The sequence below is a fragment of the Gymnogyps californianus genome, chromosome 2 (assembly GCF_018139145.2).
Source record: "Gymnogyps californianus isolate 813 chromosome 2, ASM1813914v2, whole genome shotgun sequence".
Taxonomy (NCBI): Eukaryota; Metazoa; Chordata; class Aves; order Accipitriformes; family Cathartidae; genus Gymnogyps; species Gymnogyps californianus.
The window spans coordinates 66,964,298-67,079,792 of record NC_059472.1 but is presented as its reverse complement, the minus strand read 5'-3'; the positions used below and the strand labels follow the sequence as shown (position 1 = coordinate 67,079,792).

The following is a 115,495-nucleotide window of genomic DNA, read 5'->3' as shown; positions in this document are numbered from 1 at the left end:
ATCTTGGGGGTACTGGTGGATGAAATGTGGCCGGCAATGTGCGCTCGCAGCCCAGAAAGCCAACCGTATCCTGGGCTGCATCAAAAGAAGCGTGCCCAGCAGGTCGAGGGAGGTGATTCTCCCCCTCTACTCCGCTCTCGTGAGACCCCACCTGGAGTACTGCATCCAGCTCTGGAGTCCTCAGCACAGGAAAGACACGGACCTGTGGGAGCGGGTCCAGAGGAGGGCCGCAGAAATGATCAGAGGGCTGGAGCACCTCTCCTGTGAAGACAGGCTGAGAGAGTTGGGGTTGTTCAGCCTGGAGAAGAGAAGGCTCCAGGGAGACCTTATAGCAGCCTTCCAGTACCTAAAGGGGGCCTACAAGATGGGGACAAACGTTTTAGCAGGGCCTGTTGCGATAGGACAAGGGGTAATGGTTTTAAACTAAAAGAGGGTAGATTTAAGACTAGATAGAAGGAAGAAATTTTTTTACGATGAGGGTGGTGAAACACTGGAACAGGTTGCCCAGAGAGATGGTAGATGGAAACATTCAAGGTCAGGTTGGACGGGGCTCTGAGCAACCTGATCTAGTTGAAGATGCCCCTGCTCATTGCAGGGGGGGTTGGAACTAGATGATCTTTAAAGGCCACTTCCAACCCAAACCATTCTATGATTCTATGGAATTCAACTCCATGAAGGAATGTGTTCCTGCGATAACAAAGATGCTACTTGTTTGACACAAGGCAGCTATACCTGTTTGCTGGTATGGGACACAGGAAAAAAAAGTCTCTGAAACCAGTTGCAGAGGTGACAGCTATAGACCAAAGTCAGTCAAACCTGGGAGTGCCAAGTGGCAGACCCCAGGCCAGTATCAGTACAGAAATTGCACACTGAAGCTCTTAATTTCCAAAGCTAGGAAGATCTTTGGAAAGAAAAAAGATAAAAGAGAATTAAGGAGAAAGCAGTGGTGCAGCTGAAACTGGGTCAGCCAAGTGATTGAAAGAAACTGAGTACACCACACTGCTGATACTAATTGCACATAAGAGAGAAGGCAGGCTTGGAGTGCATATTACAAGATACCACCGGCTTAAAAAAATTCCCTACATGATAGTGCTTGTGTATAAGAACAAACAGACAATCCTCTCAAGAACTTCACTGATTTTGGTAAGAACTGAAAATTGAAACAGAGAAGTGAAGGGCATTTACAAGACTCCAAATGCTATCTACAGCTCAGGAAACCTTTAGTAAATCAATGCTGAAAAGAATTTCCTCTTAACTTGGTCACTACTCCAACTCTGTTTCAAAATGCAAGAACTGTTTCCTCAATGCAGGACCCTGCACAACAACAAGCAGGGACAGGAACTGTTCCCCAGAACAAAAAATAAGAAGGGAATGTGTGCGGAAAGAGCATCTAATTTGGGCAGAGATCATCCAGCTGCTGTATGCCACTGGGATATACAGTAACGGCAGTAAAATCCCAAAGGGAGTGAGAAATGGGAAAAAAGAGCTCTTTACAACAACCTCAGATGAAAAGGTCTTAACTTGAATTGACAGAGTTGTAGCAGTAACATTTTTTCTACAGTTTCAGAATTTTAGCTGCACTACACTTTCTGTGGAAAAAAACCTATGGTAATAACATTCATGTAAATAATTTCTGATAATTTTTAAATGTAGGTAATAACTGATCAGTTCCATGGAGTTTTAAATCAAAACTCTGGCAGACACCTGTGGTAGAAAATAATATTTTTCCCCTTTAAGCAAGAAGGTCTACTATGTAATTCAATGGATAAAAGTATATGGCACAACTACTAAGCGTATGCCATTAGAAACTACTTAAACCCTTCAGTAAGTATGAGAAGGAGAAAAGGAAGTAGTGAACAGGAATGAAAAAGGAAAGTGGATCTATTCTGATGCACAAGCAAAACAATTACAGAAGAGAATTTTAGGGAATTGAGTTTATACGTTCTATAATAAATTGCTTTGTTGCCTTTTTGTTAAAATTTACATGACAAGATCCAAAAAGTTATTTTAGCAAACGCAAAAAGATGATATGACAGCTCACGAAGACTAACCCTGGTTTAGCACAAGCATTTAACGCACAGAGGCAGAGAAATATTTCAGATACGGGTGAGAAGAAAAATGACAGTCCACAACACAGCAGTGAAAAGGAAAATGGACACTGGGGAGTAAACTGTCTCACTTACTTCTTTTCTTTAGCTCCATGTAAGCTGAATTTGACTACATAAAGTAGACATCTAAAGCCAGGCATTCATGAGCATGTGGCTCAGAAGTGTGGGGAAAAGAAAACATAAGTATGGACCATTGATAAACATCATGAACTGGTAAGTATTTCTCAGTTAGTATGTCATTTTGATAATTTTTTTTCCTATTATTTTATCTGATTGCCTTATAGGTTCTACTATTTCTTAGTATGCTTTTGCCAGTAGAAGGAATCAAGAATTTTTATTTTAGCGTGGATCAATCCATCAAATGAGTTTTTAAGTTGATTTGTAACTATTTCATTCTGAACGACATGATAAAAAAATCTGCATATATTTCCCGTCTCTCTCTACTCTGCAAAAATGAAAGCAAGTAATATGCCCCATTACATACCAATCCCCTAGAACAGATTACATTTTCCTCATATAGCATCACGTTAAGACAGAGAATACCTGTGCTGTGATATTCTCCTGTCTTTGTCTAAACAGTAATGTAGTGCATCAATTTCTAAAAATATGCTAATTGTAAGGCCTCAAATTAACTGAACTGGCCTTACATTTGTGTGAAGAAAAGTAAGCCTGTATTTTCATGCAACGGACCTGTATTTTCAGTGAATATTCTTCCTAAGTAGATAACATAAAAGAAAATCTTTCTTTTTTTCTGAGTTGGGAAGGGTGTTAAAAGAGTTATTAGCTTTTTGCTGACAGAATAACATTAACATATTTTCAAAAAATAACAAAAGATTTTTTCTGTAATATACTAAGATATAACAAATACATTAAAAAAGCCTAAACAAAATAGTATGTTCACCTCCGTGTTCCAGCTATATTTCACATGTTAAAAAATTAAACCCTACCTCCCTTTCCCCTTCCAAAACCAGTCAAACACAGAATTAAATGCAGTCTTTTTCCTGAAAGCCAAGAGATGGAGATTCTCGAATCTGTTCATCTGTTTCCAGTTCAGCTGCTGTTGCTCCTTAATCTTTTCCTCTAGTTTCTACTAGCACATTGACTAATGTCTGAATATTTAGTTCTAGAAAGGGGAGATAAAAACGTTTAAAGTTACTTCTATTTCATGTTATTTCACATAATACAGCAGAGAGAATGTTAAAGTGAAAGTTTTACTATTAACTAGCTACCTAGTTAATTAACTAGTTCTAGTAACATAAGCATAGTTCGCATTTGTCCAAACTCACGCCCAATGACAGCTATACAGTAGCGTATGCCCACCTCCCTTTAAATCCCTCTTATCATCTATTTCCCATGAAGAATCTTTTATTTTGAATAGTATATCACTATTTTTAACATTAAGGAATATTTCTACAATAATTGGAAAAAAATAATTTGTCATATAACAAACCAGCTCTTTGATAACATTTCTCTTTTGTTATCCCAATGTGTTTGATCCATTCGGAGTATTTTCATCTATTATAATGCCATCCAAGTTTGGTTCTGCATGCATTCCAGTATTTTTTTCCTTTATGCCAATACATTCCCTCCCCATAGTTGCCACCCCAACAGTACAAACTCTGACCATGATATAAGATGCTAGTTAGCACGATGACCTAGGACAAACCTTTCAATTCAGGAAATTTTTGTGCTATTAAAATTTCCTCCCACTCACAGCTCAATTTAGTTGTCAAGAGGCAAAGTCTCCTCAGAGAGGCAATTAATGCCATTCTTCAACTGATACAGATGTTGAGCAAAATGAACTCGGCTCCTCTGAAGGGAGCATACTATCTCTGCAACACGCAATCTCCTGCTTATGTTAAAGCAACTATGTTGATGTAAGTCATTTTACATGAGAACTAATCACAATCTTACTTTGAAGTGCTGGATAATACGGAGCCAACTGTTTGAGCATCCTGGTCATTGTAGGTACGTCCTTTCCTCGTAGTCTATTCAAAATGTTGGGAGTAAGACCAACAGCATCTTCATCAAACATCTTATCTGAACTTCTGAACTGCTGGTAATCTCTGTACGAACCACTGCCAGAAAACGAGTACTGATGTGAACTCCAGTCACTCTTGTAGCCTGACTTCTGATGCCTGAATCCTTGACACCTAGATTCCTGGTTCCAGCTAGATTCCTTGTTCCAGCTAGACTCTGGGTTCCAGCTAGACCTCTGGTTCCACCTAGAGTCCTCGTTCCACCTGGAGCCACCTCTTCCTGAAACAGCAGCATTTGCAGAAGATGTACAAGTATTCACAGACTCATCATTCTTGTAAGAGGAATAGCTTTGCGAAGGATAGTTTGTGGAATATCTTCCAGATGAAGGATATGAGGCAGAAGAATTGGGATAGGGTAATCCTTGATCACTTACACTCCTTGCTTTTGTACACGCTTGTTGATTCCCCCAATTTGTACTTTCCCCGCCATATGAGATTCTGTTACCAGGGAGCTCACTTCCTCGCACATCGTTGGACATATATTCTGCCGAGTACTCATTCACTGGACTTGTCTCATAGGAAGAGGCCCCACCAGCTGAATTACTGCCAGAAGCCGATAGGCTGAACTGTCTCAGCCATTCACTGATACCACTGGCAGGACTTCCAGTCTGAAGAGTAAAAGAGTCCCTGAGTGCAGACATCATTGCAAAGTCATTAGATCTCAGTCCATAGGAAGATGATCCATCATCTGTTTGGTAACTATATGAGTTAGCAGGAGCAAAAGAAGCATCTGCAGAACACTCTTCATATTGAGACAAAAAACCTTGATTCCAGTTAGAATGTCCTGAATGAATAAATAAATAAAGGGCACTAAAAGTTAGCAAAATATTAAAATATCAACTGAAAACACAACTACTCTGAGGTTTTATGAAGTGTTGTTCTCCTGTTCTTTTCCCATTTCCTGCCTTTATATCTTACCTGAGTCCGGCATCTTTTCCCCAAAAATCCTCATGTTAAATAGGTTACGAAAGGTTACTGTTTGGATTTCCAATAATCTTTACTGCTGTAATACTGCTAAGTGAGACAGAAGTGTTCTTAGACAGTCAAGGTTGAAGTCATTAAGGCTTCAGAAAATGATATCCTGAACTGACTCAGAGGGCAAAGACACACAGTACTCTAGCAAAGAAGCACTATGGCTGACCATAAAAGTAAATTTTCGCAATCTGTACAGTGTTAAAGAGTAGACTTAAACTAGTAGAACAAAATATCTAAATTACCTTTGGATTTTCCATATGGCTTATAGTGTTTTGGGATGCTTTTCCTTCCTGGAAATTCATCCTGAGATACTGACATCAGTGGCCTCAGACTGTTAGTATAATTAACCTAGGTAAAGCAAAAGGTCAGAATGTCTGTTTTTAAACTCAAATCTTGAGCATTTAAAAAAAAAAATAGCAAGTCCCCCATAGAAAGTTAGCAGAGTACAATTTTAGGTAACAGCAAACTCCATACGAAGGATGTGTTGTTTTGTTGTTCACAATTACCACATTAAACCACAATTTTCAAAAGTATTATTTGGAAGAGATACGTGTCTGGAGAACAGAATGAGGTGTCTGGGGAAGACAATGTCACCTCTTGCAAATTTCTTTATTTCCCCATATCCCTCAACATCACCTGGCTAAAAACTGGTACATATGCAAATCCTGTCTCTAGCTGGGGAATGCAGAATGGAAGGCTCATCTACTGCCTGACATTAAGCTACAGCAACAATTTTTACCTGGCTCATGAGAACTGTTTTATATTCAAATGCATGACATTTTTGAAAGTGTAGCTCTCAAAAAGGTGGTGGTGGCATTTGCACAAAGACAGTTACCATAGCTCAGCTGACATGGAATATATTATTAATGCCTAAGAAACCAGTCTGAAATATCTTTCAGAAAAACACACGCTGAATTTTGTGAACCAGTAGCTGCCAGAGGTGATGAGTCATTTTTGTACAGATTCTGTTCCTTCTTCAGACCCTTTTTTCCTACAGGTATTCAATTTTTATGTAAAGAAGCTATGGAGGTTTGTAAGGACCAACAGAAACACAGGAATATCTTGCCTACCTGAGTCTTAACAGATTAAAGCTCTCAACTGGGAGCAGAGCTACAAGTCACCAGAAAGAAAGACTTACCCACAGGCCCGCAAAAGAAAGAAGTGACACATTTGGGTTGCGCTTAAAGCCTGATTAATCTTAGAAGAAAAGCTATCAAGCAAGGGACCAACTGCAAAGGAAGGATGACAACTGGACACCATGAAGCAATATGGTGCCCAAAACGGGGAGAACGCATGCAAAAGAAACCCCAAACAGATGGAAGATGATGGAAAACTAACAGAAATGTGCCATGCAATTAATGTATTTGGCACTTAGAAATTGTAAAAAAAATAAAGTATATTTAACTGGAGGTTGACCTATGCCTGAACTGTTACAGTTTGGCAGGGTGTTAACACCATGAGTTCAACCACACCTTTCCTCCCAATGGTAAAATAAATCTGGTCAAGATTAAGTTACTTACTGCTGCTTTCTTTTCACAAAAGGCCTTCAAAGCTTCTGTGAGTTCCTGTGTAATATGAACAACAAGTGTTGCTTCTGAGTCTGAGGTGATGTGAAAAGTCTCCTGTTGAAAAACATGGTTAGAATTGGTCATTAGGATGCCGAAGGGTCATATACACAAACAGATCAAAGTTATACTTTCATTTAGGTATAACCAAGTTTATCCTGTTAGTTGATATATAAGACATATATAATATACATAGACACACACACGCGTATGAAAAATAAAATTGTGAACATAATTATGGCCTGATAAAAGGTAAAACATAAACCTGGATGTCTGTGCCACTCCCATACTGTCAATCATGAACATTTTGTTGCAGATGGAGAAGGGCACAAGTCCTGAATTTATGTTGTCTGTGTAGAAAATGGAATACAAAGTAAGTTCAGCACCGTCAAATGCCTTTGATTCCCCCATTTCAGTAACAAAAAGATTAAAGTTTCCATTATAATTTTCCTATGTGTAATTTTGGGAATAAGACATACCAAAAGATATTGATACAATTCTATAAAGCGCAGAACAATTATGGCTATCTGTCTTTTTAATGTGCAAAGAGACTGATTAGTAAGTATATGAAGTTATAAGTGATGACAGTAAGTTAAAAGAATATAGGCAGTCTGCCATAAGGAATAGCTGTGACTCCTGTAGATGAAAATCAATTAACTGTCTACCAAGCATTTTTGGTAGTTTACTGATTATCCCCAGACTTGCTTTTTCTCTACCTCTTCCTAAAGTCACAAGTAACCACAGCTTAAAAGAAAAAAAAGAAGAAAAAATTAAAGAGAAAAAAAATCTTTTCAGTTGGTAATGAAGCACACATCTGTCCTGGTTTCGGCTAGGACAGAGTTAATTTTCTTCCTAGTAGCTGGTATAGTGCTGTGTTTTGGATTTAGTAGGAAAAGAATGTTGATAACACACTGGTGTTTTTAGTTGTTGCTAAGTAGTGTTTATACTAAGTCAAGGATTTTTCAGCTTCTCGTGCCCAGCCAGCAAGAAGGCTGGAGGGGCACAAGAAGCTGGGAGGGGACACCGTCAGGACAGCTGACCCAAATTGGCCAAAGAGCTATTCCATACCATATGACATCATGCCCAGTATATAAACTGGGGGAGTTAACTGGGAGGGGGGATCGCGGCTCGGGAACTAACTGGGCATCGGTCAACGAGTGGTGAGCAATTGCATTGTGCACCACTTGCTTTGTATAGTTTAATTCTTTTAGTATTGCTATTGTCATATTATTATTATTATCATTATCATTGTTTTTCATTCCTTTCTGTCCTATTAAACTGTCTTTATCTCAACTCATGAGTTTTTTTTTTCCTGATTCTCTCCCCCATCCCAGGGGTGGGGGGGCAGTGAGCGAGCGGCTGCGTGGTGCTTAGCTGCCGGCTGGGGTTAAACCACGACAACATCTCAAAACATTCTTGTGATTTCAGTGTATAAACACAATTCAGACTCAAATGAAATTTTGTAATTGCCTTAGGTACAGAACATGACTTTCATGGAGCAAAATGGTGAATATAAATGGTCAGATATTTTCACAACATAAACCCAAAAGACAAACCGAGGCTTACTATGCCACTGCTAACAGCAACCGAACCAATAACTTTCCCACTCCAACACCAGCAGCTGTGCTCTAGTATCACCCAGTTTCACTTGGCTGTCCAGCTCTGCAGCAGCAGCACGAGCCACAGCATCACAGGCAGCAAGACCGGACTGGCTCCTCTCATTCAGCGTTATCAACAATCCCATTAGATATGGGCAGCCAACAGCACTTGAGCAACATCAGTGCTGCTAACACTGCTTGTCAGGGTGGCTCCTCAGCAAAGGGAAGAATGATCCAGAGAACAGGTAGAGAGCTCACATTTAATCCAGCAAGTTGTTCTGAGCTGACAGTATGCTACAGCTGCACTAGCTTTTCAAAGAGCAGAGTCCATTAAAATGGAACTTAGAAATTAATGTTGTGGTCAAATGAGTTTGATCAGTAATCAGAGGCTCCTTCACAATATTCATTGCATCATAGTGGTGAAACTGCACGACTCTTATCACAATTATTTTACATACATACCAAGAACTCCAGAGCTTTCTGTTTCCGAACAGGATCATTCTGTGGGATTGCAGAATGGGGAAGAAAAATTAAAAGACTGAACACTACAGTATTTGTTGCATCATCTTGTACAAAACAAGACCTCTTAATCTTTTATCCAGCAACAAAAGTCAATAAAAAGAAAAGATAGTAGTTTTAGGTCACAGCCATAAACATATAACGTTAGAGCCTCAATAGCAATTAGGTAGCAGCTACTATAAATACAACTGCATTACTTCCAATACTGGGAAGAACACATTTCATATCTAAGCTACATACCTACAAGAGCTATCTTTCCCAGGCTTTCCTCACTCAGGTGCAACCTCATGTTTAAAAAAAGTCAAGTGCCCAGCTGCATCTAGCACAGTACCTGACCAGCCTGAGGCCTAAAAGAGCAAGACATCACCACAGAATACATCAGATTACAGATTACCTCTGCCACTAAGATAAAAATGAGGCAGTTCTCAGTGTTTGTGCCCAGTGCTATTCAGGACAGATACTTGAGAGATCATTTTGAGTTTCACTTTTGAGTTAGAAAAAAGGATTGTAAAGCTTTAGATGTATCTTAAGATGTAAACCAAACCTTCAGTATAGAATACCTTTGATCTGAAGAGGGGCAAAACAGAGAAGTGGAGACTGCATGGGAGACCTGGCCTGCAGACACTGGGTCTGAGACTCTCAGTGACTTTGAACAGGAATTATGAGAGCTAAGGTGGATGAGCATCCTGATGTACAGTATTCATTTCCCCTCTGCTGTGATGAACACAAAACTCTGGTCATTAGGTCAATTATTTTGCTTCTGCAATAATATTAATAAAATAGCAAATGAAGCCAAGGAGTCAGTTTTTCAGAAAAATGAAAAGCAAGCATAAGGAAACTGCTACAACATAAGACACTTGCAGAATTAATACCTCTACATACCTCATGCTTATAATCATCTTCCCACCTTAAAAAGAAAGAAATGACAATATTAAGATGCATTCTAAAGATTACTAAAAAGTTAGGTTTACTCATAGTATCTAGAATCAAAATATTTCAATTTCCAAATTTGTATCACCAATACAGGATATCTTTTTCTACGGCATATTTAAAATACTATTATTTCTTAAAGGTCCTTATTCTGACTGACTCTCAAAGAGATCAGTAGTACTGATGAACTTCTTTACAGATCAGCTAAAGGAGATGACTAAAGTAATGGTGTTTTTTTCTTCCTATATGAACAGAGGTGCCTTTTATACAGCTTACTCATGCAACGGCATCCCAAATAAAGTGGTAACAGCTTGAAATTTGAATTGCAATTTCTTTGTGCACGAGTGCATCAGACTGCTATTGAACTGCATAACCAGTGCAATATTTCAAAAGCCATAGCTACTATTTCCTCACAGACAGAAAGGAACAATTTACACAAGAGGAATAAGTACAGTGGAAAGACAATATAAAATATTTTCCCCATACATGATGACGCTTGTTACAGAAAAGCAGATCTATTTAATAAGTAAAGAGATCTCAAAAAAAAAAAAATCCCTTTTCATTCCCCTGTGGGGTTAGTATTCTCACCTTGCTTTCTTCTTTGATGGGGCTAGAAAATTAAAAAGAATTATTAGCAACATCATAGGGTTTCCACTGTATTACTGCAATAGAAGCATTACACAAACAGAACAGTTACTGGCCCTGAAGTGGCTGCACTTTCTTTAAAAGGGCAGGATTCAGCAGCCTAAACCTAGGCACATACTGCCATTTTAGAAACCACCAGGCATCCTTGATGAAAGGTCTATGGGAGATTTGTGCCCTAAGAGCTTTGCAGGGTACCCTACAGCATCTATGTTCAGGCGGCTGAATCCCACACAAGAGGTCAGTATGGACTGAACTGAGGTGGGCATGCCTCCTCTATACAAAAAGTGAAAAGGTTTGGGTTTTTTTTCTGTGAACATACCAGTGAACCTCAAAGCTGCACATACAATAGTTCAGTCTCCAACAAGAAGTTACGGCGATTAGAATGTCTAATCATCTCTCTTGCCAGTGCACTGTATAAGCATGACGAAGGAGGGAAAGCTTAGTAAAACAAGGTAGTCTAAGACAGTAGCTATGCTTCAGAGAATCAGCTACTGCATGGTACATAACTTATCACTTCTTAAGTACTTATCAGCACAGGTGTTCCAGGATAAGCAACAGGACAAGTAATAATTCTCAGGGCAAATGACATCTTTGTCCCTACAATACCAGGCCGAAAGACTCGTGTTACTGTTTTAACCACCTGACGTTGAACACGTGCTGATAAGTTGCAACAAGAAGTTGCACTGTAGGTCCCAAAGTTTTCTGAATGTCAGGAAAGAAATGGACTGCCACCATTTCACAGAAGATATCCAATGAATTAAGAATCATGGAAACATAGGACGGGAGGGACCTCTGCAGGCAGAATCACAGAACCATAAAAAAGTTTCGGTTGGAAGGGACCTCTAGAGGTCATCTAGTCCAGCCTGAGAGGTAAGAGAAAGTACCACAGAGATGGTAAGTAACCGAAACCAAACAATTAACTGTAAGATGAGGACACTGACGATTAGAGTAATTTTCCTTGAATTATTCAATTTGTGCTGTCTTTCCAGTAAGCCTCCAAAATCCTCCCTGTTTGAAAAGAAGATGGGTGGAGACAAGGAGTGCTACTCAGTGGTTGGAAACTTCACCCTACTCAAGCTACCAACTGAAGTTCTGCTCACTTTGACAAAGACTAGCCTCAAGATCAGATCAGGCTGCTTAGGCCCAAGTCCAGTTGAGTTTTTTAAGTCTTCAAGAACGACAATTTCCCACCTCTTTGGGCAGACAATTTCAGTGCTTGACCACTCACTGCGCAGAACTTTCTGAATATTCAATCAGCATTTCCTTTATTGCAGCCTGTGAATGGTGCCACTTGTTCTTTCCCTGCGCACCTTCTTGAAGTCTGGCTCCTTCTCTGCAGCCATGTTTTAGGTAGCGGAAGACAGTAATTAGATCCCTTCCTTAGCTGCTGCCTTCTCCAAGGTAATCAAACCCAGCTCCCTGAAGTTGTCCTCCACATCATAGGCTGTAGTCTCCTCATGATCTTTTGTAGCTGATGAGTCCTCTGCTGCCTCTTTCCAGTTCACCACAATTTCTCATGTACACAGGACACAGTATTCCAGAGCAGCTTAATGAGTCCTGAACAGCAGGGAATAAGCACTTCCCTCAACCTGCTGGCTACACTTTTGCTAACGCAGTTCAGTATGCTGTTAGCCTTCATTACATCAAGAGTGCATTGCTGATTCATGTTCATACTGTTGTATACCAAAACCTGCAGGTTCTTAAGATTTGTTCCCTAGCCCAATAGTATCCAGTCTGTATCCAGCAGGTTGTTGCTCCATCCCAGCTGTAAGACTTCACATGTACCTTTGCTGAACTTCACGAGGTTTCTGACAGCCCATTTCACCAGCTTGTTGAAATCCCTCTGAATGGCAGTCTTGTTCTACCACATACCAGGCACTCCCCCAATTTGACGTTATCTGCAAATTTGACAACGGTGTATTCTATCCCGTTATCCAGGTCATGAATGAACATGTTAAACAGTGCTGGCCCCAGAAGAAACCACTGAGGAATGCCACTAGTAACTGGCCAACACACTTAAAACCACTGACAACTACTCTCTGAGCCTAACAGTTCAGCCACCTTTTATCCACCCTGTAGGCTTACCTTATCTCCTCAGTTTGGCTGTAAGTATAACAGTATAACTGTGCTGAAAGCTTTGCTAAAGTTAAAATTACATCCATTGTTCTTCCCCTGTCCACAGAGTCAGCCCATGTAATTGCAAAATGCAATTAGGCTGGTCAAACCCAGTTTGTCTTTGGTAAATCCACATTAGCTATTCCCAATCACATTCTTGACCTTCACACACCAGTAAATGATGTCCATGAGGACTTGCCCCATAATTTTTTGTAAGGTCTCAGACATCCTGTAGCCACATTTTACTTTTGAAGATAAGCACATTTGGTTTTTTTCAGGTCCCCACGGAACTCCTCTGATCACCATGACCTTTCAAAGACCTTCTGAGGGAGCAGACAGCTTTCTCAACACCAGAAGCATCCCTTTTTGTCCTATGGCCTTGTACATGCTCAATTTGCTCTTCCCTAAACTGATCCTTTACAGTGGGTAATGCCGTTCTCCCCTAACCTTTACAACTATGCACAAAGATCTGAGAGCAAACCTTCTCAGTAAAGACCAAGGCAAAGAAAGCTACAAATATCTCAGCCTCTTCCATGTCCTTCATCACCTGGCTACTTGCTCAGCAGCAGGCCCACATCTTCTTTTGCTGCTGTCATACCTGCACAAGCTTTCCTGTTGCCCTTCATATTCCTTTCACCTCCAGGCAAGCTTTGCCTTCTTAATATCACCCCAAATACATCTGCAATTCTTATACATTTCTTCTTGGCAGCCTGCCTCTGCTTCTGTTCTCTGTACGCTTCCTTTTAGCATTTAAGATCAGCTAGGAGTTCCCTGCTCAAACATACTAGCCACCTGCTATGCCTGCTCATATTCTTGGACAGCAGAATGGATAATTTCTGTTCTTTGAGGAGGTTCTCCTTGAAGACTGATTAGCTCTTTTGGGCTTCTATTCCTTTCAAAGCAGCCTCTCAAGGGATCCTGACTACTAGTTTTCTGAAGAAGCTGAAGTCTGTTCTCCTGAAGCCCAAGGTCATTAGTCTGATATGTAACTTCCTCATTCCCCAAAGGGTTTTAACCTGTATCATCTCATGATCACTCCAATTAAGGCTGCCATTGGTCATCACATTCCTGACTCTTCTCCTTCTCTGTAAACCACTTCCTCTTGTTGATTCATCCAGCACCTGGATGAAAAACTGGCCTCGACTCACTTTTGGATTGTTTGCAATTTGCCATGCTGGTTTTCCAGCAAAAGTCAGTCCCCCAAGAAAACCGGGACCTGCAGTTGGGAGATTTCTTCCCATTATGTAAAGACAGCCTTGCTACAGACTGCCTGTTCAAGAGGGCAGAGATCTACCATGATGTTGTTCTTGTTGGCCTTCCCCTAGTCCTGACCCATAAGATCTCAACAACCACCAGCCATGGCTCTATACAGAAAAGGTGCTCTTGCATCCAGCACAACTTCTACTGTCATCTTCTATGCCATCTCTCATAAGGAGTCCGTATCCATCCATTACAGCACTCCAGTCATACAAGCTATTGCATTGCATGTCTGCAATTCTGATGGTGTCATAGCTCTGTGACCACACAGTAACTTCTAGTTCCACCATCTAGTCCAACCTCTCACTTGAAGCAGAACTACTGCCAACATAAGATTCTAGTTTTGTACAGCCAGGTCTTGAAAACCTCCAAGGATGAAGAGTTCACTACCTATGGATAACCTGTTCCAGTGCAGTACTACCCTCTAAGAAAGAAGTTTTTCCCGAGTTCAGCCTCTCAAGCTGCCATCTCTTGTTACATTGCCTGCAATTACCAACAACTTTGGCTTTATCATCTTTGTAGCAGTCTACAGGTGCTTGAAGGGCAGTTATAAGATCACCCCTTACACTCCTCTTTCCCATTCTAAACAAGCCTGGCTCCCTCTAACGCTCATCCTAGGTACATGCTCTTGACCCCTAAGAATCTTCATAATCCTCTGCTGGATCCTCTCCAATTTCTCCATTCTCCCCTGAACTAGAAGGAACAAAATTGGACACAGTATTCCAAGTTTGGTCTTACTAGCCTCAAATAGTAAGGGATAAGACTGTTCTTCAATCTGCTGCCTGTGCTCCTCCTGAAGTATCATAATATGAGATTTCCCTTATGTGAAATGAGAGCATTCTCTTGGCTCATATTCAGCTTGGCATCCACCATAACCATCAAGTCCTTTTTAGCAAGATTGATCAGTCTGTCACTTCCCATCCTGTACTGACGCATGGAGTTATCACTTCCCCACTGAAGATACAGACAAGCTTCTCCAGGTATCTGCTATAACTTCAAGGAAGCAATAATTCAATCTGAAAAGCCTGGTCCAAAATAGCAAAGTAAATCTCTGGACTGATTTCCAGTTTGCTGCTGTATTCTGTAGCAGCATTAAGAGTAGTTTTTAGAAAAGAAAAAAAAAATTATGCAGGCAGAATTCAAAGACTAAATGAGACCAGAACTTCATATGTTATACTACCACACTGTGCTTATACACTGTGTCATAAGGCCTTCAAGCTCAACTCCCTGCTTTGAGTGACTGGTTATAGGAATTACCTTAATAAGATAGTATTTTTAATCTGAAGCCCAAGACAAAATACAAATAATCTCTCTTCTTTAGAGAATAAAGAAATACAGTAATTTTTCCTTTAAGAAAAGCAACAAATCAATCACTTCAAGGTCTCATACATACATATATATATGTGTGTATATATATAAAAGAATACATAAACTTATCTTAGTTTTGCATATGATCTCTGCAGCAGCCAAAATTTGGTGTTTATGTCCATTTTGCCACTTGCAAAGTAGTACATGCCACCAAATGGCCTTTCTTAATTATATCCTCAAACACACTCTTGCTGTCAGAAGGGAGCTTTAAAGCTGGAAGTCATTCTCTGCCAATGTGATCTAAAGACACACAGCTGCTAAACCAGTAAGCATGATTTTCTTCTAAATAACTGGAGTATTTTTATTTTGGAATTCACTTGATATTGCCCTTACCACCTAACCAGAGCAAACCTTAATATTGAATGACACAACGCTTTTGCAGCTAACTTCACTCTTGTCCGTTCCTCCAGTTCTTCATATCCTGTAGGACTGGGTGGGATCACTCTTTTTGATGTTCCGGTTTGATATCTGAGCACGTCTTCTGGTTCTACAGAAGTCAGTAAGCGTTGATGTCAATTTACTCTGAACTGAGAATTACTGAGCTAGATTACTGGGTCACATGCCCTCTTCTTCACAAGAGAGACAAACGGAGCTCAAAAAGGGTCTCTGCCACCTTGTTTTGCAGACCAACATTAAAAGGTACAATGCACAGAGGCCATCAATGATCAATCAAAAAAAAAAGCACTGCTATGGTAGGCACCTACAGCAGGATTCACACTGACAAATTCTGTTGATCTATGCAAACTTCACCCATTTCAATCAAACCTACCTTCCCACTGATATTAGTACTAGGGTCAAAAGGTAGCAAGTAGATATTTCTTCAGGTTGGCATCGTTAAGCATCAATAGCACATCTAAAGTAACAAAGGACATAACTCAAACATACTGTAGGAGGGAAGATACTGTTTTTATGTTTGAGGATTTAGTTTCCATTGCTTGTTCCAATGGACTTGCTAAAGAACTGTAACTTCCACTTTTACAAGTGATTCGGCATGTATGTCTTTTGATGACTGAAATGAGGTGGAGAAGGCTTTATCAGCTTATTCAGAGAAACCCATCAAATACCATTTTTCCATACTTTTTCACTTTCCTTGATTAGCAAATTACTGTAGTTATCTTAAATACCTCCAGAACCAAGCAGTTAAAAAATATCTAAGAAACACTGCAAGTCTGGCAATTCCCTTCTTCCCTCGTTTCAAATACACAAAAAATGGAAAATCTCTGAAAACATTTTGTGCTATTACAAGTTGAACATTTTAAATCAGTCAAACCCTTTGAGTTCAACTACTAATTCAAATTAGGCCAAATATGAATTACGTCAAATCTATTATATTCAAGTAATTCATAGACTTACGTGAGGTACTTGGTCTTATGTAACCTTCAATCTAGGAACAGAAATAGTTTCATATTAGATTTTCTGATTAAAATTTCATAACAACAGTCTCTACTGCAACTGCCTTTAGAAATGGAACAAGTACTTTTATTTATCTCAGCATAGTGTAGCCCATAATTTTATAGATATATAATCTTGTAAATATAAATGAAATCTGAGGTAAAATTTGCTTACATTTGAGAAAATTTAAGTTGCAAAAATTAAAAATCATTGAGGTAAAGCAATAAAATTTCTGAACCACTGAATTCAGACTGGACGTTTTCTATCTAAAAATTCTAACTTCTTAAAAATAAACAACTTTGTTTTTTCAGATAAATTTCAATACTACTGTTCTTTTCCGCAGATTTTTTAGGGCAACTTAAGTTAAGCTTTAGTTCAATTTAATACTACACTTCCTAGAAACAAACAGAAACTTAACAAGCTTTGTCAGCAGTACTTTTAAAATTTACTAGGTCAAACATAAACACACTGATAAAAGACACATTACCGGATACTTCACATTTATTTCCAATTACCTTATACATTTTTAATCCTTCAGTCTTCTCTAGCTCCCGTGCTATCCGTCTGAGAAATGAGACTTTGCATTCTTTTACACCTGTTGTCTTTCTCTTCATTTTATCTGGAAATTCTTTAGACTGTTGATAAAAGCAGCTTGAAATGGTCAGTATCAAAATTCATCACAATATTTAAAAATTGGCACATTTCACCCTTTGAACAAGCTTCCACAAAACTGGTAAACATTGTTTTGAACATCATGAGCTAGTTTCTTCTCTATAACATAACTAATTAAATTTTAATGTTAAAGTTGCTTAAGTGGTCTTCAAAACAAAAAATGGATACTATGCAAAGCTTGCTACCAAAAGGTAACATGCTCTGTACCATATCCAACAATGCTATGGGCATGGCATGCTGAGGAATCAGAAAGAACCACCACGTTCTAGGAACCCGATCCTGGAGGCAATCAGAACACTTAGGAACAGACTTTGAGGAGATACAGACATGCACCTCTGGATCGCACTTCCTCAATAGCTCACAGCTTCATAGCTATTCATGTTGATCTGACCCATGAAGAGTCAACCATACAAGTATTAGTGATTTATCATATGGGGGTTTAAACTTCAAACTTAATGTAAGTACTTATAGAAAAAAAATAAAAGGGGAGTATCATAGAGAAATTGCGATCAAAATGCATCGGAATTACTCACAATGTATGCTCTTCTGTGTTTATATCCACTAAGATGTTCTATCATAGGTGCCATCTCTGTATTAAACCCACACAGCTTGCACTCATAATGCGGCTCTTTTCTTCCTTCAAATCTGATTTCAACCACATGTTCTAAGCCTGTAAAAGAAAGAGTTACAAATATCTGTATTTTAGTATAGACTCCTATAAACAAATGTATTCACTTCAATGTTGCTCATTAAAAGCCAAAATGAATAAATAAAAGTATTCCATTTTCAGAATTTCAACACTTCTTCAGGATCACTTCAACACTTCTTTGGACTTATTACCCATATCAGTCAAATTTATCTCTTTATAATGCTTTATTCTGAAAGAAAAACCACTGTCTATGGCAGATTTGCAAGCCCACGAAAATAAAATATTTCATGTACCTTTTTTCCTGCCTGGGATATTTTCAAGAAACTAAGAAAGATCTTTCCATTCAATACAGTCATGTAAGAGAATTCGTGGAGAAGTGCATATAAAAAAGAGAATGTGAATAGGAAATGCCACGCAATTGTCTAGATTAAAAAACTGCATTTAAACTACTTAGTCAAACATAATTTGGACAGTGTCCGAGTAGCACAAAGCACATGCAGGAAAGACAATAATCACTTCAAAAACCTGAGTCCTTCATAATCTAAAAATCTTCCATAAACTTTGAAGAATTACAGGAATGCAAATGGGATTTTTCTTCATTTTTCCTAGAAATTACTGAAAGACTATGCCTTAGAAGTATTCAGAAATCTTTAAGTTTGAGGCTTATACCTAGCATGAAAAGTTTTACTCTGAACAGCTTAAAAACAAGTTTATAAGCAGCTTAAAACAAATAGGAAAAACCTGCAGCTGTTCCCTATTATCATAATTTCCAATACTGCGTATTTGTGATGGGTTGACCCCAGTCAGCAGCCAAGCACCACACAGCTGCTTGCTCACTCACATACACACTCCTCAGCAGGATAGGGAGAAAATAGGAAGAGCAAAAGTGAGAAAACTCATGGGTTGAGATAAAGACAGCCAAAACACTAGTGTGTTATCAAGACTGTTTTAGTCACAAATCGAAAACATACAGGCTGCTATGAAGAAATTCAACTCCATCTCAGACCCGCTACAGTGTTATACTGCTAAATCTTAACTCTGAAAATAAACTATCACCAAATGAACAGAGTATACAAGAAAGTAACACTTTGCTATTCACCTTTTTCTATTAAAAATGCTTAAAATAATAAACTGCTATACTTTTAAATATTAATACTGTATGTAGAATAACAGCAAGACAATTCACTAAACAGAGAAATTCTCTGCTAATACTAGGAAATTTGCTACTTGGCTCTTCATCAGGGAACATATTTCTCTAGGCCACCACCACATACTAGGAACACTGAGGCCACTGACAAGCAGCATTACTTATCCTCTCCTGAGGGTTGCCTAATCTAGCAATTAGAAAGAAAATCTTAAAATTCATCTCATTACTTTCAGTATACCCAAAGACAGTGAGGAAAAATATCTCACTAAACAGAAACACCTGTATATCCCACCAAATGGAAAACCACAAAGAATCACCAGATAACAAGTCACCAGTGGCATGAAGTCTAGTTGGAGGCCAGTAGCTAGCAGTGTACCCCAAGGGTCAATACTGGGTCTAGTCCTGTTTAACATCTTCATTAATGATCTGGATGATGGGGCAGAGCATACCCTCAGCAAGTTCGCTGATGACACAAAACTGGGAGGGATGGCCGATACACCCAAGGGCTGTGCCGCCATCCAGAAGGACCTCGACAGGCTGGAGAGTTGGGCTGACAGGAACTTCATGCAGTTCAGCAAGTGGAAGTGCGAAGTCCTGCACCTGGGGAGGAACAAGCCCAGGTACCAGTACATGCTGGGGGCTGACCAGCTGGAAAGCAGCTTGGCAGAAAAGGACCTGGGTGGACACCCAGTTGAAGATGAGCCACCAACAGGCCCTTGTGGCCAAGGCGGCTAATGGTATCCTGGGCTGCACGAGGAGGAGTGTTGCCAGCAGGCTGAAGGAGGTGATTCACTCTCTCCACTCAGCACCAGTAGGGCCACGCCTGGAGTGCTGTGTCCAATTCTGGGCTTCCCAGTACAAGAGACATGGACATATGAAGGGCCGTGAAGATGATGAAGGCACTGGAGCATCTCTCCTATGAGGAAAGGCTGAGAGAGCTGGGACTGTTTAGCCTGGAGAAGAGAAGGTGCAGAGGGGATCTCATCAGCATGTATAAATACGTGAAGGAGAGGGAGCTAGGCTCTTTTCAGCGGTGCCCAGTGACAGGACAAGAGGCAATAGGCACAAACTGAAACACAGGAGATGCTCTCTGAACATCAGGAAACACCTTTGACTGTGAGGGTGACTGAGCACTGGCACAGGTTTCCCTGAGAGGTCGTGGAGTCTCCCACCTTGGAGATATTCAAAAGCTGTCTGGACACAGTCCTGGGCAACCTGCTCTGGGTGACCCTGCTTGAGCAAGGGTTAAGACCAGATGACCTCCAGAGGTCCCTTCCAACCTCAACCATTCTGTGATCTGTGAAGAGCTTCTTTATTAAGATGGCTCCTTGAGGAACGAGTTGTCTTAAAAATTAAGGTGTATAAAAGAGGCGGCCTTTACAGTACTCAGTGTAATAAGCTAAACTTTAAAAGGTATAAGAGATAAGATATATCCTATAAATTATTCAATACATTTACAGAAAATGAAACAATATCTAAAATTCCACCTTTTATTTCAAAACAAAAGCCATTTGGTCACAAATTCAAAAACATACCATTCACAAAACAAAAAACATACCAACTAGAGGTTCTTCTCTTTTGGGATCATTCATAAAATCCTTCAGACAGGTTATGTCCTTTGTGAATCCTCTCTTCACTAAAGTAAAAAACATACACATGAAGAGATATTACACATTAGACAGTTTGCACATAGTTTCTACGATCTTAAAGGAGTTTCTAATGGAGACTTAAGGGGGACAAAATTAATTTGCACTCTGAAATGCATAAGGAAAATGGGCAAGATCTCAGTCACTCACAAAAAGATTCCAACTCTGTTTTCAATAACAATTTTACACGCAAGGAATTAAATGTTTTCAAGAAGAGAACCAAATAAGCAAAACAGACCTTCCAACACAATCCAATGTACTGAGGAAAGATGCCAAGTTCACATTCATAGCATGCCCCAGACCATGTCAGTTCTCATTAAAAAAAAAAAAAAAAAAAAGGCAAAAAAAAAAAGCCAAGCCACCAACCTCCTTCTTCCCCTAAAACCCTAATACTTATATAGCATACTGAGACTGCTTGTTTGGAGTCTGAAATTCAGGAATCATATTGCCTTAAGTTTAATAAAGAACACATAATCTTCACTAATATAGCAAACGCCTCTTGTACTCCCAGCAGACCACAAGCTGCACAACCACAGTCAGTATGTTCCTGAGCCGGAACTAGCAGTGTTTCAATCAGGGCTGTATCTTGCTCCTCACTGAGTTTTAATAGCTTGGTTTTTGCACTAAAACACTTTTAAAATATTCCTGGTCAACTCAGAGCACCAGCAGAGTTCAGCTAAATGTATCTGCAAGTGTATTCAAGTGTTGGCCATTATAAAAGAGCATGCTGAAGTGTTAAAATACATATTTTTAATTTGAGAAAAAAAGTGCAGAAATAGAACTCAACTTCCTAATTACATACAGCTGTATTTTAACTGACTGATGAGTTTCATAAGAGTCATAAACACTGCCAGTTTCTTCAAATCAGAGCCATCAAGTAGAAATACCACAAGCACTGAACTGTTACTGTATTCTTTCGCCCTAAGATGCCAGGTTATAGTTTAAAAAACAATCAAACAAAACTTCAGAAGGATAGGGAATTCCTTGCTTGTTCTTAAATATTCATTCCATTAGGAATATGCTTGTGCTGCCACCACGTCAAACTCCAGGGCTGCACACAAAAAAAAATTCACAAAGTTCCAGCATTAATTTATATGGAAAACCTCTTGCAATTTAATTGTGGTAAAAAATACCTGATGGGACCCTCCTGCCATGGGAACAGTGTGGTCCACTCCCACCAAAACTTCGCAGTCTTGTTAAAATCTTTCTCTGTTGTTTTGCTTTTTGTCTGAGGTGACATGCAGCAGTAGCATAGTGTGACAGAGTTGACATGTAACAAGTTGGTGCCGCGTAATGAATCTCCATAGACAGATTTTTACCAACACTTAAATGTATTATGCAGTTCTCATGCATTTGTGTGCCTGTGCAGTGGCTCTCAGTGTGAGCTGGCTGTTCCCAAGCTGACAGTGAAAGGCATGTGGTCTTTTGGGCTTAATATGGAAAGATCCACGCAGAAAAAAGTTAACGGTCTCTAGAAGGTAATGGCCATTTTCTTCTTGCTTCCTAACATACAACTAAATATTCTTGTCTTAGTATCATCTTGATAATAAACAACCCATACTGTTCTTCATTTATATGCTTTTCTTTTGTCAAACTTTCACTGTGTTGTATGTGTACACACACGCGTCCTGCAAAATTTTGTTGAAAACTTCACCAGCTAAAAAAAATTAGCTAGATTCATTGATAGCAGATGTTATCAGATAATCAAGAAGACAAACTATGTCTCAAGTTTGAAAGTCTTTCTGTGAAAATACTCGTAATGTCATATTCTCCTAAGATCTTTTCTTACATAAATTATAAATTAACCAGTGCACAAAAGAACAGCAACGGTTCAAATGTATGGTAACTTGCACTGCTTCTTCCTAAACCATAATCAACCACCTGCTTTGGTCATCACTAAAAGAAAATCACTGATTTCATAGTTGCACTTCAAAAGGACATTAGCTCATTTATATTCAGCTACCTGGTCTCCGTGTTTCATACTTCATCGGAGTTCGGACTGAAGCTGGAGGACCTAGGATAACAGTTTGACAGTCAGACTACTTCTTCTCACTTACTTTATTAAGTACCTAGTAGATCATCCAAACAAGTTAGAGAACTGAACAGTTATCTTCATTTTACAGTTTAATATAGGCTCGGTAATAGCAGTATTCCATCTTGGTACATTTTCCTTCTGTAACTTTACTGCTCTAAGTAAGAAAGTCTTCATTTCCACTCCCCTTCCCCAGCAACACAATATACCAAACACATGAATGTCACAGAAGCATAAAGTGTTCCATTTCTATTTGATTTTTAAGTGGTTTTCATACTGCCTAGTTATTTTAATTATTTAACTATTCAGCATCGTGCATGACAGTCGATCTGTGCTACAGGTACCCAATAGAAAACTTCTGGTCTAACTATTTAGAGCCTAAACACAGTCCCAGAGACAATTCATAAAGTCATTAAACTGCATCTTCTTTTACATAGGGTTCTGTATATATTCTTAATCACTCAGAGCTTTGGAGTGAATTTTTAGACATGCTTTTGTAAAGGTACTTCCACTCCCTTCCTTTGGAACTTCCCTCCCTTGCCCCCCTCTTCCCTCAAATCCATAGACACAGACACACCACAAGTGTGCTTTAATGATGTTCTCAGTATTTTGTAAGTTGCAGTATTCAAGATTAAAACAAGATGACACATCAGTACTCATTTACTGGAAAAAGTGAAAGTTTAACTTAAACTATATATTTGCCCATGCAATTCCTATTTTTTAAGTGAAGTTTTCCATAGTCATGGCAAATACAACACGTTGGTTTTCTCCTCTTTCTGCACACAATAGGCAGTTAAGAGATACATATCAAAGCTGTACATCAAATCAAAGTTGTAAACATTTTGCAAACAACTCTGCAATATTAACATAAGGGAGGGGTATGAGAAAGCATATCTCCCTTGATTTCTTACAATAAATTATCTATCGTTTTCAGTAAAAATCTTCAAAGTCTCTAGCAGCATGAACAAAAGAAGATCTCCAGGTACTCTGCAAGTATAAAAATTACTTAATTCCAGAGTTGTTCAGTTAGTGCCTGAAGCCCAAGTTCGATCCCAGGTACAGCATCTGCAGACTGATAACATGGCCAAATGCTAAATGACACAAATAGGTACCTGTGAAATAAGATTTTAGTGCTTTATTTTCTGTTTACTTCTAGGAACAAATTGTATTTGCAGAGAATTGCACCAGAAGCAGTTCACAGTGCAGTCTGCCTTAACATGGGTGAGGTTTACAGATATGGTCAAGTTAAAAATCAAGTTGTAGCTGCTACTATCAAAGGCAGCAGTTTGGGGTTTTGAGATTTTTTTTTTCCCCCCTTAAAAAAAAAGAGCATTTAGCAAATATTATCATTGCTGCCTACAAAAGTTTAACAAAGCAATCATGATCTTGAAGACTCTCTCCCATTCAGCGACAGCAGGTTTCCAGGCTAACATTTAATTCGCATTTACTAGCCACATGGCTTTGTAATGCTATTAATAATGTAAGTTATATTTCTTAACCATCTCAAAACCAAAACACAACAGTATTTTCTCTTAAAGCATATTAGACTGACCAATGAGCTGAAAATCAGCTGGACTGCCAGGCTCAAAGGGCAATGATCAACAGCCCAGCCTCTTGGTGTTCAGTAAGCAGCAGAGTACCCCAAAGACTGATTCCAGGGCCCACAACGATTAACATCATCATCAATAACCTGGTTGAGGATGCATAGAACACCCTCGGCAAATTTAGACAATAGTAATTTATGGGCTACAACCGATGTCACAGCTTCAGTTGAGCAGGACCTTGGGAACATTAAGGATTAAAGAAACCTTAAGAAACGTAATAAGAAGTGTAGAGTTCTGCAGCTGAAATAATCCAATTCACGAGTACAGGCTGGGATCTGGCTGACTGAGCAGCTGCACTGTCAAAAAGAACCTCAGAGTTTTGATAAATGCTACACTGAATATTGGCCAAAAGCACGTCTCCCATAAACTCGGCAAACCCCATACTGAGATACAGGCAGCATGCTTCAGAATATCTTATCCTCCATTATTTGGGACTTGTGAGGCTGTCTAGTTCCATTCTTCTCCAGTTTAAGTGGGATGTGGAGAAATCAGAGAGGGTCCAGTGGAAGGGCTACCAAGACAAACAACCCAGGGCAAATAACTTATGAGAACAGGTTTGGGAGCTGGACTTGTTTAGTCTGGTACAGTGGAGGCTAAGAGGAGATCTAATAGCATGGATACCTGAACAGCAGCTACAAAGATGAGTCAAACCCTTAGGGATGTGACAACAGCGTAACAAATAGCAGCCAGAAATAGTTGCTTAGGAGGCACAGATTAGAAGTCAGGATAAAATCCTCTTTAAGACAGAGAGGCAACTATGGACTGATCAAAAAACACAGGTAGCAGACTCTCTGCCCTTGGAGATGTTCAAGGCTTCAGCAAGCAGGTGATGATCCAGCATTGGCAGTAGTCCTGCTTCAATCAGGAAGTTAGGAAATCACCTAATCAGTCTCAGGAAATCCCTTCCAACTAATGATTTTATTTAGTAAGGGATATTTTCCAGATACTGGTTATCTATATGAACAAGAAAATCCCTTTCCTTTCAATATTCAAGGACACAGTGCTGAACATGTTTCTTTGTTCTCCACCTTTTACATCTATACATGTATTTGTAATGCACACATTCCTAATGACTGCCAGAAATAAAATAGCTATGTTTCAAAACTTAAGGACAGTTTCAGACATTGTCAATTCAGTTACTCAGCAGCAATGAGAAGGTACTGGACTCAGCATTGCAGATTCACTTTTGAATACAAGAGGTGAAGTACACAAAGACTCTATATTCCATTGTATGGGGGAACTCCCCAGGAGAGAGGCGGTAAGGGAGTTGGGGTAGTGCTCACTCTTAGTACTTCTATTATTATGGTTTCTGAAACATTTTCTCTTCTAGTCTGTAACTCAGAAAAGAATTTAGAGGTTTCATTTCTTTGAAAATGTAGCAGTAGTTTTACACCCCAAAACCTTATGCGTACTAATCAATGCTTGACACACACTGAGCATGGAGGGACATGTTAAAATAAATAGATTTATCTTACATCATGAAGCTGAAATGCTGATCAGGATACTGAAAAGGTTGTCATCGGTGAACCCAAGGCAGAATACATGACATTTGTGCTTTCACTGGAGGAAGAACTTGTAGTCAGTGCTGTTAAATAAATGCAGCTTATCTTCAGATCTGATTCGTCCCCTTGTCTCCATGCTTTACAGAACGACCATAACGAAGCTTTCTTTACTCTTGGTGCTACTTAAAGATTTTAAGTTGAAGAATGTAGACGCAGGTTGCTAGATCCAGCAACTAAACACCTACAACATCCTTTATAACACTTGTCATTTGTACCATTGTAAGAGAAGTACTGCAAGCTAACTTTGCATCTTCCTGTAATGCAAGAAAAATTCTACAGGCTGTGCAAAGAAATTCCATTAATCCACTCTTCTTTGTGCCAAATTAATTTCACCAATAAAGCTAGGCAGCCCAGAAATGGCTTTAATAGGGCTCATACTCTATACTATGCTTCCTACCTGAGCTGCCTCGTTTTAGTAGTAAACCATTTGATTTTGCTATTGCCCAGGGAACATGTGCCTAATGTATTTTGGCATTCCCCTATCATTTAATACCTCTTGCTCAAAGCAAAAAGTTTTCCAAATTTCTGTCTGCTTTGGCCAAAAGGTCCCAGGAAAGAAAGCAATGTTCAGTCTCCTCCCCTCCTTATCCCTGAACTCACATAGCCTCAACTAGAGCTGAAAAGTCTTCCATCTGTCCAATTGTATCATTGTATAAAGAAATCACATGACTGAAATTTATATACTTAACTGAGCTTTGATTTAACTCTCTTAGTAAAGTCCTAGAACTTCAGCATCTTCTCTTCCCACATCTTCCATTAAGTTGCTCTCCTCTGAACTACTGGAGAGCAGGCAAAAAAACATCCCAGATATCCAATTCCATCATTACCACAAAAATAACTTGTTGATAGTTTTGCCATATGGAAACTTGCATAGTATCCAGATGTCTTTCTTACAGAAAGTGGTACTCCTCCAAACACAATCATCTGGAAACAGATGCATTTCCTGACTTAACTGACTTCAAAGCCAGTAAGACTGTACAGTTAAACAGCCAGGTTACTCACGCTCATCACTTCTGGATTATCAAGAGTTACTTTTGATGAGTTCAGAGAGGATGCTGTACGTGGCATGTCCCATTTGAAAACACTCAGAATTCAAATCATTTGTCTTTTTTAATTTTGGTTTACAAATGACAGCAGGATTGGTGGTGTTCTCCCTACTGACAAAGGAACTTTTTTTTAATTCTGCAGCGAGGAAGAAATTGCAGATGTTGGTGTAAAACATTTTAAATATGTCAAACCTCATCCTCTGAAGTACCTGTTCTTCTTTAGACAGTGTACATTTCAGATACTTGTCAGGTTTTGTCTCAAGTGATTTCCAAGACAACATCGTTCACTTTGACAACATCCATACATTTTTGTTCCTGGCTCTTTGAACGCCAGCTCTGTGAACATGCTGCCACATTTCACTCACTGGAGTATTTGATAACATGAACAACAGAACAAGACTGCAGATCCAGCAGCAATAACAGGAGCATCTCATTAATTTATATCCTGAAATAATACTAGACTCATACTTTACATAGTGCACCTAATTCAAGAATATCCATACTTTCCATGCTCATTCACAAGACTTCACTACTTAACTCCACAAATGCAGTATGATTTTTGTTCATGCTTACTATATACATCTGCAAACTGTAGAAAAAAAAACATCAACTATTTAAAATGAAAAAACAAAGGCCAAGCAAATTCAGAATTTATTCTTGTATCTCAGTGACAGAGTACAATGAATTTCCTGGATCTGTTGGCTCGAGGGAGAATTATTTGTATAGTAGGTAATATGTCCATGGGAGAGTTTTGAGAAGTTCTGCATACATACTGAATATATAATTCTGCATATATATTAAATATATAATTCTGCATTGCAGTTCCCAAAATAAAATCTGAATTGCCATCTTTGAAAAGTTACTCAGGTGGAAAGCTTTTCTACCTGCAAAAAAAAAAAAAAAAAACCAAAACACACCAACACAACTGAAACATACAAATAAACTTCATCAGGCCAAATTTCAGCCTCTTTTGGACAAATAAACCCTAACAGTGGCTTGCAAATTGGCCCCCCACATCTGGATCTTCAGTGAAGTAGAATTCAATATGGATAAAGGGCACAGAACTTTCTGGATTAAAGCACATCTTGCAATGCTTCTGATATGTGGTACCCTGTGATGCGGGGACTCCTCCAGAAGTTAGCTCTAACTTGTTTACCAAAATTTCATGTTTAGATTCTTCACTTTAATAATCAGATATTTTAACTTATCTCTTCTTGTTCTGTAAGATACATCGCAGTCGAAAGATTCTAACTTATGACATTTCCAGAGATGCAGTGTTTATAATGAGCATACGTTCTTAACGTGAATTCGCCATGGAACGCTGAGCTTGTAGTACATTAAGCAGTACTGTTTTCTAAAGGCATAAGTCTTTGCAACAGGCTCCTGTACTCCACCACTTTTTACAGTCTTGCTGCCACACCTTCTGTCCTCTTATTCAAGTCTCACTTTCTGTCCCATGCATCCTTTACATTACTCCTCCAAAACAAGATTTTATGGTCTTGAAGCAAGAACCTCTTCAGTTAATGAGTATTACTTTTAATGACCATTTCTGACAAGTAGTACAAAGAAATCTCTAAAAATTGTCTTCCACTAAAAAAAGCTAACCCATAGCTAAACAAATCTGTTACTGTTGCTGAGGTATAAATACAACTTTGGACTGCTCAAATCCATTGGATTTTGAGGAGACCTGTATGTTTTCAGAACTTTTGCAGAAATTCTGCCAAGGAGCTTCATTACCAGTATTTCTAAAAAGAGAAGATCTGCACGCAGTACTCACATCTGCTGAGGCAAAATGTCTCATAATTGTTCACACACTTGAATGATATGTCTTGCACGGATATTCTTTTGTCAACGCCAAACCACGAGAGCAGCTAATGAAGCCCAGTCTCTTAGAAAATGGACTCTGACCAGTGCTTTTCTCAATCTTTCTCTTGTGTTGATTCTTCATGGTCCAGTAAGCGGTGAGCTCAGCCTGCAGCACTTCCCTCAGTAGAGGACTGACACCATGTCTCTTCTCTGCGCACATGTGTATTTTCAGGAACCCTTGATCAACTTGGTTCAAAAAGGCTGAAAGGTTCAAAAGATACTGGGGAGCAGATGACAAAGCCAGGATGTAAGCCTCGTTTCTTAGGAGAACAGGCTAAGAAGACGAAGTAGAAGTGAAAGGCTTATTTCTTGTGATGACTGACTGTATAATCATTTTGGTTTTTAATCTTCTCATTGGTTTTTATCACTATTCCCATATCTGGCAATGTTCTCTGCTTCCTGTACTTTAAAAAATCTTGTACGTCATCATCAGTGCCTTTACAACAAAATTTCCATTTCCACTGTGAACTAGTTATATCCCACGTTTTCAACCTTCCACCACAACTCTTATTTTCATTGACATATGACAGTCTGGATTCACGTCCTCAGTTTCTGGGGGAAAAGATACCCCAACAACAGAGTTTACCTTGAACAGGTCTTTGCTACTGCAAGTCCACTACAATAAAGAGAGGCAGAACATTCCTGTGATGCAGCTAAGCAATTCCAACACTGGTAGAGCTGCATCTGCAACAGGGCTGTGTGAGCCTGCTGATTTAGCTTCTTAGCACACTGCCTGAAGCTTAGCAGTGAGTGCATAAAGCTGACAGACAGGTAGGAGACAGTTTAGCCTGGGAAGGTAAGAAACTAAAATACTGACTATCCATCCCTCTACTAGAGAGATATACAAATATTTAGATGTGGAGAGGTATAATTAAGGTTTCATGCTCTAAAATATTTCTTTGCTCAGCAGTTCACGAGACAGAAATCTCGGAAGAATGTTCAGCACATAAAGAGAAACACAGTTATAGACACATAAATCTGGCAAATGCAAATACCTGAACTACTAGAAAAGCAATAAACATTAAAATCCCCAAGCAATATCTATCCTAGGAGGCTGGAAAGAAAAAAGTGTTATACTTACAATAGACAGTCTTGGGTCTCAGGGCTTTCTCTTTCTTTAATTATGAAGATGCAAGTCATCCCAAAATAAAATGAGAAAAACAAATTAATGTGCTGCACCATCTGAAGGAAAAACCCTGTACTTCCTGAGAAGCCTTTGGAGATGAATTACATTACAGGCCAAAGTTTTCATTATCATATAGGAAAAATTAGAGCCTTTATGATTTTCTGCAAAAGCTGGAAGTACTGACAAAAGTGTACTTACAGTTAACACAAGGTTAATTTCAAGAAAGCCTTGTTATTAATGAAATTTTAAGAGATTATTATGGCTTGAAACATAACATCTGAAGGACGCCAGACAAAACCTTGAGTTCTGCGTGATTACAGCTCTTAAGTTTTCAAAAGTTGTAGTTCCAACAAAAAAGAAAAAGAAAACTCGCCTCAGAAGGAAAAACAAACTAACAAAAAGCAGCTCCCTCACCACTGTGAGTGGATTTGACCAAATCTTAAGGCTAGCCAAATCTCCTGAAAGTTCATTCATATCATGAAGAGCAGGAAAAGTGGCTTTCATCAGCTGAATCCAGAACAGGCCACTTTTTGCCTTCTCTAAGGAGAAGAGGAACTTAAATTTCCATTCAGAACATGGCTAAAACAATCCTGACTCATTTTGAGAACTTTTTGTCAAATAAAGACAAACTTGCCATTTACAAGAATGAAACAGTAAGTGTGATCACTCTACCAGTAAAGCAGCTGTCTGCCCAGAGCAGTCCATGGAGTTGAGTGCTATAGTTTCAGCATTCAGTGGCATGGAAGAGATGCTGCAAGTCAGTGTGACAATTCAGTAGGAAGCGAGGCTGACACAATAGTTAATTGTTTAAGAAGCCAGATAGCTGTTCTTTCATGGCAGTTATAAAAAGGAAGTTACCTAAGTCCCAGTATTGCCACAGATAGTGGGTGGTGTTCTATGACCTCAGCAAGATTTTATAAGCTCAGAATGCAGACACAATCTCCCTTGTAGTTATGCTGCCACAAGTGTTTTAGTTACTTGTCATTCTACAGTTTTACAACAAACAGCTGCTAATACCTAACTTTTCAGACAAGCATAGAAAACATTAGCAACTGTGAGCTGCTGCTCAAAGAGAATTTCTTCCTGACCATTTTCAGACAATCAACTTTGACTTTGATTGCACTTGGATTACTGCTTTTGTTAATATTAGAAATGGAGTTCCACAACTGAAGCTAATGAGTCCACTTTACTTGTGACCCCTTCTTGAGGTTTCTTTTTAAAAAAAAAAAAAAGGCAGGAAGCAAAAACCCCAAAACTACATCAGGAATGAAGATTCTCACACATCAGGTAAGAAACTTAATCTCTGTCCTGGGTCATGTGTTGCAAGCAAGTTGCAACAGTTGTTTTTGAGCTAAGACTATGAAAAATTATGGTAACTTTGAACAAAGTGTCTAACTTTGAGAAGCCAAAACTCAAAACCTGCTGGTTTTTAGGGTTCCAATCTCCCATGCACACTGTAATCTGTAAGAGCTACTGCATAAATCAGTTTTCCACACAATTCAAATTCACAGGTTATCTAACAAAACAGTTTCACATGCACAGGTAAGTATTATGTAAACATAAGTTAGTTGTTCCTAAATATATACACTCTTGTAATCATATCAGCTAAATGTTAGCAGCCCATAATCAGAAATTCTATTTATTTTAACTCTTCAAGCTCATACTAAGTAAATCAAGTTTTTTTGCAAAAGAAAAGCTCTACAGTTTAAGCCTCTTTGGATCATGAAGATAAGCTGCAGAACATAACAGCATACTTCTTGAGACCAAACATAAACAATACAACAGCAAGGCAATTTTCCCGTAACCAAAACCTAGCTATGTTAACATTCCAAGTATCAACACAAAAATGTCCAATTAAAAACGCTTCTCCAGCATGGTTGATTTTAATGCCATAAGAAAGGACAGAAAAGTTGCCTGTACATCAGGTATTTTCAACCACAGGTTCTGATGCACAACAGCCAGGGCAAGAGGTATAGCAGAAATGAGAACACTGAAATAGTGAAGACAAAAAACTAACAACTCTTTTCACAGATCTGAACATTCGTTGTTTCTAATGAGGTTGCAGAGTCCTGAATGCAGATTCCTCTCCTTTTGGAACACAGTAAGCATTTCTACCCTATCTGTCCCCAGATACGAAGGGAGGGCAAGGAACCTTGAATCCTTGATAGAACCAGAACAATCTTCATCTGTGCTCCAAATACAGTTCACAGAAGAGGTAACACTCTTCTGCTGGTGCCATACCTGCAAAGGGCTGTTCAAAACACATGGAGAAAAGACATTCCATTCTAGGACTTTCCCTCTAGCAAACTGAGCAATAAAGCTAACGCATATTTGCAAAACCAGAATAAAATATATCACATACCACCATAATCCAGGTATAGCCACAGCAGGTATATTTTATCTGGGGACTGCTCCCTCAAAAGGCCTAGCTTTTTACTCAGCTATCAAAAAAACCCAAACAAGTCCACCCTTCATGCGTTATATCCCCCATTACTCTTATAGACTTGGTTCAATGGAAAGCATTAGTAAACTTATATAAACGTTTTCTAACCATTTTACCATAATGGCTAAAAGTAACATTCAACTATTTTTCAAAGTATATAATACAAGCCAATTCCAATTTCCAAAGAGCTAAGAACTATATGCACATGTATGAACGCTATTTTGTTCAAGTCATTTTCCACCCCACCAATACCTATACAGCAACAAAACCACAAAACCCATCAGTATGCAACTATACAGAGGTCATAAGGCACTCAATGCACAAGATATATACAGTCTTGTACTGTGGTCATCCCAACCCCACAATCTTTTGTCCATCAGTACTTTTTACAGGGGTTTGGCCTCATGAATTATCAGCACTAGAAAAAATTAGATGTGTATTCTGCTTATTACTCAAGCTCCAGTTCAAGGACACAGAAAGCATCATAGTCATGAACACTGAAGTCAGCGAGAAATACAAACTCTTGGCACAACAAAGAATCAACTCTCAGGGATAAAAACTAAATGAACTCTAAAGAGGTACACCATATAGAATTAAAATATTACCTAATATTTTGTAAATTAAGCATTCAAAGACTTGAGAACTTATGTTTAAGTTTCATATATCATTAAATGCAAGTGGCAACAGTTTTATCTAATTAGATAACTGATCATCTATTATTTGACCAAAGCAACTACTCTGAGACTTGTTCGGAAAAAAATATTCACATAAATTTCAAAGTGCAAATGGAAACGGCTTCAAATAAACAAAACCTAATCTACTAACAAACTAGGAAGAAAGTCATTGCACTGACTAATCATTTGCTTGAAATATTTTTAAATTACTTCTATTTTATGATGCAATGTCATCCAGTCTATTTCTATGCCTTGAAATCAATCACACTTGAATCCAGCAGGTTACAGAGCATTAAGCCTGCAAATATACAAACAAAAATACAAATGAAAACTCAGGACTCACTTTCTTGTAAGAACATGGACTCAGCTTAATGCACCAAATTATTAGCCTCCAACACAGTTAGAGGAATTCCACGAGGCTTTAGGTATAGGCTTATTCTCTTTTAGTTTGGGAAGTAACAAAATATTCTGGGTAAAACTTCTGTCCAATTTATAACAAATCTGGGTAATCTCCCAAAGCTGCCATGAAGAGACAGATATTATTTACATTTTCCCCTCCAGCAGCAAATGATTTAGGAACCGTCAATTCAAACACCCAGATTGAGAGTCAGTATGGGAAAAACATCCTAAAAATCTCTAACTCATCAAAAGCAATATTCCTGGAGTCTGAGGAGTATAGCACATATGAATTAGATTTCCTCAAAAAAAAAGTAAAGTCATCTTAATTCTTTCATTATACATAGATCACTAATAAAAATCTCCCTAGTTTTATAGAAGCAATGCATTCGACACAATTTACCTAAGAAGTATGCTTAGGTGTTTGGGAAGCAGCCTCTTTCAAAGAAATTATGCATTCTGATGCTATTGCTTAGGAGTCAATGGTACCAATATAGAGGTGAACAAACCAACCAACATACAGAGATGAAACAAAGGTATGCAGAAGTAACCTAGACAAATATCTTATGCACCTACCCAAAATCCAGAAAAACCAAACTACCCAGGTGACCAAAAAAAAGGGATACAATAACCATGTACACGAAGTCAACTGAAGTATTCCCACAAAGCCGTCAGATAGTCCAGCTTCACTAGTGCAGCTACTTAAAATAACACATTTTACTTTGAATAGCTATGGGAAATGTAGGCCAATGAAATGAGAATAATTTCATACATGTAGCAAGTGTTTACATTTGTTTCTTGGAATTTTCCCAGTGACTGCCCTTCTCCTGATGAAGGGTTATTTCTTGTGGTTTTGAAACTTCCTCTGGTGGAGGACAAGCACAAAGTATCTTTACCAATGCCATTCTAAAAACAAATGGGTAGCTAAAAGAAAAATAGTCATATGACTAAAGTATAAAAAATGGCTGGTGGGTTGGCCAGTATTGCGATTTAGGTAAAGAACTACCATCTTCTCTTCATTTTGTTATGTTGTCAGGACATCCTTTGGTATTATTTTGAACAGGAACTCCTCCAGTAAGGAACAAACTAAGAGCTATTCACTATCAACACCTAGCTGTATCAAAAAGGCACATAAGCTCAGGACTTTTACGGTTACTTCAAACTTGGTGATACAAAAACTTATTAAGATAACTCAATGAATTCTGATTTTCTTCCGCGAAAACGTACAATAGATCTCATAATTTAAAGTGAGGAATTAGAGGTAATTGAAAACAATGATGATGCAATCCTGGAGAATTATTCCTACAGAAATGCAGTCATGTGACTTATCAGGACTCCACACAGCAGCACTAACATTTAACATCTAACAAGCATCCAGTTTTTAACTTGCCTGATTCTTGTTCGCTATCAGTTTGCAGTCCTTCTTCATTAACTCAAAGTTTGACAGATGTAGCCTAGCGTACACTGATTTCCAAGAGTGAAACAGAACAAAAACTACATGCAGATTTTCTAAGAAAATAATCACTAGTTTCTCCACTTTAAAAGGGAAAAACAGCAATAATTGGATTGCTATGAAGGTTAGCTAGGAAATAAAAAGAAACAATCACAAAACCTAAGGAACTCCTTGCATCAGCAAGAACATTTGGCAGGACATGAAAAAAATACTACAGTATTGTACACTTCTACTGGATCAAGAAGGAACAGGAAGACTGAATCCTGGGGAGAAAAAAAGTGTTTGGAGAAAGTGGAGCCACTGACTCAAATACGAGTCAATGCTATTAAAGCGATCAGCAAACAGGTAACAAAATACTATTAATCTGTCTTGAAAACAAAGAGGTGGGGAGATGCCCCTCATCTACAACTGAAAGAAAAGGGGCACACAAACGCTTGAGAAAGACAGTATTGCAGTTAGTCTTTAGTGTTCCAGGAAGAATAAAATGTCATTAAGAAAACATTAGAGCAGGTACTTCAGTGCCACAACAATACAAACAATCTGATGACAGCAATCGTAAGTAACAGAGGATAGTATGGACAACTGAGTATGTCTCAACTTTATAGACTGAGAATGTGGAATTTTAAACGAAAGATAATCATCAGCTAATCAACAGTCAAAAGTTCAGTCAAACAACATTTATAAAAGCCTTGTCTCTAAATATGCCCTCACAGAACATTGTCTAATAATTTAAGCACAAAACAAACAAAGGCAGTAAACCAAGAAGTTGCTATTGAGATGCTTCAAACAAACAAAACCATAGGACTTGGTAGTTAAGCCTATGTAACTCCTGCAGGAAATCTGAACTGATGTTACTATCAAAGTAACAAGTAAGCTAGTTTTATTCAAAGTACAGGTGAGTTATGAAGACTTGGAAAACAGAGCAGTACTTTTATCAACTGTATCCAAACCCAGAAGTTTGCATTCTTTCACCGTCTGTGACTTCCGTGTAATTCAGATGTTAATTTCACAATCAACACACATTTACCTTTAGGTATGGCTGATGTTTCAAGTTACATGCTGTACAAAACAGAGTTGTGAGATTCCCACCTCATTTTTTTCTCAGGATTTTTCAAGCAAATTACTGTTACAGATCCACCAATAAGTTAGATAAGCACTTGAAACCATGTGAAATCAATTACTGAACTTTACAAGAATCCCAGATTTATGATTAAATTTGTATATACACTTAATATGGAAAAAGGTTACCTTTCTATGCTTTGCACCACGATAGTGTGACTGAAGACTTATAGAACTCATACATGGAACTTTACAAACCTAAAAAGATAAATTGAAAGCACATCTTCAGTTATACTATGGATATTCTGTAGTTGGTGAGTTATAAGAACTGGAAAGACATCCGTTTCTACAGCATAATTCTCAAGGTCTTCTTTGCCTTAAATAGTACAATTTGCATGACATTTAGAGGAGCAGCATACCACTAAAGTGACCAGAAATAGTGTGCAAACCTGTTCAAATGATACTTAAATACATGTTTAAATATACCAAGTGGTATGAATCTTTTAAGAGCTTCCCCCTTCCCTCCTACCACCACTTTCTGGATTCTTAGTTTTCTAAATTTCTCCAGGCTGGAAAGCCAACAAAAAGGGATGATCATACAGTGACTAGAAAGGAACAGAGACAAAATTATGCCCTAGAATAACTGCAACTCCGTTCATTGTTACATCAAAGGGATCAGAAAAACAATGAAGACATCTGCATTTCATTAAAATCCACAGACACACATATACCATTGCAATAATTAATGGAATACAATACAGATCTATAATTATTTTACTATCTTTAGCTAAAACAAGCAATGACTAATATATGCTAATATTGTCTATTCTCTTGACATACTGTCCCAGAAGTTTAATGCACCAGAAAAAAATTTACTGCCAGAACAACATACAATTGACAAATTTAACACGTTCTGACCCAGAGGTGTAGCCTTTACAGATAAATGAGCCTTTACAGCTGCCTATGAGAAATACTTAACCGAGATTTGAAAGACTACAATTCAGGATCATTATATTGCACCTGTGACTGCTCAAAAACAAACTGAATTCACTGAATCCTAAGACAAGTAGCTCTTCCAGGGACTGACCACGTTATTCTCCACATTAACAGCTTCTCTCACACTACATCTAGGTTAGGTCCGCATTTCTAAGAGCATGGTCTTTAATACCTTAGGCCTGCATTTTAGCATATAGTCTGAAAAGCCATCAAGAAACGCACTCACTTCACAATAAAATATTTTTTTTCCAGATTCCGGTTTGCCATCTTCTGCCTTAACTTCTTCAGTCTCAGTGCTCATCCTGCAAAACTGGTTCACTGCACACAATGACAAAAAATAAATCCAACTCTTGTTTATACAGTACTTTTCAGCAAACAATTGGGGGCGGGAAGGAAGCGTTAGCCGCATGAATTAAGCTGATTATTCTGTTTCAACGCGTTTCTAGATGAAACCACATCATTTATCACCAAGACACCTTTACAGCCTTAAGCCTCCCCGTTCGTCTTTCTGGAGAGGCTTCACAGAGAAGCCGGCCCCCAGGGAGCACCGCTCTCCGGCCGCGCACACCCCCGCCGCTCCCGCCTCCCCCGCCAGCCGCTGAAGACCCGGCGGTACCTCAGCGCCGCTCTCACCCGCTGCCCCCCGGCACCTGCTTCAGCGGGACGCCCAGGCCCGCCGCCCTACCGGCGCGTCCCCAGCCGGGCCGGTAACGACACCAACCCCGCACAGCGCGCGCCCCCAACGGCATCCGGCAGCTCCAGCCCCGCCCCCCCTCCGTTCGTCACTTCCGCTGCTTCACAGCGACTAGGAGATACCCAGGGGCCGAAACCAGCGACAGCCCCAACGCCACGCCTCCGCCAGTAGGCAAGTAGCCAATAGGCAAGAAGCCGCGCCCCCCTCAGCCAATGGGAAGCCAGCACCGCCTCGCGCGGTTGGGAGCCTGAGCCCTCCCCTCCCTCCGGGGGCGGCAGCCCCGCCCTCCCCGGCGGCTGCCTGGCGACCCCTGGCGGGCGGATGAGGGCAGCGCAGGCGAACTGACGGGAAGTGGCGGCCGCGTGCCCCCCGCCCCGTGCCCCGGGCAGTCCGGGGCCGGCAGTTCGGCCGTGGGCTTTGCAGCCTCCGGGCCTTGGAGAAGGGACAGGAAACACGCTCGGCGGCGGTTTTAATTTAAATGCAAATATTTATTTTAAAATGTCTTAACTTTACACTTCTGACTGGTAATAAATGTAAAATATAATTTAAGAAATACACTTGAAAGTTCCTTCTAAAAGCAAACTGAGAAAACAGTACAAAAAATAACAGAAAAGTGCACCGGTTTTAACGAAATTCCAAAATATCCACGTTTTACTGCCTGTTTTTAATTAGCCTGCTAGTGATATATCTTGACGTGCATTATACTTGTATACAAAGCAGCACAGTCGATACTGGTTAGGTTACATGTTACCGAAGGTATTTTCGTGAACTCGTTTTGCGTTCGCAGGAGTTGCTGGGTTGACTTCCCCGCGGGCAGCCCTCGGGGCTGGAGCTGTGCCTGCCCGCCGCCGGCCTGCCTACATACTTCAGCTGTCAAAGTAGCCAGGACGCGTGCCCGAATCGCATGCCTAAGTGCACGTGTTACATGCACAAACCGGTACGTTTTCAAATAATGCTCAGGTGGTTGCGGTGTTCTCCCCAGAAATGTGCCCTTAATTTTGGGGATCGTGCAATACCAGGTAGGCCAAAACTGTTGGTAGATCTCCATGCACCTTTTTTTAGTCTTGTCCTCCACCGTGTTTCTTCAGGAGGAGCAGGAAGGACACGTTTAATACAGGAATATTAGCAGAGTTTGATGGCAGATTATACCCCTTTTCAAGATGAATGATATTATTTGTACTGGTATTTTTCATGGGCATTTCTGTAATAGTCAGAGGTCTTTACAAGGAGTCACATTAAAATACTTGATAATTGTGGTTCTAATCTCAAAATCCAAAATGGACTAATTGAATACTGCACTGTACATGTTGTGTAATGTTTCCATACCCTTCTTTTAAAAAAAAGTTACAAATTAAAAGTGCAATTGCACAGTGAAAGAATAAACACGTGTAGAAAAAAATGAGAAGCAAAAAAGGAGAAAATGGGTTCCTTGATTTTTTGAAAGAGAGACCAGGTCTAAACACAAAAGGATTTGGCGGTATATATACTTGCAGAACTAAACTGTTGGTGGTAGCTCAGAGCTTCTTGGCAGTACAGCCTCCTGAAGAGAGGATGTTTCACCAGCAAAAAGTGACCTTTTTTCTGTGTTAGGAGTACAGCTGTAATTAGTGAGTACCTCTGTCTTATTAAGGAGGGCAGGGGGGAAATGGGGGATTGCACTTCTGCCTAACACTCTTCTTTTGGCAAAACTTTTGAAGTATGCCTAAAGTGGAAATAAAGCTACAGACGGAGAAAACATTGTGGAAGCCACAATGTACCATCCTATAAAATTAAAAGGGTAGAAAAGCTAGAGGAAGAAAAAGGAAAAGTTTTTTTTGATGGACACAACTGCCTTTAAGGAAGAAAGTGTTCTTTGGCTTTGTTAAGAAGCTGTGTAGGGGGGAAGGGGTGTCAGGAAGGACCCTTTTAGAAGAGGAAAGATTATTGACCATGTAGAGGAAGAATGTTTTTGGCTATGATAAGAGTAGAAAGAAAACTGAATACTGTTACTGAGAATTGAGATAACTTTTGCCTTTTTGAAGTTCTTTCTTAGGAAGACAGAACTTAAAAAAAACACACAACGGTTGATGCTTGCCTCTCCTTATCTCACATTTTAAATGAACAAAGGGAGGATAGCTACAGTCCAAAAGTTAAGAAAAAAAAGAAAAAAGAAGTTCAGAAGAGAGAGTAGTGGGATAAGGAAGGGAGAGACCAAGGTGTGACCTAAGAATAGGCAGAAGAGCGGTGTAATTCCTATGACACCCTCCTGTGCAAAATGGGGAGCTCTAGATCAGAACGTCACCTGATTTTTTTAACATAGCCTTTTAATTAGTTAAATACAATTACTGAGACTAGCTAAGCAGCTGATGTTCTTTCCATTACCTTCTGCCAAATTTTTATATTAGTTATTGGAATACCATAATTCTACCAATACAAATGTGAAACTGGAAGTTTTGGCTGTTGTACAGCTGTCCCTGGAGCCCTGTTGCATCAAGGAAATCCTGAGAAACTTCAGACTGCAGAGTTAGAGCACCAGCTGCACAACTGAGCTACAATTACCAGCAGCAAGAGAGTTAATGCAGACGCTGAATTTGCCAGAGTTTCGAAGACTAACCCCAGGAAAGGAACAGGAGCACTTCATGCCTCCTAGAATGATGTTTTCAGTCTGATTGAGAAATACAACTTACTATTGAATTACCTCAATCCTTGTTTTCAAGAAATTATTTTCAGCCTGAAAAGTTACAAATTCAGTTCTACAGAAAAAGTAAGGACATGATTTCAGAGCACAGAGTTGTCAGCAGTGGGTGGAGAATTAATGCTGTAGTCACAGAATAATTACACCTTGACAGCAATATGTCAATCAAGGTGATCTTTTTTCTCCCCAGAATTTGTCTTAATCTTTTTTTACTTTCCCTCCAAACCTCCACCCAAAGAAAGTCTTTGCCTAAGCACAGGCAAGTGCTTGGATCTCCATATGTTTTTTTAAAAAAAAGTACTTTGTGGTTTTCGTATATTTTTCAGGCTGTCACTGATGATTTTGTTCAGAAGCATTTCTGATAGCATGATAGGGAAATGTATTTATAATGACAAGAACATATGCCACATGTATTCAAACACGACAAAGATATATTTGTCAGGGAGGTAGTGCCTATGAACATAAGCTACTGGCAGCTCTCTTGCATGAGTCTCCTTCTGCTAGATAAAAACCTTGTGACTACAACCTGAGCATGGCCACCTGCAGAATCTCTTTGCTCACTACGCATGTTACAGAAGTCTGCTTCAGTTGCAACACATGATTTCACATAGGACTTTGCAAGATTTAAAAGAAAGGAAGAAACTCCAGGGAAAGAAACTCCTTTTCTAGCGAGAAATTTTCTACAATCTGGTTTAGGTTTAGGGTTTTTGTCTCAATATAATCAGAAAAATCTTTCCATTCTGAATGTTTACGCTAAGACAGTAGAGAGAAAGAGAGGAAGAGAGCAGAAAGAAAAGGCAAGAAAAATAGAAAAAAGGCTCTATACTTCCATTATTCTGAGGTTGAGTTTTTTAGTTACATGATACTCTGATGAAAGAAAATGAGTACATTAACTTTTTTTCCACTACCTAAGGCAATGTATGTATTGATAGGTAGGGGAAATGGTGTCTTTTAATTATTTCAATTAAAACATCACACATTGTTAAGACAAATTAATGGCTTTTCTGAAATAACTACAGAGGGTGAGGCTGTCCTACTTAAGTTCCAATATGGCTTCAACACGAAGAGTTAAGAAAGGCTTCTAGGCAGCAGAAGCTGATCTTATCCCACAGAATATTCTTTGCCTCAGGCTTGTTGCCTCCCACTTAAGTATTTTAAGCACTAGGAATTTCTGGAAGAATTGCACATGCCCTGTCGATCTCAATACCATATCAAAGGATCAGCACCTGAAGTCTTACTGAACTGGCTGATGCACAAATGTCAGACTTCCCTATGCCATCCAGAGGAGACTCAGTTCTAAGGATTTTAAGAATACATCACTGTGTTCACACCCTGTGTGAAGGGTGATTAAACCATAGAGATATACTTTGCATTACCATATTACAATCAAGGAGTAGGAAGTCAGTCTTTCCTATGGAGAATTTAGGTGCAGTCCCTTGATCTTTCATTTCACTAGTTAAATCTCCAAACTGAGGACCAACTGAAACCAGCTTACCCCTTGCACACTGCTGCTCTCACTCAGATTTTCAAAACAAAGCTCTACTTCGGTATCCAAAGAGTCTGAAGTGAATATAAATTACTGATAGTGTTATCTGCAGTGGAGGTTTGCCCCAGTTTAAGCCACTGGTGTAACTGCATCCCAGCAAACCTTAGAAGCAGCAGGAAAATCCACTGGTTTTGCCGTTCAAATTTACCCCTAGCTCAAATCAGGTTGGTTTTCAGTAAAAATAGTGGCTTACAATGGTGTACTTCAGTTGGACTAGCATTTGTATGGTGCTCAGCAGCTGTCTGCTCACAGCTAAAACCAGGCCACTTTCTCAGTAAACACAAGACTTTTATCAGCAGCTTTAGCGTTGATAATAGTCTCTGCTGTCTGTGGACTGAGTAGCATCTCAGAGGGAGACACATTCTCAGAGCTTTTAGAACTGCTCACCTTCCATACCAAAAAATATCCTCCCCAAACACCAGAATTCATGAGTTCGTTCTGTCTCAACCTCTGGAGAGTTTATGGCTGAAGAAGTTTGAATGCTATCATCAGTCAGGTGTTAGAGGCATGAACTAGAAAAAGAAGGGCATTTCTTTCAGCCTGAATGCTCCAAGTTCCTATCAGGCAAGTGCTTGACTAGGCATTTCTTCTACAAGAAGGATTTTTTTATTGTTGTTACAATAAATGCATTGGGAGGCTCCTAAAACAGACTTTAGGGCTGTGCTTGAGGGATACAAATACCAACTCATTAAGGATAAAAGCTAAACACCAGTGATTGAAAACATTTTAAACCCTACTTCTCAGTGCTAGTTTTTAAAATAATACCAAAGCAACAACAACCACTAAGAAAATGTAGCCATTTAAAAGAACTGCTCTGTCTTTCATGCTGTTTACTAATCAGTGTCAGGGGATCATTAATGTCTGCATACAAAAAGCTTTTATAAGATCAAATCAGTGGCAATTTAACAGGGTACAATGCAATGTCAGATTTCAGTCCAGACTCAATCCAGGGCACATGTCATGGGGAGAGGACGAAGGAATATCTGTGCCTTAAAAGCAGATAGCAAGAGATTCTTTTTTTGCATTTATTTCCTCTGTTCCTTCCAAATGGTGCAATATACCAAGTACTTAGAAGGAACTGGTCTTTGTTTACTATCAACAGTGGTTAGCGATTGTCCAAAAAGAGGATAAACTGCTGATCTCTTTATAAGTGCAGTTCTTAGGAGATTGCTGCATGTGTGTGATAACTTAGACTAGAAAGAATTCCACTGATACTACATTTTTTCATATGATACCTGGAATAACAACTCATCCACAAATTAAGTGGGCCAAATTCAAATGTGATGCCCAGGATAAGCGTGTTTTTCTTGGGTTCAGACTTTATGGAACGATAAGGAAGCAAACCTGACTGCATTTACACAGGGGGGAGTCAGAAGGTGACATCTCACTTTTGAGTCACATGTTCATCCATCTTCCTAGAAGGCGGCCGTTACATCTCTTATACCAGATTAGAGTCTCTTACATGCAGAAGCTTCATCTACCTCTATAATATCAATTAAGACGTGTAAAATGTGTCTAGGTTTGTTGGGAACATGAGAAAAATCATCCCAACTGAAATAAACCAGGAAAGCCTTAGAGTAGATAGAGTTATGTCAACAAAATAGCCTTTATTCTGTAACGGGGAGATCTGTAGAGAACTTCTGTTGTTAATGTAAGTTACTTCCACACTGAAGACAGAAATCTGGCTGGTATAGTTCTCCCACTGTAGTCATGCCAGGAAATATTCTAAGCACAGACAAGGCATTCACTGGCACAGTCCTCTACAGAGTTGCACCTGGTGTAACCACTTACATCGTGCAAAATGGCGTCAGCATGTCCAGATGAGGATAATAGTGTTTTACAGTCATGTTGCATCAATGTAATTGCAAGAGAAGGTGCAAGGTAGTGCAAAATCAGGCCCAGGTACTCTCATTGAGAGGGATGTGACAGTGAGTCCAAGCGTGGAATTAAACGAGCAGCTTTTCAGCAGTCATGCTGGCATGTCCTCCACTTGTCCTGAGCCATCTATTCCCACACTACCCTGTCTCCACACTATCCCATTGCTGCCAGGCAGCTGCACAAGGAGCTGGACTAGAGAATATTACATGGTTCATAGCACAACCCTACCAGCAGCTGTGTGGCCACAGCAGAGTGTCTGGCACCAGGACATAAGCAGTGCCACTGCTACACACCAAGCAAAGGACTATGAGAGCAACTCTGAGACAGTCTAAAAGAACTGCTGTTCTTATTTTTGTAGATAGTGAATCAACGAGGCAGAGATTGTGCAGCGCCACTGATTTATGGCAGTCTCACTCTACATGAGTAACCAGTTTGCTTGCCCAGAAGTATTTTTGCAATTGGGCTTGAATTTATGTGATGTGAACAGTGGTGTACCAGAGAGCAGTGTAAATTCCACCATTGCGGTCTCACTTCAGAACGGGGTCTGATGTTGCATTGCACCCACTGGCAGGAGTATTAAGGCAAGGATATCAAGACTGTCTCAAATAAGAGGCAGCACGTAGCCAAAAGGGAGCTGATTTACACCAGACACAAAAAAAGGAGATATTCTCATGGCTTGGGTATGGTCAGCTGGTCTATGGCAGATTTAACCTGACCTACAGTAAGACATTATTGCATCTCTTTACTGTCCACTCTTGCCTTTCTGCTGGGAATACTGCCTTCTGCAGGACATCAAAAGGTACGTGTGTTATCTCAACCATTTCAGTGTAAAGTGCAGCATTTCAGATCAAACCATTGTTCATAAGCACTTAACTGACATGCAGAGAATGTATATCTTTACATCTGCCAACTCTAACGTACAGGCAGTAATTTCTATCAGAGAAGACAGACAGTCTTGGAGAAGAGCAGCTTCCCAGGTGCAGAACCATTCCTCTACCTGAAAACTACACTTACCCACATATTTGTAGCATTCCGGAGAAGTTTATGCCACTTTTCTGGCATGTAAAGCCATGCCCTTAGTGACTAATGGATATAGAAATGAAGACAATTATAACTATTCATAACATTTTGAAAAAGAAAACATTCATTATAGGGCTTCTTTCAAAAAGCACATATACATCTAAGCTTTTTTTAAATGATGTGTTTTTTATATAGGTGAATTTGATATAAAGTTGAAATAGTGCAATTCTAAAACAAAAGTTAGTGCAGGAGTCAAACTACAACAACAAAAAAACCAAAACAGAAGTCATAGATTTTTTTTTTTTTTTGTGGAAATACATTACTGCCTGGGTTCAAAGGAAAGCATAGGGATCTGTTTTCAAAAGCACCAAAGTGCACTGAAGTGCTTTTGAAAGATATACACCCTCCAGTTAGCTCTCCGTCAGATTAAGATTTTCTTTTGGAAATGCAACTAGGATGCTTTTGAAAATAACATATCTAATCTTAGTGTGGGATTTGGTTTTGATGTCAGGTGACGATGTCTAACAAGCTGCTATCAGTCAAGGAGATACTATCAAATAAAAAAGTGCATTTCCTTTGTTGATGTTACAAGTAACAGCAAGGAAAATAATTGGATAAATATTTTCTTCTCATGTACATTTAACAGCACTTTGTATCTCATTTATAGAAGTGGATAACATTCCATTGTTCAGACTTTCAAACAGCACCATGAAAGGCTGATGGCTTTAAAATGGAAAAATATGGGTACTAAAACATTAGCATTATCAAGAAAACTTGGGAAGAACTTCAGTTTGAGGTGAAATAATTTCTAATGCATTTTATGAAAGTCATTTGTTTTAATTAATGCTATCCTTTTAAATTAAGAAGTTGTGTTGGGAAGCCTTGCCTGTTGCCATCAATTTGATGTTGAGATAAAGGAATAGCTGATGCTTCTTATTAGAGTAGCAAAAAAAAAAAAATGCAAAAACTCCTAAGGTAAACTGGCCACACTGCAGACCATAAACATTTTCTCTTTGCACAGAGGCATCACATCAGCTCGAGAAAAACAAACAGAACAAAGGCAGGAAACAGAAATAGCTAGACCTTGGTAATGAACTGTAGACAAGAGAGGAAAGACGATAAAGACAAATTAGCAGGTATACCTGTGCAGTGAGTAAAGATTATTTTTCTGTGCCTGAGGTTTTTTCTCTCTTTCTTTCTTTCCAAAGATCACTAAGAGAAGGGCAGTAGGCGGGGTAGGGAGTATAGGATGTGTGTGTGTCTGTGTCTGTTTTTTCTCACACACAGATGCACACACACACACACATGCTCAAAATCTTTCCACTGGCTTTTAATTTTAGTAACTCATTTAACCCAACTGGAAGAGAATCTACAGCTTCTTGCTTTTAACATTATAAATATTCCAAATGTGATAAAATCTATTGTAAAAACGTACATTCAGTGGTTTTATGAGGCACAGGACCTGCTAATGTATTTTCAGGGAAGCTCGCATGTACTCTGTTCTGTCCACTGTTGGACAATGGTGGAGAATCCAGGGGCTCACGCTTGATTGCTTGAACCAAGCAGGGGTTTTTAAATTCGCATGGCATTTTAAACACCTCATTATTCTGCTCTTTCTCCTCCCCTGGGCTGGGGCTGTAGAAGTGGCCGTAGCACGCTGTGTGCGGCAGGTCAGGCATGCTTTCCAAACACCCAGAGGAGTTCTGAGGGCAAAACGGGGCCACCTCCTTGCTACGTGAACCCTTGCAAGATCTGTTCAGGTTTAGGCTGTTGGGATGATTTGCTATGATGCATTGCCAATTATGTGGCGTGTAAAGGCAGTGCCTTGGCTTCTGACAAGGTAAGGCTGGCTCACAGAGGTCCGGTTCTGTTTTGAGGTGCACTCTATTGGGGTAGCTAAACACCTGCTTTCTTACCGAGCCGTTCTCATCCAGCCAGGCTCGGTTTTGCGACGTCAGGTAGTTATCGGCAATGTTTTCGGAATCAGAATCGTATTCCGTTTTGATAGGCATCTCCAAGGGAAAGGCTGCATCATAGAGAGACTCTGAGGATATTAACGGTCTCTGCAGTTTCAGATGGTCCATCGCATAGTTCTCCACACAACGCTGTTGTACGCCCGAGTAAGACTGGCAGCTTTCTGCACTCCCCCAGTGGGAAGGGCAAGTTGATGCTAAATTTAAGAAACTTTGGTCTCTGTTGTAGAATGATCCAGCTCTCCTGTTTGAACATGTGTTCATTCGCTGGCTCATAGAACAAGAGCTTGAGTTTCTTAAAGTCCAGCTAGTGTTTGTGGTGCAGTTGTTTTGAACACCTAAAACTGATGTGTTAGAACTGAGAGGTTCCTCTTGCATAAAACACTCACCATTTGTATGAGGCTCAAACTTCACTTTTACATTATCTTGTTCGTTTTTTACTGCTGTCCAGTTAAGATGCTTCCACTGGCCCAGAGTTTCAATGGCACTGTTATAGGAAAGTCCCTCCAGGTTTCCTTTCAAACTGGCAAAACCGCTTGGTATCTTCAGTTGTTCATCTTCTTCCCTTTCAATAACAGTAGAAAAAAATCAGTCAATCAGAGTTTTCTAAATGGATGTTTTCTGGGATACAAACGGAGTAGCTTGACATACATTACAAGCGATACTTTGTCCTTAACTTAATATGGGACTCTCATGCTCTTGTCCATATAACCTTTGCATTGTTTGAGAGAAAAAAAGGGTGTCATGCATCTGGGCATCAATGCGTGTGCACAGCTACCTTCCTGCGGCACTGTTTCACTTAAATTCTGACATGCATTTACTCTTCCATTTCAGGCACACAGTTTACAAAGACCTTAAATATTGTAGCACAGTATGGTAACTACCTTACACTTTCGTTCTTCCCTTAAAATATATCTAAATAATATTTGTGTGCAGAAAAATCTGGAGATGCAAAGAGTATCTTAAATGAGATGTATTATGTTAACAAGGAATTATTTGGACACGTAAGAACTTTCTGATCAAAGTGATTTGAGGGAGAACTGTGGGGGTCTTATATTTTGAGAATGCAGAGTTAGCTGAGAGGAAATAAAATGCCTGAATTAAGTGTCCAGAATAGTCACAGATGTTCATATTGGGCATAGGTTTCTTTTACATGTCTACCTTAATTCACGTTGTCTTTCATTTTCTGAGATGGCCAGTGAATTAATTTTTCACGACCTCCAGCTGAAGTACTCAACATTAGTGAAGAGCTCTGGCAGAGAAAGTTGCCTGAGCATTTCCATGCCCAATGCAGCAGTTTTCAGAACTTGGGGTCCAAATCTTCAGGTTCAGGATTTGCCTGGAATTCACTAACGTGCTGATTCCTGACCATGCAGGATCAGTGCTACAAACCCGCCCACTCCCTCTCTGGACAAGAAGTGGACATCTCAATAAGAAACCGAGCATGAAAACCTGGAGAGCTAGTAAGGGTTTTAGAAGGCTTTTTCTTAGGCTTACTATTAAGAACTTTTTCCTTGGGTATGGATTCAATGTGCAAGTACAGGATTTTCCAGTAGAGGGAGTCCATGTTGTTACAAAGAGAGAATGTCCCACTAATAAATGTACACCAAGAAACGAGAGTATTTTCTCTCTTTTTTTCCATAAGGTATTAAATATTTTCAGTCCTCTGCTAAATATTGTTATTGTTATTGTTATTATTGATACTCTTGAGATGCAAATGGTATGATACAAGTTTGCGCCAGAACCAGCTTCTCAGGAAATGGTCTAATTGGGAAGCAACGGACTGAACAAAATGCAATAGTCACAAAAGCTTAGACCCCCACATGAAGAATTTTACAGTGAAATAGTATCTCGTGAAATTCTTCAAAAGAATGTATGTTTCCAGGAAGACAGCATACATTTTAACAAAAAAAATAGTAGTAAGGATGAAGTCTATTGCAGACTATCAGGAGGACAGAACTGAATATCATCTCCAAGGCCAACTCTTGTAACACTTCAGTCTGTAGGAACTATCAAACACAAAGGAAGGATCTTAACCACTCAGAGGGTAAACATGTAACTAAATAAACATCAAAGAGCATGCTTAATTACACAGAAAACAATTTAGAAGTAGAGACTTGAATACAAGAAACAGCCCCTTCTAATCTGCTTCTTAATAGAATTTCATTCCCTCACACGGCAAGATGATGTTTGCGCCGTCCCAGTAAAGGTAAAGAGTTCCACCACCCTCAGGTGGGAGCTCCTCTGCTGTCCACATGGATCCTGGGAGATATGCTGCCTGCAAGGCATATCTACTGTAGACGTTCAAAAACTTTTTCATTTATTTCTTCCACCTGCGAGGCATCCAAAAGGAAAAGAACAGAGATAACAGCCACATTTTTTCCACTGGGCCAGATGGTGGCTGTGTACGCTTCCTGGCCCCTGCTCATTCAGTCCACCCTCTTATCTCTTCCCTCAGACCAGCTTGAAGAGATATCTCAACAAGGCCCACAGGAACTGGAACAGACAATCCCATGGGGGAAGGAAGAAAACCCTATTTGAGAGGAAAGTGTAAAATAAGTGGAGAAGTCCTCTCTGAATGCAAATCTGTGAGATTAGCTTCCACTCCAAGGCTGAGCCTACAGCCAACTAGACATATCTATCTACAAACATACAATAAAAATGAGCATCCCTGTTTAGATTATGATGTTGAACATCCACAACTAAAAACATGAGCTCAACTGTCATCCATAAAGGGAAAAAAAAATAGCTTAACATAATCAAATGTTAAAAAGGAGAAAAACAAGGACACTAAATCAGCAAAGAATTTAAGTTGCAAAATAAAACAAAACCCCAAAATATGTTTTTGTGCAAGAAAGTCAAAACTTGTTAATAATAAAGCATTTTAGTTTTGAAGTATTCTGTTTTAATATGTATGTACACTCAACTTCAGAAGAAAAAAGACTGAAGAAAAGAAATAAATATTGTTTAGGGTTATAACAGCCATTTCATATGATCCATAACAAAAATGGATTTCCATTTGGTAAGTAAACTAAACCCTTCTCATACAGCTCTTCTCTTAAATCAGTACAGTCTTTTTAAAGATCTCATACATAAAGAATACATTCATTTTTCTGAAATACAGATTTTTTTTTAGTATTGGAAAATATACTTACTTCAACATTTGCTGTTGGGCAAGGACATATTCTGAACAACCACTTCGATACAGAAGTTGAGTGTTAGCTTGAACCCAGACCCAGTGATCTTCATTTGTTTGTACTTTGACTAGAGAAATGCCATTTTCTCCATTATTCTTTGCTATACAATTCAAAAGAAAATCTATTTTAATACAAGCAGTATTTAATATTTTTCTTACCTAAACTACGGGTGAATGTTCACAGGTTGCTTTGCTGCCCTGGAATCATCAGCACAGGAAAGTACACGATAAATATGTCACAGAACTAGGCAAATTACATTAAAAAATAAAATGTGAAAAACCTAATGAGGCAGTTAGAAACACTTAAACTGTAACCAAGGATTTTTCAGTATTATTAGTTCATTATCGTTTTTGCCTCTCTGTAATAGTACTATACTAATGAGAAAATATTCATGAAAAATGGGGTTATGACAGAGGAATGGTTTTAAAGAAGTTAAAGGTTTCCAGCAGGTATGACAGAAGGCTGAGTACAACTCTACTGCAGAAGAAGTTGCCCATTGGGGAAGACTCACCATAAAAATTTTATCCATTGTAAAATCTGAAATACAGCTTAGACTCTCATAATATTGCCACAGCCAAACACTGGAAAAGCATGAGTCAAAGCTGCAAGCAAATCATGAGTTTTAAAGACAATATATTCTAATTTTCCTCTGTTTTCTGATCTTTGGGGAAAACTAGCATTTGTAACATATTATCCAGTTTTCCTCAGAGAGGGATAGATATGGTCATTTATTATTAAGACTTTCACATAATCTTGTTAAATTCAGTGCTGCCATATTTAGGAAAACATACTTTGAGTATTCTTATTTACTATGATTGTTTATGTATCTGTAAACTTGGCATCATGGTATTTCTGCCCACTCCAAAATAGCAGACTAATTCAGTACTGTCTTTTGAGGCAGTCAATTTTTTTTTTACATTTTTTTACAGAAGGGGTTTTAGAGAGAAGAAAAAAAGAGACCATTGGGACCAAAATCTGGAAAGCCTAACAGGAGAAAAGAAAAGACAAGATTTTTTCTCCATAAGCTGTATATAATCCAGAAGTACTTTTAACAGACACACCTTTGATTTGGTTTTCAGCAATCTGTAACACATTAGTGAAAGCTGCACTTTCATGATGACTGTTTCTTCCATATAATTCTGCTGCTTCACACAGACCTGAATTACCTTTGGAACTGGAGCTGTAGAGGACAGAAAATGTGGAAAATTCCTTGTCAGTGAATGACAACACAGTAAAATCACAAACTCTGAAAGATGTGATCTTCAAGCTGTTGACGATTAGCAAAGACTTCTTATTTAAGTATAAAGTAACCAACACTAAATAGTTATCTATATTTTGGTCAAACTAGTGTATGACTGGAATTCTGCATTCAATTAAGAGGAATATTTGTGTTTAGGAATATTCTGCTCACGACTTACTATATCTGGAATAAAAAGTTTCAGCTTGAAGTGAGACAAATGCTGTGTATTTTCTGCTCTGCCTATTCAACGTACATTCAAGGTATGTACATCACCCTGACCAGCAATGCACTTGAGTTAGCATGACTTCACCTTGCGATAATCATCAGATTATTTGAATGAATTTCTTCCAGTCTTTAGTTCAAAATGTGTATTAGGGCTTGGAAAGGGTGCAAAGTCCGTAACACTGCTTTACAAATTTTTCCCTTTATTAAGACCGTCAGAAAAGATATGACTATATAAATTTGCCCACCATCCCTGGCCAGCATGCTTCAGGCCTGAACCAAAGGGAACACTGAAGTTAAATGCCCACTTCATTCTTGTCAAATCCTTGGCCACTGTCCAGTCAGTTGGTAAAACTTAAGTAAAGCACCTCTCTTCTAGGAGCTGAATTCTGATCATCAACTAATTTCACCTGGGCCACTGAAAAACTAGCAAGTGGAAATGACTTTGCAACTCTGTTCCAAAAGCCTGCATAGTCCATTATATCAGCCCTCCAGTAATTTAATTCTTGTCAAAAGGATGTATGTGCTAGAACCGCATTACACGTCTGGATAGTAAATCCACACATAGACAAGCATATTCTAATTAAAAGCCAAATTATGATGCTGTCAGTCACACTGATGAGCATTTTACTTCACAGCAATGGACCTCATTGCTGTAAGGTTATAGTTAACCAAATAAGGGAAAGCATAATCCTAGCCCCAAACATCAACTAAAATCCAATCATAGAACAGTAACGAAAATAAGTATTAGGAAGGAAATGAGTCTGAACACAATCTGTCCTGATTCTGTGATTGCTACCGAGTGATCAGCCCCAAGCCATTTAGTGCAATTGTAGACTTATGCGTTCATAAGCCTTCTGTTGCAAGATAAATACATACACCAAATACATTTCATTTGACTCTATGGGAACACACTCCCCCACGCACATTCAGCTTTCTAAAGTTTTCCCTTTCCTTTGTTTGCTACCGAAATGCCCAAGTCCAAGTAATTGTGCTACCAGAAGACACTGAAATTTGAGAACTATCAGTAAAAATACTTTTTCTTTTCCACGTTTACAACTAGTAGAATGACTTATTGTGTTGGTAACTTCTGAAGGTTAGGAAGATATCCTAACTTTCCAGTTTTTATATAAAATTATATCTATAATAATATAATACTTAATATGTATTATATATAAAGTACCATATATTATAACATAGTTATTATGTATTATATAGTTAAATCCAGATAAATTATTCACTTTTCTAAGAGTTTTAAAATGGAGAGTTATTTAGCCTAATTTGTGCTTTTTACATGCTTAATAAACATAAAGCCCACAGTATACTTTACTAACTGCTAGAAGATTAATTTGAAAATACTTTGTATTCGCTGCTGCTGCATCATCAGCTTTGTGTTTTGCTTTCACAAGCAGGCTTTTCATCTTCATTTCTGTCACAGAAGGGAGCAGAAGTGGTACCACTATGCAGAATAAGGACAGCTGAGGTGGCAATACTGTTCCTGATGAGGACTTCTTCCTTTGTCCAAAAAGAAACTTTAGTTTGCCTTGGAACTGCATTGTCTGTTATACGAAAAAAACAATAGAATTATCTTAAGCGTTTAGTGTATAAACATTTAAAATGCGTAATACAACCTAGGACCGTGTTGTTTAACACCAAAACCAGTTTTGAAACAGGGAGAAAAACTAGGAATTTCATTATCTTCATACAATTTAAACCACGCCATTTCAGAGGCATGGTGAGTGGAGGTAAACTCAACAGTAAAAGGAGACATTTGAGGCTGGTTTTTGGTTTTTTCTCTCCTGTGTACTTAAAGTAGAAGTTCTGCGTTATGTTCTGTTCACCAAGATGGGCAGTGTATGGTGGTGCAAACAGCTATTTCCTCTGTGCCTCACTCTGAAGCTAGAACTATTATTTTTCCATGCTCTGTTCTCTCCAGTGAGGTGGTTCCTGAGTTCCTTTCCTCTTGCCCTGCAGTTTCTCTGGGAAGTATATGGACTGGCACAACCCAAGGGCTGTGCAGGCAGATGCCAGGGGACAAGATATGCCCAAGATAGCCAGATACAAAGTACACAGCTTGGAAGGAATCATCCATCCCTGCCTGAAATCTCCATATAATCAGAAGGCAGAGATCAAGTTAATAGCAAGCTGGCTGCCTCTCGGTGAAAAAATTACCTACCACACAATGACCAGAGAAAAATCAGTCCATTTGAGTTGGGCATTTTCCAGAGCTCTAAGATTAAAACAGGGATGCAGAAATGACTAACTGGTACGTCTGTTCAGACCCATAGTCTTCCAGCAAATGAGCATCTGAGACAGGAGTTGCATTTCCCTGTCTCATGCTGATCCTCTCTTTTTCTTTGCACGTGCCATACTTTTTGTCATAAGAAGAAACAGCACTGGTCTTTACTAAGCAAATGGGGAAGTGATTTCTAGAAATGAGCCACTCCTAGTAAGGATATTTGAGGAGCGTGTGAGAGACTTTCTAATTCTGGTTTTCATTATTAAAGGACCCTTTACAAAAGGGGAAAATGGATCATTATAATTCCTGTTCCTCAAAGCAAATGCTTTGTGCTTAAATGTTATTGGTTGAAACTCAGGCTTGCCACCCTTGTGCTAGGCCCAGTACAAATCGAGGACAGATATTGTACAAAAGAGCTTAAAACCTAAAAGTTTATAGATACTTTCAGTTTTAAATATTACAACCTTCTTTTCTCCCATCACTCTTTATACATATTAATAAATGTCTTTATGTGTTTCTTGTTAGTGCACAGCAAATGAAAATTGTATCCTGTCCATGGCTCTCCATATTATTTATGTTGAATATTCATGTTGAAATATTTTTCATATGAAGTAATTAAATTCTAGTGTGTCATGACTACGGTTCTCTAAGTGAAATTATACTTACAAGGAAGCCAGAAGTACTGTCCAACAAGCAGCGAACTCGACAGATGAAACAACGAGTTAAGAAGGAAGAATAATCTGTTGTCGTGCTGTCATTCTCTTGTGCTTTAAACAATTTACTGAGAATATATTCTTCTCCTAGGAACAACAGTGGAGGTAATATATATCAGATCACACTAAGAAAGAATGAAAATGTTCTGTAGCCAATTGAAGAAGCTGTTATGAAAATTGCTAAAAATTACTTTATGGAAGGGTGAGTATTACATTGTGTCATGTATAGATACATCTGCACATGCTCTATCAAAAGAAAAAAGAAAAGCTCTAAAATGAGATTCAGGTGAGTTTCTTCAGAAACTTTGACTTTTTTATTTCCTGAGTTTTTGTGATTTTTAATGATGCAAAGCAGGGTAACAGATGTTGCTGGTTTTGAGATCAGAGATCACAGAAAATACATTAGAAAAAGGAACGATGCTAATGCAAGAAAAAACCAAAAAAATGAACAGTGGCTGATAAGCTAATGTTCAGCTGTTGCCTCCTTGATTTTTAATGAAGCATTTTCCAGTTTTGGACTACAAGTGCATAGCTTTTGGAATACTTATTTCCCAAAAGACACAAGTACTTGTACAGAAGTATGAACTCAGGAACTGAAATTCTCTACTGTATATATTAGGACAAAAATTCCAAATATTTGTAACTTTTTATAGTTTGAAATATTAATGCACATTGTTTAGTTTGTTTTCTGCATACTTCCTACAAAATCTTGCAAAGTTCCTCAGATATCTGTAAGGCTCTTGCAAAACACAGAAACTGCAAGAAATTCTACCAAAGTTTCATGACTCTGTTCCTGAGGACTTCATAAAGGCTGCCGAAGGATTTCTTGCAAGTTTCTCCCCACCCATCTGGAGACTGTGCTTCCTCAATTTCTTTCCTCAATTACTTCCTCACCTTCTGGTGAAATGCATACATTTTGCTGGGATCAATAATTCTTTATAAAGTTAACAATTTCCACCTCACTGTATTTTCTGTAGTCGTGATTTCAGCTTAACACTTCATGTAGGAGAAACCTTGAGCACATGTATCCACCTGCCATCCTAGGGAAATACAGCCTCAGAGGAAAAAAACCATTGCTAAACCTACTTGTTCTTCTGAAGACTCCTGTCTACATAATTTTGCATGGGAAAACAAATGGCAGCAAGTGATGTTGCCACTGTGGTACTGTACAGAAACATTTTGCATGGGATTTTTTTTGCATTAATGAGAGGAATACTAATGTCCTGATCAGTGTGAACGAAAGGTTGGTAGGGTGAACACTGATGCTGTTCATTCTGCATGGATAAGAATATCCGTTGGTACATTAGTCAGAGAGAAATAAAGGAAACAGCAGCTTTGTAGCCTCAATGGCACACACTACCTTATAAATGTCAAGGATCAGGAAGAACCATCATCTATGGGACGATAACATAAATGGCCACTAAGCAGCTTTCCAGTGAAGAATCTGACTTGACATGGAACAGACAGCAGCATAGGTGGAGTGCAATTCTACCTCTATACAGTGGTGCCTATGTTTCCAATCAACATATACAATCCCACCTGTTTCTGTCTGTAGTTGCTGTCCAGACAACATCTGGGGAGGATTCATGGCCCAGTGCAGTTGTCTACAGAAATCCTGGCGATCATCCACGTGAATGTAATCATATATGTTTTGGTGCATGACGTCAGTCTGAAACAATTACAACAGGGAATGTTTCATTTGTAAGCGTAGTGGGGCAGACACTTATCTTTAGGTTGATACTTTCCTTAAAGTAATGACTGTCCTTTCCAACTACATGGTTCTGTTATTCTGTGACTTTACAATATATTTATTATACACAGGCAACCAGTCTAGAATAGCAGCATCTTATACTGAAATTGAAAGGAAACTTTTAGCTAAATCTTATTTTTATAATGGATCATGTTTCTGTTAACAAAAGCTTTACAAAAGGCACAACATTGCAAGGAATTCATCTTCACCTGTCATATCACAAAAAAAAAAAAAGAAAATTAGTCTGAAATGGCATAGTAAAATAACTTAATTTCAGTAATAGTGTGTGTCTAATCACCAGTAGAAGGACAAGGCAAAACAGCAGTGCTGCATTTCAGAAAGCCAGTTAGCAGTAGTGACTACAAGAAAGTCATTACAATGACAGTGACTAAGTATTCTAAATATTTGTTAATATATTTACCTGATGAAACCCTAGATAGTCCACAATCGTCGATGACGCATAAAATATCATTCCATCTGCACTCACCACCAACGCAAAACCGTTCAGTGACTAAAGAAGGGAAAATAAAATAATTAAAAAGATAATCCAAAAGTAAAGAGTAAAATGGGTATAAAATGTAATAATTTTAAGAATATTCCAGATACGAAAAAATCACTCTGCAAAAAAGTTGGACGTGAAATTTTTTGCAGAAACGCCTTTTTTTCCTAACATGAAAAATGAATAACAATCTGGAACATGCTTTTTTCCTTTTTCAGAAAAGTTAGGATAGCTAATTACAGTGTAACTACCGTATTACATTACTAGTTTATTACCTACTTTAAATTTTATTTTGTCATTAATTCATATAATTAAAAGTTTAATAGCAAGTGTCAACTACTTTTTTTGCTTTTAATTTAAAACATCATGTTCCATAATAATTGCTTTGAATTTATATGCACTGATACATATAGATAATATAATAATCTCTAACAAGAAAATTAAATACATGTGCTGTTGTAGCTATGACTTTAAAACTGGACGTGTATTTTAACGTATGGCTATTTTTTTAAGCTTCTATAAAAATACATACATAGCATAATTGCATAAATGCAATGAATATAAAAAGTAGGCAATAAATACTTCACTGATATAGACCAATGTTTAGTCTAGAAAAAAGCTAAATTAATTCTCATAGACTCAGTGATGCAAGGAAAGCAACCAGAGAAATCCAAAAATGAAAGTAAGAATTAAATGAAATACGTGATGTAAACATTAAGATCCATCATGCTGCATGCAGACTGACTAATTTTGCCTCTCTTCCCTTGATAAAGATTCAGTAATGTATCTTCACTCCAGCAGGCTTGTATTCCAAGGTAGTTCAGATGATCCTTTCATGTGCTGGTTTTGAGGTCTTTTGAGATTACAGTTCAAATAGCTGCTGATGAAATACTGCTATATTATTATTATCCTTGCTTCACCTTTCTCTCAATTTACTGTCGTAGCTATGTGCCTATTAATCCTGAGTTAATCCTGAAGCACAATGAGGGCAGATTTTCAATTGCTCAGTAACCAGATACACTGACATATTTTTGTGAGCTTGGTTCTCTTTTCGGTTCCTAAATAAGGACCAGATTTCCAATACTGCTCGAAGCCTGTTCCCACTGTGACAATGGTGGGCAGAATTTCAAGAGTTCAGTGCACAATAGGCCAACCTCCTCAGAAGATTTGGCCCCAACCATAGATGTGGAGCACCTTTGGAAACATGGCCCAGTGGGACCATACATGGCCAGGGGCTCTGCGCCTCGAAGAACCTGTGAAACGGTGACTGGAGAAATGTAGTGGAGAGACTGCAATGGCTCACCTACGTTTGGAAAGAGCTGTAGCAGCAACTGATTCAATCAAGTCAATGCTAACCATGAGTCATCGCTAAAAATAGTCAAGGGCAAATTGTGTTCACCTCCAGGTCAGCTCCATAGATACAGCTCCTTTCCAGAATAAGCGTTATCTCTGCCTAGTGGGGTTTGTGTTGAACACTAGTTATCCCTGTCGACTCTTCAAGCACAAGGAGGTGCTGGACTGGTGCTATTTTCTGCTCTAAATAATGCCCAAATTATTCCTAGCACCTCACCAACCAGAAGATGATGTGTCAAGATTTCTACATCTTCACATCTGTGCCTTTCACTGTGCTGAGAGGAGCCTCCATAGATGGTATCTGTCATATCCATTTCTAATGCCAAGTGGAGACAAGAAAGCATTTTTGGCATCTTGTCTCTTTGGACTCATCTTCACAGCAATGAAACCATCAGTGATGTGATGTTAGGAATTTTATTACATTTTGAACATCTGGCAGGCCTTTTAATTTGGACAGACTAAAAATTTCCACAAAGATAACCGTAGGACATTTAAGGGAGCTCCTTCATGTCTGTGGCTGTTACCATGCACGTTCCAAAAGACCTCCAGTCCTGCCCATGCAGCCGGGGCAGCTAGGTAAATAAATGTTCTTAATTAAAGAAATGTTCTTAACCTATGCAAATTAATGCACCAAGCCCTATCTGGGAAGGCTTAAAAAATGACCACAAGATCTGAATATGATCAGAGAATCCCACACGGTATCATGCTGAACATCCTTAAAATGTGCCTGCCATTGTCCCGCAGGCAAGCTGGAGTTTTTCAGCCACTGTAGGAAATAGCTTGGGAGCACCTGCCTTTGCCAAGGATTGCTCTTATAAATCAAGAAATAAATACCCCTATTTGAAAATTAATGTTCTTCATCCAACATATTGGTACATACTCTTTAGGCCTAGACACATACCCTAAGAGATCAGTCTCTACCTTTAAAATGTAAAACTTGCTCCCCCACAGTGGAAGGCGGGCAGGTTTTTCTTTACACAAGTTTTTCTTTCACAGAGCCAGAGTCGGGCTGGACCAGGTGCAGCAGTTTGTAAAAACGGGAAAGGGAAATGGGACCATGTGTATTTCTAAGGGTTCAGATCAGTGGACTGGCAACTACATCTGCGAGGTTGGAGGAGTTATTAAGGACGGGTGGGAGGGAGCAAGAGGAAAGAGAAGTGGAGGAAAAGTTGAAGGAGCCATGTGTTTAGATTAAGCCAGAAACGAGTATGGATTTGAGGGGGGGTATGTAAATGAAGAGAATTATGAACTTCCCCCACTTTGTTTTTGTTTTGTTCTCAAAATGCTGATGTCCTCTCCTGAGTTAAGACCTCTTAACTAAGCATCGCCTAGTTTTCATGACCCCAAACGCAGACATCAGATGCTCTGCCCTTCAGGCAGGAAAAGCAAAACCTACTTTGGTGCAACAACTTTTATGGAGCCACATGAGGCTATTGAGGATTAACACAAATTCCGTGTGTCTAAACCTATTTTAGCTGGGAAACCTGCTGCTTCAGCCACACTAAAAAGAGACGAGCTGGACATGGAGTAAAACTCCATAACCAGTGGGTCTTACCCATGACTGCAAATTTTTCTGTTTTCTCAATATTACCCTAAAGTGCAGTTCTGTGTGAAACCTGACATCTGTAGCACAGAGGACTCTGAACAGAGTCAGAGTTGGGCTGAGATTTATACTTTTCTTACCTACTTACCACAGCTGGGGAGAAGAAGGAGGGTGTTTGCTAGCACAGGTCTGGTACCCCAGGAGTGGGTAATAGTGATTGCAAATTAGTAGGAAAAGACCTCTTCTGACCTCTCAGATAAATCGCTCGGGTATCATATACAACTCCATACTCAAGCCCTTTACAGTAACACTGCATAGAGATTTTCCATTATTCTGGCCAGAATCCTAGTGATTTGTTAGACTGAGTGGAAGAGAGAGAGTGCTTCAGTCCATGAGAATGAACGAAAACTATTCCCAGCTTTTTTGTTCTAAGTTACCGGGTCTCACATTAAACAGGACAACAGAGTATACGACTCCACTTATGATTTTAAACATTCTCAGTTACTGAAATAAAATTCTCAGCGACAGCTTTCTCTCATTCCTAGTGAATGGGAGGCTGCACTGATGTGCTGTGTCAGAACCACAACAGCCATCTGCCTGGGTAATCGATAACCTGGGGGGAGGAAAAGGGAAAGAGGAGGCGGACCAGCCTCATACCCGTGCAGTTCGCGCTCCCTCATGTAAGCACGTGTCTGCCCAAAACACAGAGGGGACAGCACAGAGAAGTAAAGGCAGCTCTCCTCATTTCATTTTATTCCTTTCAGTAGAAATAATGGAAAGCCTAAAATAGGGCTCTTTAATTTAGAGGAGGAAATAACCAAACTCCACGGTTCAATGTCAATGGTATTTGCTTTGTATACAACTGGTATGTTTTAATCAATAAAGTCCACTTGCATCCTACTACAATTTTTAGCAATTTTTCATATACTTACACATACACGGGGGGGACACACCCACACATAGAAACACACACACACACACGAAGATATTAGCGCGGACATTAAAACTTTTGCAACAAAAGCAACTAACTTCGAATCTGCAAAAAATACATCGTTGTAAACTGCCATTTGGTAAACCATATGGATTCAATGACAGATGGAATTTCTAATCCAGGATAATAGCTGAAACGTGAGACAGACTTAAGTATGTATTGTGAACATTTGTTTGTTTATATTTGGCTTTTTAAAAACTCTTACATGAGTTTTCTACATCGTACTTAAAAAATGAAATCATGGGGTTTTTTCCCAAATGGAAACAAAAAAAAAGAGCTTGGCACCAGACAGGGGCCTGTGTTCTTTTGAAAAAACATGTACATCCAATTATGTACTCACGAAAAGCTGCACCTGCTACTGAAACAAAAAACAATTAATCTGTCAGTTCAAAGAAAGTACGACATTATTCTGGTGCCCACAGTAGCTGTGAGATGAAAGTTATCAGTTCCTTCCATTAAGAAGTTTTTGAAACGTTATTAGTCAAGAGGTTCTCTTTGGGAATGAAGGCAAATATTTTGAGGAAGATAGGACTTCCTTTGGCAAGATCCTTTATATATCCTGATTTTTTTTTCTGGTCCCGTAGCAGAAAATCAGCCAGCAAATACTTCAAAGATATTTTGGTCAAGGTCATGGCATAGTAAAAATAAGGGGGGGGGGGGGGGGGAAGGAGAGAGAACAAGTTCCAATCCACGTTTCTCTTATTACTCTTCCTTGAAATAAAGGAAAATTCACTAGCATTAGGTCTCCAGAGACCATGTTACTATGGTTACTAAAGTACAACAGTCAAGGCCTGCAGCCATGCCTTGCTTTGAACAGATTTTCGAGTCACGCAACGTGGGTACTAAATTTCCAGGGTCAGTTGGCTCACAGTTTATCTGGAACAGCTTCATTTAATAGTGGATTGCTGAGTTTTTGCATCCTATGTAGGATGGGGCCATTTTCTGGTGATCTAAGTAAGTAGCTATTTAAAAACTCTGGAAATGATATACTTGTTCTTGTCTTATGAATGTTAGGAGGAAAATGCAGACAGTTAATGTGTCTTCTGTCTTTAACTGTATTGTTTAGTGAATCAGTATTTCTTTCCACTGGTGTTTTTAGGACTCATAATTGCCCTTCTCAAAAATCCCTCTGGAATCCCTGAGGTTCTCTTTATAAACTAAAAAAAAAAAGAAACTTTTACAGAACCCTGAAATAAAACCCCGCATAAAAGACTATTCAGAAATACTGTATCTGGTGACATCAGAATATGGCCTTTGCTCAACAAGTACAGTATCTTTTAGCCCTCCGGACTCTTATGTATTTCTCTGGTGTCTACAAAGCAACTTCAAAAGGAATATTTCTGTGAGTAAGCACTATTTCATGCAAAGGGGGAGTGGCAGAATTGTTTTTAGCATTGTTTTGATCAAAGGCTTGCATGTACTGCTTAGTTTTCAGGCAAAAGAAACAAAACAGAAGATGAATTTCCATCATTTGAGCCAGGGGAGGAAGTAAATCCTACAGGCTGAAGCCTACAGCCATGGGTTTATATAGGAAACCTTTTGGAGGGAAAGTGCTCAATCATCTGATTGATTGGTTTTCATAGACCAATATTTCATAGAAATATTTCTTTTCAAATACAAAGAAATACGTACATATGATCATTATGCCCCTTTCAGTCTTCTTGTCTTCCCAGATAAAACGAAGTTCACGTTCCTGCCTATCTCCTTGGGCCTGGATATCACTTCAGGCTCCTTAAAGACAGTATGGAAATTCAGCATCTAGTGCTCTGCTACCCAGAGCAGGGCCCGGCAAAATTTTCAAAGATCACTCACAGTGCCAGCAGAATTTGAGCCCTGGCCCTCCCACTTACTGTCAGAGGGAACAGCTGTGCCATCTGAAAGGCATGGACGATTGTGAACCATTCAGCTGGTGAAATTTCTTGTTATTCCATTTTTCAGTATCCCATCACTTCCACTGAGGAATTAGGTCAACTTTGGAGATACTTGTTTACATGTGTCTTCAGTCTAACAAGGGAGCTGGAACACTGTGGCTCGTCAAGAGGCAGCAGACAAAACTGGCCTCCTGGAAACCAGTTAGGAAAATGTAAGTCATTGGGCTCTGGTAACTGTGAGCTATAAAGTTTCAAGAAAACATAGTTCCCTGGAGGGCGAGATTGTAATGTGTGCACACATGTAAACGCATTTTAAACCATGGTGATGTTGGTTTTTATATGCTTGATATGTAATAAGTATTGGACACAACCAAGAACAACTTTGTCTTTAAAGTTGTTTTGATTGCATGATGCAAAATGGTAAATGTAGTTTTTCTTCCTTTACACTTTCCTTCCAAGCTAAGCTTTTGTAACAAAGCCTACTTAGTCCTGTAAGTCCTTGGGAGGGATAGGGCCTCTCTTCTTTACTATATGCATGAACCACTGGCCTCCAATGAGCCCGGTGCCTCAAAACCAACCACTCCGCCCAAGATGGTACTGAGAAACAAGAGCTGAAGCATCGTTTGAATTTGTTTGTGCAGAAAGTTGATGTGGTGCACGCTAGAAAGAGATACATCCCAATTGAATCCCATTGTTTTCACAAGTACTAAACACTAGAAATGAGAATACTGACCGTGCTCCCAGTCTGTATGGAACCAGTGGAGCACTACTAACGACTAATAGCTTAAAGACAGGTTAGGGAAGGTTTTGTTGCTGCAAAAGTGAATTCATGGCTGACGGCAAACATCTCAGTACAAATTTGTTATATAGCATGTTTATTTAGAATAAATTATTAACACCAACAAGAAATGCCATTTCCATTGATGGCAAGGTTTGGTGGATTTTTTCATGTCTAATTGTAAAAAATCCATGATTCTTTTCTTTGCATTACCAATTAGGATTTCATACGGGAAGTGAGTATATGAATACTACCTGAAATTAATGGACATTATACAGGTACTGGAGACTATTTATAGTAATCTAAAGAAGAATAATATTCAAATCATTAATTCTAAAATTGTCCAGAAAAAGCACATTTTATTTATTAATACATAGATATATGTATAATGATTACTGGACATGCTAGTGAGTACTTGGATGAGTAGCATGTCATTTACCTTAGCAATTATCATGAAAGGATACTAAAGTATGACATAATATTTTATATCTTTTCCTTCAGCCTCCTCATTAATCATGGTGTTGAATTTAAAATTGTGCTCTACCAGTAATGGAACCCTACTGTCAATGCTCTTTCACAAATACTATGCCCTGGACTACACTTGGAAATAGAAACAATCTTTATATTGGTTTATGCAGTTTCTCATTTGACTTCCTCAAAAGCAGATGTTGTATTCACAGATGGAAGCAAAGCTGGGGCAATATCATATCTTCAGTGCAAGTTCAGCCCTTCATTCTTTCTGAGTTCTGCAGCTGCTCTGAGCTTTTCAGTCTTCTCTGCAACAATTTCAATATAGAAAATGCAAGCCTGATTAATTCCATTTGAGAAGACTCAAAATGAAGCATTAATTGCTCACTACTCTGCACTTGTAATAACAAATTTAGTTAGGTAGCCTTTGCAATAACAAATGTAGTAAGATTACCCATTATCTTCCACAGAAATAACTTACTGAAAAGAGTCTCAAGTAATATTTATCCAACATGTTGGACAATTAGACATATGTAAGTACCAAATGTCTGGAATGTTTTTTTCAGTGTTATTTACATGTAAGTGCATCAAGTCCTGAAGAGAAGAAGCCGTCATAATATTCCATCCACAGCTGACTTTTATTTGTACTCACAAACTGTTAACAAGCATGAATGGCAGACATCTCTTTCTGTCAGGAATCAAAACCTAAAAAAGACAATGTTGCAGCCTATGTACTGTAAACAGAATGTGATGTCCTAATTTCAGAGCACTATTTTTCTGTGTATTTAGCACTATATATCACGTTTTCTAACACAGAACTATTTCAGAGGGTGGGGGAAGAGCAAAACAATCTGTATTTCACATTCTGTTCAATAATATATGCTAAACCAGCTTTTTTAAACACGATTTCAGGTCAGTGGAGTCTTTAGGGAGTGTGGCATTCCTGAATTTGACTCTGGGAACTGTCTTACTGTGCTAGTTATCATCTGTATGCATGTTTTGTATCCTGTAAGTATCCTGTATAAAACACACACTGACAGCCGGTGTGAATTCTGCTATTAATGTGTCATGCTGACCCAGAGAGGCAAGCAATACTTTCTCTAATCTAGATATCAAGTGGATGACAGTGGATCATCTGCAAAGAGGTAAGGATGGAAAGTTAGAGACAACTCCTCTAACCAGCAGCAATGACTGCAAATCTTAAGCTGAGTTATAGACTAGATGAACCCTTCCCCAAGGCTCTTCTGCAAGGCTGTGCTTTAGTTTGAGCAGATATTTCTTTTCATATTGCTAAAAAAAGCCCAATTTCAGTTACTGGAGAATTCTGGGGGCATTGCAGTACTGGGAGGAGGGGGGAAGGTATAGAACACATTGGGGAAAATGCCTACTGTTGGCCGCCATCAGCTTTTGCAGCTAGGAATTCCTGGAAGAACTGCAATTACAATGGGATACAAAAACTATCTCATTTTTCTTTTTTCTACTCATAAAATGTCAGGGACAGTTAAAATCAGAATGATGGTGATTTCTCCTGAAGTTCTTAGAACAGGAACAGAACTATTTGAAGGGTGCCTATCTGTCCTCCTGTCCTCCAAATCAATACTATATCTTTGCTAATAGGAAACAGTACATTTAATGGTCAGCATCATGCTTTTTAATAGCAGTTTTCTTTTCAGTTCAAACTGAAATAGCATATTCAAGTTTTATTAACTGAAGTAGGCAAAAAGTAAAATTGAAATGTACTCAATATTTCTAGTAGAATATGTAAGTTTTTCTTCCGAAACCTTCAAAATCACTGCAAATTTGCAAAAATTCGTAAGACAACCCACAGTCTTTCCTGGACCTGCTTTCTTGCTCATCACTTCACCTTATTGAGAAAATAGCAAGGCTGCAGCTCATTAGCTGTTCTGAGTTGAGCATGAGGAATATACTGGAAGCAAGTGTCAGCTATAAATACAGATCAGGCTACTAATTTATAATTTCACTTCAACCAGTTGAAGACCAGTTAAATAATGTAAGATTGCAATTATCTATGATAATACACAGGCATTATTTAAAGTGTATTTCTATTATTTCTTTTGTTTGTTTTTTTTTTACAATCATGACTTTGCCGGCTTCAAAAACAGGACACTTCCTCAAAAGCAAATGCTCATGCAGAAATTTGTACCGAAGGAACAGTGTGTTATGATTGCCTTCATTACTTGAATGCAAGAAGTCCAGTTCTAGTAGCAGACTAAATCCCGGTGCATCTGTACGATGCCGTGCTCACATACAGATATTGAACCTATTGATTGGCAAGAATGGTTGCCAAGGATTAGCTCTGAAGTCAGTGAGAGGAAAAAAACCTAACCGAGCTGAAACGGGAGAATATGTTTTGTTGGGGAGGAAGTCACGTGGCCGCTGGACCGTCTCCAGAGGCACCGAAATAGCCTGAGCAGAACAGAGGAAGCGGCTGTGAAAAGTGAGCTCGGGTGGAGTTGGCTGTGATGAACAGTCTGGAGACAGCAACAGCGGCCTGGAATTCGGATCCACATCTGGTCTGTGCCTAAAGCTTATTGATTCTTTACCTTAACGCTGCTGATTGACAGCTTCTCCGTTCACCGGTATGCCTAAAATTTCTCAGCTAGGCCTCCTCATATGACAGCAGGTTTGCCTCTGCCCTGACAAATGGAAGCCAACTTTTCTGATGCCCGTGCAAACCAGAGAGGATGCTAACTGTCTCTCCTCGCTGCACACCTGCACTGGCTGCTCGCTGCCCCTGCTCTATCGCATTAAACATAAGCTGCTTGTCCTGATTTTCCAATCTGCTCACAGTTTGCTCCCCCCTCAATTATAGTCTGTCATTTCATGTTGGAGAAGCTAAGTCCTAACTCTCATCAGTCCAACATGTTACGCTTACCCATATGCAAGATTTCAAAACAAGCACTTAATGGTGTTTCTCATTTTGCTAAAAGGCTCCACGCCAGCCTCTGCAGGGGTACCTGTTTTTTCTCCTTCAAGTCCCTCCTTAAAACTCTTGCAAAAGTCCTGGCAAAGGTCAAGCTGCTCATACACTGTGAATACTGGCAATCGTGGTTACCATTTTGTTCATTATTTCCACACACAGTGTTGCCAATTGAAATGCATCTTTCATCGCTTGTCTCGTATTTAGGCTGCAAATCTGAAGGGAAGGGATCACATCTTTTTGTTTTGCTCTGCCCCCCGTCAAGCTGGAGGGTGCCACCGCCTGTATTTCAGAAACCTAGCGCTGTGGCAGTATCGTGATCGTCACAGTCGTAACAGTAGCACTAAGGACTGGAGGAGAGAGCGAATGGTATTTAGAGGTCACAGGCTTTTCTGTCCAGATTTGTTTGAGAAGAAAAAAGAAAGAAGAAAGGAATAAGCGAGAACATTAGTTATTTGTTTAAAGGGCAACAGAAAGGATATTTTTTGCACAAAGTTGTGGCCATGCCAAATTTCAAGTCTGGATTTTAGAAATATGCCTATTTACAAAGAAAAAAAAAGGGACCAGGGCCTCTGAAATGTTCCTTTGTGTTTTGCCTGCGCCTGGCAAGAAGAAAGTGAATGTATGCATGTGATAAAACGGCAAGTTACTCCTGACCCCATTTATGGCTTTTTTTTTAATGGATAAATTCTCTGTAAGTCATCCCAAGTGACTAATGTCAGCTTAAATCATGTCATCTGAATTACTGGGAGAAGGTTCATGTTTGAAAACAAAGGAAAGCAAAAGGGTTGTTTGAGTAACTTTTAAAAGTTGTATTAACTGGAAAAGAAAATACACTGAGACTATGAGCTTTTTATGAGAACTTCCTATTTTGATGGCCCCATTTTAAACCAGTAGATTAAAAGGTGAGGCACTGTATCATCATATAACAGGATTTAGTTTAGAAGGACTGTGCTAAGAGAGTCAGCACTGTTGGAAGCTGAAAAGGAATTCAAGATCAGAATAGATCAAAAAGTCTCTCTCTCTACCAGTTTTTGATTTCTGAAGTCCGAGCCTTGGTCGTAGCCCCGTATAACAACCATGCACTTTTGTCTGACTCCAAATTTTCCTTTTCAAGTTTAAATTAAAAAATAACAGAAAGAGTAAAATCTCTCGCTCTCAGATTGAAATTCAAACTTGAGTACCTTTTTCAAGAGCACAATTTTATCAAGTACTGATTACATAAATCAGTTTGGAAGGAGGAAGTGGAATTACACTAACAAGTTTAAAAAAATTACAGGAAACCAAGTGGGAAAAGGGTTTCCTATGTTATTTCCTTATGCAGAGTGAAGAACAGCACCAATAGGATGTTTTCTAACGTATCATTTTCCAACTCCCTTGGAATGAAACTTGAACTCTAGTTCAAGCTCGTAGTAGAGGCCACCTGGAAATACCGTTCAGTGCCAAAATGTGCACATACACCTCTCTGTTCAAAGTAACTCCCAGAAAGCTTATTATTTGCAGCCACTTTTAAGGTAACAACATAATGTTAAATCATATTCTTCAAGCTTGCATTGTATCAAATCCTGAATCCTTTGCTTAGATAAAAAGTCTGACTTGCATTGGTTTTGATTAAGAAGACTTGGGCTCTATTTGGTATTAAAGCTAATGAAAAAAAGCCTCCATGACTTCAGCGGGAACTACCAAGCAAGAACCAAAATTTCCTATTCACAATAGTGCCCAAACCTGTGATATGGAATTAAGAAATAATATATAAAGGACTTGTCTGTGTTATAAAGTCCCTGTTCTGTGTGATAAAGTGCCTATACCTGATTATGCTATCACTTTGCACCAACAGTCAATTCCAAGCACAAATGCTGCTGGTTCAGTAGCTAGATACCTGAATTGCCTCACTAGTCATGTTACTTACAACTCAAATCAGCAAAATTCATCTGCTAAATGGTAGAACAAAAGCATGCCTACAAAACATGGAAGCTCAGTTTGAAAAATCCAAATTTAGATGATTAAGTAGTTAATGTAATGAAGCTAAGATTATTGATACCAGTGGAGAATCATAAGGGCCGCAACACCAAAACTAGCTTTCACAGTTTTTCTCCACTTCTGAAGACAGACATGATTTTGAAGAAGTGGTTTTTTGGTTTTTTTTTAAATAAAAGACCATATGTCTGTGATTTTAAGATATTTTTTAAGACGCTAGGCATCTGACAGTATTTGTCTAAAAATTTAAATAAGTTGTAAGCCTGTCCAGATCCCTCTGTAGAGCCTTCCTACCCTCAAGCAGATCAACACTCCCGCCCAACTTGGTGTCGTCTGCGAACTTACTGAGGGTGCGCTTGACCCCCTCATCCAGATCGTTGCTAAAGATATTAAACAGAATGTACAGTGTCACTGAATAAGAAATACCAGGATAGTATGATGACTGGCATCTTCAGTGCAGCCCTAAAGAACATGAGACAAAACCACAGAAATATGATTCTTGTGCCCTGAAGCCTTAAGAGTACAGGACTCATGTGGAAATCTGTCTGTGAACTGGGCAAAAGACTGGCTTGGAACATCCTGAAAACAACATGGACCTTCCCTGAAAGAGTGTGAGCTGCCAGTGAGCACGGAAATGACAAAACAGGCCAGGTCTGGCCTTTATCAGTATTCATCAGCAAGATGAGGCATGACAGAACCAGGCAGTCTTACTCCATTAGCATCTGTTTGGGAGCTGCCTGGATCATCCAGATTTCTTTTTAATTTTGTGACATTTTGGATATAAACCACTATTTTCACACCTGAAAAGAATTGTGTCCAGTACATCTGGAGACAGAGATACCATAAATCCTATGCCGCAGCCTATAACAGCAGAATAGAAGGCCAACAGACATAACAAAGAAGGAAAGAAAGCCCATCAAGACACCTCCTTCAGCAGCAAGGGTTGAGACAGAAATCTGAACACCAATGATTCTTCCATAACGAGCAGAAAAACTGCAGGAGCAACTGTGAGGTGGTCAATAAAGACCAAGTGACAATTTTAGCAGGGTGCTGCCTAGTATATGGATGATGATTACACAAGAAGCAGTGTCAGTGGTGATGATGGGACCACTGTCTGACTGCAAGTCATTGAGAAAACAAGTCCAGATAGGGCCTCCCTCTTGACAACAGACATTTAATTCTTCCAATAGGATAGTATAACACGTGAAAATTACACATGCATTTGGGATGAGGAGTTACCTGCACAACAGTGTAGATTCTGAGTCTGGACTTGAGACTGTGAGTACAGCATAGCTGGGGGGAAGAGTAGGAGGTGGCTAACAGCCATGAGATGATTATTGTAATCAAGGCTATTGCCTAGATACCCACCAGTGATTCATTCTTATTTTTCCAGGTCACCATTTTATTGTGTTTCTCCACCCCATCACCCCATAAATTCTATCTGGATTTATTGACTGCTAATATAATTTATTTTCCCACTTTTCTGGTTACGGGTTTGGCCCAGTGTTCCTTAATTATTCAGTAACAGGCTTCAGAAACTGAATGTGGCCCTTTTCTGCCAGAAGGCATGTGGCACAAGGGTTGCAATACCACCTGTCTTGGAAAATATTTTGAAAGTGCAAAGTTAAAAATCATTACTGCAGTCAAACTTGGAGTCTGAAGTCTCCAAGGAGAGCACAGATTGCAAGAATGGAGTATACTCAAAAAGACCATTAATAAAATTGGACTTTGGTTCTTAGAGCTTTGTCTGTCTTCCCTCCAAAGGGAAACAAAGATAGCAAGAAAATACTCTCTTATCCAGAAGAAGTGATCTTAAAACACTGGAAAAAATTATTTATTTAGATACCTGCTGTGCTCCACTAAAAAGTCTTTGATAAACTGGTATCATTGTTTATTCTGTTATTGCTGATGAAAGCTATTTGATTATAGCTGTAAAAAATCTCTATAAAATCTGAAATAAAAAACACATGTTGTGGCAGAGGCCTTTAGAAATAAAAAACATTTTAAACATACTTTGAAGACAGCCTAATTCCATTGTTTTCTTTCAGGCTGAAAGGGGAAGTACTACATTGTTCCAAGACTCGAGAGTCACAGATACATTTTTTACCAGTAATTAGGGTTCTTGTTATTCCATATTTCTATCTATACATAGAGCACAGTGATCATACCCACTAGGAAAAAAAAATGCAATTATCCCTGGTTTTCCATTAACATTGCACTCAGGGACAGTATTATTCACACATACTTTGGTGATTGAGATTATTCTGGTTTGTATTATATAAAGCATCTAGGAGAGGTTGCACAGTGCAAGGTGGTGTCACGAGAAGGCAGGTGGCTTTTGACAGCTGAAAAATATCTGTTGAGAGCCAATAAAGTGGCCAGATTCACAAGTCAATATACAAAGCACAGCAACCACCAGCAAGACTGTTTGCTTCTCCTTGGAAGGAATCACAAATGCAACTATTTAGTTAAAACCCCACAGTCTCTAATAACCAACATGGTGAATTTGGTTGAACAACAAAAAAACCCACTTTTCTTCACACGCCATGGCCATTGAACAAGCATTCGAGCCAAACTCGGTCCCCAGGGAACATTCCCAGCAAGCCCTAAGGAAAATTCACCTTCTTATTCTAGGTCAGACATGTCCATAAATGAAGCCTGGCAAATATATTCATATTAACATGCACTTAATCATCCCGTTAATGATCCACATTAAGTATGATCCAGGATAAAATATCTCCCATATATTCAAAAGAAATGTGACTCCTATATATCCTGTAGTAAGCAGAGCATTAGCATATTCAGTAATCTTAGTCTCTTGTAACCTACGTGAAATTACGTATCAGTGTTCTCTCCATGTGCTCATAGCAGTAGGGCTACTGTTTGAAGATCCTTAATGATTATAAGTTGTAGGCATGTAATATACACCCAACAAAACATAAACTAAAGATAGAAGAGGCTCATTAAAAATTATATACTCACCAGATTTATCATTTATTGTATGCCCTGTACTCCCTATTCACTGAGAATGGAAATGATTACAAATAATACCTGACAGCCAAACATCTCATTTTGGCACTAGCACTAACTAATCAGAGGCCTCTGTATTACTTGCTTTGAAACACAAAATTAGAATCTTCTAAAGTATTCAGAGGAAGGAAAGCAGGGTGCCAGTTTCCATTCCATAGACTTGAATGACTTATGATACTGGATCCCATGATAAAATGTCTTTTTTCTTTAATCGTATACAGCATTTATTTGCTGGAGGTTACTATTTAATTTACATTTGCATGTATCTCAGAGCTGTCATTAAAACACAACTTTTATACCATGAGTATTATCCTATCCAAAACAACTATACATATGTAGTCTTAATCACATAGGAATTTCCAAGGACCGCAGCGTATAAAAGGCATTATTACATCATGTGTTTGAAATGCAGATGTATCTGGGATGGACTGCTGTGTTCTAGCTGGTTCAGTAGTTTACAGCAGTATTACTTCTTCCTCCAGATTAATGGATCCAATTCTCAGTAACAGTATGGCCCCTTTATGCTGCTCTGCCAATATAAAGTCATCCTAAAGGGGATAAAAATACATAGAAGGAATAAATTCTGCACACATGGCTTTCCTCAGAGCACAGAGTTGAGGAAGCAGGATAAATTAAAATATCCCAGAATAATCTCAACTCAGATCAGAAACCAGGCAAGCTCCTGTTGGCACCCTCAAAATATGGGCCAGGTAAAATGAACCTCTGCTATCACTCCAAGTAAAAAGAATTGTGAATTGGCCCACTGGAGTTCACTGGTAATTTCGAGGATGTAAGGGTGCGAGGTACAATTGCCCAAACGGAGACTGACCGGGACTGTCACAATTGCCAGTCTTGCTCTTGCAAGAAGTGCTCACAAGTGTGATTCCTGAATGACTCACACCAAGACCGACCATTTGTTCAAAGTTGCCACAAAGCATTAACCCTAATATATCATCAAACAGAATAAATTAGAGCCAGAAAAGACAGCATTTTTTCACTCACTTCTAGTAGAAGTCCACCTTCTTGTACAGCAGTCTTGTTAGATATATTGTCTTCTTTTATTGTCTGGCCAACTTGCTTCTTAAAGTGCTTTTCTTGAATGGCTGTTGGAAAGAGTTGTTATCAGTTTAGAAATCATAACGATTAGGGCTGCTAGACTAAAAATCTTATTTAGGCACTTAACATGCATTGATTTAATTGGGAGTCACTGTCTTTGTGGTCTGGATCTCAGTTACTGACAACTTTCTTTTGCTGTGAGGGAGATAGATACATATTTGGCAGTCCAGATGTTTTTTGTATGAAATATCTATCACATTTTTTATTGAACATATTTTTTCCATTAGTGTACTCTACATAAAGCAACAACCAAAACCCACAGGAAAGAAACAAAAGAAAGTTAGCAAGTTGTTTTGTTTATAAAAATATGTATTATGACAATATAAAGAAATGCCTATATAGCTCAGAAGACAAGAGAGTGAAATAAGTTTCTTATTTGCAGTGCTGACCTTCTCGGCTTCAGATTATTTTCAGTCTCACTTTATCCTATTCACTTCTATGAGTCTGAGCCTGACTGCAAGATTCAAGGGAATGTTCTTAAAAGGTTTCATTTTTAAACAGAGATTTAAAGTTTGTTTTTAGCAGGTCATTTACTACATGAAATTCATTAAAATCTCTCACTATAGATTAAAATGGCATCTATTTTTCCTAATAATAATGAAAACCTTCATGGGAGTCAAAACTAGTGAGTGCTCTTCCCGCACATGGGTTATCATTGCCTGATCTGAAATATCTTTGAATACTCAGATTAAAGTCTTCATATTGATATATCCCACAGAAAAATCCCTGAAATACAATCCCATTTCTGGGGATAATGAAAGAATTTCTGAGAAGGCTGACATCACTTGATACATTGGACTTCTGCATCATCTAGGGAGTACGACAGGAACCTGTCTTTATCATTTGATCTGTAAAAATTAAGGATTCAGCTTCACTCCTACTTCCCCATCCCAGAGATGGGTCATACAAATATCCCGGTAGCAAACAGAGTGAGTTTTCTGTTTGTTCTCCTTTCCATGGAGAGAATGAGAGAGGAGAGCATACCAGTGAGATTAGCTGGGACATTTGATACACATTGTCCCTTCCAGCTAAAGGAGAGCTGGAGCAGCCACAGCCAGAGATGGTTAGTAATCCAAAAAAAGAAGGGTTGAGACAGACAGGAATAGTTTGTACCAAATCAGAATAAGAAGAGGAGACAGCCAGCGAGCCTCTAATGCTCCTGAGCTTGTTGCTAAAAGTCATGAAAATGGGATTTAAATTTTTAGTAAGATATCAAATTAAGAAAAAGGTCTACATTTTTAAGTGGCTTGAATAATATTTGTTGCAAATGACTGAGGATATGATCTAAATGGAGTCACTTCTGTTCCAAAAGGCTGTGCAAGAGCCCCTTATCAATTTAACAGCCTGGTGAGGGACTGTTGCAAGATACATCAGCATTTTACAACAGATGATGGCAATGCAGAACCACACTGACTGAATATTCGTGATGTTTTTTAGCTTACATGGTAAATATTTGCCGCCAGTGATAATGTTGGTCATTACCCCAAAGCAATCAGCTCAAATGTATAATTAGATGTAATAAATCCCTCCTCTGGGCATGGGACAACACATTGGGAAAACACTTCAGGAAAACCCCAAGCTGCCTAAACCAGATCTCTACCCACGTTTTCCAGCCAAAACAATTTTGTGATTTCAGACTTGTAAGCTCGGCTGCTATGAATAGGATATACAGATTCTTCAGTCTGCATTTTCATTTTGGTATACCTTTTGAACTAATTGGAAAAGTTTGCTTTTTTTTCCCCCTGATCAGCCAAACCTTCTGCTACGCCTGTCCATAAGAACAGACATATGGACACTCATGACAATAATTTTTAAAAGCCTAGCCCTTATTCCAATGGCCTCTTCCAGAGTTTCCCCCCTCAGAAAAGATGTTTTTGTAATTACTGACATGGTGGTTTGCAGTCTTTGTGCAGGTTAAAGGACAGACAGGGAGGGGTGAGAGGAAACGAAGGTTTATTTTTTTGATGCGCTCTTTAGGCGTTGTGAAAATTCCACCAGTTCGAACTTCATCGTTAGTGGAAACTATTATTTTACCCGACTGAGCGGGCCAGAGCTCCCTGCCTGTTTGTTAGCCTTCAGGCTCACACAAACACAGCAGCAGAAGCACAAGAAATGTTTGTTCCACAGCTCATCTGGCTACTATAAATTCCATCTCCAAATGGAAAGTATTTTAATGTTATTTTGCCGGCTAGAGTTACCCGTATGTTAGGCCACACACATCCGTTTCATAACATACCCTACTGACTGGCCTGGACTGCAAGGAGACGCATTGCACCATCAAAGACAAATGACACCCTTCGCACCAAGAAGCAAGAGCTCCTCAGAGACAGGGACATTTGTTCCTCGCACCTGAGGCAGCAGAGCCGTCGCTCACTGTTCACTCTTGTTCTGCCTCCCTGCGCTGGAAATACTTGATTAATCTACCCAGGGCTTGGCTGATACTGCAGTGACAGCTCAGAAGAGATACTACTGCTGGTGATAGCCTGTCACCTGGAGAAAGCAGAGCAAGATGGGCAGAAAACCACGCAGATCCCCAGAATGAATGAGGAGGAGGAAAAGCAAGACATGACAGGGTGAGGAGGGAAAATTGCAAGATGTTATCTGACTAGGCAGAAAAATAGGGAAAGGAAAACAGAGCAGCCTAATGATACCCCTAATGATACACCAAGAATCAAGAGGGAGAACTGAAGGAAAGTAAGTATTGGTTATGACAAGTGGCTTGATAGCAAAGGCCCTGATGCCAAGACAGCTGTGATCAAGCTTAGACATTAAATAAAATGGTGGCCCTCTGGAGCAACGGTGAAGCCTACGATGATGAAAACAAATGAAAGATTGGAGAATGCAGGAGTACTGTCTCTGGTAGGCAGGGAGGAGCAAACTGTGGAAAGATAAAAAATAACAAACAGCAAAGGATGATTCAGTGACCTGAGGGGAAAACTGGCTGCTGGAGTTCCCATATATCAAGAATGGGGCAGGAAAAAAACTGATATTGCAGGCAGTCTGATGAATGCTGCTAGCTGTAAAAAAAATGGAAAGTTTTAGCTTTATGGAGCCTTGGACTGCTTTCTATGGGAGAGGCAACTCTTTAGACTAGATTGTCGGCAATTCAGCGTAGAGTGCTCACCTACTAGGTTCAAAACTGTCAAACTGAAGAGATGGGAAGCAGGAACAGCAGAGACCTTTTTCTGAACACAACTTGTCTAGCCTGCACTTCCAGAACACAAAATAAAACAGAAGATGGAGCTGTTCTGCCAAAGAAGATGAATGTGCGTATTGATACCATAGGGTGATAAATACAAGATATACATGTACCAGGGCTGACAGTTTTGCAAGGTCATGCAATCTAGTGAGCATGGTGCAATCCCAGGCAACACTAAAAGCCCACAAGTTTGGAAACACTGCGTCCTACAGAAGGACAACACTGTGGAAATATACAGGGCAGGGGGGAAGGGGGCTAGGAGGATGAATAGGAAGGAGAAAAAATGAAGAAAAACGGCCAATGTGATTTCCTGAAGGAAAGGTCAAAGATGTGAGGACATTGTTCCAATTTCTGATCTGAAAGCGGTGAAAGGCGTAGAAACCAAAAAATAATGTAGAGTTAGAATTGACAGTCAATTAACGGAGGAAAAGAAGTCCACAAAAGGGAAGATAAGTTTGGCTGAAGGAGTATGGGACTGTCTCAGACAGTGCTGCTGAGCCTTTCACAGCTGCACCGTCTCTCCCCAGAACACTGTAAAAACCTAAGATCTCTTTTGAGCCTCCAGTTCTGATACGAGCATCGCTATCTGCATTTGCAAACCCCTTGGCTTGAAAACCAAATCTGGAATATTGTAAAGAAGAGAAAAGCTGCCTGACACTTTAAAGTCTATAGAAACATTATGAAACCAGCCGTTCCCTTTCCCCCAGAAATAACAGAACATTTATTCATTGCAGAATACTCTTTAGTTCAGAGGGATGGAAATTTCAGGACTCTCATAAAACCGTACTTTTTAAACTTATGGGACTACATTCTCCAGAGTGTTTCTGTACCTCTTCCCACAAAGCACAACCTTCTTTCTTCAGAAAATAATTAGCAAAATTACCTGCCAAGCTAAGCTCTGTAACGAACTAATGTGTGGTTAAACTGTACCCCAGCCACCACAGGGGCCTTGCACTGCTCAGGCTACCTGCGTCAAGCAACAGCACAGGCGAGAAATGAGCAGGGAGGGGATGCTGTTTTTATCTGAACACCTTGCCTGGGCTCATTTGAGGTGTAAGAAGGGGACAGTACTGTCTTCTTCAGACTCAGTATGATGCAGGCATATCAGCTTCAAGCCTTTCTACGAGGAGTACCTGTGAGATCATTTCTCTCCAGTGATGCCCAGGGCATAAATCATTTCTTAAAATGAATGGGCAGATGAAAATACCCGAATCTAGCTTTCAGGTTCAGAGATACTGCTTTATGCATACAAGTCTTACTTTTGGTAGCTGTTACTTGAAAGGAAGTGAAAACAGGGTCTTTCTTCCTGGATCTTCTAGCTGCAGGAAGAATCAGCTATGTATGTTACCCTGAATGCTAAGAAAACAAAACAAAACAACTAGGAAACACTCGGTATGAGCAATTCTGCTTAACAAACCTACAGCCATAAACTGAAATGGTCTGTTTCCTCTTGCTGCGTTACAGAGAACACCGAGTGACAATAAAGACAGGGCTCATTAGATGCACACTGAAATTAAACGATATACAACATAAAGAACAGTTATTATACATTGCAGAACAATATGAAAGGGATGTTTGCACTCTGAAATGCCACAACGTACAGGTTGCACAAACACTTCGGGAAAGAAATCAGCATCAAAAAGCGCCCTCTGAATAAAAGATGTATGGTGCTCAGTCCTGTTGCGGAGGCTACCAGAACGCCAGATGAAATTATGCTAGCAATAATGCAAAGTTTTTCTTTCCAACTTAGCGGTTTTCTCAGTCTGCTTCTTCTTAAGAGATGCTTTGAAATCTGACTGCCCTTTGAAGTTTCTCGAGTACAGTATGACATTTATTTAAGGTACAAACTGAACTGTTTGCTTTCCAGATCCCGTCCCCTCTTTCTTTCAGAACCACTTTTCCCCTTTCCCAGCGAGCCTCATCCATTTTTCCCCGCGCGCGAGAGGAGCATCAAAGAGATGCTACCGCCCGGCAGCCCTCGTCTCCCCGTGGCCCTTGCGTGGAGCTGGTGGGGCCACCTTGCCCCCCTGAGACCCCAGCCCGCGCCTCTGCCCCCCCCCGCCACGTCCGGAGGAGCCCTTTTGAAGGGGAGGCGAGAGGGAGGAGAAGTCCCTGCTGCGGAGGAGGCAGACTGCTGACTAACCCCAGCCCCACTGTCACGCAAGCCTCGCCGCCTGTCAATCTCCCGGCGGCTCTGACAGGGGCCTGGCGCCCGTTCAAACCCTTGCGTGCGAGCAGACGAGCCGCATTACCCTATGAAGTATTTCATAATAACAACAGCTGTTAAATATTGATGACTCCTGGCAAGCGCTGAATGCTTTTCGAGAAGGTTAAGCCTTCATGTAATGGAACCTAATTCCTCATTATATACTGTATCAGATATCTGGAAGTTGCCTAAAAAAAGCAAAGGGGCTTAAAGGAAAGGATCAGAAAATAACTCTCGTGCAGCAGGGAGAGAGGAGAAAACCCACAGTGGGAGAGGTGAGGAGTGTTTCCCCGAAGTCAAATCCTTCTGCAAACAGTAAATAATGCTGCTGGAGAGATCATCAAAACGGTTGGTTTCACTATATTCCACTGGACGGTTTTGTGTTTTTAGAAATTATTGCAGATCAGATAAACTTTCTAAAACAGCGATCCAGCTGCCACTGCTGTCTATGTGTGTAAGAGTACACATGGATATTATTTCTACAGAAAAACAGACAAGAGGGAGAAAACTCACATTCCTGTAGTTTTTCTACATCAGCCCTGAGAGATCTGGCTCATTAGAAGACTTAGTGGTGATCGGACAAGATATTAAGGATGACATCTCAGAGAGGGTTCCCAGCAGGCGAGAAAGGGAGAAGGGTGAGCCTCTTGCCTTGGGCAATTCCTGATACCCTGTCCTCCAGTTCCCAGAATAACTCCCCCCTCTTCCTCATGCTGCCCTCTTAAATCCATCAATCCTATCTTCTCCCTCTTGACCTAACTGTTGAGCAAGGTTGTGTCAGGAAGGGAATCAGTTCAGGGTAGGAGGTCATGATGGACAGACCAAGTCTTTGGGAAGGAGCTGGTGTGACACAAAGGCAGGCAATACCAGGGAGTCCAGCAAAAAGGCAGCATCAGAGTCAGGGTGCGGGTGAAAGAGAAGAAACACAATCGAGGAATTCTTGGGGTGACGACAAAATCAGGGTATTTTTTTTTCTTGCATGTGAGAAAGAGGTCTGTGTGCGTTTAGGGATTACAATTTAGATGAGGCAAGCTGAGAAGCTGGAAACAATTACCTGTTCATGTTCAGTTGTGCTGGGGTGCAAGAAGTTCTGCGAAGCTTTAGGAAGGTATTTTACCTGTGGGGAACCCAGGACTATTTATTGAGTCGGGTAGGAAGTTGTAGGTTGGAAGGGACCTTTGAAGGTCATCTGGTCTACCCCACCCTGATTAAAACAGAGCTAACATCAGTTAGGCAGGTTGCTCAGGGGTTTTGTTGAGTATCCCCAGTAATGGACATTTCACATTCCCTCCAGGAAAACTTTCATTGTTTAATTACAAACAGGATTAATTTTGTAATGTGAGAGCTGCTTATGGATTTAGGTGAATGTGCATTAGGATAAGTTCTGGGTGGACACTCCCTGTTTCCACAATTCTTGGTCTGTAAAATATGTAGAATAATTTAAGAAATGCTGAGAACAGTTAAGTGGCTGTCATGAAAAGTGTGTATATGGAGAATGTGTGAATTAAGTTATTAGCTGTTCTTATAATGTTTTTTGATGGTTTATTCTATCTGTATCTCACACAACTGGCTCACAAGAAACCACAATTGTATGTCACGTTTTTATGTAGTGTGGGACTGTAACATCTCCCTTATCCCATAACTTCCGAGAGATCACAGATCCAAAGAAAAGCTGTGCCTCCACACGAAACTGAATTGTGTGCTAACTATACAAGCAACAGACTCAAAAGAACTTGTCTAGAAAGCACACTTCCTCTCTGCAGCTTACTGTTGCAACCTTTCTCTCTTCATAAGACTCAACAGATGATCTCCCCAACAGACAAGCCCACATTGCAGATTGGCAAAGAAGCTATTTTAGAGATCTGTTTGCATCACTGTGAGTAAATATTTGAGTTATCAGTCGGTCTGGTAGACTATATTGGCTATAAGACTGCCAAAGACACACAGTCCTCCTAAATTATCCCAAGATATAAGACTTATTCCAAGTAATTGTCTTCCATTTCATCTTCATAATTCCATTTGATTATCCACTACTTTAAATATGATGATTTGATGACGGGAACCTATTGATTTTTAGGTTCAGTCCTGGGGCCTTAATTTTATCCCTGTATTATTCCATTCTTAGTTTAATTAAGCTGTAATACATTAGCTTGTCTGAGTGTGTATTTGCTTGCACACCCTTTTGAATAAATCCATAAAAGGTAAATACAAATGCACTATTCTGTCAAACTACAAAATGGATCGGAAGCCTGAGTTAATCGGCAAACTCGAGTAAGAAATCTGCAAACCACTTAATCCACTTTTAAATCAATACCCACATCCCTCATAAAATTATGATTCCAACAAATTCCTTACCCCTTAAGTCATGAGCTTGTAAATTACATGTCCATTAATCAGAATTGAGGTCTCCAGCATAAGTTTAGTGTAGAAAAAAATAAATTTAAGAGAACTATTCTGTATTTAGAAAACTTGCTTAATATTGGTTAGTTCCAGAGTTAAGGACCTCAGAATGTACAATCAATGTAGTTTTAGGTTTGTTTAACTCTAGTTTCCATTTTCCTCTGTACTACACTCTGAAACACTGCATGTTAAGCCAATGTAGAGGGATTCAGACTTCACCAAACTAATCCACATTAGCCTTAAGTGTACTGCAGCGTGTTCTGACCTGCCACATCCTGATTGCTTGAGTGGGATCTCAGCAAATCCCACTGATCATGATATACATACATATTCAGAGGAATAGCACATCAGGACACATTGATTCTAGGATCTATGGAGCAGATGGCCTATCAAAACCACTTGCAGAGTTTTCCAGTTCTTCCAAGTGTCCTTCATGATGGCTTGTTGGCTGCATAGCTGTTCATCTTTTCCCTTGCCAGATATTTTAAAAAATCTGTACAGGGAAAAATAAAATTTAGGTTCTCTATATCCTCTGAATTCCCAGCACTTTGTTGCTCTATGGTCGAAGAATGTAGTCCTCTTTTGATATCGCTCATATTATTTCATTGTCCTGAGGTCCATTTTTCACTGGTTTGATTCTCCCAATGAAAATAATACAACAACGGACATTGGGGTCCACAGCAGAGGCAGCTGCCCTTTGAGGAGGGGCTAAAACAGCTGTGACTGAGTGTTTACTGAGGAAAGAAGGATGAGGGGAGATGTAACAGAGGTTTACAAAATTTTAAAGGCAATGGATAAACTGAATGCAGAACTGCTGTTCACTCAACCCCAGAATATGAGGACAGTGAAGCGCTCAATGACACCAGTACAGAAATGCTTTAAAGCACATAAAAGAAAGCAATTTTGGAGATGAGAATACCAGACTAGATGGACCACTGGTGTGACACAGTAGTGTATTTCTTATGTTGTTGTATTCTCACTGCAATGCCATGACCTTGTCCACGAAATTTGTTGCAGACAGAAAATAAACAACAGATGAACAACAGCAGCATCTATGACGCAAAACAAAGTATATCACAGAAGCAACAGTAGGAAAAATCTGAACCTTATGAGAAAGCCTATGTGTGACTAAATTTAAGCATATGATGAAAGACTAGCTTGTGACTAATCATTGCATCCAAACAAGAAAAAAAATTTCTTTTATGATAAACAGCCTATTGAAATAAATTTGAGTCTGAAATATTTTTCAGAAACGTAAGTAATGAGACCAAAATCCATTTTTACTGAAAAGACAGCGAAAAGCTATGTGTGTTCATAAGTAAGAAACTACAGTCTACTGGAATCTTCCCCACTTCAAAAAAGGAGACTGTAAGAATTGCGCCTTACAGAAGAAATGCAATGAAGTCCTGATAACAGGTTTATCTTGAGAATATCAGAACGTTTTTAGTCTTTATTGGCTGCAGAAGATGTGCACCGTTTTACCTTCTTCAATTTAGATCTACAGTTTAGAACATTTAGTAAATCAATCCCTGAAGAATGAAATCAAATCAAAGACCAAGCGTGAAAATAAATGTGACTAGGAAAGTGTATGAGAAAGCATCTCTCCCCCTTCCTGATTAAATCAACCTGACAATGTCTGACTTATGTGAGATTTACATGATCTTTGCTTGCCTTTTTGGATTTGATAACCTCTTTTCCAGGCCTGTGTTTCAAACAGACTATCTCCTGAGCTTCCACTCCTCAATTTCTACTGCTTTTATAACATTCTTGTTCCTTTATAATTTCATTTGCACCACTCTGCATGGAAAGGAACAGGCTAAATTCATACCTGCTAGCTCCAAGAGGGAATTTAAGTCAGTATCTCATAGAAGAGAGTTGAAAGAGCATGTGTCAGTAGGCCAGTATATCACCCAAGAGACTGTTTAAAAATAGCCAAAGCACACTATCTGGAGAGGATAAAGGAAACCTTTAAGATGAAATAAACATTGCATCTAAAATATTCACGCTGAGACCTTAGTACACAGGATGTGCATATGTTACCCAGAAAACCAAATCTGGCTTCATCAGTTTCAGAGTTAGAAATATCATAAGAGCAATTCCTTAATATCTGCTTTAAAAAGCAGCCATGCTCTATCCGATATTAAAGGCAAAGACACAGCCACATTTGCTTTCCAGTGTCCTTCAAATAAGCAAACACACTTGACAGGGTAAATGCGAGAATCTCCACCTTTGAGTCAGATGGATACCACAGCACACTGCTGCACAATCACCGATAAATACACACACGACACAACACAGCACTCTCTTTCTAAGGCAGAGCTGCTTTGCTTTGGTCTTTTCTGCTATCTGTGGAGACTGCCATGATGAGACTGACTGTATGAAAAGCTGCCTTGAGAGGTTAAATGAACCTAACGAGCTGTGGGACAAATATGCCTGAGAGGAGGTCCTTGGGCTTTGGCTTTTCTACTTCAGGAAGCAAAACAACGTGCTGAGACAAGATACAGGCAAATGAAACATCAGGAACAGTATCTAAAAGTTTAAAAAAAAAATTCAGAATCAATTTTCAGGATAATTTTAAAACACTGAACTATGTTCCAGAGCTTTTTAGAATGCTGAAGAAAACCAGTAACATGAAAATCTTACATAAAAGCTCAGAATGAAGTACAAGCCAACAACAGAAGTCAAAAACTGAACTACCAGAACCCTAAATTGATAATGTTACTATCCCTGGATATGTTTAATGTGTTTTCATACACATTAATTTTTTAATGATGCATTTAATGACTAGTCCTGAAAAGCTATCCAAACAGATGGGCCTTGCTCCCAACTGGAATCCCTTGTAAGTCAGAGGGCCTGCAGAGAAGACATTATGGTTTGTCCAAAAATAAACTGCTTTGCAGAACAGGAACCTTCTGCAGAATTAGAAAACGCATGTACATGATGTGTTCAATTACTACAAGAACCTTCATTTTTCACTTCCTCACGACCGTTTTGCTTTGCCTTTTTTCACAGCCAGGTTCCATGCTCAGAAAAAGATCCCAAGCAGATCCTAAAGACCCTAAGCAGGCCAGTAGTGGCCTTACATGTTCTCTCCCGCTTAGCACTAGAGAAATTGAATTTTTAAAAAATGCCACAGTCCCTAGGTCAACAACCAGAATTAGGACCCTCAAAATTTCTAAGCATAATGAAAAATACTATCTTTAAAAAAGGCAGGAAGGGTCATATTTGAAAGCCCTAAGAATGTAAATTGTGGTCCTGCTTTGATTTGCTTTTCAATTTTTAAAAACAGACACTACTTAGATATAGTGATAAAATTAAAAGGCAGCCACAGAGTTCTTATCAGCCTTGTCCCATGTGAAGACAAGGAACAACCAAACAATGTTCTGTATTTCAGAAACAAAGTTCTAGCTAATAAAATATAACCTTTTCTCCAGTTTCAACTCTTCTGCATATGTGTCATTGACTTGAACAGGCAAGTCTGACTCCTGTGAAGGTGCCTGCTACCTTGACTCATAGCAAGCTACCAAAGAAATAATGAATATTCCCTATGGGATAAAGACAGGAAACTTTTCTCCCACTCATGAAACATATGGGATTGCAGCCTCAACTTTCAAGGCAATTATAGTTAATTACAGCTTTCACCAAGTGATCAATACTAGGTGAGCAGTATGTATAAAGAGAATTATGATACATAAATCACTTCTGGTGCTTCTTATTCTGTCAAGGTCTTCTGGATGAAAATTGGTGATTTCTTACCTACTGACTCATCAGATCTGTTTTACACTCATTATGTGACATAAACACCAGTTTATATTGGTTTTTCATCAGTTATAATATGACCCTCATTGGATATACACTGCGACTTGCTGCCAGAGTCAGTCCAATAACCATTGAAACAAAACTTATTAGCGCTATGCTAAGGAAAATATGAAAAGGTTTAAGGCAGAAAATGAACATTGCAAATTGCACGAAGCAAAAGCAAAGATGCTTTTGCACATATTCTTAAAAAACGTGAAAGTTAACTGGAGAAAATGTATACTGTAGACCCTACTTTGTTTTAAGCCAAGTATTTTTCAGAGGAATCATGAAAGACTTCGTCTATGAACGCTGCATCCAAAGGAGGAACATTTTTTCTCCTGCCGGGGCAGATTTGCAGGGAGGAGGCTCATTTCTGCCTTGCTGGTCTGGCAGGCAGCAGAGCTCTATTCCTCTGATCAAGAGATCACTTTCATAACCACTTCTCTGAGGTCACAAATGAGTCTGCTGCAGTCACGCAACCCCTCGCCTACCAGAGCTTACTATAACAATACAGGTTCACGGAAACCTTTTAAAGAGGCAGCCCATCCTTTCAACCCACGCAGATGTAAGGCACACGCATGTTATCGCACGGCCTTCCCCCAAACATGTCATGGGACTATTTTATTTCGGTTGGAGCAGGGAAGAAATGTCTAGCTTGGAGTTTTATCTGGATGGAGTCATGTTGCCTGAGCAGAATTAAATAAAAAGTTAAGATAAATAGCTCTACAATTATTTTAAACTATACTGGCACCTTTTTCAAATATTTATTCAGCCCGTTCCTTTTTATTATCTTAAAGGTCCATGTCTGCCAACCATGTGCTACTGTGAATTATGTTAATTAAGATATTTAAAAGCCATTGTAAACCGTCAAACAAACATTGGATTCAATAAACAACAGATATGATTGCCCTGAATTAAACACTGCCCTGCTGCAGTGTTAGAAACACCAACGATACAGAAATGGAAGATCAGGAAACAGGCTCACTATCAAAAATTTATTCTGAAGAAATACTACGAAAATACAATGAGTACTAGTTAGAGCTTGTTTCTAGGGCAGGAAAGCCTTTTTTAGATTCTAGCTGACAGTGTCCCACAAATGACCAACATACTAATCTGTTGTATGGACATGCCTTGTAGGTGGTAGCTGGAATGGCCTTTGAGTGATGAGGGGCAGGTGGGAATTTAAGAAAAAAGTTAAAAATATTTTTCGTCTTATGGTAAGTCAACTCTACCCAATGAAGGGGGGGCTTGGCCTATTTTCACAAGCAGTTAGTGCTATGAAAGCAACTGTTGTTGTTCCATCATGAATTATTTGCACTAATTACCTGAAATAAAGTTTTCAAAAGCTGTTAAATTACTTTGGAGCCTACAGTTTAAAAAATTAAGTTGGATGTATTACTCATGACATTTTATGAGGATTAGTATACAGACACATTTCATTTAAAGGCAGCACAAACAGGCTTACCCAAACCAGCTTCATAATCCAGCTTAAATAAGTAACAATAGCAATGAGGGCACAGCGTTAAGCCCGTTGAGTACTCACAGTGTGGGCCGAGATGACTCGTTTGCACACTGTCCCGCAAGATCATTGCTATTATTAGCCACGCTAGCCAGGTGAAAGCTTGTTCAGGTGCACCCACACATGCTACAGACAGCTTCAGGGACTCTGGAGATGCACCCACAGGTTGTGAAGTGCCCTTGGCTTCATCCAAAGTGATAGTCAGGCTTGACCTTGATGTGTATCTTCACCCAGCTAAAGCAGTGGGAGAGGTCCCCTCCCATCTGCACTGCAGTTTGCTGTTTACACAAAAGATGACCTCCTGATCTAGCTTTCATATGACACTAATGACACCCCAAAATCAGCCTCGTCTCTGCTCCAGGTCTTGCCTATATTTATGGAGGAGAATTAGGCTGGGAACCAGATGGGGGATTGTGAGGTTACTGCTGGTGGTCCTCATTGTCAGAGCCTGGTGCACTCACGTCGTGGATGGGAAGTCAGGGCAGCGAGGCAGGCTCAACCTCAGACACCGAGCATCACCACAGTTTCTCAGCTCGGACAAAGTGCTGGAAGCGATGAGACAGAGATGCTGATCTATAAAGGGAGGGTCTTGACAGCCTCCAGAGTGACCTCGAGGGTAACAGTACCAGTGCAGAAAAGGCTGCAGGCATTTTGAAGATAGGCCATAGTTTCAAATATTTCTGAAACTTCTGAAGATGTTGCCCTGAGTTTTATGTTACTGATTTGTGCCCATAGTGCCCACTACAACTTCCCATGGACATGAAAAATATACAAGGTCAACTCCTGCCTAAACAAAGAGATGTGACTGTGTCCCTCTTTATGAGATTTGGCTAAACCACAAGAAGTTAATCTAAAGTGAAAGAGCGTTGGACACTAATGCAAGTATTTAATTAACACGTCAATTTTTCCTTTCTAGTTATGGAAAGAGATACATAAGAATACTGTTGTGCTACTTCACCTTTACAAACAAATTATACTGTTCTTCTGGAGGCAGTTGGCAAAAAAATCATTGGTAACAGCAGGAATGAGTTTACATATGGGTATTTCAGGGTAAACAGCTGCTAGAATACCTGCTGCCTAGCTCTGTTCTGCACAGCAGTCTGGCCACAGAGCTGGTACCTAAAAAGTCTTGCCTTACTGAGAATCCTTTTTATATTCCTTATTACATGAAAATAAAATATTTGCAATCTTTTTTCAAGAATATGACCTCTTCTACTCAAAGACAGCGTGGTCAATTGCTCCATTTTCTAAGGAGATGCAAGAAGGCATCATGCCTAAGTGCCATTGGACCTGCAATTCTAGAGAAAGAATTGGTCAATAATTTAGTAGAGTGAAATCAGGATAAACAATGAGCTCTGACAGGCCAATTTCCAAATAATTACTGCAAGCTTTCCTCATTCCCTCCACAGCTCTAAAAACTTGCACCTGACAGTCGAAAATCTGTACGCCACCTATATATATGAGAGAACATGCAGACAGTAATTTGGATTAGCTGCAAATCTGCCTTTATATTTTTTTTTTTAGTCCTTTCGTGAAGTTTATTTAATTGGAAAATTGTCCAGAGAAATGTAATCCAGCTCACTTATAATCCAACTAATAATCCAAAATCAAACAATTTCAGATTAGTGTAATATAAATCATTATTTAATAAATAAATTGACTTTAAATAGCTACTAAGAGGTATTCTTTCATTAGAAATAAGTTTAAGTACTGTGAGAAATTACAGTAATTAGAATCAAGCTTTAAGGATTTCTGAGTAACTCAGTTACAAAAATTGTAGCAAGCATGCTCAAAAAAAAGCTTCTACCCTCACCCTCTTCCTGCTGCCCCAACATACTGTACATACTTGATGCTCAGCTACCTTTCTACCATGGCCCAGTGCTTTCCAGCCAGTTTTTGTCTGGAAGCGGAGGAAAAAAGTGTTCTGTTACTGCAACGTAAATGAAGTTCTAGCTTGGCCAGGACTGCTGAAGGATACCTGGCACCGTCCAAGTAGAAGGCAGATTAAAGAGGACAGCAAATAGTGCAGCTGCAGAAATTAGTTTAAAGCAAGTTGTTGTGACTGAGCCTTCCGCACGTGGTGATCCATACAACCTGTCCTAGCACGGCATAGCCTTTGCCTGACGTGCAGGAGAAGAAAAGGAGCTGGAGTGCCTAACCATAGCGCCCCAGCCAAGGCAACGCAGCCAGGAGTCGATGGAGTCAAGGCGGGATGGGGCAGGCTGGGAACAGGGCAGCTGGAACATTCTTATGCCTGATGTATTTTCCACTGCCCAGATGTTCCCCAGTTGACACAAGCTGTGAGATGCTGGATGCGCCAGTCCCGGAGGGTGTTCTGACCCCTGGGAAGCACTAAAGAGGCCCAGGCCTGCCTGGCATCGAGGAGGCACAAAGGTATTTTGAAGCTCTGATCGTCTCTCCTCCCACTCGGTCCCTGTGCCAAGTTCAGCTGCGGCGCGGGAACTCAGCTGTGGCGCAAGATTCGTTTTGTACATTAACCCAATGAGCTAAAATACCATCTGAGACCAACATGTAGTTAATTGCTGTGAGAACAAAACTTTGAATTTCCTGACCTATTCAAAGTTTGAATTTCCCATTAACCCCACACTCCCATACTAACAGATGGTATACAGGGTGTAGTTTCAAAACTCCATGCATCAGAGTGTATGCAAAGAGAACAAGACGCGCTGAATTGCACACCTCTGGAAACCTGCTCTTTATATGCAGAATGGTAAACTTCTAAATAAATCAATTAACATGCTCAAGTGGCCCCCCGTTCCGTGTAGATAATCCTGGCTGAAACTCTTACGCCAAAGCTATCCCTGCCATGGGGAGCTGGAAAAGCACTGGTTAGCAGAGCTGACTCATCAGCTGACTAGCCCACAACATCAGCCACAAAGGACCGAGAATGCTGGTGGTGGCATGAAGCGTGTGGGTGGGAGCAAGGAACAAGCAATCATCTGGCAGCCTAATGCAGTAGGGAAGGTTGACAACAATTCATTATTTATTCCCCCCTCCCGCCCTAAGGCTTCATCCCTCTGCTGCAGTGATTCTCATCATCTTGACGCTGTGGTAGGGCTTTGTGTAGGGGAGGGAATGAAAGGTACATCCCCTCCCTGTGGCCCATGCAATGAAAGCATCAGCGGGCTATCTGAGCTCACCACACCCAGACCACATAGGGCAAAAGGCCCTCATGGAGGAGAATGGAAAAGAGGTTTGCCTGGTCCTTCTTTCACCCAACCGGAGACAAGAACAATGTTTTACTAGCAAAAAAAAAGAGAGCATCGCTTTCCCACCAAAGTCGGTCTGTTAGTAGAGAGAAGAGATGGAGATCCAGTTTTGGAATGGCAGAGGGCAGATGTGAGAAAAAGCTCTTAGGGACAAAGCAATGAATACAAGGAAAAGGGAGAATGTCGTAGCAAAGATGGGAAAAGGCGGAAAAAAACCTATATGGAGAAAACAAGAAAATCTACAGATGAGGAAGATGCAAAAAAGAAAAGCATTTAAAAAGAGGTGAGCTGGATTATCTCGAGAAAGGCCGCTAGATAAAAAGAGGTGGAAAATATTTCTCCAAGATTTCGGAAGAAAACAGATTAACAAATGACAGACACTGGAACAGGGAAGGAAAGTCACCAAGGTAAACAGCAAAAGGGCATACAGGAAAAATAAAATTGGCAGATTTAATTAAAAGCTTGACATGAAAGTACACTGATAAAATCCCCCAAATTGTTCACATGTATCCCATTATCTCTGTATAGATCTGAGTTCACTTCCCAGTGTTCTTTCCCTCCAGCAGCCTGCTACCACTGCGAATCTGGCTGCAATATGGCTAGCTGGTCCCCAATTTACCTAGCACGAAACACTCTCCAGCCAAATTACTGGAGTGGTGAAGGTGTGAGCTCACCCACCCCAGGCTTCAACCTTTTCAATGGCATTTTTGCTTTGATTCCTAAAAATACATTTAACCTCAGGCAATGCAGTTATCAAAACACTGGGCTAGATTTTGAAGGCCTGACTTGTATTACTCCACTAATGCCGAAGTTAAGCAAAACATAATAAGGAATTAAAGACTTGACCAGTTGTCTTTATGTTTCCTTCCCAACTAAACCCATTGTTTTCTGAGAAGAGGCTTTTTGCCCAAATTTTGCCTACAGTAGGTCTTTCCTGGCAGAGTGCCTCAGTAGGAAGGAGATTAGGTTTCTCACTGTCCTCTTCATCCTTGGAAACTTTCTGTTACATTTCCCAGTCTCCACTACAGGCATTTCAGGGCACATGAATTACGACTTAGAAGTCTTCCCCAACATGTTTTTCACATGCTGCTGTATGTATCATTTGGCAAGAGAGTGATGGAGAGTCATAAAATTGTAGTTTGCCATTGCAGCTTTTCTCTAGCTGGAAAAACTGTTCCACTTTATTTCCTGAACTAAAACTAAGCTAGTTGAACATTATCTTCAGAGATTCAGAAGATGGAACATCTGCTGAAGCTAGAATATCTAAAGTAAGGACGCTGACCCCTGTCTGGAGATCGTGACTTGACTTGACTAGATAAAAACAAGAAACAATAAAGAAACTCCTCTTTTCCAAATGACCTCTTGGAACTTAGTGCCCCTGCAGTGTTGCTGCAAGGGGCACGTCCTCTGTCCAGAAACTGACCTCTCCTCCCACCTCATTTTGCCAGCAGTGACTCTCTCAGTCACACTACTGGTTTTAAAGACATTATCAATTACCACCATGATACTTATAAGGTGTGATCGCAAAGCAAACCTTCAAAATGACATTATCTCTGCTTTCTTAACTGTAAGTCAGCAGCAACAAATGTAGGGTGGATCACTGTCCCCAAATAGATGGCACTTACTACCAAATTTATTAAATATTTCTAAAGTGCTTGCTAGCATCAATAAGAACGAAGACTGAATATTTTAATATGCAATACCTTCAAACTCTCTGACATGTCATCAAGTATATGTTTGGCTCACAAGAAAGAACTCTTCCCTTAAACAGGTATATAGAGCTATATTGCTAGGGTTTAATTGTGATACAGTTCTGATGATTCTGAAGAAGTGTTGAAAACAATCAATTCCTGTTGAACACATAGTAATTTGAGAGTACTCTGCACCTTGCATGACTGAGCCTTCAATAACTATTAAAGTAATGCCTGTAATTTTAAACATCTCTAATTTCCTCACACAAATATTACTTATTTTGAGATGTACAGCCTTTTTCTATATGCAGCCATGTAGATTAAGACATTAAAAAGTATGGAAAGAAGAAATGCAATTCCATTTTTCTCCACTTACTGTCTTAGCCCTCATAATAACATATTGGAATATTTTCCACATAAATCCTTACATTCATCAGTTCAAGATGTATTATCTAGCTTAGATTATTTCTCCTCTCAAGAAATGCTTTCATAAAGTACTATTTATTGGGCCATTTTCCTGTACGAGGTTTATAGGGGCCATTTGATGGCACAATATCATTTTAATAAATTATCTGGAACAAAATATAGAGTTTTTGTGACAAGTTTTCAGTGACACTGAAATACGTACTACATAATACTAACACACGGAAGATAGCATTTTCTGTACAGATGTTGAAACACTCGGGAATATATAAGATTAATACAAGGTGACATATATCTTTTGCAACTATAAAATTAGTAAAGTGGTTATGAAGTTGTTAATGGACTAGAAAAAAAACTTAAAATATGTTGGGTTTTGATTTAGATCTGATCTTTGCTTGTTTTCAATCCTCTTCTCTCAACTTCTTTCAGCTGTTTCCAATACATAAGTAGCCAATTCATGTTGCAGGTTCAGAGGTAAATAGGAATAGCGGACACTTTATTTATTATAACAAAAAACTACAGGCAGAGATTTACTTCCTATATATACCTTCAACTTGATATATTCCATGCAGATATAAAAAGGGAATGCATTGAGGGGATTTCAATGGAATTTTAGGGACACAGTAAATTCATGTGATACGTGTTTGGCAAGACTGTTATATAGCATTGAACTTTCACAAAAGAAATTATGAGCTTCTTTGAAGGAAGTTTTAAAGTCTGTTTGTAACTTCTCTTAGTAAGCATTTAATTTCGTTTACTGATATGCATTCTGCTTCCACTTCTACTCATATAGATATCAAGATTTTAGAAAATTTGTCAGTTGCATTATCTACATGATTGCACAAAAAATTATAATAAAACTGGATTTATAAAGGGAAATCTGCTGTGCCTCATCTAAAAAAATTATTTCATTTCATGGTGGGGAATGTTCAGAGCACTGACTAATATGTTACTGCTACATTAGATAGAGAAGAAAAGCATCTGTGTTAGTCACTTGGGATTTTCTTTCCAATAACATAAAAAAGACACTAGACCAAATACAATTAAATGTATTGTGTAATGAAAACAAGCCCTTGAGAGTAATCCATTGAGCCAAACTGTAGGACTAATCATATAGCAAGATGAGGTAAGCTTTGCAGAAACCAGCTCCCATCTCATGTTTTATGATTTCCAAGCACCTAAATAATATCTAGTCACAGCTTAGAAAGACAAGTGTCTTGCACAGATTCAGCCATATAAATCGTGTGATAAATCATAAACTTTTGCGTTTGACTAAATCATCTATTTATTTATTTACTTTCATACTTCTATAAACCTCTGAGCCACCTGTAGCTCTGCTTATAACTAAGAAGATTTTTGTGCAGGAGGAATTGGTGGGTGACCTGGGCATGATTTCAAGAAGGGCATTTCATCCATAAAGGGCAATGTGAAGAAAATGAATGATGGCTGTAGGAGAAAGAGTCAAAGCTATGGAAAGAGAAGAGAGGGTTGACAAGGATAAAGACTTGATAGGCAAGGATTATTACAATTACATGGTCTTAATGGGAAAAAGCCTGGCATAGAGATACCCATAGAGGTGGCAGAGCAAATTGCTTATTCAGAGAAATGGGCAAGAAAGAGAAATTATTAACTATGATTTCTGTGGAGCACAAACGCCAGTGATGTCAGGAAGGCCTGCGACACAGTGGTCACATAATGAGGAGGATACAAGATTCAGACAACAGTCTTTGCATCGTGTTCAGAAAGGAAGTTACAGTCCAGAAATGGCGGAGGGGGACAAGATGTCCCCAGGATACAGAGGCAAGATGGAGAGAGATTGCAGTGTGGCCTTGGCCGGTTCCCAGGGAGGTGCCTGATGCCCAGGGCTGAGGCTGTCCCTGGTGCCCCCCAGCTGCCCTGCTCCTGGCTGTGGTGGTGGGATGGGCCCTGATTGTGAGGCCCTGATGGACACCATGGGGACCCTCCATCCCTTAGGGAGCAGCCAGCCCTCGCAGCACCCTGACAGGTGCTTCTGACAGCGGATGCTGGAGCAGCAGTGATGTTGGCAACCAAACGGATAGGGGTTTAGGAGAAAAGAAAGGAAGCGCCACTCTTGTCCATGGGCAGCATTCAGACAAAGATATCCCAAACTGTTTTGGAAATTACACCACAAGGAAGACTGAAAGGCATGAACTGAAGAGACTCTAGTTTTCTCCAAGACTGCGAGGACTGTTCAGAACATGGAAAAACAATTATTAAAGAAATCCTGAGAAACAGTGTCTGCAGGTCATGTGATAATGTCCTTTCTTCCACACCAACACTGAGCAAATGCCTCAGGCTGCTACTCAGAGATGTCGTCGCTGTTGAGTGTTGCATGACATAAAATAAGAGTTTTCAGTCATTGGCACACATTTTCTGAAGCAGTAACTAGGTTAACCAGGGCTGCCTACCTGAAGTCTAGCGAGGTGTTTTGTTTATTGCTAGCATTTAATTTAGATTTCATTTGCTCATTTTAAATGCATTTAAGACTCCAAGCACAGTATGCAAAAAACCCCCCACACACCCTAAGTACATTCAAAAAAATCAATAAAATGCTATCAGTAAACAAAATTTAAATTGAATTTATCAGAGACTAAATAAAATCTTGAAAAGACAGAATTAATTACAGAAAACCCTCAGGCCACTTAGCCTTGCCCTCTTCCATGTCTTGGTATCCTCTTCTCCCTGAGTTGACTCATTCCAGTGGATCTTTAGGGCTATTAGAAATGGAAACACAGTTGGCACCACAGAATAAAAAACTGGTCACTCACTGACAAAGCATGCACATACCTAGCATAAGACAGGAAACAACAGACACATACAGAAAACGCAGAGGGAGCAATACAAAAACGCGATGAGACAATACTGATGTACATGACAGGGAATGGTCTCAAAGCTTCAGTGGCCTAAAAATTAACAGGACTTTGGGGAGCAGAACAAGAAAGACTTTTTTTAAATAAAACTCTTGAAAGTAGATAATAAAACACATCTGTGAGTGGTTAATAGATAGAAGCAACACAGCATCTATATGAAAATCTAGTAAGAAGATGATGGAAGCCAGTTAAGGATCTTGCTATTAATGTTTATCCTCTCCCCTCCAGCCTACCCTGCATCTTCCTACCCCCTCCACCCATCCAGCTTGACTACAACCAGTAAACCTATCTTTACACATTACTTGATCTATATCAGGTATGAATTCCAGTTGAAAATCATAATAGGGAAAAGTGCTGGTAAGTACAATTTAAAATAATATAATTTTGTCTACTCTTGACACATCTTTGCAACCTCCACATTTCCCCTGCCCCCATGTTTAGCCTTCAGACTGCATCTCATGAACTTCTCAGGGTCCCAGCAACCACCATGCACTGCTAGTGAGGCATATGAGACAGCATTTCAGAACTTTATGAACTGACTCTATAAAAGTACTACAAAGTCCAAAAGCTAAATGGTAGACTTGTAATTCAAATTATTTTTTAAAAGTCTTAGAAAGGAAGCAGTGTTTTAGATTTACATCTGAATGACAGGCTCTTTATTCAAGATATTAATGGGTTTGCCTTCCCAAAAGTCTCATCAGAAATAATTCTTGAGTATATTTACACTACTCTGGAAGAGTTGTCTTCAAAGGAGCTATGATGATGTCATATGGTCATATGGTTCTCACCCATCTCCATCCATGCTGCTATCTGGCAAACGGTCTTAGGACAGCTTGCTGGGTTTTGCCCAATGATGTGATAAATGACAAGGAATGCTAAAGCAGGAGGGACCTATATGCACTGAAACGTGTTCTGGCTTGGTCTGAGCCTACACTTGCAGCTTTCCATCTCCATGGACCACAAGTGTCATCCTGACGTCTGTTTTAGCCAATATAATTGCACAGACACAAAAAATGGAGTTACCTGATCTGGCAAGCACCAGAGAGGTATGTCTGCACTGGACATGATGGAGTATAGTGCAGAGATCTTTGCTAGCTCTAAGGGTGTTGGTATGGGCACACAGTGTCTTATGCTGCTACATGGATATAACAGGAGCTTGAAAAAAAGTAAGGTTGCATTGGGATGGCAAGGCACATACTCTAGTAAGCTGTGCTTCTCAGAAGGGCTAATTCACGTGGGCTTATCCCTGAAGTGACATAGCCACTCTGCTTCTTGCTACAGGACCCACTCTAACATCTGCATTGTTTCAGAGTTCTCTGCAGAGAACTTTACCATGTGCTGTAATCCAGAAGTGAAGCAGTAGCGAAGTGAGAAGAGAAACTAGGAGGACAGTTTCCCACACTGTTCTTCAGCCTAAAACTATTTGTCCTATTTGTCTTCAAAGCCCTATGCAATTATATTATGCCAAGCTAAATTCCGTGTTCTGTTGGATAAGAGGTATTGTCTTTCCTTTAAAACATATCTGTGTTTAAAATAAGAAACAAAGTAAATCATTTTCTTGACAGTAAAGAAACACGTTTCCTCTCAGAGATGGTAATCACTCATGAAGCTGAGAACAAGTGTACACCAAGCCAGAGTTCATGCCTGAGGGAATGCTTTCCCACCTCCCATCCACTGCAGCAGTGATTAGGACAAAATTATTGCTAGTACCTTCTACAGTCACTGCAATTGCTAGCAACTTCTGGAGTAAAAATGCCATCTTTCCTACGATAAAAACCAATCTTGTTTCCATATCCAAGGAAAACTTGGGTTACAGTGGAACTAAACTTACACTAAGTTCTTTCTCAGTCTCCAACATCCAAACACAATTTAACTCAAGGAAATGAGGTCAATGAAAGTTCATTCATTATAGCATAGAATAATAGAATTTGATCCATGGGGGACTATGAGGGTATTTCAGCAGCTGGTACCAGGCTGGGCCAAGGAGGGTCTTAGCTGCAGAGGAAGGATTGAGCAAGCACAGTGCACAAGCAAGATGAACATCACTGAATACAAAAGACAGTGCGTATATCAGTCTACTGGATTAGATGGGCCCAGTTTTTTCCTTGCCACATGCCTACATTTATTTACATCGATGCTACATGAGATGCATAGTGTGAGCTAACCAAATGCAACTAAGCATAAAAGCCTACCAAACCAGAATGGTTAAAAATGACTAAGCAAGCTGGAGAAAGATGACGACCCGCACTTAACGGCTTAAAGTCTTTTGGGGACTTCCCCTAGCATTGGATCAATATAGCAGCTGTGGTTTGTGGGAACACCTATAAAACCAACCACTGTGTGCGTCTGTGACCATGTTGTCTGGTTCTCAGTGTACTTCTACTATCACTAGAAACAGTGGAACTCTTCTAGTGCCAAACATCCTCAGGACTTTAACAGTCAAAGATTCCCCTCATGTCACTTGTCATTTCCAGCTCCCTGGTTTTCTAATCAGTCCTGCTAATACCAGGAGAACACTGAGGCCTATAGGGATGTTCACTTGAATGGCATCCAGCAATAGAAAAGTGGTATAAGATATAAATCCAGAATCGCAAGAGGAAGTTCTGCAAGAAGAATCGTAATGATGGTGTATTTCCCAAAGACAGCACAAAGTCTATGAAGTCCAGCCCTCTTTGTGCAGATGACTGACTCAGCCTAACAGCTCTGACCTTGTGAGGTCTGACAATATAAACAACCCAGACATGACACGAGTACCCAAGGAGTACCAGAAAAGATCTGAAACTTATTTATAACTAAGGTCCTTTATTTGCCATTACTCAAAGAAATAGGTATGGAATTTAGAGCCAGTCTCAGAATGTGACACTTAACATAGTGTTGCACTAACAGGTTCCCTTGATCTTCAAAGGTGACAGGAATTCAAGCAATTTAAGAGTCCCCTTGTTCTTCCTGAATATAGGCTCATTCTGAAGTAAATCCTGCTTGTAAATCTGCTCTCATTCTCCTACAAAACCCATCCTGTTTGCAGGAAACTAAAGAAAAAGCTAGCTAGCACAGGGAGGTCCATCCTCTTACAACAAGGCACAAAGAGGAGATACAGTCCTCCTCCAGGAGTCAGCAAAGGTCTCCCAAGGGTCAGAGAGATCTCCAGGTTACCCAAGAGGATGTGTAGCACAAAATAGCCTCAGATATTTGTTACATGGAATGAATGGTGTCCCCAGGAAACAAGGGGAAAAGAGAAAAGTAAAGCATTGGTATAAGCAATATGTCGCAATAAAATGGTCTCTCTGGCAATTAAAAATATCAAAAAATCTAGTCAAAATAATCCACTGTTTGAAAATGGGTAATGTGGGGGAGAGTCAATCTGCACCTGCCTCTCCAGAAAGGACTCCTGCCAGATCTCAGGAATGAATATATGCAGCTAGCCTGCTTAAAGTCTTGATGCTTCTACTAAAATTTCACTGATGTAGTATTTTAGCACTTGATTAGATAATGACTTGCAGACAGTAGGTCTTCCTTCAAAGATTTACTTATGTACCGCTTAGGCAGCAGAACACTTTTTCCTTTTTTCAATCGCTATGTTATGAAGATGGTAAAATTATAGAGCAGTAGAGAGTGGAAAATGTTTCTTTCATGAACAGTCCCTTTTTGGCTGAAACACTCTGAATACTGTGGCAATTTGAATATAACAATTCAATACAGCCACAGGAATAACCTCACCTGTTACCCACTCTGACCATGAAGGTTCCTCCTCAGTGCAAGCCATTGCATACGCTGCCCTAAGAAACCTAAACAACTTAAATGCTTATAGACAATCTAATAAGCTATGACTGTGGACTACAGCAATAGATACCATAAAGACATTTTGTATGTGTTCAAAAAAGAAAAGTCCTTATTTCTCTTTCAAGAAAGAAATCATTCAGGCATTCAGTTTCAGAGGACAGGACTGGGAGTGCTCTAAATCAGTAGAATATGTCTTTAAAAACCAAACTTGTAATTGTTAAAATATTCAAATATGTTGGGGACTTCTTGACTCAAGGTATCAGCTTCAACCCTAGCTAAGCAGAGAACCACAACTGAAATCCTAATTTGTAACTCAAAGTACAGGTTTCATCAAAGACTAGAGGCTTGAGGATAATCTGAAAGTATTTCATTATTTCCGTAATGGAAATCAATATATAAATCATACCAAGAAAAGATTGGTGGGAGTGAAGAGATGGAACCAAGGAGGTATAATTCCGTGATTGTTGATTTAGGCATTTTATCCTGTTCTCAACATAGCCTCTCCTACAATCTTTATTTGTATTTCAGATCTTTTATTATTTTACTTTTCCGATATCTGTTCTAAATATTTCCAGTGAAAAGGACCTGCAGACAGTCCAATGAAAGGACATGAAGATGATTAAAGGACTAGAGCATCTCTCCTATGAGGAAAGACTGAGAGAGCTGGGACTGTTCAGCCTAGAGAAGAGAACGCTCAGGGGGGATCTCATCAGCGTGTATAAATACCTGAAGGGAGGGCGTAAAGAAGAGGGAGCCGGGCTCTTTTCAGTGGTGTCCAGTGGCAGGATCAGAGGCAATGGGCACAAACTGAAACACAGGAGGTTCCGTCTGAACATCAGGAAACACTTTTTCACTGTAAGGGTGACCAAGCACTGGCACAGGTTTCCCAGAGAGGTTGTGGAGTCTCCATCCTTGGAGATATTCAAAAGCTGTCTGGACATTGTCCTGGGAAACTGGTTCTCAGTGGCCCTGCTTGAGCAGGGGGTTTGGACCAGATGACCTCCAGAGGTCCCTTCCAACTTCAACCCTTCTGTGATTCTGTGATTCACTAAGGCTATGGTTTTAAATTTAAGGGAAAGCTTCAGGCTACTGGAACCAGCTAAAAAATGAAAGAAGAAATTTTCCCATGGAAATGTATCCATGTAGGCCATAATTGTAACAATAAACTCAAACGTATGAGTTTAGTTTCAAAATCAGTTAAATCTTCTTGTGGAAAAATTTTCCTTGCTTACGTAAAGTAAAATCTAAAAAACATACTTATAGCAAAAGAGCAGAACTTGTCAATCCAGAAAAAAAACTTTAGCTGAGAGATTTTGAAAAGAAAACTCTGGGAAAACAGAAATGTTAGGGAGAGACAGTGGGGAAAAAAGGGATGCCTGAGAACCCCAGCACATGCACTGCAGTGGAATCTTGGATCCTCAGACGAGGAGCTTTGGTTCAGGTAAGCAGCACTCATACAGCAGTGTTGAATAGCATTACAGTGCAGATTATGCACTGAAAGCAAGATCATTCTTTGCTTCCTTACCCATCTCAAGTTTTAATTTCTTAATGTTCTGTGAGCGTCACTGGAGTGACATGCATGTCACATCAGAAACAGGTCTATAAGCTATGCAGTGAGGACTGCAGCACTAAATATTCAAATACTACGATAAATAACAGCCTTACAGTCTGTCCTTAGGACAGCCTAATCTGAAGAATCTAATGAATGAACCTAAGAAATCTGAATCAAAGTAGTAAGAAGTCCATGTATGTTAGTGAGCTAGGAGATCAATGGCCATGGATACAGTAGGAGGAGAAGAAAGCTAGAACAGACTGCAAGTAATTGAGGATACTGAAAATCAGGCCAGCTGGGAGGAATCCTTTCTTGCTTTCTTCTTAAACGGGATAAATCCAATTTCCATTAAAGATAAACATTGGTGGGAATTGGATCACACCAAACACATAAATGAGTAAAAGGAAATGACCCACTAATATAAATGCTAAATCAGAAGAAAGACAGAAACCACACAGTGTGTGCTATCCTGCCAGAACTGAAAAAATAAATATATACGAGATTTAATTAAAGGGGAGAAACGGGTTAGAAGGAGGAAGGGCAGCTTGGTGAAAGTGACCAGGAAATCCTGGAACCAATGGTTCTTCCAGCAGCAGCAATCCAAGGGACAGCAACATGAAGACACCAGACCTAAAGAAGGGAGACTTTGCTACTCCTGGAGAACTGGAAAGAAAAATCTCAGAGGACAAATATCTAAGGGAAGTAGGAGCTGGATGTTCTTTCAACAAACCAATATGTAGGGGATAAGTGTAAACTATCTCAGTGGCAGTGAAGAGTGGGAAATATAAGAAAAAAACATCTTAACAAAATCCTGAGTTCTTCAATGACTGGAAGCTCACAGAAAATATTTTTTTAAATGAATAAAATAAAGCACAAGTGTATAAGAAGAGAAACAGAAAAGCCAATGCATAAAATAAGATGTGGCAAGAAAGGGAAGGTTATAAAAAGCATGCTGGAAGTCCTTTAACCATACAAGGTTGGGAAAAGTTTTCTGCTACTCAGCAGAGGGGGAGCTACAGATAATGCAAAAAAAAAAGTTTAAGTGTTTATTCCCTCTTTTTGCTTCCATCAGCTAGGATCAGACAGATACTGCCACTAAACACCAGCAACAAGGCTAGCACCTCAGGTGCTTGGATGAGTTTATTTGCATCTGGTGAGATCTGGTGAGACTCATTGCAGCATATTCTGAGAATGAGCTGAAGCATACTGACAGCTATCAGCTATTAGTCTATGAGAAATCATGACAGAAAGAGGAGATTTTGAAAGACAAGAAGAGGACAAATGTGGAGCTTATCTTTAGAAGGCATGGGAAGAGGAAACCAAAGGATAGTAGGACCACTAAGCTGAGCTTCAATCCCTAGAAAAATACTGGAGAAAAATATTAAACAATTTATTTGTAAAGACTTAAAGGTAATAAAGAAGAAGTAGAAATCAACAGAACTGTCAAGGATATGTTGCCATGTTACACTATATTAATTACCTTCTACAACTGGACATGTGGATGGGAAGAACAGATATTACATGTCTTCATAACTTTAAAAAGGCTATTCCTACTGTCTCACAATGTTTTCATAAGGACACTGAAGAATCTTGTTGGAAGGGGGTCCAAGCTTACTTAAGAAACCATAATCTGAGAAAAGTTATCAGTCATTTGCTGTAAAATGGAAGGATGCATTGCACATACCCTAGATTAATCTTGAAAAAAGACAAAAGCAGAGCAACAAGAATGATTAAAGAAAATACAGCCCTTGAGAAAAAAAACAAAGGAGCAGGGCAGGGCTGTTTTGTCTAAAGAAGAAAAGACTGAGGGAAACATGGGACACCTTCATGGCTCTAAAAGCTGAGGTGCCATGAAAAAAGGGAATAAATTGTTCTTCTACAGGAGGGCTTAAACTGCAGTAAAAGAGCTCCAGCTTGGATGCTAGGGATTGGCAAGGAAGGTGTGGAATCACTCATGTCGCAGGTTTACAAAAACATTAGACAAATGACCCTCAGGTTTAGGCATAGCTGATTCTTTACTCAAGAAAGTCTATTACAGGCCTGTTTCCTAAAATCTTAAATTCTACATGGAAGCAGATGAACTAACATTTGTAGACAAATTTATCAGACTCTACTGTAATTCAGTTTAAAATCCATATATAACTTTAGTCTAAAGCAGGTCAAACAACATGTCTCCATGCTTGACTGTCACTAATTTTGGAAAGATCTGGATTATAATTTAAATATAAAATTTACAGAAACTTTGAATATATTATTCACAGAGTTAATCTATAACTCTCTACATTCCTTATTTAGTCATCCATAAATCGATCAGATTTTCAGCTTTCAAAATGAAATGAAGTCTGGAAGGAAATAAATACAGAGAAGGCACTGAAGTCTGAAATAAACACAGAGAGTCAAAATAATACTTCAAGGGAGATTTTTGTTGGGATGACACTGTTTTTGTGTGTGCATGCATGTCTCTGTGTTTGCATGTCTCTGTGTTTGCATATGTGTATGTGTGTATAAACACAAAATACACATTTGTACATGCATAAAATGTCCAGATGGGAAAAATAACAAGCTATTGAATTTAATTACTTTTTATGTAAATTAGGTAGTGAAGGATTTAAAATACCCCCACTTCTTGAATAATCAGAAAATTGATCCATACTGATGTCTCTACATTTGCCATCTAAGACTGTACTCAACAACATCAGTTATCATTTATTAGGAATGCTTATGGCTAAAAGGATTAACATTAATGAATGGTATGTTGAAGGAAAGTTTGAGGGGCCTTCCGATACAAGGTTAGTTACACTAAGAACTGAAAGATGAGGAGCTTTAAGCCCTAGTTGTAACTGTATTGGGCTATCATCTAAATTGTCGTAACTATTTTCCTTACAGATACTGGGAAGTTGAAGTTAGCTGTCTCTCAGAAAGGATCTGAGATGTTAAAAGAACAAGGTGCTATTCTTTTTACATTTGTTTACAAAATTAATACCTATACTAGAAGGGAACAATTTAAACAATCAACAAAAGGGAGTCAGTGTTGAAGTGGAGCAAGACCACCATTTTTCCGCCAGTGGAAAAACTGAGAAATAAGAGGTACTAAAGGATGTATTGTCAAGAGTGGTAAAGGAAGACAGACTACAATTAACCAAGATGGAATATGGCCAAGACAGAGGCCCAGCAAGCTCAAGTGGTCACAGCCACTAAGTACCATTCCACTCCCACAGGAGCCCCACCCAAGGCAAATTTTTGTCAGGGCCAAATGACCGGCACAGCTTCCTGTAGCAGTTGATGTCTCTCAGTCTAAGCACTGGTTCAGATCCACACTGCTTTATACAAGAGATCTGGTGAGATTGGAAGGTTACTGCTGCAAGCCATTTTGAAGTGCTTATCAGGAAAATGCAAAATGACTAAATGCATATAGCTTGGGGGGAGTGGGGCTATTAATAGAGCCACTGCCAACTGATAACAGAGGTACGAAGACTGTAAACCAAGTAGACAGAAGAACTGTTCTGAAGCCAAAGGAAAGCATTTCTAAGAATGAGGGAAGGAACCCACCACAGTGACTTAAACTGAATACTAGAAATATCTGTCTCAACAACCAGATCTAAATTTTGGAAAAGAACCAGACCTTTGCTCAAACAACTTAACTAAGATGAACTGGCCATATGCTTCAAGGTACTAACCTGTAATGGTCACCAAAGAGGGAATAAATGACTGATGAATATTCTCTATCCCCTAATACCTAATCCTCTGCAAAATGATTTTCATACTTGAAATCAATATGATGAGGTCACTCCATGCTCTTTAATTGGTTATTGATCTTCATAAATACAACATTTGTGCTACACACTGAGTATTGCAGAGTAGCTACTGAAAGGACATCTAGTGGTAAGTAAATGAGTATGTCTACAAACCGCTGGGACTGTTGAAGGTGTGTAATTATAATTGTCATGGGAATTGCTGAACTATTATGGGTTGAATCTGCAATGTCATATATGAACTTATGTGTCAAATAGCACTCTTCATGGCTTTTTAAAAATGGCAAACAGCATTCTTACAAGCACTTTTTAAAAACATGGAATTTAAGCTTAACTTCCTTAAAACTCACAGAACAGTCTTTTAAACAAAAGATGCACATGCCTGTGTGTCATAGATTACAAATTTGAATGTCCTGAATCTCCACTGCATAAATTTTAGGAATATCGGATAGCTGAACAGAACTCATTACAGATACGTTTTGCTTGATTTTCAAGCCAAATTTCAGCTTGCTCATCATCATTCCTTGGGTCCTCCATTGTGCCACTCTAAAATATCCTAAGCAATTCCTTCCCTTCTCGTCTTTCTCTCCTATGAAGACAAACAGTCGAAGCATATGAACTGTACACATTTGACCTAATTTTACTCTTTTTTTTTTTTTTTGTCCATCCAACTTTATAGTCACTTCTTGTCTGTGTTTATTCCAAACCCCTTAATACCTACTAATGCCCTTGTGACCAGGAGATGCCCACAACAGAAAGCTGTATTCCAGATGGAGTCATGCTGGTCTCATGCAGAGAGGGATTATAACCTTTCTGTGTAGTGACATGCTGCCTCTGGGCAAACAGACCAAAATCCACACTTGGCTTTCTTGTTTATGCCAACATATCGTATTACAAGCATAGAACAACTTGCTGACCACTGTCCCTCTTTGATTATTGTTTTTATGTTCTCTTTTCCAGGTTTCTCTTTTCTGTTGAACACCAGTTCCTTTGGATTAATTTTCCCTCAGTGAATTAGTACAGATTTGCTAGGTCATTTTTTCCACATACATTTTTTTTTTATCCAATTTTATAACATCTCCGTATGCCACTGATCTGTTCTCTATCCTTACAGTGTTTATAACAGCTCCCAACTTAGTACCATCCTTTGATTTAAAAAGCCACAAACAAGTCTTTTCTGCTCTTCTATCCTCTTTCATCACAACAAAGATCGAAACACTGGGATGAATATTTTTTGCTTGCTTTTTTAGGTGACTTCCTAACAAAGTTTTTGTTTAAAAAAAATCAGATTCTGCCTTATTTCTTCACAACTACAAGGAATAGATCGTGAGGTTCATGAAGGAGGCTGCAGCTCCTGCTCTTACCCAAACATTAGCACCCATTCCTCACCCAGCTTCATTTCCATGGCTCACCTCTCCTCCACTCCACCCTCCTGAAGCTCCAGCCTGCTCTCTTGTCTTAAAATGGCATGTAGTTTCCTTCCTTTACTATAAACAATGCTTTCTGTAACCTTAGTTTCATGATCTAAACATTTAAAAATAAGAATGAAGGGAACACAAACTATGTGTTCAATTAGGTAATTTGGGGATTAAATTAAATGAAATCTCTCAAAACATGGAACATTTCAGAGTAATGAAGTCTGGCTTTACTTGTTTTCCTTTTATCCCATCCCTTTAAAAAAAGGAGACAATGGATCTTAGAAAGTCTGGCAGAAGAGTAGTAAAGGCAGCTGAAGACAGCTTATCGCTTGTGAATCCAAGAGAAACGAAAGCTCAGAGGAAGGGGCTGTAACACTCAGGTATGTGTTCAAAGGGAAAGAGAGGCACTCTCTAAACTGCAGGATGCTGGAGGCTGGGCAACCAGCTGCCACAGTTGACATGGGAGGCTCCTGCTATCAGTAATATTACCATCTGTAATCTGATGTCAGCTTGTAAAATGCCCTGTAGTCTGCCAAAGCCTCTTCAAACCGGCATTTCTTTTACACTAAAATATATTTTAAAAGCAAGAAACCAACGAACAGATATTATTCTCCAGTCAAAACCAAAAAAATATAGGGCTCCCTTGTATACACTGTGCATAATAAGGAATAGTAACAGGAAGGAGTAGTAAAGAGTAGTAAAGGAAAAATAATGTCCATTAAAAAAACCTTCTGTTAATCTCTGCAGTTCACTTGTAAGTTTTGGTCAATTATAGTCCTTCAAGTAGGCATTTTTTTTGTTTGTTTTTTTTAAGCAACTCTAAAGAGGATTTTCATTGTTAAATCCCTAATCCGGATTTTGGTCTTGTGAACTCCTCAGCAACAGAAGAAACTAAAACTGTCTGCAAATTTGGAAGAATTCTTATATGTACATCTGAACATGCACATTTGGCTTTCATTGTGCGGTGTGCCAGACAGCTACAGAAACAAAGCAACGTACAGAAACGTAGCCTAGTACAGCTTTAGTCAACCCTTTAAACTTTGGATCTCACTTATCCTGAAAGAAAGCGATCGTTTTGGCTTTTCAAGCAAGCCCATTTCCTCTTGGCATACAGCAAACACAGGTAATACGGTAGTTGCTTGACTTTCACATCCTATTTAAACAGGCATTGCAAACATGCACGATAATAGCTTCAAAAAGGGAGTTCAAAGTATCTACAGGTATTACATCTGCCCCAAGCCTCTTTGCCGGTTTAGGGATTTTACAGTCATGTTTTCCTGTTTCCTAAGGCCTGCTGAGGAAGGGTGGGGGTTATCCCGTTATTTGGTGAAAAACACACAAATGGCATAGGAGGAAATGCACAAAACTTCCAACGCAACATCCCGTGCACAAAATAAGTTCAATAATAGATCATTTTTTTCTGCCTTTATCAATATAATAATACTTGTTAATTTTACTCAGGCTTAGTACAAAGCAGCAACAAATTAGTGGGAGACATTTAATGGGATATTGATATCTTAAAGAGGCCTACCTTGAAAGAAACTTTTGACTCGGAGATAGCTGACACTAAGGCGCAAGACGGAAAGTTTGTCCAGCTTTGATATGATGTCAGGTGGAAAAGGCAGGAGGCTGGCCAGATGGTCCAGTTCCGCATTCAGACGATCCCTATGTCTCTTCGAAGGATTCGATTTTTCATTCCCAACTGCAGGCCTTCTGTGGTGGAGAACACATTTTCGATTACCTGTTTTACCTCCAGACAGTACAACCTGAGACTGAGATGACGTCTGCAATTAGTTGATAACAGACATATTTAACCTAGCTTCTGTGAAAATCTTTAAGTTTCTGTCCCCTGCCAAAAAGCGATTTACCATTCTGCGTTTGCCATAGTGCAAAGACATGGACATCAGCCTCCCTTTTCACATCTGCCCAGTGAAAAACAGACAAAGAACTGATATCTCTTACTCAGGACCCTCTCACCCTAGGGTAATGGGTACTATCTTCATATTCTAGTCAATAGCAGGAAAAACAATTTCTCATCTACGTTGTACAAATGAGGGTCAGAACAGCAGAGGAAAATTACTGTGACTAATGCATGAACCCATTCAATACCCACTGTATTCGTTCAAAGTATCTTACTTCCCTCCATTTAATGACTCAAAGTTAACCTATGGGTCAGAAAATAATTAAGGAAAGAGCTTGTCTTTAGACATGATTTTAAAAAGTATGGGAAGCAAGGTGAAGAGATGTTCTTCCCTCAAGCTCAAAAATCCTGTGAACATTCTCACATTTACCTTCCTACATCAGTAATAACAAAGATAAGAATTTGGTTTCTCTCTTAAGAACACTGATATTCCTCCCAAAACATAAAGACTAATGTTACTCAGATTTCTAAGCCAAGCACTCCTAGTCCATCCCCATTTCAAGTCCCTCTCATGCAGTGAACAAGACCAGATACCTCAGAAAAGCTATTGTGAAAATGCATTAAGATGAAATACATCACAAACGAGGAAGCTCATTTTTGGGGTGTCCGCTGATAGTCTTCTCACAGAACATGTAAGATGCTGTTCTCAAGAGGGAGAAAAGGAAAAGCTGGTGCACTTGCACACAAACATGGGAACCTGATTTCCAGCACGACAGCGAGGGGTGGTCAGTGCTGAAGCACAGACTTGTCAATCAAGCAAGAAGACCTGAGTGGTAAGTTTGAGAAGGTGGTTATCTCCAGCAGACAGCCGTTGCTGGACCCAGCAGTAGTCAAGTGCGTTATCCAGGAATGAGCCACAGGCCACTGGAGCCATAAACGACACAGATCCACTATCTCAGAGGGAGTGCAGCAGCCCAGTGCTATAGCTGAGCTAGCATTTCCCAGGGGACTTGGTGCTGTGTCTGCTGGTCCTCCATTTGCTCTTGTAATGCCCATGTTCAAGTTCTTACTGTAGCGCATCATTTCCACATTCCTTCTGACACACCTTCTCCAGAATAAGAGATACTGAGAGAAAAATCAAGGAGGAAAAGATGGAAAAATACTCAAGAATGGGAAATGGTAGGCAAGGAAAATACAGGTGTGCTAACAGTTTCCACTTTCACCTCACTAAAGGCAAGGATCATAACCTTATGTAGCTTAGCTGGTGCTCCAGTGGAGAATCAGATTACAACTAATTATTTGAAGCACTTTATGACTGCATTTCCATGCTCCACACATTTACTATATTTTTCAATCATAATTTTAATTTTGAGCATTAGTATTTCACAAGGTAGCTAAAGGGTTAAATTACAACATTTGCGTGTTCCCCTCTTGTAAGTGCAATCTTAATTTATCATTGTAACTGTGATATTAAAAAAAAAAAGTTGCGCTTAGGAATTAGTAAAAAAAAGATCAAGGTTTTGTACATGTGATTGCTGCTCATTGAAAACCTCTTAAATGAAATTAGGTATGAAAAATTCATTGCTGCTTTTGAGAGCCTTCACTTCATTTTAGCAGGACAACATTGATGGACAGAATGAATGAAAAAATGTTTGAGGTAGGTGTCAGTGAAAACATATAATTCCTGCTATTTCATTCAGAATTACCAAAACTGGTATGTGGCCCTTCAATAACACAATGAGTTGCTTTCAAAGACATGGGGAATATTTTGTTGATTGGGATCAATAAATAACTTTCCTCTATGAGAGAGAGCAAATATGCAACAAATAATGCAAACAATAAAGAAGGAATACTCTTTTTTACTTTTCCAGAGTTAACTATTTTTCAAAAAAGAGTATACATATTGGGCACTAATTTTTTTGGAGTAAACCCTGAAGCTCAGCCATCCTCACTATGACACCAAAAGGATGTCTGACCTGTGGAGAGCAGTAATTTCGTGGGAATATGGCCTCTAGTTGAGTAGAAGCTAAAGAACATAAGCTTTTACTAATTGCTCTTTACATCTGACAAACGAGCTGAAGCAAGGAAGAAATTTAGGACAGAAAAAAAATAATTCCAATAAGGAAAATTAGACTGATGAGTTCAAGGGGTAAAAATTGTCAAGACTAACATGGAATAGAAACAGAAATTGTTCAAGCCTATTTACTACATAAAATAGTGACTGCTCTGTGCTGGAGAGGTATGGTTTGAGGCAATTATGTGGACTGCATTTGTACTGAGTGTAAGGAACAGTTTTCTGGAGATTGCAGGGAATGGTGTAAAAAGACTACAGGAGAACGCTCAGGACAAAGTCTTCCAGAAAACTCAAGGAAATGATTCAGTAAGGGAGTGAATCCAAACAAACAGCAGTTTGATGTAAATGGTAATTAGGTGCCAAGTGGATGCGATTTAAAACAATGCAAGTTCCATGCGAAGGCTAGCTTAGCTATCCATAAACAGAAAAGGGCAGGCAGGAAAATTCTTCAATGAGCTGTTTTGAGGCAAATGGGAATCCTAGCCCTTTTTTTTGAGCTGAAGGTGCTTGTTGTGTTTGTGTTAAAACAGAGATTCCCAAACTGTGTAAATCAGGTCTAAACAGAGCCATAGCACGCACTCTATGATACCTCTTTTACTCTGCTTTTCCTACTACAATGAAGTAGCACACGTAATTAAAACAATAAAGCTGGCATTTCCCTCTTTGCATGGTTAAACCGTTCAAATTCTGCTCTGCAGTAACAAGTACTTGTACCTGTACAAGACCCGTTATCACCAGCCCCTGTTTGGTAGGAACGGAGCGTGGGAGCTGGTGCAGAGAACATTTTCTGTTTCGGTGGTGCATAAGGCATTGAGCCATTTGCGCTTTAATGATTCAGTGTGCCCATGACACACAGACCACCACTAGTGTAAACCAGTTTGGTAAGCTTGCAGAGGAATTTCCTGCAGCTACAGCTCTGTCTGCTGTTCGCTACCCTCTGCGGGAGCCCTACCCTGTTAACGAAAAGTTCACTCTGAATAAGTTTTTAAAGTATGCTGAAGTGTTAAACCAGCAGATGATCTAAACTGAGAAAAATCTAATCATTTACTATGACGGCAAGCTTTCAGTAAGAAGGGAAAGGGAAGAGAGAGACCATGAGATGCAACAGATAGGCTAAGAGCAAAGTAACAGCAAGATGATTATCATGAACATACTGACCAGCAGCCACAGCCACTGAGCTGTGCTTGGGCATTGCAGAGGTATCCTGGCAGAGCTGAGCTCCAGTGCCAGCTATATATGTGCAGATGTTCACCATCTCCTACGAAGTCAAAGGACTGAATGAGAGAAAGCTGTTTGAGGGAAAGGGGGCCCTTTGCCACCTTCTACCTCTTCTGGGTCTTCACAGCAAGGAAAGGTGAAAGCAGAACTAATGGTCAAGAAGACATCACGCTGGCAGAGCAGATGAGAGGTGGGATAGTGTGATACCAAGTAAGAGGAAGGGCTATGCCACAGAGGGCCTTAAAATGAGAACTAGGAAGTAGGAGAGAGCTGCACCTCCTGAGGTCTCTGTTTACCCTGGCACTGGTACAGTTCTGGCTGAAGTGGGCAGTCTGGAGCAGTTATAGATACACTCAGAGCTAGGGCAGCTGTAGCTTCCTTTAAAGAGCTGTAAAACATTACAAGAAATATTTTGTGGAGGCAGAGAGTTTTACAAGATGCCAGGCTTTGACACGAAGAAGTGGCTGAATCTCTCAAATGGTAACTGTCCTGAAGCATTGCCTTAGCATTTCTAGTATAAGTATTCATTTCAGCGCAGTGGTTGTTGTTTGAGGTTAAAAACAAGATCTCTTTAGTTTTCAGATGCTTGAATTGCCAATAAAATGTTAGATTTCCACAGGAAACAAACACTTGGTAGAAAATGTTTCCTTTAGTCAAAACTCCGGTTCTCTGGCTGAAAAGCGTATCTGATGGAAAATTTTCAATCAGTCCAAGCTCCAGGTGTTTGAACTGAGTCCATAAAAGCCAAAATTCTTTAGTGTAGACCACATCTAATGGGGCTTGTTTGGAAGCTTTCTCGGGCAAAAGGAGAACAGCTAGGGTTTTTTATTTATCTGCATGTATAAAAGTAGAACTTGAACCCGAGGTATTGTCTGAAGAATGGCAACCTAATGAAGACAGTCTCTCCTAGTTCTGTGTAGAGATGACTGAAACATATTAGCTCCTCTTGGTAAAACAGGTTTTCCACACATTCTTCCACAGTCTTGTGAGTCTCTGCATTCTCCCATGGAGCTTCTTCATGCATTTTCATCACTGTTCTGTAAAACTACCTCAGAATAGAATTTCTGTGCCTGAAAAACCATGAACATAATGAGCAATATCATTCCGTGATATCCTGGATTAAAAGCCAGCTGCAGGATCACCACCTGGCTTGACAGCGTGATCACAAAAAGCTGATGGAAAGACAGAGTTGGCCTCCTGGGATGCAGAGTATGGGTAGATATGAACGTCCTAGTTGTTCTGCAGAGAGGAAAGCTGCACCTCTGTCCTTTAAATCCTGACCTTCAAAAGGACTAATCCATGAGTCCCTCCAGAAATCCAAGTATCCTGCTCAGACTGGCACCTGAGCTCACTTATTCCTTTGTCAAGAGAAAGTTAAATTCTAGAGGCTATTAATGTTAAAAAGAGAGGAATCATCACTGGGACTGGCCAAAGAATTCCCATCAACTTTTTTTCCTGTGAAAAATTAGGTTTTTCAACTGAACAAATACCCCTCCCAGAACAGGTGGCAGCATCTACCATGATTCATTATCAGAATGGCAAGGGGAAAAGTAGAACAAGGCCATGGAGGAAAATGTGCTGTGCTATGCTATCAAACAAGAGAAAAAATCTGTAACAAAAACGTTAGGACATGGATCAAAATCATGGTTAAATATACCGTTCAATTAATAGGCTTTGTCTACCCCTCTAAATTCATGATAAATTATTTGAGGCAGTAAGGATACCTCGGAGTCCTGAAATGTCAGTAAGATCTATAGGACTGAAGGACATAGACCATGAAAGGAGCTCTGTCAGCCAGTCGGTCCTGGGCATTCAGAGCCTCTTTAGATGAGAGTTAGGAAGTCCCTGAGTGAGAGAATGAGCACAGGAAAGGCTTACCAGAGACCAAACCCATGAACAGATAAGGTTTGAGGAAGAGACCAGTGTTGCTAGGAACTGAGAAATCATCCTCAGCAAGTGATAAGTAACTAACCACAGAAAATAGAGGGCTGTCTCCAGTGAGGGAGCTCAGTATTCTAATAATCCAAATGATTCCCTTTGTTTTAACCAAAACCAGGTTTCTTAATCAAAATTGTCTATGTCCTGGCTCAATAAGCTCATGCTCAGGTACCTCTACTGCAATCTCATAGCAAAGCTGTTTTCAAGGTAGCATTACTTGCAATGGCTCCCAAGGTGAAAACTTGGTTCCATCAAAGTAAGTGAGAATTTGCTTCTGATTTTGTTGAAGCCAGAACTTCAGAAAAGACTAATGAGGATGTTTCCGTCCTTTGTTAGCAGGTAGTTTTCTTAACCATTGCATTTGTCTAGAAGTCATCTTTGAGAGAAGTTCTAGCTAGCATATACGCTCCAAACATGAAGCTTAATATATCTCAAAGCAACTGCAACTCTCCCTCCTTTCTCGCAAAAGTTATGATCCATAAACAGTTCTGCACAGAGGTAATTTCATGTACTGGAGCGGTTCCATACCTCATGCAGTTATAAAGTTAAATATCCACATCCATACTTGAACAGTAGTGCAGAAATGTTACATACATTTTGGATTTAACACTCAGGTTTTGCAGGAAGAATCATTTTCTTATGTCATTAACTTTGTCTATTGAAATTCTCACCTATGATATATTTTACACTAAAAGAAATATTTTTTAAGTGGGAGCAAGTGGTTCATGTGCAAATACTGTCCAAAATCCAAACAAAATCAACAGATTTCACTCAAACATTCAGAGTATTCAGAGAAACTCCCCTTTGACTTTAGACCAATATATACAATTTTAAGCCAAGTGGGTTATTTTTAGAAGTTCTGAACAACTGAAAATAGGGAAATCTATTTTAGTTACCTTCTCATCCTTAAATTGTCTGTGAAGGCCACCGGTGCTAGCTCATGATTTTAACACCGTAAAAATGTGTGTTTCATAACCATATAATCAAGCGTAACACAGAAGATGTAGGAAGATTATATTAAAAAGCTTAATTTCACAGAGTGGTTTATAGCATCTGGAAATCATTTTACATTTGAGTGATAGCAACCTTTTTTCCCTCCCATTTCAAGCATCTTGTAGTAACAACTTCCCATTGCTTTTTTTCTTTTTCTGCTTTGCCTTCACACATACAATTCCTCTCTCCCATTCTTCTCCTAGTGAAAGTGATCCCAGAGTAAATAATGGGTTGAAAATGATGTGTTCTTTATGCAAAAAGTGAATCATCAGTCTGCTTTTTCAGTTGGCTGAACTGACCCACTTTCCAGGCTTGCACATGCTGGACTTAGTGATGCCCCAAGCAAGGCTAAGCCAAGGAAGGGGGAAGGGGTGAGCGCAATGCCAGCGCACTGGTGCCACTCGACACACAGCTTCTCAAAAGGCTCCTTGAACAGGCGGCGGGGAACACAGAAGCGTGGAGGCGGCAGCCACCCCTCCGGCCCATTGCCCAGCTGACATTTAGTCCACCAGTATCTTCTGCCTATGAAAAAGCGCTGTCCCTCTCCGCTCCTCACGGCAGTGTACTCTGCAGTGCACTGCGGTACACACCACAACCACCACTGGCCTCCTCCCGGGACACCTAGTGATGGGTAAGGATGATTTGACCCATGCTCGGCATCCTTTCTGGAGCCAGTCTTAACCATGAAGAGCCAGCCTCCCGACCAGGGGTTTCTCGCTGCAGAGAAAGAGATTTGGTCTCTCTTGTGTCACCGGACCACGTGAGGAAGGGAGTCCTTCTTCTACCTCATTTCTAGCATGTACGTTCGGAGGGAGATGCCTCCTGATGAATATGATACTTAACTGTTTCTGAATGGGTTTCCTCCTTTTCCTCCCAGCATATAGGCATTCCCCGGAGGAATCATTGTTTTGATGCTGAAAAACAAAAGGAATAGGTTCTTAGTTGAGAGGTTTCTGTGTTTCATTCCGCTATACAAAATGACAGCACTGAGAAAGTTCAACCGAGGAAAACGTTTGTTCCTTGAGTGTGGCTTTCAACAACACTAAAAAGAACAGTGGCATTAGTTAAGATAGAAGCTTAAGGCTTATTCCAATTTCCTACCTTAATATTATTAGAATATTGATGTTTATATTCAATTTTCATTTTTTCAAATTAAGCATACTATACATGGTATGAAAATGGGTATAAAATACATCCTGTTTACTCGATATCCAAAATTAATTTTTTTTCCTTCTAGGCTCATTTTTAAATTCAGCTAAACAAATAAGAATGAATGATACTACCCATCATCTTCTGCAGGGAGGATTTCACAGTTTTTTAAATACACAGGAATATTGTCTTCCATTACTGACACTGTGATAAGTAGGATGCAATTATTCAAATCAGCATTTTTCCAGGTCCTCACATCCTCATTTTTGAAGACTGAAAGTATATCTGTCGGCAGCTCAAGAAGTGACACACAATATTGTGGTTAGCACTAGTACCCAATGCAGTGCTGACAGAGGTGACAATTTTCAGACAAAACTTAGCTTTATTATTGCTCTGTTTGAGCACATTAGCCTTAGAGACATTGCAATCTCTGAAACAAGTCTTTGCATTCAGTCTGTTTAAATCTTCTGGAGATTAGCTGAATATCGAAGTCTCTTGATTTTCTGTCTGAAAGAGTAAAGTCTTGCTGTGTGCTGTTCAACAGTGGCTGCACGCTGCCTGAGAGGTTACTCTATCTCAAGAGTATTTGCTGCTTTGTGTAAGACGCAAAATTAAGGGGAACTTCTATGTCACTGAATCAAATCCCATGCTACTGAACACACGTATGTCATGTAATGCAAATCATAAACTTACTGAACTTGATTTAAAACGGTTTAGAGGAACTTTGCTTTTCATTGAAAGACAGGTTTCTGATAACTAGAAACCTTTCGTTTTTGAGCTTAAATTTGTTCATGGTCATTTTATGCCCATTTGTTCTTCTGCCAACATTGTCTATTAGTTTAAATAGCTCTTCCTCCTCCATTGTGTTTAGTCATTGGCGTATTTTTAAGTATCAGTCATATCTTCAGTCAGCCTTCATTTTTCTATTCTAGGACAACCCAAACTCTTTTATTCCCCTCTCACGTTACAAACTCTTTATTCTTCCTATCATCTTAGGAGCCTTTATTTTCTCATTTCAGTCAATCTGTCTAAAACACAGATAAACATAATCATGCACAGTATATTAAGTAAAATCTAAAAGTATTTCATATATGTATATATATACATATTTATTGACAAACCACTAATTCTTTATGGGAATTATCTCACTTGATATTTGTGTGACTGCATTTTCCTTTTTCATAGCCATTATCAAATTCATGGCTCACAGTCATCCTGTGGTCACCTAATATGCACAGTTCTCCATCTTCATGTATAACTTACAATAAATAAAGGCACAGTTTATGGAGAAAATCTAACTTTTAGTGCCATAGTGCCTGGCCATCCCATTCATACAATTAATCTCCAGTTCATTTTTGTCATGTGAGAATTGTATCCTCTTCTGTACTGACGGCGTAAGGAACTAAGTTTATTGGTACACTCCTGGTTTTGCATGAAATTTCTTAGTAAAAATATGATTGTCTCCAAGCTGTTAGTTGAGGAACTCTGCTTGTAGTTTCCCTCCTGATCAGTCATTTTCCTTTCAGCACGTGCTGTTGACCCAGTTCCTTCCCCCAAAGTTTCAATTCTTCACTAGTCCTCAGCAGCACAGCATCCTTTGCTAAATTCAGATAGATTAGGTCCACCGTATTTCCCTGATCTGGAAAATCAGTTATTGTATCAACAGAAAGCTCTCAGGTTATGTTGTCAAAATCATCTAAATCTACATTCCACTTTTATTCCATTACGCAACTAACCACTGCCATTAATTGTTCTTTCCTTGAGAATTCATTCTAAAATGATTCATAGAATAGAGATCAGACAAATAG

At 39.4% G+C, this 115,495-nt stretch overlaps 2 protein-coding genes across 2 annotated transcripts; both read right to left on the bottom strand.

The window, feature by feature from the left end:
- Positions 1-850: 850 nt before the first annotated feature.
- LOC127013859 (uncharacterized) lies at positions 851-37,524 on the bottom strand. The gene is made up of 16 exons (XM_050892916.1): positions 37,516-37,524; positions 37,109-37,200; positions 36,076-36,144; positions 29,817-29,850; positions 22,589-22,639; positions 20,538-20,615; positions 17,717-17,853; positions 17,027-17,146; positions 16,473-16,503; positions 10,323-10,344; positions 9,687-9,711; positions 8,748-8,786; positions 6,643-6,744; positions 5,365-5,470; positions 4,023-4,931; positions 851-3,231 (listed from the first exon to the last, which is right to left on the bottom strand). The coding sequence occupies exons 2-16, from the start codon at positions 37,181-37,183 to the stop codon at positions 3,176-3,178; spliced, it is 1,854 nt and encodes a 617-aa protein (XP_050748873.1). The 5' UTR covers positions 37,184-37,200; positions 37,516-37,524; the 3' UTR covers positions 851-3,175.
- Positions 37,525-46,112: 8,588 nt separating this feature from the next.
- On the bottom strand, positions 46,113-114,549 carry AHRR (aryl hydrocarbon receptor repressor). The gene is given in 12 exon segments (XM_050890874.1): positions 46,113-47,232; positions 49,823-49,964; positions 50,926-51,044; positions 52,686-52,885; positions 54,232-54,365; positions 55,818-55,947; positions 56,450-56,539; positions 72,482-72,582; positions 105,986-106,167; positions 113,382-113,427; positions 113,430-113,452; positions 114,452-114,549. Coding segments are annotated over 12 exon segments (2,385 nt in total).
- Between the last annotated feature and the right edge of the window lie 946 nt (positions 114,550-115,495).

Coding starts and splice junctions, on each gene's coding strand:
- LOC127013859 (XM_050892916.1), bottom strand. CDS start 37,183: ATGAGCACTGAGACTGAAGAAGTTAAGGCAGAAGATGGCAAACCGGAA. Junction 8,787..9,686: donor AAGATGATTATAAGCATGAG/GTATGTAGAGGT, acceptor GCAATCCCACAG/AATGATCCTGTTCGGAAACA. Junction 3,232..4,022: donor GTATTATCCAGCACTTCAAA/GTAAGATTGTGA, acceptor TCCCCTTTCTAG/AACTAAATATTCAGACATTA.